General features: G+C 38.2%; 1 protein-coding gene across 4 annotated transcripts; it reads left to right on the forward strand.

Annotated features, from left to right (window-relative positions):
- Window positions 1–5,265: 5,265 nt before the first annotated feature.
- Window positions 5,266–79,623, forward strand: Rcl1 (RNA terminal phosphate cyclase like 1). Of its 4 annotated transcripts, none has more exons than XM_046420151.2 (9): window positions 5,266–5,524; window positions 39,211–39,282; window positions 41,826–42,001; window positions 48,847–48,921; window positions 50,385–50,509; window positions 59,384–59,509; window positions 63,971–64,127; window positions 68,379–68,482; window positions 79,033–79,623. In XM_046420151.2, the coding sequence occupies exons 1-9, from the start codon at window positions 5,389–5,391 to the stop codon at window positions 79,181–79,183; spliced, it is 1,122 nt and encodes a 373-aa protein (XP_046276107.1). In that variant the 5' UTR covers window positions 5,266–5,388; the 3' UTR covers window positions 79,184–79,623. The 4 variants fall into 4 exon arrangements, with proteins under 4 accessions (XP_046276107.1, XP_058427431.1, XP_046276108.1 ...); XM_058571448.1 differs by lacking the exon at window positions 5,266–5,524 and adding an exon at window positions 36,613–36,919; XM_046420152.2 differs by lacking the exons at window positions 5,266–5,524; window positions 39,211–39,282; window positions 41,826–42,001; window positions 48,847–48,921; window positions 50,385–50,509 and adding exons at window positions 56,294–56,310; window positions 56,829–57,015 and having other exon boundaries at window positions 59,354–59,509.
- The last annotated feature ends 64,556 nt before the right edge of the window (window positions 79,624–144,179 follow it).

Below are 144,179 nucleotides of genomic sequence, written 5' to 3' on the forward strand. Positions count from 1 at the left end.
GATGTTTTCTATGTATCTCCATTTTAGAATGCTGGAGAAGCATTTCCCAATCTGGATATAGTCTCACTGTAGTAGGAAAAAGAAAAGGAAGTTGGTGGAAGCACACAAAACTCTTAAGAGTTCTGTGTTATCAATCAAACAAGTCACATGCTATCAAACAAGTCACATGGCAAAGCCCAATACTAATAAGGCAGGGATATATATATATATATATATATATATATATATACATACATACATATCTCATGGTGAGAATATATGTTTTACGTTTGGAATACTAATTGGGAACAATAATATAATATACTACATCTGCATAGCAACTCTAGATTGCTTATGCTTGAACCACTGTTATTTTGACTTTAATGGCAGTCAAAACTATTAAAATTTATGTTGCAATGGAATTCTACACAAATAAATTTAGACAAAGGAGGAATAGTTTTAAAAATATAGAATATAGATGGTACCAAAGTGTTTTGGAACTTTTTTAAAACATAAGGCCTGCTGAAGACAGTGGTGCATGCCTATAATCTCAGGGACTCGGGAGGTTCAAGGAACCCAGGTTCAAGGCCAGCCTCAGCAATTTAGCACAATCCTGTCTCAAAATAAAATAAAATAAAACGGGCAGAGGAAATATCTCTGTGTTAAAGCACTTTCCTGGCATATACAAGGCCCTGAATTTCCTCCCTAGTACTATAGACAAGAACAACAACAGCAGCAGCAATATCCCTAAGGACAATAAGTAAATAGAAGAAGGGATTGCTAAAGGAAAGGAGTTATCCACTTCCTTAGTTTAATTCTTTTGTTATTTTTTAAACTAAAAAAAAATCAGTTGTAGATGGACATAATACCTTTATTTTATTTATTTATTTTTATGTGGTGCTTAGGATTAAACCCAGTACTTTGCTTGTGCAAGGCAAATGCTCTACCACTGAGCTACAACTCCAGCCCCTTTATTTATTTTACTACATATTTTTTACATTTTCTTAGTGGTTGCCCTTGGGATTGACATCTTAATTTATAATAATGCAGTTCAAATTAATCCCATCTTAGGGCTGGGGTTGTGACTCAGTGGCAGAGCACTTGTCTGGCACATGTGAGGCACTGGGTTCAATCCTCAGCACCACATAAAAACAAATAAAATAAAGATATTGTGTCTGTCTACAACTAAAAAATATTCAAAAAATTAATCCCATTTTAGTTTCAGTAGTACGTAAAAGTTTTACTCCTATATAGCTCCTTCCCTCTCCCCTGTGCTGTTGTTAGAAACTACACCTTTATTTATTATACGCCAATTAACATAGATTCATAGGTACTGTTTTATGCAGCTGTCTTTGAAAGAAGATAGGAAAATAGGTTGTGAACAAAAATGCATTGAAATGTTTGTATATATTTACCTACATCCTTACCTTTGCAGGTGTTCTTCTTTTTTCATATAGTTTTGAATAACTGTCTGGTGTTATTTTACTTTAGCCTGAAGGACTCTCTTTGGCTTTTTTTTTTTGTAGCTTAAGTCTACTAGTAACAAATTCTTCTGTTATTTTTCTCATAGTTCTGATAATTTTGTTAGATATAGAATTTTTGGTGACAGCTTTTTTTTTTTTTTAAATCTCTTAGTACTTTGACTATCTCTTCCCACTTCCTTTTGTCCTCCATGCTTCCCAATGAGAAATCAGCTGTTGATCTATTTTTTAGTCTCTCTTATATGCAATAAATGGCTTCTCTCTTGCTGCTTTCAATATTCTTTGTCTTTCAACAGTTTGCTTATGTCATATCTTGGTGTGGATCTTTCTATCTTCCTTGAAATTTCTTGAGCTTCTTAGATGTGTAGACTCATGAATTTAATCAAAATTGGAGATATTTTGCTCTCAGTATTTTTTCAGATATTTCTTCTTCCCGTTTATCTCTCTCCTTTCTCAGGACTCCCGTTATTTTTATGTTGGTACACTTAAAGGTATATCACAGGTCCTTTTTTCTAAACTTTTAAAACTTCTCAAAATGTGGTCCTTAGGCCAGAAGCATCAATATCTCCCAGGAAATCATTAGAAATGTAAATTCTCAAGGGTCTACCCTATATTGAAAAAATTTCTGGATAGGAGACCCAGCAATCTGTGTTTTAACAAGCCTCCTAGGAATTTTGATGCATGCTAAAGTTTGAGAATCTAGAATGTTGACACGTTGACTTTACTGATTTAGCCTAGCCATTCTTTTCACACTTTTAAAAATTCCTACTTGGTGCTAAGCACTGGGGATATAATGATAAGATACTACTTCTTCTCTAAACAATAGGACATAGGCTTGCCCTCACTGGATTACAGAATGTTGTTCAAGAGGCTACTATATATATTATACAAGGTTATGTGTGCAGTTGTGAATAGTTATTATGGGATCTCAAAGGAGGAGCATTGGATATAAACATTTATCCTGAAACTAGAGCAGTGTTAGTATTAGTTCCAGGCTGATGTGGAAAAAAGCTCTCATATTCATGATGATTAAAACAAAGGACATAGTGAAATAGCAGGGTGGGTATAAGTGTGGTCTTGAGCAAGTTCTCTGTGAACTGGGAGGAGCTAACTTCTACCCTGGCCCTTACATCTGAGGGCCTGTGGTTAAGCCAAGTAGGCTTTTATCCTTATGAACATGGAAGTGTGGAAGCAAGTACAAGTCAAGGAATATGTCATTTATCACTTAGTATGAAAGAAGAATCTATAAACAACATGTAAAAAATTGTAATGGATAATTTCAAATATAAGCAAAGATCAACAGAGTTGTATCATAAACTTGTGTTTATCTTTTAAAAAATTATTTATTTGTTCTAGTCAGTTATACATGATAGCAGAATGCTCTTTGACTCATTGTACACAATGGAGTTGTGCTAGCACAACTTTTGACTTCTCTTGTTGTACCCAAAGTAGGATCACACCATTCATGCAATCATACATGTACCTAGGATAATGATGTCTGTCTCATTTCACCATCTTTCCTACCCCTCAAACCTCTATTTATCTTTATTATAACATTTGAACTAATTGGTATGAGGATAAATAAGATTACCTTGGTGAAACCTTTAGCATACAGCCTCACTCCCAGTGAGCCTTCAATAATCCTATCCAAGATATTTCTTGTGCCTTGCTGAGATAGAACTATGCAGGGTTTGTTATGGTTTGGATGTGAGGTGTTTGTTCCTCAAAAACTCATATGTGAGACAATGCAAGAATGTTCAGAAGTAAAATGAGTATCAGAGTTGTAACCTAATCAGTGGATTAATCCACTGATATAGGTTAATTGGGCAGCAACTATAGGCAACTGGGGTGTGGCTGGAATAAGTAGGTCACTGGGGGTACTCCTTTGTGATTTATATTTTATCTCTGGTGAGCAGAGTCCTGTTTCCTAGTTACCATGTCCTAAGCTGCTTTCCTCTACTGCTCTCTTAGCCATTGACTTGTCTCACCTTGGACCTAGAGCTATGGAGTCAGCTGACCATAGACCTTACTTCTGAAACTGTGAGCTAAAATAAACTTCTCCTCCTCTATATTGTTCAGGTCAGGTGTTTAGGTCACAGCCACAAAAAACCCTAACTAAATCAAGAGTGTATAGTTATACTGTATCAAAACTGAAACAATACAAATGTGCCACAATGAATCTTTTTCAATTATTTATTACTGTATAAAAAAACACTCCTAAACCATATTTTAATATGGTAACAATAATTGATTTAGTTTATGGATATGCAATTTGGACAGGGCCCATAAGGAATAGCTCATCTGTGCTCCAGATGGCCTCAGCTAGGATGGCTGCAAAGGCTGGTCAGAAGCTGGCTGGGGAATGGAATCATCTGAGGGCTTGTTTATTACCCTGTCTGGCAGTTCATGCTGGGTGTCTACAGGAGCAGAGTGCTCTCTCTCTCCCTCTCTCTGTCTGGTTCCTTTAACATTACAACTTCATCACCATCAGACTTATGCTAGGCTTTTTATTAAATATTCAGAACTTAGATGGATATTTTGTTCTGATTTTACCATTTACTGGTACCACTTTAAATAAATCATGTTTTTGTTTTTGTTTTGTTTTGTTTTCTGAATCTCAGTTCACAAATTTAAAGTCAGGATTTATTTTGGGGTTGCCCAGAAGAAGACCCCAAGGAAAGAATTTGAGTGAAATTAATTTATTTGTGATTTAATTCTAGGACGTATCATAAGGGTGTTGGTAAGTGATACAGGGAAAGGAAAGATTCTTAACCAAGCAAATTACCACTGTGGGCATGTGAAGCTTAAATTCATTGGGGAATCTTGGGGAAACACTGCAGAATCTATTATCTCAGAGCTGCTTCCTAAGTTTGGAGTCATTTGATAGTCGACTGCGCATCTTTGAAGGTTTTTAGGAAAAAGAGTGAAAAACTCCAAGATTCAGTAAGATTTTAGTGTGCAGGATTGGAGGACAAAAAAGCAGCATTGAAGTTATTACAACTATCCATTATGAAGTATGTGAGGTGAAGGGCTTGTTTTGACATAAAACGCACGGTGAATATAAAGAACAAATAATTAAGGGCCACAACGAGCTATCTCAAAATAATAACTAGTGTCGAAGGGCATATCCTAATACAGACTACCACGTCTAGCTTCGTAGTTTTCCTGGGGTCCTTCCCCTTGTAGTAAGTCGGAAGGCACTACCTTCCAGGGTGACAGTGGAACGAAAGAACTGCGCCGGCAATGCTCTTAGCACTGCGCGGACAGCAGGAGAAGCGCGCCAACCTTGGTTTTCTCTTCTATTAGGGAAAAAGCAGGGAAGATAATGCCATCCTCACTCCTCAGTTGCTCTAAGCAGCGATGCTAAGCCACCTGCGCGTAGTAGGTTCCCAGTCGAAGTCTGTCGCTATCTCTGGACCCTTACACCGGGAGAAACCCCACAGTGACTTAAAGAACAGGCGACTCCAGCACCTGGGTTCCTACGCCGCGCCAACAAGCTCCCTCCCGCCGCGCTCTGTTGCCGGGGCCCGGGCACCACCCAGCTCCACTACGGGCCAATGGCAGTGCGGTATAGACTCCGCCCAGTTCGAGCACGAACCAATGGTGTCGGCGTACGGGCACCGCCCTGATTCCGCATTGGCCAATAGCAGCATGGCCCGGCTCAGGGGCCGCCCCCAGTCGGGTGGGGGAGGCGGGGAGGTGGCCACTGGCTCCGCCCCACTCCCCTCTGACCCGGTGTCTAGTCTCTCCGTCTTCCTGTTCCAAACCACGTGGACGCGCCCGGGGCTGCGGGGCTGTGGGGCTGTGGGGCTGAGAGACGCAGCTAGGGCCGCTGCCGCTGCTGTCACGGGGGGCGGGGGGTCAAGACTCTCTGGCCCATCCAAATAGCCGCGCTCCGCCTGCCCGTGCCTCTGCAAAGGGCGCGCACATGGCGACCCAGACACACTCCCTCAGCTACGCGGGGTGCAACTTCTTGCGCCAGCGTCTGGTCCTGTCTACTCTGAGCGGGCGCCCAGTCAAAATCCGAAAGATTCGGGCCCGAGATGACAACCCAGGCCTCCGAGGTAACTTGGGGAGGGCTGCGCCGCGGTGTGAGCGCAGGGCCGAGGGAAGCCGGAGCTGATGACTTGGGGGGCGGCGCGCGCAGGGGTCCTCAGGGTCCCGCGGGCGTGTCGAAAGGGCTGGTGTCACGTGGCCCCGGTGCCCGCACGCGCCAGTGTGGTGGCGGAGGCGGGGGTGGGACCTCAAGGGGTACGCTTAGCTGTACGCTGCGCTCAGTGTCTCCCAGGCGCTAGTAGTAAGTAAACAGCTACACGTTTTCCAGCATTACGTGTTGTAGCAGATCCCAGACATCTTCCTCACGCTTTCCTTCAGTCCCTATTCCTCTTGTAATAAACGTCTCAAAGGAGAAAAACAGTTTGTTGGACTGAAAGGGTGAATGAGCCCTCGGGAGATTTGGAGAGAAAAGTGCCACTGGTTGGTTCCCTGCCCCGTCCCAATACAGGTCTCAAAAGCAGCTGCCTCCCTCAGACCCCCCGCTGTCTCTGTCGCCATTATTTCTCACATCTCTTCTTGGGTGTGGATTTAAAAAAAAAAAAATCTGTTTTCAGATGTAACTGTAACTGATGTGTGCAGGACAGGAGCTTTGAGATAGTTTTTTTTTCTTTTTCTTTTAAACAGTCAAAGGCCCAATTGCCTTGACTTCAATAAAGGGTTGGTTACAAGCGATAAAACTACAGGTTTCAAAGCTTACTTTTTGCCCCACAAAGATAGATTAAAACTGGGCCCAATTCAAACACATGGTATGGAGTGGCTTCGGTTTTCACCTGGTCCCCTGGTGAAAGGTATGCATTTAAAAGCTTGTGTCTGATTGTCCCAAATTAGGAGAAACAGGTAAAGAAAAAAAAAAAGTCTGTAAATTGAAGGAGAAGATTGATGGTTTTGGTTTAGTCCTGGAAGCCTCCTGGGTCATGTTGATATGTTTAATTTTGCTCTGGCTTCTGTATAAGGGTGCTAGCCCATTTCATAATCTGGGTGAATGTAGTTTTTTTTTTTTTGAATAGTTAACATTTCTGCCTCTCTTGGATGGTGATTGCACATGGTGGTGGTGGGAAATATCATGTTATTGATGGAGACAAGTTAGGAAGGAAAGAACCTGAAGACCTCAGGAACAATAGTGAGCAACCTGGTGACTGAGGAAAAGGTTATGCACGGTTCCTGTCCTCCATCTACTGTGTGAAAGCAACTGAGGAAGTTAAGGAGAGACCACTAAATTGTTTATGCCAGGGCTCTTCTCTTCAACATCTGTTCTTCTTAATTTAACTCTGCCCCTTCTTGATTGCTTGATTCCTCTGCTCTGGCATTTTTCAAGCCTGAAGCCCTTTCTCCTAGCTTTCACTTTCTATGAACACTGGGTAATCTTTTCCTCCTTCAAAGTACTTTAACCTGGAGATGTGGGCTTTCTAACAGAAATATAGTGCCTAAAAGATGGAATTCAGAGTTTTGTCTCTTGACAGGTAGCCTCCAGTCTAATATTTAATTTTCCAAAGGATGCTTTTCCTGTGTTCCCCACTACACTGTTTGTGAACATCTCTTCAGTGCCACACAAATATGAGCTACCGTTTCTTCCAAGAACAGGACTTAGCCACTGGCATTTTCCTGAAATGGTACCAGACTGGTACCTGGAGCAGGTAGTACTAGTTGGCAGATACGCTGATTTTTTTTATGGGAAGCACCACAGTAGAGCATTATTTGCTTTACCTCATTAATATACCAAGGGACAAAAAGAGACCTTTACTTTAGACCTCTTTGTGCTGACTTCAAAGCTTCAGAAGCCTGGTAGATAGATAGATGTTTGTATGCTTAATTTCTTAAAGAGGGAACTGTGATACACATATATGCACACATTTGTAGATTTATTGCATTTGTGTACATGCACATGTAAGTTTATGTGCATATAAACATAGATATACATAAATACAGGGTAGCCCTTGACATTGCTTATGATCATAGTCAAGTGAGTTTTTTGTGGCTTGATTGAAGGTATAGCCAGTGTATCCAGTCATCTATCTTTTTCTGTCTCTTCCTGACTCATGAGAGTTGGAAAAAACTTAGCATATCTTGTAAAATCTTCAAATCAAATTGCAAGAATAATATCTTGTGGAATGGGCTTTGAGAGGATGGGGATGGTATGGGAGGCCTTCTGTTTCAGGACCATTCTTTCAGAAAAACTTTTTCGAGACCCATTCATTATGTACATGTTTTTGTGGAGGATGTAAATGTGAGAAACTGATTGCTGCTGCTGTTCTTAAAGGAGCTTGCCATCTAAGTTGGAAGAACTTGAGAGGAGTAGTGGGAATAGGTGAGTATGGCAGAGAGGCTCAGTGGAGTTCAGAGCAGCCATTTCCCTGAAAGTTGTGAAAAAAGTCTTTCTAGATTGATTTCTGTTCTGACAGGATGGAGTTGTTAGTTAGTGGTGATAGAAACATTTCTTTTTCTTTCTTTTTTTGCTGAGGAAAAAATTCTTAATTGTCATGGTCATAGTAGCTTCAGTGTTAGACCTTGGTTTGAGTCCTGGTTCTGCCTTTTTGCTGTTAGCTCTTAGATTTTGGGCAAGTTTGTTAATATTTCTAAACCTCAACTTTTTTCACCTGTAAATAAGAGTCAATGCTACCTTCCCCACAGTATTGTTGTAAGGATTAAATAATACAAGTGTAGTGAAAGGTGCCTGACACAGAAGAAGAATAAATGTTAGTTTTATTAGAAGACGAATAAATGTTAGTTTTAGAATTTTAAAGAATCCTTTAAAATTCACTAGGTAAAGTTATGCTGTCTAGTATCAAAAATCTGTTCCAGTTTCTTTTTTGGAAAATTTTCAGATACTTTAAGAGAATTATAATGATGCCTTCTCTGTATCTTCTTTTTCCAATTTTCCTATCAGGTGATCATTTACAAGTATTTCTTTGTTATATAATGTACTGGTTTCTTAATCAGGGGCAATTTTGTTCCCCAGAGGACATTTGGCAGTGCTTAGACATTTTTGGTTGTCACAACTGGGTTGGGATGTGGATACTATTGGCATTTAGTGGCTAGAGCCCAAGGATGCTGCTAAGTATGCTATAATGCACAGGACAGCGCCCCCCTCCCCCCATCAAGAAATAGTTCTTCCCATAGTGTCAGTAGTGTTGATATTGGAAAAATTCTGGCATATTGGACTTTAATAATTAAGGCTTTTCTTTTTCCCATATCCCTCATGATTAGGAATAGCAGCATGTGATACACAGAAAACTGCACAGGATTATTAAGTGGATGAGATATAGGTCATCTCTGAGACTTTAGGCTGTCTCCTTCTATGCAGAGGTTGTAAATAATAAAAATTTGAACCCCAAAGAAAGATGATCCTGGAGTGGTTTTAATAATTATTCAACCACATGAATAATTTATAGTTCATTTCTGGAGGAACATAACCAATTTTGTTGTCTCATTATACTTTCTGTCATTGAGTATAAAAAAGTTTTTTTGTTGCTTTTTTGGTTAAAAAGAACCAAGATATAATTCAGTAAGAGCTGGTAAAATTGAACATCCACTGATTAACAGCTGGAAGGAGAATGCAGCCATCTCTAGCCTAGAGGGCCTGTTTCCCTGTCCAACTGCATGATGGACTTGTGTCTTCCTCATCAGTGTTGGAAAGCACCTCCCAACTTTGTCAGGGTTTCACTAGGGCTGTGTCTTGTAGAGTTCGGTTGACTCAACAATTTCTGTGTAATGTCAGGTCTGAATAGAAAATAATTTTATGACAAAGATAATAGCAGAAATGATGGACTTGGGCAAGAGTTAGGAGTTAGGAGACAAAACTACTTCTACCCAGCAGGTCACATGACTGTCTTCCCCTGGGAAATAAGAGGAGTTATTTGGTGCCATGGAAGTGCTACATATAGCTTAAGTAGATAAGATTCTGAAAAAAGAAGGCTAAGGGGAGTTTTAATTAAAAGAATCTTTTAAAATGTGCTGAGGAAACATGTTGTATAGAGATTATTTGAAAGGTAAAAGATTTTTGGTTAACTGAAACTGATGCATTGTTTTGGGGACAAATCTGGGTTTTCATAAATTGGATCTTCCAAATGAAAATGTACCTGCATACCATCCCCACCCCCCTTCATGGTCTAGGATTCAGGATTGTTGATAGTCACCTGGATTTGGGGGAAGCTGGATGACTATAATAATGATAAGTATAGATTAAATATTGTCCCATTGATTAGCAGCCCCTTGTCCTTCTATTGACTTATTAAAATGTGCTCCTAAATGATTTTTGACTGCCCCAAATAAGACTTATCTTTTAAAGCCAAGGATCCTAAGGTTTTCAGATCTGCTGCTGCTGCTGAGAGGTTGTAAAGTGCTATTTCACTTGGAACTGCCCATCATCTCTTTTTTCCAAACTTTCCATTTTGAGATAATCATAGATTCACATACAGTTACAATAACTAATACAGAAAGATGCTGTTTATACTTTATCCAGTTTTTCCTAGTGGGAATATCTGAAAAAACCATAATACCTACAGTATTACAACCAGGATATTCACACTGATAGAATGGAGATACAGAAAATTTCTACCACTACAAGGATTCCTCATATTGTCCATTATAGCTGCATTCTCTTGTCTTCCCTCCGCCACTGTGTTTTTAAGGATTGGCAACCACTTATCTGTTCTTCACTTCTACAGTTTTGTCATTTGAAAAATGTTACATGAATGGAATTAGTGTGTAACCTTTTGGAACTGACCTTTTTCACTTACTGTTGTTTTTATCAAGATTGTTCTTTTTTACTGCTGAGAAGGATGCCATGATATGAAAGTACCACATTTTTTTTTTTTTTTAAACCATTACCTGTTGAAGGACATCTGTGTTCCTTCTTTCTTTCCCTCCTTTCCTTTGTTTTTTTGCTTTACTGGAAAGTGAACCCAGCAGGGCCTTATGCACTCTACCACTGAACTACATCCCTGGCCCTTTCTTTATATTTTATTTCGAGACAGACTTGCTGAGCTGCTGAGGTTGGCCTTTAACTTGAGATCCTTGTGTCAGGCCTCTAACTTGCTGGGATTATAAGAGTGTGCCACTGTACCTGGCCTGGGTCATTTCTAATTTTTGGCTATTATGAAAAGACTGTTATAAAAATTTGTGTATGGGTCTTTATGTGCACACAAGTCTTCCTTTCTCTGGGATAAATGTCAGGAGGACATTTGCTTTGTTTTATGGTTGTTGCATGTTCAATTTTTTAAAAAAATTGTCAAATTCTTTCTAAATGTTCCCATACTATTTTTTATTCCCATTAGCAGTTCATAGCAGCATATGAATTTCAGTATCAGTTTCTCTGCATCCTTACCAACACTTGATATTGTCACTAATTTTAATCATCTTGATACATGTGTAGTGATGTCTCATTGTAGTTTTAATTTGTGTATTCCATATGACTAATGATGTCTTCAGTAAAATATATTTTCTTGTTATTGTGCATTTTCTAATAGGATTGTATGTATTTATTGTTGCATTTTGGGAGTTTGGATTGGTTTGGTTTGGTACTAGGGATTAAACCTAGGGCCTTGCTCAGGCTAGCTATGTACTTTCTCACTGAATTATACCCCCATTCCTGAGTTTTGAGTGTTCTTTACTTATTCTAGTCTTTTGTCAGATATATGGTTTGCTAATATTTTCACCCACTCTATATTATGAATTTTCAGTCTTGTGCAGAAAAGATTTTGATATTAATGAGGTGGAATTTAACAATTTATCTTATTATGTTCTGTGGTTTTTGATTTCACATCAGAGAACCCTGCCTTGCTTTAGATCTTGAAGATTTTCTACCACAAATTAGAACATTCCTAATCTGAAAATCTGAAATCCTCCATAATCCAAAACTTTTTGAGTATTGACAACTGGAACATTCTATACTTGACTTCATGTGACAGGTCACAGTTAAAACACAAGAGCATTAAAAATGTATAAAATTACCTTCAAGCTATGCATATAAGGAATGTAAAAGAATTTCATGTTTGGACTTGAGTCCTATCCCCCACGATATCTTATTATACATATACAAATTTTCCAAAATCCAAAAAGATTCACAGTCTGAAACACTTCTGGTCGCAAGCACTTTAAATAAATGATACTCAACTTGTATGTTTTTTCTAAAGTATTATAATTAATTTTTGTATGACATGTAAAGCTTATTAGATGAAAGTTAATTTTTTCTCTATGCATCTCCAGTTGCTCAGCACTGATTATTGAAATGGTAATCTTTCTTCTTAATTGCTTTTGTACCTTTGTAAAGAATCAATTAGATTATTTGTGTGGTTCTCTTTTAGGGCTCTCCATTCTGTTCTTTGGGTCTGTGTGTCTAACCACTGAATCTTGGTTACTGTAGTTTTATAATTTTTTGAAATCAGACTGATTCCTCCAACATTTTTATTGTTCAAAATCACTTTACTTATTTTAGTTCCATGTAAATTGGCTTTTTATATAAATTTTAGAATAATCTTGTCTAAGCTCCAAAAATCTTGTTGGGATTTTGATAAGAACTATATTAAACCTATATGTCAGTTTGGGGAGATATTTGGGACTTTATATATATATATATATATATAAATATCTTTATTTTTTATTTTTATGTGGTATTGAGGATCGAACCTAGCGCCCTGTGCTACGGCTTGAGCCACACCCTGAGTTCCTGGGATATTTTTTCATAACTTGAGTTTTCTAATTCATGAACAGATTGTTTTTCCATTTATCTAGATTTCTAAAAATTTCTTTCATCAGTATGATATAGTTTTTAGCATATAAGACCCGTACGTGTTTTTTTAGATTTTACCTAAATGTATTTTTTTTTAGTTATACATGATGGTAAAATGTATTTTGGCAGAATATACATAAATAAAGTATAACTTACTCTATTAGAGTTCCCACTGTTTTTTTTTGGGGGGGGGTACTAGGGATTGAACTCAGGGGCACTCGACCACCGAGCCACATCCCCAGCCCTATTTGTACTTTATTTAGAGACAGTGTCTCACTGAATTGCTTAGCGCCTTGCTTTTGCTGAGGCTGGCTTTGAACTGTGATCCTCCTGCCTCAGCCTCCTGAGCCACTGAGATTACAGGTGTACGCCACCGTGCCTTGGCTAGGTTCTCACTCTTGTGCTCGTGCTCGATATAGAGTTACCCTGGTTGTGTATACAAATATAAGGCTAGGAAAGTTATGACCAATTAATTCTACTGTCTTTCCTATTCCCCTCCCCCTTCCCTTCGTTACACTTTGTCTAGTGCAATCTGTTTCTACTATTTTCTTCCCCAACCTCTCTTGTTTTGAGTTAGCATCCACAAGTCAGAAAGTACATTTGGCCTTTGGTGTTTTGGGTTTGGCTTATTTCACTTAGCATGATAATCTCTAGTTCCATTCATTTGCCAGCAAATGCCATAATTTCATTTTTCTTTATGTCTGAGTAATAGTCCATTGTGTATATATACCATATTTTCTTCATCCATTCATCCGTTGAAGGACACCTATGTTGTTTTCCATAGCTTGGCTGTTGTGAGTTGAGCTGCTATAAACATGGATGTGGCCGCATCACTGCACTATGCTGTTTTTAAGTCTTTGGGGTATAGACTGAGGAGTGGGATAACTGGGTCAGATGGTGGTTCCATTCCAAGTTTTCTAAGGAATCTCCACACTGCTTTCCATAGAGGTTGCACTAATTTGCAGTTCCACCAACAAACTATAAGAATACCTTTCTCCCCATATCCTCATCAACATTTATTGTTACTTGTATTCTTTTTTAATATACTTGTATTCTTTTTTAAATACTTATTAGCTGTAGATGAACACATAGTATCTTTATGTATTTTTATGTGGTGCTGAGGATTGAACCCAGTGCCTCACACATGGGAGGCAAGCATTTTACCACTGAGCTACAGCCTCAGCCCCAGTTACTTGTATTCTTTATAACTGCCATTCTGACTGTAGTGAGATGGAATATCAATGTAGTTTTAATTTGCATTTCTCTGATTGCTAGAGATGTTGAAAATTTTTTTCGTATTTTTAAAAAATATTTTTCTTTTAGTTGTAGAAGGATACAATGACTGTATTTTACTTGTTTTTATGTGGTGCTGAAGATTGAACCCGATGCCTTACATGCTAGGTGAGCGCTCTACTACTGAGCCACAACTATTTGTATTTCTTCTTCTGTGAAGTGCCTGTTCAGTTCCTTTGCCACTTTTTGATTGGGTCATTTATTTTTCTGATAAGTTTTCTGAGTACTTTTTTGGCAGTTAGTGCCTTCTGAGGTACTGGTGGTGAAGATTTTCTCTGTACATGTTCTTTGCTGTAAAGAGGCTTTTTAGTTTGATATCATCCCATTTATTGATTCTTGATTTTATCTTTTGCACTTTAGGAGTCTTGTTGAAGAAGTCAGTTCCTAAACTGACGTGTTTGAGAGTTGGGCCTACTTTTTTTTCCTAGTAAATGCAGGATCTCTGGTCTAATGTCTAGGTCTTTGATTCACTTAGAGTTTAGTTTTGTGCAGGGAGAGACATAGGGGTTCAATTTTATTCTATTACATATGAATTTCCAGTTTTTCCAGCACCGTTTGTTGAAGAGGCTATCTTTTCTCTAATGTACGTTTGTGGTGCCTTTGTCTAGGATGAGATAACTGTATTTTTGTGATTGTGTACTTTTTTTTTTTTATTAAATCAGTTGAAATTAGTAGTATTTGAATTTTGGTCTCCATGTGTTGTTAGTATAAAAAAATACAAAAATATTTTTGGTCTATTTATCTTGTATCCTGCAACTTTGCTTTATTTTCCTATTAGTTGTAGGAGGCTTTTGTAGATTTACTATTTCCTACATTTATGAACAGCAATAACTTGTTTCTCTGATTTGTGTGCTTTTATTTCTTTCTTCTGCCTTATTACACTGTTAGAACTTCCAGCATTATGTTAAATAAGAGTGGTTAAAGCAAATATTCTTACCTTGCTCCCTGTCTTAAGTTGAAAGCACCCAGTTAAATATGGAAAACACTGTTAAATACGGTAGCTATATATTATTTTGTTGATTTTTTTTAAATCAGATTGAGGAAGTTTCCTTTTATTACCATTTTTTTTTCTGAGTTTTTCATTATGAATGGGTGTTTTAGTTTATCAAGTGATTTTTCTTCAACAATTGATGTGATCGTGTGATTTTTCTTCTTTGGCCTGGTAGTGCAGTCTATTACATTGATTGATTTTCAGATATTGAACTAGCATTTCATTCCTGGAAATCATCCCTCTTGGTCATAGTGTATAATTCTTTTATGTATTACTGAATATGTAAAATAATTTCATATGTTTTTAGCAACTAAAAACAGAGCAGGGAGGAAGAGCATGAGAAAAAGATTAACATTAAATAGGGACGAGAGGTGGGAGGGAAAGGGAGAGAGAAGGGAAATTGCATGGAAATGGAAGGAGACCCTGATTGTTATACAAAATTACATATAAGAGGATGTGAGGGGAAAGGGAAAAAAATCAAGGGAGAGAAATGAATTACAGTAGATGGGGTAGAGAGAGAAGATGGGAGGGGAGGGGAGGGGGGATAGTAGAGGATAGGAAAGATAGCAGAATACAACAGTCACTAGTATGGCAATATGTAAAAACGTGGATGTGTAACCGATGTGATTCTGCAATCTGTATATGGGGTAAAAATGGGAGTTCATAACCCACTTGAATCAAATGTATGAAATATGATATGTCAAGAGCTTTGTAATGTTTTGAACAACCAATAAAAAAAGAACTTAAAAAAATAATTTCATATGTTTGCTCATACTTTAATGAAGGATTTTTGTGTGTATATTCATAAGTGATATTAGTCTGTTGTTTTTTTCTTTTGTGTTCTCTTGTTCTAGTTTTACTATCGGGGTCATATTTATTTAAAATAAATTGGAAATGTTTTTTCTTCTTTTTTTTCTGGAAGAGATTGTGCAGAATTGATTCTAACTTTCTTTAAACATTGGATAGAATTCTCCAATGAAAGCATATAGGATTAGAGGGTTATTTTTTGGAAGTTTTAATATTATTTTAAACTCAGTTTCCTGTATACCTATGGGGCTATTAAAAGTATGCACTTCATATTGGTTGAGTTGTAGTCGTTTGTATTTTTGAAGATGTAGTACATTTTTATCTAACTCGTCAAATTTATATATGTAGAGTTGTTCATGGTGTTCTGTTATTATCTTTTGGATGCCTGCAGTGACTTACCTTGTTTCATTCTTGATATTGGTAATTGTCTTCTCTATTCCCTGTCTCTCTTATTCTCTCTCTCTCTCTCTGTGTGTAATTTTTATTAATCTCATTGCTCTCTTAAAGAACCAATACTTGTCTAGGGATGTAGCTTAGTGGATAGATGCTTGCCTAGCATGCACATGGCTCTAGGTTCAATCTCCAGCACTGTTCCCCTCCCCAGCAAAAAAGGAGTAAATTAAATAAATAAGTAAAATAAAGAATTGGCTCTTTGTTTTAGTGAGTTTTCTCTAGTTTTTGTTTCCAATTTCATTTATTTCTGCTTGTATCTTTATTACTTCCGTCCTTTACTTGGTTTAGATTTATTTTGCTTTTTCTTTCTCCCTAAATTCTTCAGTAGAGCTCAGATTATTGGAAAAAAAATTCACTTTTCTAATATATGCACTTAGTACAATAAACTTTCTTCTCAATACTTTTTTAACAGTGTTCCACAGATTTTAGTATGTTGTGTTTTATTATTTATTTTTTTGATGTAGAGTCTCACTGTATTGCCTAGGCTTATCCTCAACTTGTGGTCCTCTATTCTGAGTGGCTGGGATTACAGCCACATGACACTGTGCTTGACTTGGTGTATTATATTTTAATTTTCACTCAGTTCAGTGTATTTTTTATGTTCTTTGAGACTTTCTCTTTGACCCATGGATTATTTATAAGTTATTGTTTAGTTTCCAACTGTTTGAATATTTCCTGTTAATTTTCTGTTATTGATTTTAATTTGATTACATTATCACAGGAGAACATGTTCTGATTGAGTTCTATTTTTTAAAAATTTTAATGTCCTATTTTGGTATATAGTCCATGGTCAGGTAGAACAAATCTGTATTCCTTTTGTTGGGTTAGAGTGCTCTATACCCAGTGTTGGGTTTAATCTTAGAACCTGCAGTTACTCTGTCCTTAAAGATTTTCTGTCCAGTTTTTCTCTTGATGGTTAAGAGAGGGGTGTTGAAATCTCCAACAATAATTATGGATTTATCTTTTACCTTTCAATTTGATCAGTTTTTGCAGCTTTGTTGTTTGATGCATTTAGGATTAGTTTGCCATCTTGGTGCATTGACTTTTGTTATTATATAGTGCCCCTCTGTCTCTAGTGGTTTTCTGAGGTAAATGAAATGCTCTCTGTTCAGGAAGGAAAGGACTAGAACTGGAGAATTTGGGTATTGAGTAGGAAACTTTAAAGACAGTATAAATCAGATAATTATTTTGTCCTTTATTGATTTTATTTCTCTTACAGAATTTACATAAGCACTTAAAATAAGAAATTTTGAAGGTATGACCAAAATTTTTGATTTCATTTTACATTATAAAAGTAATGTATGTTTGAGGAAACAAACTTTTACAATTTGAAATTTGAAATCATCCATGCAGATTATGTACCTTATTGTCCAGAATACTGAACCACATCTCTCATCAGTCATACTCTCAAGAAGCAGTCTTCTAGAACCTATTCCATGGTGTACACAAAAATATTGCTAGGCATTCCATAACTTGCCTTTTAAGCATATGAACACATCATGGACATTATTCCATGAGCTTTGTAACATGCTTTAAAAAGAGAGACAAAGAGTATTCCATAATACAGATAGACATATCCAGGTTACTTAACCTTTCCTTTAACTATAGATATTTATGAAATCTCCAGCATGTTGTTATAATTGAAGCAACAGTAAAGTTTTTGTACATATATCCTAACATACTTCTGTTTTCATAAGATAGAGTCTTAGACCTGAAATTACTGTGTCAAAGATGACTCAGAGAGAGGCAGAGATGATGCATAACATAACAAAAACAAAAATGGAATATAATTCCAAATGAAAATAGGTGAAGTTCTTTTGCATAATTAGTAAGCTAGCCTTTTCTTTCATTGATATTTCTTCCTTTATTAACATCTTTTGCTTTTTAATTTTCTTTAGATTCTTTTTTTTGCTTTTTTCCTGTTTTTAAAAGGCATTTTTTTTGAATTCTATTTTTTATCTGTCTTTTCCCCTCCCTTCCCCTCCCCTTCCCTCCTTCTCTCTCTTTATTCCTTTATTCCCCACCTCCCTCCTTCCCTTCTTTCCTTCTCTCCCTCCCTCCCTTTCTCCCTTCCTCCCTCCCAGGTATTGAACTCAGGGACACTCAACCACTGAGCCACACACATCACACATACCCAGCCCAGCCGTGTCCCCCCAACCTTTTGGTATTTTTTTAGAGATAAGGTCTCACTGAATTGCTTAGGGCCTTGCTAAGTTGTAAGGTTGACTTTGAGCTGGAGATCTTTCAGCCACAGCCTCCCAAGCTTTTGGGATTATAGGTATGCACCACTGTGCCCGGCTATTTTTTTGTTTTTAAAGTCATCTTTTACTGAAGTGTACCAAGCTTAGGAAAAATATACAAATGATAAATGTGAAGCATGGTGAATTATAAGCAAGTGGACATTCACATGGCCATTACCCATGTAAAGAAATAGAACATAACATACTCCTCCACAACCCCCTCATGCTTACTGCCATTCACCTCATTCCCTCACATCCCAAGGTAAGCATTAACTGACTTTTAACAAACTAGATTAAGTTTCTAAAAATGAACTATAATATATATAAATGGAGCCATATAGTATGTTTTCTGTTTGTGGCTGGCTTCTTCAGCTGTGTATTTTGCTTGGGATATTCGTCTATATCGTAACAGCAGTATTTTGTTGATTTTTTTTGCTGTATCATGATATTGTTTTATTAATATGTCACACTTTATATAGTCTATTCTAATGCACACTTGTTTTTTTCCCCCTAGTTTTCAGCTATTACAAATAGTGATACTAAGGATATTCTTGTACAGTCTTTTGGTGCACATAAGTATGTATTTTTCTTGAGTGTATGTTATATTATAGGGTGTGTACTTATGCTCAGTTTTCCTAAGTGGGGGTGAATTTATACTCCCATCATCAGTATATGAGAGTTCCAGTTACTGCACATCCTTTTAATTCTTTGCTATGGTCAGTTTGTTTCATCTCATCTCAACCAGTTTTGCAATGATGTATAAGTAGTTAATTATGGTTTTAATTTGCATTTCCCTAATACTAATGGGGTTGAACACCTTTTCTTTGATGTTTTGGTTATTTGGATACCCTCTTGTGAAGTGTCTGTTCAGATCTTTTGCTCATTTTTTTTGAGATTGTCTTTTAAAAATTGATTTATGTTATTAATATATTCTGAATATGTAAAAGTATTGTATTAAGTATCTTGTTCTTGTGATTTTCTTTTCACATTTTTAATCTAATATCTTTTTTAAAGACAGTAGTTTCTAGTTTAATGTCCAGTTTGTAATTTTAAATTTTAAAGAATTTAAAAGAATTTAAAAATTTTAAAAGAACTTTTGATTATGCCAAAGTTTTGAAAAATAGTAGTCCCCCTTTATATGCAGTTTTGTTTTCCATATTTGTGGTTATCAGTAATTAATTGGGGTCTGAGAATATTACATGGAAAATTTCAGAATTAAACTGTTTATAAGTTTTAAATTGCATGCAATTCTAAGCAGCGTGATGAAATCTCAACATTGTCTTGCTCCATCCTGCCTACTATGTGAATCATTCCTTTGTCCAGCATATTCATGTTGTATATGCTGTCTGCTCTACCTACTGACTAGTTACTTGGTATCTCTCTCAGTTATTAGATCTACTGTGGTGGTATATCACAGTGCTGTGTTCAAATTAACCTGATAAAGTAGTCTAACATTAATACATCACAATGCGTCTGTCATTTACCTTATTTCATCTCATCACACAGGCAGTGTATCACCTCCCATCTTCTTAAGATGAAGGGCAAATATACAGTATAATAAAATGTTCTGAGAATTCTCATTCACATAACTTTCATTGTAGTATATTATAATCACTATATTTTATTATTAATTGTTAATTTCTTAGTTGGCCTAATTTATAAAGTAAACATATAGGTAAGTCTGTGGGAAAGAATAGGATTCAGTAGTCTCTGTAGTTTCAGGCATCCACTGAGGATCTTAGAATGAATCCCCCATGAAGAAGGGAGGACTTTTGTACTCTCCTTGAACTTCAAAGTCTTCCATTTAAAAATATAAACTCTTAATTACATTTAATAAATTAACTTCTATACCTTTTAAAACAAATTTTACAGATTTGAATTTTCTTTTTTTTGGTGCTGGGGATTGAACTCAGGGCCTTGCATATGCTAGGTAAATGCTCTACCACTGAGCTATATCCTTAGTTCAGTAACTAATTAAAAAAAAATTTTTTTTTAAAGAGAGAGAGAATTTTTAAATATTTGTTTTTCAGTTTTCAGTGGACACAACTTCTTTATTTATTTTTATATGGTGCTGAGGATCGAACCCAGCACTCCATGCATGCCAGGTGAGCGCGTTACCGCTTGAGCCACATCCCCAGCCCCACTGATTTAAATTTTATCAAACACATATTCAGTAGTAATTATCCTGCTTGATTTTTTCTCCATTTATGTATTTAGAATTATATTTAATTATACTGTAGTTTTTCTTATGCTTCATCTGCCATCCATTTTTGGGAAGCACCCTTCTTAATAAAGAATAGTTTAAAAAATGTGTTATAGTCTCTTTTCTAAGATGTTATTTAGGATTTTAAAAACGGTTCTCATTGGATGAGATTAACCTGTAATTTTCTTGTTTAGAGGTGTTCTTGTTTTGCAATAACCATCTTTGCACATTCTTTTTTGTATTTTGAAGTATGTGATATGCTTTTTATTTTTTCTTTGAGTATTGGAAAAGTTTTCCAAGTCCTTCATTTTCTTTTTATTATTGGTAAGTTTTCTCTTTCCCTTTGTTACATATCTTTTGTTTTTATCTGTGTTGGATTGCCATTTATCACATTTATCTTAATTCTAAATGTATTAGTAAATAATGGGAAATAGTTTACCATAAAAGCTCAATGTTTTTATTTTTAATTTTTAATTTTCAATCATTCCTTATTTTTTTTAAACAAGTGAGGTTGTTATTTTGTGTTGTGCTTTCTCAGTGAATTAGCCTGATTTTTTTAACACTTATTTTTAAATTTTGTTTATTTTCTAGGGGGATTATTGTTTTCATTTACTTTTTTTAGCTTTTAATTTTGTTCCATTTCTAAACTGTCAGCTATTTTTGCCTTTTTTCCTTTTCTTGGCTATTAAGGGTAATCAAATCAAATTACAATCTTTAGAGTTGCAACTTTTTCTTTGGGTAGACTACCATATATTTTGATTAAATTTATATATCTGTTTAAGGTATTTTATTATGTCCTGTAATTTTCCCTTGACCTGGTCATAATTGAGGAGGGATGTTATATATTTCTTTACATTAAAATATAATTTTTCATCACATTTTATATAATCACATGTGCATAAATAAATAAAGCATATTATATTCAAGTGTGTGGACATCTTTTAATTCTAAGAGTTGGGTATGTGTTTGTAATTTCTGTCTTGAATTTAATGAGGAAAATAATGATTCAGTTTAATTTTTTAACAGTTTACTGCCTTGTCTTCCAGTTATTCTTTAAAGAAATTGCAATCACATTGCATATGTTCCTTTTTAACTTTCCCTTAATATAGTGTTAGCATGTCCTTTTGTAAATAAAGAACTTAACAAAACATATTAATGGCTACATAGTATCATAAAGATATGTCTTAAGCTATTTGATTAAAACTGTTATTGTCTTTTTAAATTATAGGGCAGTAACTTTATTTGTATTTTTAGTGAAACTATTTGTCAAAATACATACACATGACTCAAAATTCAAAGGGAATTTATAAAGTCTTTCTTTTGACTCTCTTCAAATCCCCACTCCCTGTTAAGTAAGCAGTATTATTAATTTGTTTTGTTTCTCTTCAGAACTCTTTTCTCAAAACAAATTATATATATATATGTATATAAGCAAGTTATATAAATTATATATAAGCAATATTTATAATATATAATTTCCTTTTTTACATAAATGGTCATCTTTTTTTCCCCCCACTGAGTGTACCTTGGAGATGATTTATATCAGTGTATTTTTAAAATCTTATAAGACTGCAGAGTGATATGATACATGGATGTGCCATGATTTACTTAATCAGCTCGGTATTTGTACACATTTGAGTTAGAATACTTTGAAATTGAAGCTTTGTTGAAATTTGCTCCTGGGTGGTATTTCATTTTACTTTTTGCAGTGCTGGGGATTGAACCCACGGTCTAGGCATGCCAGGCAGGTGCTGTAGAGCTCTATTTCCAGGTCAGGTCTTTGTTTTTAAAGTACAGATCTTCAGTTATGTTCCCCCTACATGCTTCTTTGAGACATGCTTTTGCGTTTCTGTCTTATAGGGCACATATACACACATGAAAGAAATGATCAGTTCACTTACCAGAGGAGTGACTCTGGGGATAAGGAATGGTAGGGGATTAGGCATGGCAGGTGGTATTTAAGGAACCCCAAGATTAATTATCCTAACAGTTAAAATTTTATTTTAACTATGAAATATAAGAACATGAGAAATAGCCAAGACATAAAATAGTGCTTAGAGGATCGTAAAATGAACATCTGGGTGACCCTCATCCAGTTCAAGAAGTAGAACCTTGCCAACATCTATGCACTTTTTGCCATTTACAGTTATTCATAGCTAACTATAATGTCCTTAGTGGTAGGCACATCCTGACTAATATGGCATTTGCTTCAATTCTCTTTATTTTTTATTTTTATTTTTTAATTTTTTATTGTTGGTTGTTCAAAACATTACAAATTTCTTGACATATCATATTCCACACTTTGATTCAAGTGGGTTATGAACTCCCATCTTCACCCCATACACAGATTGCAGAATCACATCAGTTACACATCCATTGATTTACATATTGCCATACTAGTGTCTGTTGTGCTCCGCTGCCTTTCCCATCCTCCACCATCCCCCCTCCCCACCTCTCCCCTCCCCTCCCCTCCTCTCTCTCTACCCCCTCCACTGTATAACCCTGAGGGTCTCCTTCCATTTCCATGCAATTTCCCTTCTCTCTCCCTTTCCCTCCCACCTCTCATCCCTGTTAAATGTTAATCTTCTTCTCCTGCTCTTCGTCCCTACTCTGATCTTAATTACTCTCCTTATATCAAAGAAGACATTTGGCATTTGTTTTTTAGGGATTGGCTAGCTTCACTTAGCATAATCTGCTCTAATGCCATCCATTTCCCTGCAAATTCTATGATTTTGTCATTTTTTAATGTAGAGTAATACTCCATTGTGTATAAATGCCACATTTTTTTTATCCATTCGTCTATTGAAGGGCATCTAGGTTGGTTCCACAGTCTTGCTATTGTGAATTGTGCTGCTATGAACATCGATGTAGCAGTGTCCCTGTAGCATGCTCTTTTTAGGTCTTTAGGGAATAGACCGAGAAGGGGAATAGCTGGGTCAAATGGTGGTTCCATTCTCTTTAGAGATTTATAACTTTATTATGTATTTCTAAACAATGTAGTAAAATTATACTTGCTTTGGGGACTTTTCCTTTAAGGTTTTTAGATAGCTGAAATTTTGTCCCCCAGTAGCAGTCTTAAAGAGGGAAGAGTCAAGGTGTCCAGAAGGTAAATGGGTAAGGTATCCTATACATCTTGGCTTAATGAAGTTTGAGAACTTCTGTCTTACTATTAGGTGAACTTGAGATTTTTTTTATACCAGGTGATGGAGCTGTATCTTCACCATTGCCAGGGTCTAGTTCTTTGAAATACTGCTTTTGAAGCACCTGTTTGCTATGTCCTGGGATGATCTCGTCTGGAGGTGTCTTTAGGTGCCCTGTCTTTATCTGTTCATGTTGGGGTGGGGCATTTCTGATTATTTATGCTCAACAGCTCCTGTGGATCACAAAACAACATTTCTAAAGTCATAATTTCTTCTTCTCTTTCCTAATCTATAAAAACCATAGGGTTTTAATATTAAAGCACCTGGAAAGCTTGAGTAAATCAAGGCCCCACCCTCTTCTCTCTCTCTCTCTCTTTTGGGGGGGGTGCATAGTACCTTGCATTTGCTATAAACCTAGCTAGAAAGTGGCATAATGATACACATTATGCCTGCTTTTTATTTATTTTTATTGGTTGTTCAAAACATTACAATGCTCTTGACATATCATATTTTATACATTTGATTCAAGTGGGTTATGAACTCCCATTTTTACCACGTGTACATATTGCAGAATCACATTGGTTACACATCCACGTTTATACATATTGCCATACTAGTGTCTGTTGTATTTTGCTGCCTTTCCTACCCCCTTCCTATCCCCTCTCCCCTCCCCTCCCCTCCCATCTTCTCTCTCTACCCCATCTACTGAAATTCATTTCTCTCTCTTGTTTTTTTCCCCCTTTCCCCTTACCACCTCTTATATGTAATTTTGTATAACAATGTGGGTCTCCTTCCATTTCCATGCAATTCCTCTTCTCTCTTCCATTCCCTTCCACCTCTTGTCCCTGTTTAATGGTAATCTTCTTCTCATGTTCTTCCTTCCTGCTCTGTTTTGAGTTGCCCTCTTTATATCAAAGAAGACATTCAGCATTTGTTTTTTAGGGATTGGCTAGCTTCACTTAGCATAATTGGCTCTAATGCCATCCATTTCCCTGCAAATGCCATGATTTTGTTATTTTTTAGTGCTGAGTAATATTTCATTGTGTATAAATGCCACATTTTTTTTTTATCCATTCATCTATTGAAGGGCATCTAGGTTGGTTCCATAGTCTAGCTATTGTGAATTTGCTGCTATGAACATCGATGTAGCTGTATCCCTATAGTATGCTCTTTTTAGGTCTTTGGGGAATAGTGTGAGAAGGGCAATAGCTGGGTCGAATGGTGGTTCCATTCTCAGCTTTCCAAGGAATCTCCATACTGCTTTCCAGATTGGCTGCATCATTTGCAGTCCCACCAGCAATGTACAAGTGTACCCTTTTCCCCACATCCTCACCAGCACTTGTTGTTGTTTGACTTCATAATGGCTGCCATTCTTATTGGAGTGAGATGGTGGTTTTAATTTGCATTTCTCTGATTGCTAGTGATGGTGAGCATTTTTTCGCATATGTATACCCTTCTCTGAGAAGTGTCTGTTCAGGTCCTTGGCCCATTTGTTGATTGGGTTATTTGTTTTCTTATTGTTTAATTTTTTGAGTTCTTTGTATACTCTGGATATTAGGACTCTATCTGAAGTGTGAGGAGTAAAAATTTGTTCCCAGGATGTAGGGTCCCTATTTACCTCTCTTATTGTTTCTTTTGCTGAGAGAAAAACTTTTTAGTTTGAGTGTGTCCCATTTGTTGATTCTTGATTTTAACTCTTGTGCTATAGGTGTCCTATTAAGGAATTTGGAGCCCGACCCCAAGAGATGGAGATTAGAGCCAACTTTTTCTTCTATCAGACACAGAGTTTCTGGTTTGATACTTAGCTCCTTGATCCATTTTGAGTTAACTTTTGTGCATGGTGAGAGAAAGGGATTCAGTTTCATTTTGTTGCATACGGATTTCCAGTTTTCCCAGCACCATTTGTTGAAGATACTATCCTTCCTCCATTGTATGCTTTTGCACCTTTGTCAAATATAAGGTAGTTGTAATTTTATGGATTGGTCTCTGTGTCCTCTATTCTGTACCATTGGTCCACCTGCCTGTTTTGGTACCAGTACCATGCTGTTTTGTAACTATTGCTCTGTAGTATAGTTTAAAGTCTGGTATCGTTATACCGCCTGTTTCACTCTTCCTGCTTAGAATTGCTTTTGCTATTCTGGGTCTTTTATTTTTCCAGATGCATTTCATGATTGCTTTATCTATTTCTACAAGAAATGTCTTTGGGATTTTGATTGGCATTGCATTAAACCTATAGAGTACTTTTGGTAATATCGCCATTTTGATGATGTTAGTTCTGCCTATCCATGAACAGGGTATATTTTTCCATTTTCTAAGACTTTCTTCTATTTCTCTCTTTAGGGTTCTGTAGTTTTCATTGTATAAATCTTTCACCTCTTTTGTTAGGTCGATTCCCAAGTATTTTACTTTTTTTGAGGATATTGTGAATGGGGTGGTTGTCTTCATTTCCATTTCAGAGGATTTATTACTGATATACAGGAATGCCTTTGATTTATGCATGTTGATTTTATATCCTGCCACTTTGCTGAATTCATTTACTAGCTCTAGAAGTTACTTTGTAGAACCTTTTGGGGTGCTAGGTATAGGATCATATTACCCGCAAATAGTGCCAATTTAAGTTCTTCTTTTCCTATCTTTATGCCTTTAATTTCTTTCGTCTGTCTAATTGCTCTGGCCAGTGTTTCAAGAACTATGTTGAATAGAAGTGGTGAGAGAGGGCATCCATGTCTTGTTCCAGATTTTAGGGGGAATGCCTTCAGTTTTTCTCCGTTTAGAATGATGCTAGCCTGAGGCTTAGCATAGATAGCTTTTACAATGTTGAGGTAAGTTCCTGTTATCCCTAGTTTTTCTAGTGTTTTGAACATAAAGGGACACTGTACTTTGTCGAATGCTTTTTCTGCGTCTATCGAGATGATCATATGGTTCTTATCTTAAGTCTATTGATGTGGTGAATAACATTTATTGATTTCCGTATATTGAACCAGCCTTGCATCCCAGGGATGAATCCTACTTGATCATGGTGCACAATTTTTTTGATATGTTTTTGTATCTGATTTGCCAGAATTTTATTGAGGATTTTTGCATCTAGGTCCATTAGAGATATTGGTCTGTAGTTTTCTTTCTTTGAAGTGTCTTTGTCTGGTTTAGGAATCAGGGTGATGTTGGCCTCGTAGAATGCATTTGGAAGTTCTCCCTCTTTTTCTATTTCCTGAAATAGCTTGAAAAGTATTGGTATTAGTTCCTCTTTAAAGGTTTTGTAAAACTCTGCTGTATACCCATCTGGTCCTGGGCTTTTCTTAGTTGGTAGTCTTTTGATGGTTTCTTCTATTTCCTCAATTGATATTGGTCTGTTTAGGTTGTCTATATCCTCCTGACTCAATCTGGGCATATCATATGACTTAAGAAATTTATCGATGCCTTCACTATCTTCTATTTTATTGGAGTATAAGGATTCAAAATAATTTCTGATTATCTTCTGTATTTCTGAAGTGTCTGTTGTGATATTGCCTTTTTCATCCCATATGCTAGTAATTTGAGTTCTCTCTCTTCTTCTCTTCGTTAGCATGGCCAAGGGTCTGTCGATTTTATTTATTTTTTCAAAGAACCAACTTTTAGTTTTGTCAATTTTTTCAATAGTTTCTTTTGTTTCAATTTCATTGATTTCAGCTCTGATTTTAATTATTTCTTGCCTTCTGCTACATTTGCTGTTGTTTTGCTCTTCTTTTTCTAGGGTTTTGAGATGAAGTGTGAGATTGTTTATTTGTTGGTTTTTTTTTTCTTTTTTTGAGGAATGAACTCCAGGCAATTAATTTCCTTGTTAAAACTGCTTTCATTGTGTCCCATAGATTCCGATATGTTGTTTCTGTATTTTCATTTATCTCTAAGAATTTTTTGATTTCCTCCTTTATGTCTTCTGTAACCCATTGAACATTCAGTAACATATTGTTCTTTTTTCAAGTGATGTAGGATTTTTCCTTCCTTCTTTTATCGTTGATTTCCAGTTTCATTCCATTATGATCAGATAAGATGCATGGTATTATCTCCACACCTTTATAATTTCTAAGGGTTGCCCTATGGCATAATATATGGTCTATTTTTGAAAAGGATCCTTGTGCTGCTGAGAACAAAGTATTTCCGCTTGATGATGGTTGATATATTCTATATATGTCTGGTAAGTCTAGGTTATTAGTTGTGTTATTGAGTTCTACAGTTTCTTTATTCAACTTTTGTTTGGAAGATCTGTCCAATGGTGAGAGAGGTGTGTTGAAGTCACCCATAATTATTGTGTTGTGGTCTATTTGACTCTTGAAGTTGAGGAGAGTTTGTTTTATGAACGTAGCAGCACCATTGTTCGGTGCATAAATATTGAAAATTGTTATGTCTTGTTGGTGAATGTTTCCCTTTAACAGTATATAGTGTCCTTCCTTATTGCTTTTGATTAACTTAGGCTTGAAGTTGATTTTATTCGATATGAGGAAGGCCACCTCTGCTTGCTTCCGAGGACCGTGAACGTGTGAGTGGTAAGATTTTTCCCAACCTTTCACCTTCAGCCTGGGTATGTCTTTTCCAATCAGATGAGTTTCCTGAAGGCAGCATATTGTTGGATCTGTTTTTTTAATCCAGGTTCCCAGCCTATGTCGCTTTATTGGTGAGTTTAAGCCTTTAACGTTTAGGGTTACTATTGATATATGGTTTGTACTTTCAGTTATGTTTGATTATTAATTAATTTATTTTTAATTTGGTTTGTTTTTCCCTCTTTGATTAGTTTTTTTTCCCAACCCTCGCTTTACTGAGGTACTTCCGACTGTTGGTTTTGGTTGTTGTTTTTCATTTCCTCTTCGTGTAGTGTTTTGCCCAGGATGCTTTGCAGTGCTGGTTTTCTGGCTGCGAATTCTTTTAACTTTTGTTTATCGTGAAAGATTTTTATTTTGTTGTCGAACCTGAAGCTTAATTTTGCTGGATACAAAATTCTTGGTTGGCACCCATTATCTTTCAGTGTTTGAAATACGTTGTTCCAGGATCTTCTTGCTTTCAGCGTCTGTGATGAAAAATCAGCTGTTAATCTAATTGGTTTTCCCCTGGATGTAATCTGCCTCCTTTCTCTTGTAGCTTTTAATATTCTGTCTTTGTTATGTATATTGAATATCTTCATAACAATGTGTCTTGGAGTTGGTCTGCTGTGGTTTTTATGCTCAGCATCCTGTATGCATCTAGGATTTGGATATCCGTTCCGTTTTTCATGTCTGGAAAGTTTTCTAAGATTATTTCATTGAACAGATTGCTCATTCCTTTTGTTTAGATCTCTGTACCTTCCTTTATCCTGATGACTCTTAAGTTTGTTTTTTTTTATGTTATCCCATATCTCTAGGATATTTTGTTCTTGGTTTCTTACCAGCCTTTCTGAGTTGGCTAGACTCTTTTTGAGATGGTATATTTTGTCTTCATTGTCTGACGTTCTGACTTCTACTTGATCTACTCTACTAATGATACTCTCGTTAAGTTTTTAATTTGGTTTATAGTTTCCTTCATTTTTAGGATTATTGTTTGATTTTTTTTTTATAATCTCTATCTCCTGGTAGAGTTGATTATTTGCTTCTTGAATCTGTTTATGTAATTTGTTTTCAATGTGTTCTTTCATTGTTTGCATTTGCTGTCTAATGACCTCTTTAAGATTCCATTCCATCTGAGTAACGTATTCCTTGAGTTCTTTATCTGACCATTTTTCTGATGCCTCTAGGATCTCCTGTAGATTTAGGCTGTCTTGCATTGTTTGCACTCCTTTTCTTCCTTGTTTTTTCATGATGCTCATGTTACTTCCGGCTCTGTTTGACTGCTGAGTTACTGTTTACTCCTATATATTTATTTTGGTTTTGTATAGCTCCGGGGTCTCTCCTTTGTGATGGGAGACTATGTCCAGAGTTTTTGAGTTTTATTGTACTTTAAAGCAGATTCATACGTTTCATAAAATGCATATGGATTCTGATGGTGTATAGTGATCTGTGGTTTGGTCTTGGGACTTTATGTTTAGGTTGGGTGATGTGACAGTGTAGGGGTTGGTATATCTTGGCAACCTTGGAAAATTTCTCTACTGCAGGGGGATATTAACAGGCGAATAGTCTGGAGTATTTGGGGGTAGCTAGGGACTTGGGAGCACTATAGATCGCCTCGGAACATTTACCTATATACATTTAGTAAATTACACATAAACGGAGTCGTAATGCTTGGGAGGAAAGGTATGAGAAGTGGAAGGAAGAAGTCACTAAAGAGAATTAGAGAAAGGAGAAAATAGGTAGAATACAAGAAAAGGGGAAAAAGGAAATTGAAAAGAAAAAAAAAGGATAAATGCTTTCTTAAAGTTCGATTAACTTCTCTTCCAGTAGGTGGAGTTGTGCCCACCAGGCCAAGCTTCTCTCAATACGCAGGAAACAATCCCTTTGAGGCGGCTCTTCCTCCCCGCACTGGGCGGCTCTCCAATCCTGGTCTCCCAGGGCCTTTCCTGGTCCTCAGCTACCTCCCCGTTTTTCCTGCTAGCCAGGCCCCATTTACTGGTGGCATTCTCCACAGAACTAGCTACACACTGGGCCTGCTGCTCCCTGGGTGCCCTATTTTCTTGAACGACTGGGTACTGTCTCTGTTTGCCATTCACAGGGCTTGGTACCGTCAGCTTATTTTGCCTGCTTCCCTCTGGTAGCCACACCCCCAGGAGGTGGTGAAAGTGGCCTCGGTTGTCAGCGCTGGTGGGAGCGGTAGCCGGGGTTCAGGCGCCCCTCCTGACTCCCTTGGGTCCGACAATCACGCTCACGGAGAACTGGGGAGGGGCCCTTGAGATTTCCCCGCTGTGTGGAGAGGGGTGGCCAAGGGTCACACACCTTCAGTCGCCCACATCAGAGCTATCCCATCTCCTGAACTCTGGTGACGTCAGTTCTCTGCCATGGTGGACTCCGTTATCTCTGCTGGGGTGTCTGATTGGAAGGGTGAGTCCGGTCGGTCTCTCCCAGGTCCCACCTCAGCTCTGGGCCCGCTGGCCTATGGAGGCTCGATTGGCATCACCTCAAAGGATTCACAAAAGAACCGAAGAGTTGTTTCTCTATTCCGCTCGAGCGTCTCTGTAGCGCTGAGTCGTGGCGGTTTGGCAGCGGGGCGCCAAACAATCAGCCAGTAACTCTGTGCATGGGGCAGCCTGAATTCACCTGCACCAAGCCCACTGTGGCCTCTGAGAAGCTCAAACTGCTCGCTCAAGATCCACTTCAGCCCAGCATTGCCAGATGTACCTGAGCAGACAGCATTCAGTCAGTCTGAAGTCTCTCTTTGCCGGCGCAGCTGGGGATTCACAGGATTGATCTCTCCGCACCCGCCGCCATGTTGAAATCCCTGATTTTTATTTTTTAAAATTTTTTTAGTTGTAATTGGACACAATACCTTCATTTTATTTATTTTTATGTGGTGCTGAAGCTCAAACCCAGCTCCCTGCTTGTGCTAGGCCAGTGCTTTACCGTTGAGCCACAACCCCAGTCCCTTCCTTGTGCCTGCTTTTTTAAAAATAGAATATTCTATAGAAACTAAGGAAATAATTTCTGGTTTAACTACATAGCATAGTTCAGTTACTTTCAATTTTTGTCATGCTACTTTTTTTAGTTGTTGATGGACCTTTATTTTATTTTATTTATATGTAGTGTTGAGAATCAAACTCAGTGCCTCACACTTGCTAGGCAAGTGCTATACCACTGAGCCACAACCCCAGCCCCATTGTTATGCTACTTCTATCACAATTTATTATGCATACAAATATATGTAAAACTGAAGCCAAAGTTTCATGAACAGCATCCATAGTATGGACAGTTACTCCATAATGTAGTAGTACCTCCTTTTTCATGGAGCATATGTTCCAAGACCCTCAGTAGATGCCTGAAACTCTGGATAGTATTGTACCCTATGTTTACTATGATTTTTCTATACATAAGCACTTATGATAATAGGCTTTTCTTTAACATATCCAGATTGCCACCATCAGCACACATTGGTAGTCCCAGCTACTCAGGAGGCTATGGTGGGAGGATCATTTGCGTTTACAATTTAGAGACCCATCTAAGCAACATAGATAGACTCCATTTCAAAAAAAAAAAAAAAAAAGGCTGGGTGCAGTGGCACATGCCCATAATCCCAGTGGCTCAAGGGGCTGAGACAGGAAGATTGCAAGTTCAAAGCCAGCCTCTGCCGCAGTCTGGCTGGGCACAAAATAACCGAGCCACCACATCGCCTTGTAGATTCAAACAGCAACTCTTTATTCCCGACTCTCACCGGCTCTACACGCACGTTCTGGGAAAATTCACACACTCCACCGGGCTCTGCATACCAAATACTCTCTGAATCCCGCGAGAACTCAAAGGGAACTCAAGGAGCAGGCACCTGAGGCATCAGGATACTCCCTATTCCCAGCAGGATCCACCTTAAACCTGGAACTGCCCTATTCCCAGCAGGATCAACCCTAAACCCAGATCCACCCTGGTCCTTGAGCAGGGTCACCTTTCTCAAACATTCATGCAATGTCACTGCAAATGACCTGGGTCCAAGGCAAGCCCATTTCCACAATGGAGAGTCCTCCCTCTAAGCAACATTGGGTAGGCTGACAAGGAAATTGCCATGCATCATTCCTACTTGGCTATGGCTCTCAGCAAGCCTCAGCAACTGAGCGAGGTCCTAAGCAACTCTGAGAGACTCTCATCTCTAAATATATACAAAAAAAGGGCTGGGGGTGTGGCTCAGTGGTATAGCGCCCCTGGGTTCAATCCATAGTACAAAAAAACCAACCAACAAACAAAACCCAAATTGCTAGTATCATTACTCTTATGCTTTCAGGCTATTATTAAGTAAAATAAAGATAACTGGAACACAAGTACTGTGGTGTCACAATAATGGATCTTGAAAGAACGAACAAGGCTTGTCATCGGAGCAAATGCCCGTTTATTGAGGAACAGCTCTGCATATTTATAGAGCCAGGGGTGGTTTGACAGTTGGCATGGGGTGCTTTTTGATTGGAGGGTAAGGATCAGGTGAGCCAGCAGGGCTAATCTGATTGGTGGGTAGGATCAGGTGAGCCAGCAGGGCTCTGATTGGTGGGTAAGGATCATGTGAGCCAGCAGGGCTCACCATTGGGCGGCTTTTTTTGAGGGATGGGGAAGTTAGTCTTTGGAGTTGGAGCCGGGGCGACTCCCAACATTCCCCCCTCTTTGTTATTAAATGAGAATGGGCGTCGACTCACTCTGGCTGCTTCCTGCTGAAATGGGGCGGTATGGAGAAAGAGGAGGGAGGTAAGGAACCCCCACAGGAGGGCAGAGAAGACCAGTATCAACAAAGGTTCCTTGCCACCACAGATTCATGATGACGTCAGTCCACTTGGCATAGGTCTCGACTGGAGGTATCATCAGTAGCCAGTAGTTGGTAATTCCTGAGGAGAAGCTGTTTAAAAGCTTGATTAGAAATTTTACCCACCTGAGTCTGAATGAACTTTATGATAGGAGGAAGGAACAGGCACAGGGAATTTTTATAGCTCAAATCTAATGGGGTCTCTTGGTCTGCAAGCTGCCTTGTTGGCCCAACAGGGGGTTAAGTGTTCAACCCTGAGCGTGGGGGTTGAGTGTTCAGCCTTGAGCGGGGGCTTGGGCTGTTTGGGCTTGAAGCAAACAGGTGATATAGAACCAAACAGAGGGTTTGAGAGGCCAGGTCATTCTGCAGCTAACTTTGTTTGGCATGCCCTGCAGGCCCTGCAGACCAGCCTGTCCTGCACCTAACACCCTCAATTCCACTCTTCATTCCTAGTCCAATCTACCTCCCTTCCCTCTCTATTAAGGCTGCTCTTCAAACTTTCTCCTACCTGGGTGTACCAGCTACCATATTTCCCTTTGAGAGCAGTCAGATCTCTCCAGGTTTTATGTGAAACACCTCAACTTTAAATACTGATACTTGGAATTCTTATGAAACTGGGAGGCCCTCTGGAGCCCTGTGTAAACTTGAAGGTGGACACACTAAGTGCATGCTATCACACTTGGCATAGATGCTCTGACTCTGTTCTGGCTGTCTGTAATCCAACCCCTAGTTACTGTCCCTTTATTACATTAGCACCCACACCAAGGGTGCTAATGTAATAAAGGGACACTGGTCTAACCAACGAGTCTCAGTGGTACTTACGTATACACTCCAGCTGCCGTCAGAAGATGGTGACTTCTTCCCCTGGAAACTTAAAACTGAACTCAGACATGCACACACATACACATAGGAAAAGCAGAAACTCTATCAAAGCCTGTAACTAGCTCATGACACCAAAGCTTCTCATTCTTCTATTGGCAAACGGGCAGGACCCAAAGAAGCACCTTGGTTTTTCAGAAGCAGGGCATGTGGATCACCAAAACAGGGCAACCTCCACACAGGATGGAGAAGTTGAGGAAAGGAAGGATTTAGAGAGCACTTCAGACAGGGGAAGACAGAGTGACGACAGAGCAGGTGGGCTGGACCAGAGCACACCCAACGCCTCACCCAAGGAGAGCTCAGGTTGCCTCCCAGGACAGTCATGGACTCACTGAAGGTAACTCAGGTAGGGGTAGATGTAAGCAACAGGAAGAAACAACTTCACCAGGAACCCAGGCATGGGAACACTGTTGGAGAGTGGTGATGGGAACACCAGCGTGTGCACATGCCCAAACTGTACGCGCCAACTATATGCAGGGTCCTGCACATCAGTTACACTTCAATGAAACTGGGAGGGTAAACAAAACACACATGTTTCTCCTTAGGCCCAGAAGGCAACTGGTAAAGTGCTCTCTTATGATCAACAGGGGTCACCATGCTCTGGACACTTAAGTGGTTTGTTAGAAGGACAACACACAACGATCCCACTACTGGCCAGATTCAAGCAAGTGGGGGGGGTGTCTGGCTGGAGGGGGCCCTTAGGGTCACTTGCCTTGAATCTTCAGACATAGGGCGAAGAGAGGACCCAAGAGGGGCAAGAAATGAGGGGGAGCATTGACAAGAGTACTTAATGACAGATGACGATCGTTGGCTTTTCTGATGAAGGTGTAGGAGTGCCAGGCTTAAGCCTGGAAATGTGAATCCACAGGGTAAGTTGGTTATTAGACAGCTTGAGTTTGGCCACCAAGGGAGTGCACATAGTCACCTGAGCAGGACCCTCCCAGTTTGGTTTTAGAGGGGGCTTTTCCCCCGGTGGGCAATAGTAAACAAGTTGACCAGGTATTAAGGAGGTAGGGTTTTGAGAGAGACTGGGGTCAGGAAGGAGCCAGGCTTGATAGCGGCAGAGTTCAGAGCATAGATGAAAGAGGAGGGGCAGGGCATAGGTTTTGGAGATGGGTAGGGGTTCTGTAGGCAGTCCGGGAGGAATGAGGGGACGGCCATACATGACTTCAAAAGGTGAGAGATTAGAAGGCTTTTTTGGCAGGGCCCTAATGCGCAATAAAGCCAAGGGTAGCACCTTTACCCAGTCCAGGCTTAATTCCATGGTGAGCTTGGTGAGGGTCTCTTTAAGGGACCAATTGGTCCTTTCAACCTTTCTGGAAGCCTGGGGGCGGTAAGGGCAATGGAAATGCCAAGGGAGTGATAGCGTGTGAGCCAGTCCCAGAGTTATCTGTGAGGTGAATTCTGGGCCATTGTCTGATTGGATAGAAGTGGGCATCCCGAAACGCAGGATTATGTGAGTAAGCAATAGATCAACTACCATAGAGGCCCGTTTATTGGAAGTGGGAAAGGCTTCAACCCATCCTGAAAAAGTATCTACCAATACAAGAAGATATTTTATGTATTTTTACTCAGGTCCTATTGGTGAAATCAATCTGCCAGTCTGCAGCTGGGGTATGACCATGGGCTTGATGAGAAGGGAAAGGTTTAGGTTTTAATGGAGTATTGGTATTGGTTCTCTGTATTGGTTTTCTGGCAGGTCTGACAAGCAGAAGTGATCTGTGGTAGGAGGGTCTTATCGCGTGGGAAAGGGTGAAAAAGGAGTGAAGGAAAGTAGTAAGACTCTGTGGACTAGAATGCAATAGAGAGTGAAGAAACTGGAAGAGTTGCTGGGGATCTTTGGGCCAATCCCTGGTGGTAACGAGTAGCAGAGAGGAGGTAAAGCTCTGTAGGGCGGCTGATCGAGCCGCTTGATCGGCCTTGGAATTCCCCATAGTAGTAAGGGAGGAGTCAGTTTGGTGGGCCTTGCAATGGATTATTCCCAATTGGGAAGGCAGCCTAGAGACTCGTAGTAGGCCAGAAATAAGTGTGGAATTAAGGACTGCCATCCCTCTGGTGGTCAATAGCTCCCTTTCTTTCAAATGGCTGCATGGGAGATCAGTATATAGGGAGAGGGTTTTTCCCTCTGCTAGCTCGCATGCCCTTGTGGCAGCTATGAGTTCAGCTTGGTGATAGGAAACGGTGGTAGGGCAGGGTAAAATAGTCATGGGCCGCTGCTAGGGCTCTGAGGCATGGGGGTCAGCCCTTGACAGTGGGGTCGAGCTGTTTGGATAGGTAGGACACTGGTGCAAATGTGGGACCATATTCCTAACCCAGAACACCCAGACTTTGTTCCTGTTTTTCATGTACATAGAGGGTAAAGGGTCGGGAGAGGTCAGGGAGATGCAGGGTGGGTGCCCAGAGGAGGGCCTTTTTAAAGGGCTTCCCTACCGCTGAGTAGGGGTTCATCTTGGGGGCCCTTGACCAGATTCCAGGCCCTGAAGTACCCAGCCACACCCAAGAAGGAGAGTCATCTTTGGTCTTTGGTTTAGGTATAGACACAGTAAGCTGTTTTTTCTGTCTACTATAATGGCCTTTTTCCCTTGAGAGATAGAGAACCCTAGATACATGCTATTTGGGCCTTTTGTGGAGAGGCCCGGTATCCCTTTAAGGCCAAGAAATTAAGTAGGAAAACTCTGTCATCTGTTGAGCGCCCTTTGGACGGCTAGAAGAATTTGTTTGCAAGAGGTGCAGAGAGCAGGATTGGATCGGAGCAAGAAGAAAGCCTGGAAGAGATCCCTTAGAATGGAGGGATCCAGGGACCCAAAAAGGGGCCATCTGCTTTGGTTGTCTAAGGGATAGTGGGCCAGGCCTGGGTGCTATATTTGATCCAAGAGGCATTGTAGGGGAGAGTCGGCTGGCAGAGAGGACACATTACCCATGTAAGGAGGAGGGAAGAGGACACAGAGAAGGAGGAAACTGATTTATTGGCAAAAGGGGCGTCCCCACTAGAGCCAAAAAATCAGGAGTGCCTAAGTGGCAGGTTCGAACTGCAGAGATTGGTCGTCACCGAATCCTGACAGTTGAAGCTCTCGTCCTGGACAAAGCCGGAGCCATTGGAGACCTTGGCCAAGGCTTTTCAGGACCCTTCCTGGAGAGGCCGGATACTCCCAGGGCCGGAAAGAGGGGAGAGGAAGGGGAGGGTAAGTGTCTCTCTAGTGGTCGAGTAGTCGACCAGCAGAGAGGACACATTACCCATGTAAGGAGGAAACTGATCATGTAAACCAGCAGGGCTAAAGGATCATGTGAGCCAGCAGGGCTCTGATTGGTGAGTAAGGATCATGTGAGCCAGCAGGGCTCACCATTGGATGGCTCTTCTTGGGGGATGGGGAAGTTAGTCTTTGGAGCCAGGGCGATTCCCAACAGATCTGATAACTGAGAGGTCTGCTAATTGACTAACTAGTGGGTTGCTGAGGCTTTTTTTTTTTTTTTTAGTGCTGGGGATTGAACTCAGGGGCACTCAACAACTGAGCCACATCTCCAGCCTTATTTTGTATTTTATTTAAAGACAGGGGTCTCACTGAGTTGCTTAGTTGCTGAGGCTGGCTTTGAACTCAAGATTCTCCTGTTTCAGCCTCCTGAATCGCTGGGATTACAGGCGTGCGCCACCGTGCCTGGCTTGGTGGGTTGTATATATGGTTTGGATATGCTAGAGAAAAGGATGATTCATATCATATCTGTTACAGAACAGAAGGGTATGTCATGAGTCTTCATTGAGCTACTTGGAATGACATGCAGTTTGAAACTAATGAATTGTTTATTTCTGGAAATTTCCATTTAATATTTTCAGACTGTGGGTAACTATGGGTTGAACAAACTGCGGAAAGTAAAACTGTAGATAGGAGGTAGTTACTGTAGTCCATTCTGTTCTAATTATGTTACAAAGAAATATTGATTGGGCCTCATTAAATTGACTGCCAGATCCTTCATTGGGTCACTGCCTGTAGTTAAAAAGTTGCCATGAGTTTCTAGCAAAAGAGCTTGGCTTTGGGTGATTCAACAGAGTAGAGGCAAACAACTGTGATGGTGTGGTGTTGAGCACAGACTTTGGAGAAAGAGAGGCTTGGGCTCAAATCCTGGCTCAGCCACTCACTGGTCATTTGACCAAGTTAGACAGTTGACAATCTTGGTGTCACTCAACCTTCTGTAAAATGGGAATGACACTTGTCTCAGGGTCATGAGGATGAAATGACAGAATGTAATGTGTTAAGTAAGTGTTCTATACACAGCAGCTGTTATTAACTATTTTTATTTGTTTCAGGATTTTAGTGGAGTTTCTTTTGACTTTTAGCCCAGTGTTATTTATACAGATTGCAGAACCTACTATGACAGGAGTTATGGGACAGGGTTAAGTTACAGACCAGGTAAATGAGAATTGTTTAGTTAATCTCGTCACCCTTTGGGATCAATTTAGAGGACTGCTGGGATCTCTCCCCCATACTGCTTGTTGATTACAGAAGTGGGAACTGTCTAAAAGTGCTAAGCTGTTCCAGTACCTTCCATGGCAGAAGAGTTGGTCTTCCTGTTCTTGTCCATGGGCAGGTTACGGCTAGAGGGTTTGTGTAAGAGAAGCTTCAGGGAAGGCCAGGGGACATATTCTCTTCCTTCACTCATCACTCCCCTTCTTCCATAATTTCACATTTAAAATCTGTTCTCATTTCCTTGCACTCTTCTTTCCTTCCACTCTTTCAAGAATGACTAGCTTTTACAAACAATCTGTTCATAAAATGAATTAAAGCAAATTCAAACATAAAAATATAAGCTTTTAGTATAAAATTTATATACCATCCTATCATCCTATCAAGAGAAACCCATTAACATTTTTCCCAGTCTTTTTTATACATTTAAAAGTAGGTGCCAGTTATACTGTATGTTCAAGTACCTTTTATATATATTTTAGTTGTAGATAGACACAATATCTTTATTTTATTTATTTATTTTTATGTGGTATTGAGGATCGAATCCAGTGCCTCACGCATGCGAGGCAAGTGCTCTATCACTGAGCCACAACCTCAGTCCCCAAGCACCTTTTTAATCTAATAAAAACTGAACTGGTTAGATGATTATGGATCAGAAAGGGATAGGAAGGGAGAAGGGACACTTTTTTTTGGCGGGAGTGCCAGAGAGAAACTGTGAACTCTTTCTATCTGTGAGACTGACGAGTGGCCCATAATTTTAATCTCCCCTCTCAGAATCTGGAAGAATTGAAGTCAAAACCCTTGCTTGCTTTCTGCCATTTCTCTTATTTGATTTGTCCTCCTGAGGGCAGATAAAGGACTTTTATGGGTTTTATGCAGTTGAAATTAATATCCCATTACATTGCTGGTATAGAGTTGCTGATTTTTGTGGAATGTGAAGGCTGAGTTGTTTCTAACAGTTCTGCTAACCATATATACTACTTAGTGCTTTTCCCACTGCTTCAGGTTCCTCAACTCATCCACTCACACAGCTCTTGAGGAAAGCTTGCGTATGGTGCTGGAAATAACCTGTTGTCTACTATAGTACCAGGGTCAGATGATGTGTCCTAACATGAGGCCAATCTTTCTCTTTTCCCCACAGATTTTGAAGCCAGCTTCATAAGGCTACTGGACAAAATAACTAATGGTTCTCGAATTGAAATAAACCAAACAGGTGAGCTCCTTTTCTGTCCATTCCTGAAAGGACCTATATATATATATATTACCTAAACATTCCTCTTGTTTCTCACTCTTTTAAAAAATATTTTTGTTAGTTGTTGATGGATCTTTATTTTTTTAATTTATTTATATGTGATGCTGAGGATCGAACCCAGTGAGTGCCTCACACATGCTAAGCAAGTGCCCTACCCCTGAGCCACAACCCTAGCCCTCTCTCTTTTTAATGGTATAAATACTATATTGTGTTTAAAACTTTACTAATCACTTTGTGTCACGCAAGTCTTCATTAAGTTAGAATGTTTAGAGGATTTAACAAGAGGAATCTGTGAGTGAAGATTGTAATAAAAACTTATCATTCTAGATCATTAAAATAGTTCAAATAGACCCAGTTTCCTGTGTTTGATAAAAATTTCCAGAGGTGTATGTGAAATCTGTTAACTTAACGGGCATACACTTGATTTAAGGAAGGTAGAGAACTGAGAGTTTCAAATGAGCAAGCAAGCATGTTTTATACCTAACATTTACATAAATCTTTTCAAAGTCCATTTACATATATCATCATATTATTCTTAAAGTAAACTCTGAGTAGTTGCACGTGTTGGAATCTATTTTAAAATTTTGTCTTTTAAAATAAGTTTATACAAATATGTGCAAAAAAAAAAAAAAAAAATCCCTTTACCACTTTCCTCTTCCAGTCCCTTCTCCTGGGGTAGCCACAGTCACCACACTTGCTTATATGAGCACTTATGTAACCCAGACCATCAACAGGGTCATGTTCTTCACAGTTCTGCAGCTAGTATTTTTTTTCACTTGCACAGATGTCTCATAGAACTTTCCCTACTGGCACATGCAGGTCCACCTCCATATTTCTGTGGGCTCTAGTATTGTATTCCATTGTATGGATGGGTGATAATTTATTTAATGCTCTCTACTGATAAATACTTAGGTTGTTTCTAGCTTTTTTCCCCCTTCTTTTTTTCTATTAGAATCTTTATCTGCTTTGTGTAACGAGTCGTGGCAAATATCCTTTGACTGGCTTTGTGAATTCTATACACATATTCCACAAAGGAATTGCTGACTTTTCATGTGTTGGCTTTCTTTTTTAAAAAATTTCATTAATTTTGAAACAGAGTTTTCCTGTATTGCCCAGGCTGGACTTGAACTTTTGGGCTCAGGTCATCTTTACTTCAGCCTCCTGAATAGCTGGGACTATAGGTGTTGGCCACCATGCCCAGTTACCACCATGTTGACTCTCTAAAGAAAGACAAGCTTGGATTCATACATGGCTTTGTACCATGTGAGATATGTTGATCTGTAGCTGCATTTACCCATACCTGGCAGAGAACAAGGTTCAGACCTGAAATGTTTAGATGCTCTTTGCCAGCTGTAATTCCCTCAGTCTTCTTGCCTTGTTTACTTTGAAATTGCTGGAGATTTTTTTCAGCAATGAAAAAATTATTGGAGATTCAGAAGGCAGATAATTTTATTCTCTAGTCATGTCCACAGTGGAATTGGGAAAGACATTTATGTGACCCTGTTCATCCCCCATTAGAATAAAAGCCATCATCCTTGTCTCGTCAATTTCTCATTTGATTAATTTCTGGCATAAGTAGGTGGAATTGAAGGATTTTGTGGTTATATACTCTTTCTCTGGCTTCTTGATCTTAACACTGTTGAGGATAAATGACCTAGAATCATACCCTTTGAGAAGTGTTGGTCACTTTGAGAATATAATCATGATTGTGATTATTTAGATTTTTGTGTTTTATTTTATAAACTCTCAAGAGCTATTTTCCTTTATTTATTTTTGATAAATTGTGCCAAAAGACATTGCAAAAGATTTTGAGCAGTAGAAGTACTTAGTTTACCCTACTGTCCCAAATCATCTAGGGTGTTTTACAATGTTTTTCCTCTGATATCACATTTAGTAAGAAAATTGGGGGATGATATAAATATATGTGAAAAAATGAGTAAAGAAAATGAAGAAGAGTATTCACCAAGAGCCATAACATAATTTTGGATAGTTCCATTTATTAGTATTAATTTAAAATTGCTGCCACTCTTGGCATTGAGTGCCACAAAGTACTTGCTTTTCTAGGCATCTTTTTTTGGTTTATGAACTGTATGAGAAATCTCATTTCAAGGGGCCTAGAGGATACTGGCTGCTGGTGTGATGATTTAAGGCTATTGTTCATGAACCTACAGTCAGCACAGTCTGAGAGTGTTCATCTAAGAGGCTAGGGTGCCTATGAGGAGCCCTCTTGTGTGCCCTGCCATGACTTTGGAAACTCAGATGGCTTAGAGAAGGGTTTAATTTATTACTATTTATTAAATTACACTCACAGTTTATTATTGTTACAGAGGCTTTGTCAGTAGTGACTCAGCTTTTGGAGTGAAGTGCAGACTCTCAGGAATGGCATTTTGAACTCCCTTGGATGCCCTTGCCATGTTTTCCCCTGGGACTTACTGCATTCGTTGTCTTGTGACACTGGTTTTGTTCTTGCTGCATCTGGTTATTTTTTTTTCCTCTGGTTTAAGGAACGACCTTATATTATCAACCTGGCCTCCTATATGGTGGATCCTTGGAACATGACTGTAGTGTCCTTCGTGGCATTGGCTATTATCTGGAGGGTCTTCTTTGCCTGGCACCATTTATGAAGCACCCATTAAAAATAGTACTGCGAGGAGTGACCAATGACCAAGTTGACCCTTCGGTGAGTATTGAGGTCAAACCATGGTGTGATTTTTCTTTTGTTTCTCATTATTACTCAATTACTAAGAAAAAAGTTTCTCATAAGCACACTTCTATTTTTGAGTGTTTTTTTTTTTTTTTTTTTGTTATTTATCTGAGATTTAGTGGTTAATTTACTCCAGGAGGCAGATGAACCAAAACTTGTGATCATCACATTCAGGATGATTACTAACATTCATCAAGGTGCCTTTCATTGTTATGTCTAGGAATCTTCAAAACAGATGCTTGATGTCTCATAGTGTTTGACATGAAATATGCTTCTGTTGGCTGAAGTGTATGAGAGTGGAGTTTTGTAAGGTCATCTGAGAGCTGAGGCTAGAGGGCAGCAGATCAAAGTTTTAGGCAGAAAATAATCTCTTGGCATTGCCACAGCAGAGTCTTGACTTATCCAGTCTTCAACCATAAAATCAGGAACTTTCTTTATCTGAGAGATTTGCAGATTTAGAAAAAAGCATAAGGTCAGGGAAGGAATGTGTGATAGTTTGTGGATACTAGCAAACTTCTTACTAAACTCTCTAGTTTTTCTGCATTTGTGGGGAGAACAGTTTGATATACAATTGAAACCTTCATTTTGATCAGTACAGCTCTCTTAATGCCAGTGTGCTCAGAGGGAAAAGTTGCTGCTTTTGGATACCTAACTGTCCAGAGAAGGTGTTAAAGCTGATGACCAAGAGGCCTGACAGTTGTCTTCACTGTTATAGACATAGACCACAGTCTTGAATGGGCAGTTTCTAAGGCCAACTCTGAAGTGTGTGCAGCATTCCTAACTGGAAAAGACCAGTTAGTGGTGTATTGAGCTCCAAATTGGAGGCTGGTATCCACCAGAATACCTTCTAGTATCTGGGTTAATGTGTTCTTAGGCAATGGAAGACTTATTTCTCAATCCTTGAGAATTCAGCTGTGTAAACTCTTTTTCTAGCATGCTAAATACAGTGTACAGTGCAAGATCTGAAATTCTTACCTGTAAATGAATGTTATATAAACTGATAAGAATTTTAATTTAAGTGATTGCTTTTCAAGAAGCATTTTGAGAAGATTTTCAAGAAGAAAATCTGCATTTTTAAGAAGATGCTAAGAAATGGGCCCTTTTGTTCAAAGTGTGAGAGGAGGCATCTATATTTTGAGATGTAAGGAGGCAAAGTGTGTCAAATTATGGGGAAAGGTTCTAAAGTATACTTGGGACTTTAATGCTGTGTATCCCAATTTTGTACTCCTTTTCTATAATTACTATTTTTAAAAGCTGTTCTCAGTGTAATTGATAACTTCCCCAGAAATGGTACTTAATTCTTTTATGCAGCATATTAAAAACAAATCTATTTTCATATATGACAGGACTGTCTCCTTTTGCCAGCAGCACGACTAAATGATGGTGGTTGATATACTTGGCTTAGCCCAGGTTAAAATAAATACTCCTAATCCTAGGTAAGGAGTAACTTCTTTAGCCTGTCTCCATTTACTCACGTCATGCAAGTATGAATACCATGAGTGACTCTGCTGTCAGGGAGCTCTCATTCTCATGGGGTAGACACCTGTGCGCATGGCTAGGGAGATGAAAAGACTGAATCCCCTTGGTCCCTGATAGAGGTACAAGCAAAGTGCTGATCGTCAGTACCTTAGTCCATTTTGCATTGCTGTAACATAATACCTAGACTGGATAATTTATAAAGAACAGAGGTTTATTTCTTACATTTCTGTAGGCTGGGAAGTCCAAGAACATGGTGCTGGCTTCTGGTGAGGGCCTTTGTCTTGCATCATAAAGTGGTGTAAGCATCAGATGGCAACACAGAAAAATTGGGCTAAATGTATCCTTTTCTCACAAGCCCACTTCTGTGATAATATCCTTAGTCCATTTGCTAAGTGGTGTCCTCATGACTTAATCAACTTTTTTTCTTTCTTTTTTTAATTGGTCTCAGGCATTTTATTATAGCAATAGAAAACAGGAAGACAGGATTGCATATCTTTAGGTCTTCCATGGTCCTACCTCTTAACACGTTAAATATGGCTTTTTGGAGGATAATCCTGGATGTTGAGTGAACAGTGAATTGGAGAAGTGATAGACTAGCTTGGGCTTTATAAAGCTGGAAGTAGAAAATAAGGAGAAGGGCATGATGGCAAGAGTGACTTCATGACTTGACAACTACTTGGAGATGGACTGAGAGGAATGGCCAAAAGTGACTTCATAATTTTTTTTGCCCTGATTGACTTTAAGGATAATGTTTAGATAGTGTTTGACACAGTAAGGGGAAATTGTGGTAGGATAATGGATGATGTGTTTGATTTTGTTACCGTACTCTGAGCTTTTGGCAGCATAACCACATGGGGATGTCCATATGGCAGTTAGAAACCACTGTCTAGAAATTCAAAGCAGGTCCTCAGGATCTTACCTACTGAGATAAATCTGGTCAGTGAGATTGACCAGCTATGATTGAACACTAGTAGCATTTTAGCTGAATTGGTCCTATAGCTGTCTTTGCTTTGGCCTATATAATGTGATGATGGCAGTGGTGTGTGTGTGTGTGTTGGTGGAGGGGAGTAAGAGAGAGAGAATGATTTTGTTGTTCATGTCAAAATCCCAGCTTTTGCATGAGTAGGGCAATGCAGGAGCAGTGGAAGGCTGTTCCTGCATGATGGCCATCAGTTGGAGCTATGTGGCAGCTGCCCTCTGGTAAGACATGAGCTTTCCAGCTGGATACAATTCTCAGTTGACCTCCTTATTCATTTCAGTTTCCTTATTAGACTTGTGAGTCATATAGTTTTTTTTTTTGTTTGTTTGTTTATTGTTTTTTGCCCTGTGGAACAAGGAACTGAGAATAGAAGAGTGAGGGGAAGTGAGTGTTTAAGATATGAGAGAGAAAAAAGTAGCTGGAAATAGAAAAGAAATTTGGAGAAACCAAGCAGCAGTCAAATTGTAAGTAGCTGGGAATGATCCAGAGTTACTGTTTGCAGGAGTCAGGTTAAGATTGAGCAGTGAGGTTTGGTAGTGAGAAGTGTTGTTGACCTTTGAGAAAGGTACCCTGAGTTACCATTTAGGTCAGACCCTTGCCTTTTCTCTCTGACCATAGAGGGACAGCTCAGTTTCCCTGAAGCAGAGCTTGCAGGCCTTATTCTGCTTTAGCTAGAACAGGCAGAGCTGGAGAAGATAATAGAGTGTTCAGGCTAGCTTCTTATTTCATACTGAAGAAACTAAGGCTTCAGAGATTTAGGGAAGTATCCCAGATTTCACAGCTAGTTAGAGGCAGATTGAGGCTTAAGCCCTCTTTAGCTTTCCAACCCTTGTCTCACAATACCAAGTGTGTCTGGTGGAGAGTGATTAGGAGACAGGACAGTACTTGAAATTACACTTGTGCTTCTGGCTGACTTTGGAAATAAATTTATTTGACTTTGTCCTTTGTAACTTAGGGTATAAGTAGAATGAGCCAGAAAGGATGCTCTACTTTCTTACCTTTTTTCCCCAGGAGAGGTGGTGGCTGCCTAGTTTCAGAGTAACCTGTATCCTAGCATTTACCAAGTCTTTAAGATTTGGCTTCGTCCTTTCCCCAGCCACCCTTAATTCTATCCTAGACAGACTCTTCTGGGTTCTGGCAATCTCATATGAGTATATAGTCATGTGCCACATAATAGTGTTTCCATCAATGATAGACTACGTGTATGCCAGTGGTCCCATAAGATGTCACCTATTGACATCGTAGCTGTCGAAATGTTGCATCTAGCTGAGTGTGGTGGTGCATACCTGTAAGCCTAGAGGCTCAGATGGAGGCAGGAAGATCACAAGTTCAAAGCCAGCCTCAGTAACTTAACGAGGCTCTAAGCAGCTTAGGGAGACCCTGTCTCTAAATAGAATGCAAAAAAGGACTGTGGATATGGGTTAGTGGTTAAGTGCCCCTGGGATTAATCCCTGATAAAAAACAAAAACAAAATACCCCACAACTGTCCTTATGTCATAGTGCAAAGCTTCTGTCACATGTGATGCTAGTGTAAACAAGCCTACTGTGCTGCCAGTTATATGAAAACATAGTATATACAGTTATGTACAGGACATAATACTTTTTTCTGGGGATTGGGAATTGAACCCAAGGGACAGGTTATCACTGAATTAGATTCCTAACCCTTTTAATTTTTTATTTTGAGACACTGATCTACTGAGTTCCTGAGGTCTCACTAAATTGCCTAGACTGGCCTTGAATTTGGGATCCTCCTGCCTCAGCCTGGGATTACAGATGTAAACCACTGTGCTCATCCAGTTCATAGTACTTGATAAAAATAAATGTTATTGGTATATGTATTTACTCTATTATAGTTTTCTTGTTATTTTAGAGTTTATTCCTTCTACTTATGAAAAAGCTAATTGTAAAACAACCCCACGAAGGCCCCTTCAGAAGGGAATTTCAGAAGAAGGCATTGTTCTCAGAGGAGGTGACAACTCCATGCATGTTATTGCTCCTGAAAACCTTCCTGTGGGACAAGATTTGGAGGTAGAAGATAGCGATATTGATGATCTTGATCCTGCATAGACCTAAGCTGATGTGTTTGTGCCCTAGGGTTTTTTTTTTTTTTTTCTTGTACCAGGGATTAAACCCAGGGGTGCTTAACAACTGAGCCACATCCCCAGCCCTTTTTAATATTTCATTTTGAGACAGCATCTTGCTAAGCTACTCAGGGACTCATCAAGTTGCTGAGGCTGTCTTTGAACTTGTGATCCTCCTGTCTCAGCCTGCTGAGCTGCTGGGATTACAGGTGTGCGCCACTGCACCCAGACTGTGTTTTAGTTTTGAACAAAAAAGTTTAAACAAAAAATAAAAATGACAGATTTAAAAATCAACCATACCGTATAGCCTAGGAGTGTACTTGTCTGAACCATCTAGATTTATATATGCACACTTAGCTGGAGGGGTGGTGTGCATCTGTAATCCCAGCCGCTTGGAGGCTGAAATGGGAGGATTGAGCAACTGGGCAACTTAGCAACACCCCCATCTCAAAAAAAAAAAAAAAAAGTAGGTAAGAACACTCTGTGATGTTTGCACAGGGACAAAATTACCTAATGACGTGTTTCTCAGAAAATATCCCTATTGTTAAGTGATGCATGACTGAATTACGTTTTGGGGTATGTTTAGCTTTAATATTTAATTAAAATAAGCTAATCTTTAATAGGTTTTCCTCGTCACTGCCCCTGCCACACCTGATCCATTCTGAACACATTCCCAGGCTTTACAGGTTATTTCTACTTCTGGTTAATTTTCTAATACCCAGATATTTAGTTAGAGCCTATCTTCTGCTATAAAGCCTCCTTGGAGATCATTCTGTCAAATCAGCCTATGAAAATTGTTAGCAGCTTGGAGACGAACCAGCATAAGGTTCTTATCTAGAGACAAGAAATTGAGATGGTTGTGATTTTTCTCATTTGTGGCTGTGGAGCTAATTAGAGGCAGAACCAAGACCAGGATTAGGGCTTTCTCCTATATCCTCTGTTTGTGCTACCTTCCCTCGCTGTCCCCTGATAGGGTCAGTCTTCTCAGGATCAAGGAGGAATACCTGTTTCTATTAGAGGTTCCCCACCCGCTGTAGTGCTGAGGATTGGACCCAGGGCCTCCTGCATGTGAGGCAAGCACTCTATCAACTGAGCTATATCCCCAGCCCCTGATTCCATTAGGAACTAGTAGGGAATGTTTCTCTTTCCCATCATGTTAGTAGTCTTTTTTGTTGCTGTAACCAAAATACCCTACAAGAACAACTCAGAAGAGGAAAAGTTTATTTTGGCACATTATTTTCAGAGGTTCATTTCATGTTTGGCCAACTCTGTTGCTCTTGGCCTGAGGTGAGGCAGGATTTCATGGTAGAAGGGTGTGAGGGAAGAAAGTTAATCACCTTATGGTGGCTAGGAAGCAGAGGGTGTGCAAGGAACCAGGGACAAAATATAAAATCTCTACTGTATGCTCCCAGTGACCTATTTCCTCTAGTCATGACCCACTTGCCTATAGTTACTGCTCAGTATTTTTAATTTATCAAATGGATCAGTCCACTGATTAGGATACAGCTCTCATAATCCATTTCACCTCTGAATATCAACACAGGAACTTTTGGAGGATACCTCATAGCCAAGATATAATGCCCATGTTACAATTGAGCAACGTTTGCTTATTTTTAGATATACATAATTTGGATGCCATCCTGATATCCTATGAGAAATCCACAAATTGATAAGGAAGTCCTCAGAGCTCTGAATAGGGAAGAGATAAGAATAACACTTGGCAGAAGTCTTGCCGTTAACTGTGAATGGTCTTATAATTGTAATTTGGGGTCTGTGTTGCCTCATGGGTTTTGAGGCTATAATTCCCTCACTACTCTCCCCTCCCATGTAGAATCAGCACCTTCATCTGGACTCTTAGGTTAATATTGAATAGTTCATTTGGTTTGCTTTTACTCTGAGTGCCACCAGCTCTAAACATTAAAAAGATTACTAAAAGAGAATGATAGTTTCTTTCACAGTGTGTATACCTGTAAAAATGAGCAGAGATCCCAGTTTGTTTATTCTATGAGCCCTGCAGTTTCTTCATGCCTATTGCATGTAATGCTCAAGGAGACTACAAGGTAGGTGTAGGTCTCCATGTCATCAGTGAGGAAAGCAAAGCTCAGAGAAGCCCAGTGATTTGCAAAATCAGAGACTTAACTTGGATAGAGCAGTTGTAGGCCAGCATTTTCTCTCCACCAAACTGTACCACCTACCTTGTTGCTAACCCTTGCCTGTTTTTTGAACTCTTCCTATCTGCCCAAAGTTTAATTAAACTTTTTTTCCCTTCAAATACTTTATAGGTTGATGTTCTTAAGGCAACAGCTCTCCCTCTGTTGAAACAGTTTGGGATTGATGGTGAATCCTTTGAACTAAAGGTAAGAATATATTGAACTGTTGGCTATATGTATGTTATCAGTTGCTTGGAAGAGCTCTGTGACTCAGTGTGTATGTGTGTCACAATTGAAGTTATCATCTTTAAGAAGTCCCAAAGGGCTTATGAACCAAACACTATAAAGTTTGAACTGAAAGGGACTTGCTAGTAATGGTAGTAGTGTCCAACAGTCATGTTGTACATTGTGGTAGGTGCTGTGGTAAACATTCTACATGTATTAACTCCTATACTCCTCACACAGCCCTCTCCATAGCAGTTAGGAGAGCAGTAAGGATTCTGTTCCTAATGCCAGTCTTATCTCGATATAGTTTGTGTTCAGGAACCCCCAACGTGAGTGTCCCTCAGATTTTTCAGTATTTCTAAAACATAGTATAAGTGATTTAAGAATCTGTTTCCTATTTAAAGGAATTTGTGTTAGTCAGCTTTTTGTTGCTTATGACCAAAATATTCTACAAGAACAACTTAGAGGAGGAAAAGTTTATTTTAGCTCACGATTCAGAGGTTTAGCCAATGGTCGGCCAAGTCCATTGCTCTGGGCACAGTGAGGCAGAACATCATGTTGGAAGGGCACAATGCAGGGAAGCTGCCCCATTCATGGAAGCCAGGGAGCAGACAGAGGAAAGTGGGGAAGGGACCACAGTGAAGATGAACATATCCAGGGCATGCCCCCAGTGATCCATCACTTCCAGCCACTCCCCACCTGCCTATAGTTACCACCCACTCAGGCCCTTTAAACTAGAAGGGACTGATTAGCCTACAGTGCTCATAATCTAATCATTTTACTTGTTAATATTCTTGCAGTATCTTTTTTGGAGATACTGTATATCCAAACTTTAAGAGTTATATCAATCTAATGTGGTGATACTGGATATCTTAAGCTGTTTAGCATATTTATTTTTTAAAATTGATCTTTTTAAACAGGGATAATGATTTCTTTTGGGCTTAATAGATCAGGTATTTGCATAGGAGAGAAAGGGATTCTTTTTTTTTTTAATATTTATTTTTTAGTATTTGGCGGACACAACATCTTTGTTTGTATGTGGTGCTGAGGATCGAACTCAGGCCGCACGCATGCCAGGCGAGCGCGCTACCGCTTGAGCCACATCTCCAGCCCAAGAAAGGGATTCTTGATAGCTAAGAAATGGGATCAGCTCATGAACTGGGAAGAAAAAATAGGTCACTTTGATGAAATGACCTACCCAGGGTTGTAGATAGATGAAGCAAAGCCCACTTTGACTTGGACTTGGACATGCTGCCAACAGCACATACCCTCTTGCAGGTAACACAAGGTATTGTTGGTTTTGAAGGGATTGACATTGAATATGAAAGGACCATCTGCCTTGAGGAAGAGCTTACTGGAAAAATGAAACCTCTCTGGATTAGGTGTCAGAGTAATTCACTGCTTTGCTGCATCCTTGCTTCATCACTCTTCATCATTTTGTGCAGATTGTGCGTCGAGGAATGCCCCCTGGGGGAGGAGGTGAAGTGATTTTCTCATGTCCTGTAAAGAAGGCCCTGAAGCCTATCCAGCTCACAGATCCAGGAAAAATTAAACGTATCAGAGGAATGGCGTATCCTTTTGCTTTGAGTTTAGATTCCTTATTTTTTTTTTATTGCTTTACTAAGATAAGAATTACTAATAGCTTTACTTCTTCCAAGGATTATTTACATTTTAGGCAACAGCCTAGGGAAAGATTTTAGTTAAATCATACTTGTTAGTTGAGATACAATGTTTTATTATCTGCCTCACCATGCTAGATTGATTTGTTCAATTTTTTTCAGTTAATGTTTAAGCATATGACCCTGGGGTATGAGGTCTTCTCCTAAGGGTTTGGTTTGAGAGTCACAGATGAACTGCAGTCCCTTCCCTCCCTCAAAGGAGCTCATCATATGATAAAGGAAACAAATGATACAACCTTATAGTTCTAATATAACTTGCAAAATGGTATATAGGAGGGTGTGCAGTGGGTTTGGGGCATTGAGAGTAGGGATTCGCCACTTTTGTCTAGAGGATTTAGGAGGGCTGGAATAATAAATAGTATCTACTATTTATGTGTTTACTGTGTGTATTTTGACAATCATTTTATGTACCTTATTTTTAAACTCAGAAGAAGAACTGAGTTTACTCACATCTTGTTTTACAGATGGGGAAACTGAGGCTTCAGAAGCTTAAGGAATTTGTTAATACCATCACAAGGCCAATAATCGCAGAGCTGGAATTTAAACTCTGGAGCCCAGGCTTTAATCCTCTTTTTCCTACAGAAAGGAGAGACCATTCGAATAGAGCCCTGAAGGACTGAGGCTTGTGAAATGGAAATAGAAAGGGGGAGTGCTTCAGACAGAGCAGTGCACCTCTTAGAGGGGAATAACAAGCAAGGCAGTGTGGCTGTGGTGTGGCTGGCAGTCAGGTGAGTCAGTGGCATTTGATGGGGAAGATGATGGGGAAGACAGGACTTCAAGACAGGTAAGAGTCAGTAAATAGCTGAAGGGCATGTTGAGGAGTTGACCTTTATTCGAAAATCAGTGACTTTCATCTGGGAAATGAATTTGTATATCAAGAGAACACCTTTGGTGATAATGTAAGAACTTTGGCTCACTGTGGACATTTTTGAAAATCAGATTTTAAAAATACCACCTAATGGCAACACTTAGAGGCAAAGGTAATGGGATTATTGTTGGGCCTAAAAGAGAGGCAGTGAGGGTAGTGGCCAGAGGACAGGTAAGACGTGCTATTGAGAGGCTGTAGAGGCAGTGTGGGTATGACAGCGGGATGACCTGGTCAGTGACAGAGGAATAGGGAGTTATTGAGGATGATTTTGATGTTTCTCACTGAGACACCCAAGTAGATATGTGTGTTCTGATAGTAGCTACAAAATTTGGGGTGGAGTTGGGTGAAGGTGGGATTGAGTTTGGTTTTATACATGTTGAGTTTGTGGGTCCTTCAAGAGTACTACAGGGTGGTAAGTATAAAAGGAAATTAGAAATGTAGCTCTCTAACTTGGGCAAGGAGGGGCTAGAAAGAGTGATTTGGAGTCAGTTACCAGGTAGAATGAGAGGAGAGGAGAGTGGAACTCTGAGAGGCCACCAAAACTGGAAAGTAAAAGCAAAGTAAAGAGGAGAGTACAGCCTTTGGGAAGTCCAGGTCAGCACTGCAAAGGCCCCCGAAGAGACTGTGTTAGGGTGGGGAAAGAGCTGAGGTCTTTGGGAAGAGCTATTTCCAGAAAGTGGTGCACGCACCAAATGGTGATGTGTTGGAACTTCTCTTTTCGGAAACTTATTTACTTCATGGTACTGGAGATTGAACCCAAGAGCACTCTACCTCAGAGCTACATCCCCAGTCCTTTTTAAAAAATTTTATTGTGAGACTGGGTTTTGCTTTGTTCCGCAAGCTGCCTTCAAACTTACAATTCTTTGGCCTCAGTATGTGATTTCAGGCGTTTGCTACCATGCTCTCTTCAGAATCTTAACAGGTAAGAGAAGAGGAAAAAAGATGAGGTGGTAACTTGATGAGGAGAGAGTGTAGAATGCCCTCCCTCTTAAGAAAATGTTGGTAATTATTTGAGTGTTTTGCAGATTGGATAAAGTGGATGTAAGTAGGAAAGAGGGCGATTGAAGAATTAAGGTAACAAGGTGTGAGTAAAAGGCCAGGGGCTGGAGTAAGACAGGTCTGGGTTGTAATTCTGTTTTGTTGTTTGCTGATGATAGCACTTTGGCTTCAAGCCCTGGTTGACTCATATATCAGTGGGGCTATTGTGCCTACTGCGTGGGTTTGCAGTGAGGTTAAATGAGGCAGGAGATACACAGTAAGAGGTACAGGTAAGTTACTGGTAGATGGTGGCTGCTGTTATTTTTACTCTTATTTGAGGGATTCAAGTCTATAGGCATATAGTAAGGATGGCTGAAGATAGAACTGTGTGGAGGTGAGTAGAAGGGGATTGGGGTGAATTTTTAGTTTTTTTTTTTTTTTTGAGAGAGAGAGAGAGAGAGAATTTTAATATTTATTTTTTAGTTTTCGGTGGACACAACATCTTTGTTTGTATGTGGTGCTGAGGATCGAACCCGGGCCACACACATGCCAGGCGAGCGCACTACCACTTGAGCCACATCCCCAGCCCCAAATTTTTAGTTTTTATTGAGATAGGGTGGTATCGAAGATAAGAGGAGCAGCATGGTAGGACAAGGAGAGTGACAAAAGTTGGTAAAGGTGTGCTATTCCAGTTATGTAGTAACTGAAGATAATAAACAGCAATAAGATAAGAACAGCAATAAGGGCTCGGCTTAAGTTGAAATTTTGTCATGGTGGCATCCTATAGGGAAGAGTAGAGAAGGCAGGAAGGCTAGTACTTTCAATAATTCAGAGTGGGAATAAGATAGACCTGAATTTAGATCCGGTTCTCTTGTTTTCTTGCTGTGTGACCCTGGGCAACTTAGCTGACCTTTCTGAGCCTTATTTTCTACAACTTGAAAACGGGATGGACAGCATTCTGGTTTTATTATTAAGAATTAAATACAATATTGTATAGGAAGTGCTTGGCAGAGTGCCTGGCAGGTTGCAAGGGCTCAATTACTTTCACCCAGGGGATGAATACACTTAACCAGGTGGGTGAGCAGTGCAGGACGACAGGTGGAAAGAGGTAGAGTGTGGACAGTTACGTCATTGAAACAATTGCCAGTATGCAACTTACTCAGTAAGGTAGCAGGACTCACTGTCCTGGAGAAGGCAGGAAGTCAAGGGATTGGAGATCTTAATAGATTTGAAGATCACGTGTAACAGAAGTAGATATGTATACTGTGTGGAGGGGTAGGAATTATGTTTAGGGAATTCTGTTTTGATGTTTTAGTTATTAAAAGAGTTAAGATTCTAGGTGCAGACAAGAGAGTTAGATGTTGGAGGCAAAGGAGGTGGATGAGTTGGACAGTGACTTTCCTGGAAGTAGAGGAAGAAGGTAGGCCAGGATGCCTGCTTCTCAGGGCAAGGTGTGTGCTTAATGTTTTGCATTTCTCAGGAATTTTTACTGAGAAACAGGGATGGTCTTACTTGGAGGAAAAGAGGTATGGTGTGGATTAACTTTTCAGAGGCCTTGATTAACCTGAATAAAAAGTGGTGAAGGACATGGAATAGGGTGGGCTGCATAGCCACAAGATGGAGAGAGTAATTGTTACCTAAACGATCAAACTTGTGGTGCTGCCTGAAGTTCTTTGTAAGAATCATCAAGAGCAGAGGAATAGCCAAGGATGGGGGCTCATACTTTCAGTTACCTGGGAAGCTGAGGTAGATGATGAGTTCAAGGTCAGATTGGGCAACTTATCAAGATCGTATCTCAAAATAAAATAAAAAGGGCTGCTGGTATAGTTCAGTGGTAGGGCACTAGTCTACATATCCAAGGCTCTCGGTTTGTTCACTCCCCAGTGCCACAAATGGGAAAAAAGGAAAAATAAAAAAGAACAGAGGAATATATAACAGAATTTCACTGGTTTATTGTCTGTTTTTGCATGGCTGTCCTGGGAACCACCTAAGGGCCAAACCTTATATGTGTGAGAACATGGGCAAATTGAGGAGAAATGGTTCCTGTCCTGGAAGCCCCCAACTTGATTGATAGTTAAACTGGTTGAGTGATTTCCTAAGATTGTTCAATTTTTATATTCTTGGATTCTGAGGAGCTGGAAAAAAAAGGCTATAGAGAAGGTTATAAAGAAATGAAATACAACCAACAATAAAAAAATTAAAAAAAAAAAAAAAGAAATGAAATACAGTGTGAGTAGGTGTGTGTTTCTTTGTTTTTTGTTTTTGGGTCCCAGGGATTGAACTCCGAAGCATTTAACCACTGAGCCACATCTAGCCCTATTTTGTATTTTATTTAGAGACAGGGTCTCACTGAATTGCTTAGTGCCTCACTTTTGCTGATCCTCCTGCCTCTGCTTCCCAAGCTGCTAAGATAACAGGCGTGTGTCACTGTGCCTGGCTAGGTATGCATGTTTTTTAAAACCAAAAATTCCTTTTCTACTGATCCATGTCAATCACTTATAGATGGATCTTATTGATAAACACAATGTATTCTGCCATATAAAGGACTCCAAAAAGTCAAATCTTATTTACGGCCCTTGAATTGTTTTGCATTTTTCATTGGTGTCCAAAATGCTGTAGTTAAATGGCCTTGTACATGAAATGCTATACACTTTCAGGAATATTTTGAGTTTTGTTGCTTTTCCTTTTTTGAGACGTGTTTCCTTAATGTTGTATTGTGGCAGTGAACTCTGCTTGGAATCCAGGCTGTGGTCCGTAACTGTGATTTCCGGCAGTGCGCTCTGTTTGTTTTGATATGGTCTTGTCATAATCCCTTAGGTTTCATGGAGGCATCATACTGGGGTGCCCCTGTGCTCTCTGTTGTGAGTATTCAAAGCCTGGCAAGTGTTCCTTTGGTGGTGGTGGTGGGATGTGGGAAGCCGCGAGGGTTTACAGAGAACATAAAAGCCGGAAGAACCCTGGCACCCCCCTGGATGCAAATTTGTTTTTCCCTGGCTTCTCCTGTTAGTGTTCCTTGAACCTTCCCTGTTTAGAATCAAGAAAACACTTGCAAGGTCTCATGTTTGTCTCTGTCTTAAGGGAGATAAAGAATACCTAAACCATCCCCAATGTATCTCTGACTAGTAGAGGCTTTCTCTCAACTCCCCAGGAAAGTCAACACAGCACCCTTTCTCAGATTACTGTCTATGGATCAAACATTCCAGCCACTGGTCTCCAGAACTGCCCATTAACAAACACCTCAAAGGAATGTAGGTTTGAATTATCATCTTCTTTGCCAGTTTTGGAGTCTGGGAAAAAAGAACTGCTTTTGGAAAAAGCTTTAATTTTGTGGTTTGTTTACTTGTAGGGCTGGTTGGCTGTAGGACTGAGCTCGCTGTTGGTTTTGCTCACAGGAGGGCTGAGTTGGGAGAGCTGTGGTTGGGAGAGCTGTGGTTTTAACTGAGTTCCTTCCCAATGCATCTTTTTTCTCTTGCATTCTGTAGAATGATGACCAACCAGCCAGGGCCTGAGAGGATGCTGGTTTGATTCCTGCCAATACTGTGAATAGACAGTAGTTACCTTTTATTGAATGCCACCCACTGTGGATCTCCCTCTGCCTGATGTGAGGCAAGAGAGAAAGGAACACTGTTTTAGTTTTATCGTGTTGTCCCAGAGCTCATGATTTGGTACATAAAAATTAAATGAAGTAGCTTATAGATGAATTGGGAATGAATTGGAATTTGTGGAGTAATCTTTTTTTCCTTTCCTTGATTGTAGGGAAGGCACTTGAGAAAGTGTTCGTGTTCGTCTCTTTTCACTTAAAAAACACACCCTTCTTATCATCCTGGTTTCTATATTTTTGGAGGGGTAAGAGGAAGATTTTTTTGGAAGTCAGATCTGTTTAATATTGAGCAAGTGTCTTAGTTCTGTTTCTTAAGGTGAGCCCTAGAACTAGGCATCATGGCCCTTGCCATAGGGTTGCTGTGAGCATAAAATAAGGTGATATGGGGCTAGGACTGTAGCTCAGTGGCAGAGCGCTTGCCTAGCACATGTGAGGCACTGGGTTTGATCCTCAGCACCACATAAAAATAAACAAATAAAATAAAGGCATGCTGTCCATCTACAACTATAAAAATAATAATAATAATAAAAAAAGACGTTGGGAGCCATGAGTGCTGTGGATTATGTATTAGGATACATCATCAGTCCTGGGGAGGGTAGGTAGGTTTAAGCCTTCAGGGTGGCACCCACTCAGTCCAAAGGGTATGAGACTTGGGACAATTTGTCTAAACTGTCTGCGGTTAGAAGTATGTTCTGGACAGGAGCAGGGGTGATGTAACTGTGTGTGTATTGAAAAATCCTTCTTTGCTCTTTCCTCATTTCAGGTTTGTCCTTTTTGTCTAGTCAAATATTTATTGGGTATTTCTGGGTACAAAAGTAGTGTATTGGAGAGTTGTAAGGGATACAGAATCAAAGTTCCTGCCTTATGGAATATGTGGTCTTTCTGAAGAACAAGAGCAAGATGTGTGCATGTGAAAGGAGGTACATGGTGAGTTCAGGGGAAAAACACAGGTGGGTGCTGACTGGAGGGTTATAGGAGAGAGAGAGGGAGGGAAGGAGAGAGGACTCTGGACTGGAAAATGGTAGAAGGCAGTTCACACTGAAGAATTTGGACAGTTTGAATGTGTGTATGGGGGGTTGTAGGGAGTGATAGTGCAAAGCTGGGGATGAACATACTGAGCAGATTGAAAAGTCTTACAAAGGACCCTGAAGAGTCAGGAATCACTTGGAGACTCACCAGCCTAAGGGAGATTGCTCTGTTAGTAAAATGTTCAGGATGAATCAGATGTTGGTGGTGGGGGATGTAAACGCCAGGTCAGGTTCCTTGTATAGCATTTTGTTTTTACAGTTCAAATGAAAATTAAATGTGTTATTGACAGTAATTCTTGAACAGCTAGGCAAGAATGGCACCTTGCTTTTTGTGCTGGACTTGCCATGTGGTTCATATCAGGATGGGAAGGTGACATTATTTTTCAGTTTCTTTAGTCCTACATATACAGTCAGCTTTTGACCATATATTGCACCTGAAAGTGCTTAATACTTTTGACATGTGGGGTTGGGAAGAACCAGTCTCTGTAATAAAGTCTGATTTTAGCTAACAGTTTTCACATCCTCAAACACCAGCCTTTTACTTGCTTTAGTAATATCTTCCTCCTTTCTTTTCGGGGTGCCTCCTTTGGGAAGTGCTAGGGATCAGTATTTTTGACCATAACATAGCAGATGGAGGAGCCTGTATCGTACACAAATGGAATAATTAGTTCTTAAATAATAGAAACAATAGGATCTGTAAGTTTGAAAAAAACAGTACTCATCTAGCTCTTTGATTAAACATTTTTTGCTTTCCCTGTCAGCATATAGGAGGTGGGTTGGAATTGGCCCTGGTGTGCCTCAGAGTGGTGTCTGTCCTGACCTTAGGTTCTTAAGAGAAAGACTTCTTGCTTACAGAAGTGGGAATGGATAGAGAATAGAAAAGTGTTCTCAGGTGTTGAGCTTGAAGAGAACCTGGCCCATAACTTGCAGAGAGGCAATTGTCTTCACTCCTAGAGTTGAGCCATTTCTAGATAGAGGGGTGTGAATAGAAAATAGGGTGAGGGCAGGGATGGAAGAGCTCATGTTTTATATTTTCCAGTCTCTGAATTTATGTTTTTATTTAAAAAAAAATATATATATATATATATATATATATATATTATATAAGTTGTTGATAGATATTTTTTAATCTTTTATTGATTTATTTTTTTTCAAATACACACAGGAGTGGAATGCATTGCAATTTTTATTACACATATAGAGCACAATTTTTCATATCTGTATATAAAGTTTGTTCATGCCAATTTATGCTTTATACGTGTACTTTTTTGCATTACAATTCTTAATACACATATATACCATAATTTTTCATATCTCTGTATATAAAATATGTTGACACCCAATTCGTGTCTTCATACATGTACTTTGGATAATGATGTCCATCACATTCTACCATCCTTGCTAATCCCCTGCTCCCTCCTTTTCCCTCCCACCCCTCTTCCCTATATTCATCTATTCCTCCCATGTTCCCCCTCCCTACCCCACTATGAGTCAGCCTCCTTATATCAGAGAAAACATTCAGCATTTTTTTTTTGGGATTGGCTAACTTCACTTAGCATTATCTTCTCCAATGTCATCCCCCATTTACCTGCAAATGCCATGATTTTGTTCTTTTTTAATGCTGAGTAAAATTCTATTGTATATATATATATGCCACATTTTTTTTTTATCCATTTATCCACTGAAGGACATCTAAATTGGCTCCACACTTTAGCTGTTGTGAATTGTGCTGCTATAAACATTGATGTGGCTGTGTCCCTATAGTATGCTGTTTTTAAGTCCTTTGGGTATGATAGACCTTTATTTTACTTATTTTTTTTTTAAAGAGAGAGAGAGAAAAAGAATTTTTCAGTATTTATTTATTTTTAGTTCTCAGCGGATACAACATCTTTATTTTATTTTTATGTGGTGCTGAGAATTGAACCTAGCGCCCCGCGCATGCCAAGCAAGCACGCTACCGCTTGAGCCACATACCACATAAAAATTACTTATTTTTATGTGGTACTGAGTATTGAACACAGTGCCTCATGCATGCAAGGCAAACGCTTTACCACTGAGCTACAGCCCCAGCCCTGAATTTATGTTTTTTAATTTTGACCAATTAAGCCTTTTATAATTATAATGAAAAAAATTGAGTTATGGTACTATAAAGTTAAGCAATGAAACACAGTTGGAAAACTATGTTACAACTGTATGTTATTACAGTTCCAAAACACTTTATCAGCTTTAGAACTGACTTTCTTCTATCCTGGAACCCAAGGAACATGACACCCTTAACTCCAGATTGCAGGTACTCTGTACGTGTATCACCTCAGATGGCAAACAGGATCGTGGATTCTGCAAGGGGCATCCTCAACAAGTTCATACCTGATATCTATATTTACACAGATCACATGAAAGGAGTCAACTCTGGGAAGTAAGTGTCTTCATTTTGGAATCTACTTTTGTAACTACCTTTGGTAGCTACATGTCTCTTCTGGGTAAAGTTAAAACTGCCAGTTCTGAGGTTGGGTAGCAGGGGAAGAATTATTTCAGAATTAATTTCCTTCTAACTTATTGCTTCTATCACCAATAGGCACTTCTGAGTCACTGTCACTTGGAAAACATCCCAGTGACCAGGGCTAGGAGCTTAGGGTCTAGTTCTTAACCATTGGGGATTAAACCTATCTATTAATAAAAAGTGATTTGGGCTTTAATTCCATCTACACTCTAGCCCAACAAAAATTTAAAATGAACAGATTCTTACACCCTGAACAAATAACAGTACAGGGGGAAAAAATTCTCTGTCATTTACCTGCAAGTCAGCTTCTTTCTCCATTTGTAATAACAACACACCTAGATCCAGAGAAAGTTGTTATTGCAGATTTGAATTGAGTTTACTTAAAGCCTTTGGTAAAAAATTAAAAAAACTAAATATAAACTGAAATTTTAAAAAATAGAAAAAAACTTGAAGATGTCTGCCGAAAACTAAAAAATAAATATTAAAAAAAAAAATGGGGCTGGGGATGTGGCTCAAGCAGTAGTGCACTCGCCTGGCATGCGTGCGGCCTGGGTTTGATCCTTAGCACCACATAAAACAAAGATGTCTGCCGAAAACTAAAAAATAAATATTTAAAAAAAAAAAAGAAAGAAAAAAATTTGAAGGAAAATTAAAATGTAAATAGAGAAAGAAATGATCTGCATAATGCCTGTTTTGGGTTTTGTTTGTGTATTTAGAAACTGGGAAGGTAGGGAAGCAATTAAATCCATTTTTGTTTATTGCCTACAGAAAATTCAAGGAATAGTACAGTGAACACCTGCATAGCTTCCTATTGCTTATAGTTAGCAATGAGTGTTTTGCCACATTTACTTTATTTCTTTGCGGGTTTTGTTTTTCTGTTTTGCTGAATCATTTTAGTGTGAGCGATGGCGTCATTACATTTTGAATCTGAAGTTTTTAGGTTGTGTCTCCTAAAAATAGTGTGAAGTTGGTTATTGTGGGTCAAAGTTAACTTTTTCTTAAGTGGTACCATAGCTGATCCTTTTCACAGTTTTCCCACCTAAGGTCTATTTTAACTTAGCAAAAAGAAAAGAGGAACGGTGGGGAAAGGGGTTAAGTGTGAGTGAAGATCTTTGACCTTGGTGAAGGTGATTTCAGAAATATGATGTTGGCTCATAGTTCAAAGCAACAAAGGTGGTGGTGTCAGAGGTCAGGGTTGGGAAAGGATTTCTGTGCAAAGCTGGGGGTTGGGAAAGTCAATGATGTCTTCAAAACTTTGATTTATTACTCAAGCATCAATAATATTTTCTTTACTTACACATTGAAGGTAGTTGCTACAGAAACAGTGCCTGCCTGCTATTGCTGTCCCTCCCCCACTCCCATCTTGGCTGTAAGTCTGGAATTATGTTGTCAAGCTGTTTTCTGGAGAAGGATTACAGAGGGCTAGGGAAGGATAGGTAGCTGCAGAAGCTGTCCAAGTGGCCTGATCTTGATAGTCCTTTTTTTTTTTTTTAAATCTGGTTGATAGCTTTAGCAATAAGTGGGCAGGAATGAAGCAGAGCAGGCCTGAAGTCCATGCTGACTGCTACCAGCTATAGTGGAGCTTTTAATAATGCCTCTGACTCAGCTGACCCTAGTGCATGATCAAGTTTCATGCTTGCTAACAGTGAGTAGAAAGAAGCCTTACTACATATGAATCAAGATGTGGACATGATATAGATCCATGGGTCATTGACTCCATGCTCCATTTGCAAAATGACATAAAACCAATGTATGAGTTAAGTTTGTGTTTAATTTTCTAAATTTCCAGTTAGAGATAACAAATGATGATCTTTTTTCTCTGGTTTTAAAATTAATGAAGTCATGGATGTGTATTTTTCTCTTCTAATTCAGTGAAATATCCACAAGTTGGCTTGTTCAAATATAGGAGTGAGTTTATTTAACATCACCTACCATTAGTGATGAGTGAGAATTTATTCTGTGGCCATGGTCCAAGACCCAGAGGGCTGGCAATTTTTGGTGGTCTGTGTCAGTGCTATGACTAGCATGCGTATCAGTTCACTGTGACCAATTTTCACTCTCAGAGTAAATACTTTGTTTCCTAGCCCATTCCTATTTGGAGGCTCTCCTTTTCATCTATACCAATGCAGATAATCAGGTCACCTGATGGCTTGCTGCGTTGTCAACCTAACATAAATTAGGCCCAATAATGTACCCACCCCAAATTGAGGGGAAAATAAGAGTAATATACATAAAGCTCAATGTATATTCTTTATATATTCTTTATTTTCTCTAAAAGTTGCATAATATACTATGTGAGCTGAGTGAAGTGGTGTATACCTGTAATCCTAGCATTTGGGAAGCTGAAGCAGAAGGATTGCAAGTTCAAAGCGACTTACAACTTAGCAAGGCCCTAACCAAATTAACGAGACCTTGTCTCAAAATAAAAAATGAAAAGGGCTGGGGATGTGGCTCAGTGGTTAACTTAGGATTCAATCCCCAGTATCAACAAAGAAAACAACTAAGTGGAACAGTACTGATTTAACCACCTTAAAAAATTCACATGGAAAGGAAAATTTGAAAATGCAGGTCAGTGGGTTAAAGCAGCAGTATCAGCCTGTCTTCTGGGTCTCCCTTCCTCTCTTTTCTGTTTTTTTTTGCATGCTACTTCCTCTGTGATAAGCTGTGTGCCATCACCCTCCTCCTCCTGGTCAAGTGACTCAAAGGCAACTTGGGGTCGTGCTAGAATTTTTAGGCATTTCTGATGGTGGGTAATGTTAGCTTGTTAAACATGAGTCAGAGTGCCCTGAGCCTTTGCTTAAGTGGGTAAGTTGTTGTGCCCCTTTCTCTTAGCAGGTGTTACTAAATATTGACTGATTAGATGATTGAATTAATTGAAATTATTTGTTTCTTTTTTTCCCCCTATGGAACTGGGGATTGAACTCAAGACCTCACACATCCTAGGCAAACACTGAGCTACATCCCCAGTCCTTTTTTAAATTTTATTTTGAGGTAAATTATTCAGGCTGGACTTGATCTTGTGATCCTCCTGCCCCAACCTCCTGAATACCCAGGATTACAGGGATGCACCACCACTCCTGGTGACAATTTAATTTTCAAATAACTGATCAGTATACTTCTTCCACATCGTGATCTCATGTATACTTAAAACCTTATTAATGTCATAAATAGTTTTTCTCAAACAAATAATTTTGGCTAGTTTTCTGCTGGACAGACAGAAGGTACTTCATGAGCAATGTTGAGTTGTGTTGAAGAAAGCAGGTCATTTGTTGTGATTGCAAGTCACATGTGACTGCTGTTGGGAGAACTATATCTTTCTTGATAACACTTTTACTTAAGAGGCAAAGTAGATTTGAGGTACCAAGTCTTAAAATTTTGAGAAAAGGTACTTTTTTTTATTGTTTATGGAATGTTGTTTTCATTGGCTTTGTGTGTGTGTATGTGTGTGTTTAAACTGGTTGCTACTCTTGTGTTTACCACAGTACCCCCAGTTCCTGGCCTGTGGGTGCTTTCCCTCAGATGCTTGTTGGATACATGAGTGAAAGAGTCTGCTGTGGTCCAGAACAAGCAGGGTGTTATGTTAGAGTTTGGCTGTTGGGTGGTAGAAACATTATGAGAGAGAACATAGTGCAAGCTCTTTGGTTATATTAATTGAATTCTGAGTTTAGTGCTATCCTATGAGGACAAAAATGTAAAGGTATGTCTTATCTAGGCCCGGTCTGGTTTGTGTCATGATTTTCGTTTTGGGAAAAACGCCTGATGTTTCTCAAGGAAAGTTTTGATCAGTGGTCTCCAGAGCCTATATGCCTCCTGGGCTGCTGGTGATGGGTTGGAGTGAGTGCTGTGGTGGAGAACTTCTGGGGCTTTTGGGTCTGTAAGATGGGCATTTGGAACTCATTTCAGTCACTGTATAGATATGTGGACTTGGTTCAGACTGCTTAATCTCAATATTTTTCTTATTTGTAAAATTAAAATAATAATAGCTCATGCAGCGTTTGTAGTATCACAAGTATTATTTGCAAAGCTCCCTAGCTCCATAACTGGTGGAAAGTAGGTACTCAATACCTGATAGCCCTTGAGGTTATCAGGTACTGTTGATTGTTACAAACTCTCACAGTAAGAGCTTTTGCAGCTAAGGAGGGAAGGGAGTGGAGGGCTAAGAGGTAAAGCAATGCAAACTTACATCTCTGCTAGTTCTGCTTTGTGTGACCTCACTATGCCATCTGTTATTTCCAGTGTAAGCTACAGGCACTGTAATGCTTCATGCAAACAGAAGGAAGCTTTAGGACACAGTGCCATCCAAAAGATGTTTCTGTTCTCTACTTGCTGGCCCATGTACCTTTACCAACTAAGTGTCTTGTGTCTTTGAATCCCTAGGTCTCCAGGTTTTGGGTTGTCACTGGTTGCTGAGACCACCAATGGCACCTTCCTTGGTGCTGAACTGGCCTCCAACCCACAGGGCCAAGGAGCAGCTGTGCTTCCAGAGGACCTTGGCAAGAACTGTGCCAGGCTTCTGCTCGAAGAAATCTACAGGGTATGTCCTCATCCTCTGCTTGTGCTAGGAGAAGAGTAATCAGGGAAAAGCAGTTTGGTGTCACCCATTCTTGGTGTTCTCCAAGGGCTTAAGCCAAGGAGTTAATCTGCACCTATTTATCAAACAGTTTAGCATTAACTACAGCAAAGAAGTTTTAATGGGGGCAGAGAAAGAACTGGAATAGGCAAAAGAGTGAAGGTTAAAAAAATAAAGCAGGTAAGGTGAGACTAGTGACTAGTATACTGCCCTGACTAGACAGATTCTGTCATCTCCCTTAGTTGTTGCCATGTGGGAATGGGGACTCCTTGCATTCAGGATTTTCAAGAAAAAGTGGAAATCTGGCTTTGCATGTGACCATTGATTCAGTATAAATTAATGTCAGCAGGTTGGATTTTACAATCTATTCTAGAGCATAGATGAATGTCTAGGGAAAGCAGGCCAGTGTCATACCATGGTGGGCTTTGGAAAGCACGAGAACCTGGGGCAAAGAAAAGACAATACAACGTTGAGGACAGACTTCAGCTGATTATCAGTTTGCTTCTGCACCTCTGCTGATGGGACACAGCTCAGATCAACCTGCCTTAGTGACCATCTTTCTGTGTTAATCCATGCATGCAAAGTGCACATAAGCATGCATATACTTTTATTGATTCCCCAAAATAGCTGAGGGTGACCTAAAGTAAGGGAAGAAATTGTGAGGGAAGAGAAGATGATGGCAGTAGGAATAAGATGCAGCTGTCTGAAAGTACATTCTCCAAAATGCCATGTACTAGGTTAGAAGAGTGTCATAAACCTAGTACCAGAATTTTGATCAGTTATACTCTCTTTTGCCTTGTTTCTGCCTCAAAAAGACAAAACCCTTCCCAACATGTGCAGAGTGCAGGCCAGGTTCTGAGGGATGGTAGGCTCCACATTTTTGGGCTAGACACTAGTAAGAACATAAGCCAGATGGCTTGGCTGTCATCTCCCTTAGTTGTTGCCATGTAGGAATAGAGACTGATTGCACTCAAAATTTTCAAGAAATCTTGAATATAAAATCTGTTGGAGGGTGTTTAATATTTGTAAATTCTCTCTCTTTTCCATCTAAGGAGTTTCCATCTTACTATTTATGTATTTCTTTCTGGTTTTTAGTCATCTTTGTGGTCTCCAAGGAAGTTGTATCCTGTTTAAAGTAGCAAAAATCACATCTGAGCCAGTGAAATAAAATCAGTTAAGTGGGTACACTGGTGGTTTTGTTTTTCTTTTAATCCTACCTTTTGCCACTGGTTCAGTTTATTAATCTCTGTAGTGCAGAGGAGCCTGGATTCTGGGTATTGCTCCCTTGAAAGGCCTTACAGTGAAAGACAGTTTACTGTCATAGTCTGCTTCCCTGATTATGCCAGTGTTCTTGAAAATATCTCATTGGTCACAAGGTGAGATAAGTGAGAATGAACTGTTTCAGAATTAATTAAAATTTCCAAGTCCTAAGTGGATTTATGTAATAATGTTCATCTAATTAAAAATGGAAGACAAAGGATTATAGCTGTACCCTGTGGACAGTGGCTCCACCCCCTCTTCTTGTCTCACAGTGGGACCATAGTGGAGGAAGGAGGTAAAATTCTCCTCAAGGAGGAAGTGTCCTGTTACAGGTCTCATGCAGTCAAGATCTGCTGCAAGAGTTTTGGTGCTAAATCAGTTCATTTTTTTGTTACTAGCTTTGGTGATAGTTTTGAAAGATGGGTAGTAGCTAAAAGTTTGAAAGTCAGTGATGAAGAGGTTGATCTGCCAGTTAATTAATTCGTGACATTTGCCATCTATACATTGTGAGAGGCAAAAAGATGCATGTAATATGTGTGTACCCAAGCTCGTTGTTGAATTATTTAGGGTTACTTTACCTGATCCTGTGGTGGCTGACCAGCCCTCCCTTGGACCATGGGCCCTTTTCTCTTCCTTTCTAGTAGACCTTAGGAGAATTGAAAGCGTCACATTTTAGAGCAGTCTTAGGGAGCCCACAGGCACAGCTGGAATGAATTATGAGCCTCAGGGTGAAAGCACAGCCCACCAGTCCACAAGAGGAAAAACAAACAATCTGGATTAGGCCCTCCCCCCCCTTTTTTTCCCCCCTTACTCTACTTAAGAGCTTTATTAAACCATTTTGTTATTTTTTGACCAAATTTGTTTTGTTTTAATCATTAAGAAAACTTCTTTGTGTGACTATAATCTTTACTTGGTAAAAGAATATACTTCATGCTTTTTAAAGTAATTCTTTACAGATCTGTGATGCAACATGATTTGAATGAGTAATAAAAATCCACCACTTTTGAAGGTGCTCCTTATTTTTACCAAAATTTTAAGCCTCTGACCCAATTCCTTTGTTTATTGATTGTTAAGCCCCTAGATTCTGTACCAGACTTCCAGGAACTTCCCTCCTGTCCTGCCCATCCCATCCCACCTCACCTCACCTCAGACCTGGATTATACATGGACACTGGCCCAGAGAAGTCCTTTCTAAATCCTCTCCAGCCTCCTTTGCAGTCTAAATATCCCTCCAAACACTGTGTTGATCTCTTTGCTTCTATGTTCAGGGACCTTCCCTGGCTTCTCACTTTCCTGAGATAAAGTCAGTACTCTTAACCCAGTTAGGAAAGCCTTTCCTCGGTCTGGCTACCCCACCTTCCCCCTACGGTTGTTCCACACTGGCCCTGGCTCATTATTTCCCATTGTCCTGCTCTTCCTCTCCAAAGCCTATTCATCTGTTCAGGGACAGTTCAAGTCCCTGCTTCCCAAAGCCTCCCTCTGGTATTGGGTAAGTGGCAGGCAACCTATCCCATGCCTTGGCATCTGGTAGCTCCCATGACTTCCTCCTTGGTATCCTGCAAAGGACCCTAACATATTTATTGCATTAAAATATTGGTCCAGTATCTAATAAGAATCAGTTGAAAATGGTGCAATAACAGCATAGTGATAGGAAGCAGAGCCGGAAGAGAACAGTTTGATTTTAGGCAGTATTATGAAAGGGAGCAAGATCCGTAAAACAGAATTAATTTTGTTGGTGAGATTTCGGATTTTGTTTGGAAAAGGAACTTTTGTCCTAAATTTTGCTGAGTGAGATAAACATAGTTCCCTATTCTTTATTAGGTAATTGAGGAAGAGCAATAAATTTTAATTAACACTAGCAGTAGGATAACCCCCCTTATTTCCTATGTTTTTGTCAAGGTTACTAAATGAAATCTGACAGCCAGAAAATGAGTGTACCTGAGAACTGATTTATTTCTTACCCTGCATGCATTAAAAAGGAAGGGAATGTCCCCCATGAACAGTACTGACTGGCCACTTATTCTATTCAGAGTCTAACCTGGGACAGCAGCATGCCACATGTGACCTGTGCAAAATAGGTAGAAATTCTAGGTCATCCTACATGCCCTGTGTACAATGTAAGGTTTAAATTGTTGCAACTAAAGTTAACCTGAAAGAATGATCCGAAATTAAGACATTTTTAAGACAAGTTTAAGTAGCAGTAATGCCTAGAAGCAAATTGAAGTGGTTGAGAAAATGAACAAAAGAAGAAAGGCAACCAAAGCAGCTGTGTCTTGGGAGGAAGTTTTTGAAGAGATTCCTGTTCTGCTTATTGATTTGGAAGAAAAAAGAAAGAAAATGGGGAGGAAATAATGTATAAGTAATAAGTATGGAGGGATGTGACAGTAACAGTTCTCCAGTTTCAAGACACTCAGGAAGAAGTGAAGAAGAGAATTAAGAGCATGACCAGCAGATTCTGAGTGGTTGGAATAAGTGTAGGAGTAGGGTTCTTTAAAGGGAAAGCTGCTTTGATGTCGGGTTGACTGTGTTGTTTTGTGACAGATTGAAGAAATATAAACATACTGCACTTAACTCTGAAATTAACTGAATATTTCCTTGAATTTGCCTTTTTTCCTCATACTTAATAAAATGATGTCTCACTGCTATTCAGTTACCAAGGGAAAGTTTCATTTTTCACTAGATTGACTTCAGGAAATTTGAATGTTATCCATTCTGATTGTCTCAGCTTTATAATTGCTTTGCTGAATTGTTAGTTTAACTTCCTCATGTTAGTTGATACAGGGTTTACTCTTATAAGACCTGTGTTCTGTTTTATTATTACTTGAACGTTGTAGTCTCCTATTTAGTACATTCTAACATTCTGAGTGTTTCTGGGTTTTCCCTCATTCCTTCTTTTGCTGGTTTTCCATTTTCTGGTTTGTATAATGATTAATCATTAAAGTGTTTGTGTTTACAGGGTGGATGTGTGGACTCGACAAATCAAAGTCTGGCTCTATTGCTAATGACCCTTGGACAGCAGGATGTTTCCAAAGTTCTGCTAGGACCACTCTCTCCTTATACGTAAGTCGTTTTCTTTCAACTTCATTATTCTGTCCAGTTTAATTTTCTAATTGTAGAAATGATAGAAATGTTGCCCTGTGCATAGCCCATCATGTGACCACCTGCTTAAATGAACTGGTAGTTACTGCTCATGACCTGATGTTTTTTTTTTTTTACATACAAGGATTGCTGCCTTCCTCTTCTTACCCACTTATTTCCATGTAACGGAAGTTACAAGATATTTATTGAGTAGTTCTTCTTTTGTCTGTGCTTTAGATTTTGCTTCAATTTTAGAGGTTAATTTCTGGTTCTATATAGTTTGGATTTTGTTCTTAGTTTAAGTCCCTCAAATGGGCTGTCCTTCTCTCCAAAATGATAGGTATTAGCTGGCTAGAAATGATGAAGAAAGGCAAAGTTTATAGTAATATTACTAGACTAGTAAGGAAATTGTAGTGGGGAGTTTGGCAGTTGGATGCTAGCAGAAATTGACTGCTGAGGTAAGAAAGCAAACAAAAAGAGAAGCTAGTCAGAAGACTAATTATGAAGAGCACAGTACCAGAAGCATTTTCCATCAATAGTGAGATTGCTGAAAACATCCTATTGGAGTACTTGACTTCAGTTGGCATACTCATGTGCTTATGTACTTCATGATGATTATATGTCCATCTGTGGGTGGTAAGTTGGGAGGGAGAATACTCAGCTAGATATGAGACTGAACTGTCCTTTTTCGGTTATCATGGTACCGATGCTGTATATCTGAAAGGTACAGTACTGTGATAACTGAAGAATGGTGGTGCCATCACGTTGAGAAAAGGGCAAGAACTATGACAGGGCAGTGCAGCAGTGAGTCCTAGCTTTGGGAGCATGACAGCCAAGGGACTGAGATTCTTTTGGAGGCTTTATTTTATTTTTATTTTTTGGGTTAGTGATGGAAGGTCTTTTTGGATCAAGAAAATAGAAGAGAGTGCATTCTGTTAGCAATGGGGGATGACTAACAAAAGGGAACTGGTGAGCAGCACATTATCTCCTGATAACTTGTGTAAAATATTTCATGGGACAGGAAACCTGAAATTGAGTAATCCTAAACGACATGCTAACACCAGTAGTCAACATTGCTAAAATAGACATGGTGAAGCATTGAAGAGGAGGTGAAGGCTGGGAATATAGCACCCTAAATGCAGATATTCACTTTTCATCAAAATTTTGCTAGAAGTGGTACATAGCTGTGTGACTGCCCCAAGCCCAATCTACTTTTTAAGATAGCGTCTTTGCTGCTTTCCCAGGCTCTGCTTCAGGGGCAGCAGAAGGCCTCACAGCTTACACAGCAAAGACTTTTTGTCCCAAAATGCATGTGGTCCTTGTGCATGGGTTTTGGCAGAACATTATGTGAACATGGAATATATGTTTTTATTTATTTTTTTTCTAAAAAAAAATTGTTTTTTTCCTTTTGGAGATTTTTTTCAGTTTGGCTCCAGAGATTAAACAATCTTTTTAAGACCATTGGAGATGGCCAGGATGTGACTAGACTTTTTTTTTTAATTTTTTTTTTTTTTGCCATACAAAGCTTTATTAATCAAAACTAAAGCATGACATATATTTTTATTCTTTTCCCAAAGGGACAGTGGTGTCATCTACCATCAGTATCATTAAAAGCCTACAGATACAATGAAATCATACTTCATTTTAAGATAATTAAAGAGAAAAAGAGATAATTAAAGAGAAAAGGGAAATTGCATGGAAATGGAAGGTGACCCTCATTGTTACACAAAATTACATATAAGAGGTTGTGAGGGGAATGGGAAAAAAACAAGGAGAGAAATGAATTACAGTAGATGGGGTAGAGAGAGAAGATGGGAGGGGAGGGGAGGGGGGATAGTAGAGGATAGGAAAGGTAGCAGAATACAACAGTTACTAATATGGCATTATGTAAAAATGTGGATGTGTAACCGATGTGATTCTGCAATCTGTATACGGGGTAAAAATGGGAGTTCATAACCCACTTGAATCTAATGTATGAAATATGATATGTCAAGAGCTTTGTAATGTTTTGAACAACCAATAAAAAAAAAGACCTAAAAAAAAAAAAAACAAACAACATACTGTATTAAAAAAAAAAGAAAAGAAAAAGAATTTGGCAAGTAAGTAAGTGACTAGACATTTTTAAAGGTTCCTGCATCCTTCTCAGCACATCCTTCACCAAACATTAATTGCAGTGTCTTGTCTTCCAGAAACCTTGCCTAAATTACTCCATGTTCAGGAAGACAGTGGTCTGCTCTGAAAGGAGTATGACAGATTGTAAGATCATGTGTTTTGAGACCTGGCCTGTGACTTGGACACATTCTTCTTCCTCTGCTTTACCTGCCTCCCAGGGATTCATGCAGAGGGCTCTGTTTTGGGGTAGGAACGGTAGCCTCTCTTCTTTTTGATAAGCTAGTACAGAGAGGGAATAGAGAATTTATTTTCAAGAAAGCTCTGTTTGTGTTTGGATACTTTTTGCCTTTAATTACTGTGGAAGGCTCCAGTGGCCCATAGTGATGAATGGTAAAGGTAGAACCTTATTGGCATAGTCAACATCCTACTTATGAGGACAGTCAAGGGTAAAATGGGGCAGAGCCCATTTTCAGTATCAATAGGGGAATCCATTGTCAGTACCATCATGGTAGAGGGAATAGTTTATTCTAGTTGGAGTCAAGAGTTTTGGAGACCAAAGTATCTCTCTCATTCATTCATTTTTCTCTTTTGCAGTACTGCAGGTTGAACTCAGGGGTGCTTTTCCACTGGGCCACATGCCCAGCTTTTTTATTTTTAATTTTGAAATAGAGTCTCCCCCAAGTTACCCAGGCCGGCCTTGAACTTGACTCTGCCTTCTGAGTAGCTGGGATTACAGGTGTTCCCTAGTTCACATAGATTTTTATGTTCAGTTAAAGTTATAGAAATCAGTTTGGGAAAACCTCACAATTCTAAAGAAAACCAGAAGCAACATCTTCATTGGTTTAAAAAAATGTATTTCTTCTGGCAGTTTGCATATATTTTGCTTTGTTTAAGTAGTTTTTTTAAATGTCTATTTACAGAACACTGGGATTAAGAAGGGTATTTTTTCTTTCAGTGCTACTTTCAGTCCCTTCCTGGAAAGTAAGATATCTGTATCCCTCCTGTTTTCTTTTCTCACTCTCTTGCTCAGGGAGGTTACTGTTGATAGTTTTATTGTACTAGTCCAAAAAGTAAGTCTACATATGAAATTCTCAAGGAAGGCAAGAGAGATTATTTTTCATCAGAGTAAAATAGTACTGGATTACACACTGGTATATGGAGAATCTATTTGTGTTAAATTTGTTGTTGTTGTTTTTGGTTTTGTTTTTTAAAATGTAGTTTAAAATTGGTGACACTGGTTCTACTCTTGTACTTAAAAAGCTTCATTTTATAGTTTAGGGGAGGATTTATACTTAATTTAAAAGTTAGATTAGCAGCAAGAAAAATACATACCAATAAACATCTTAATTAGTACTTTTAGAAATTGTGACAGGTGACTGAGGTTACCAAAGTTCTCTGTGAATGCCTATGCCAGGCCTTGGAGTCCAGCCGCAAGTTCTGGATTTGCCACAGAGTGTTTGGGGGACCGTTGGTGTGGTGTTCAGCATCTATAAGCCAGGCTCTATAGATAAGATGAATAGTTCTGAAATCCTGGGCTCATGGAAAGGGAGTGAGGCCTAAGTGAGGTCAGGTAGCTAGTGCTCCTGGCAACATTCCTGAGGAGATAGTCAGTTCTATTACCAAGGTTCCTGCTTGGGCACCTCCTCGCCCTACCCTAGTCCATTCTCCTAGTCAGGTCACTTTGAACACTAGGAGGTAAACTTGCTTTGGGCAATCCCAGGACTGAAGTCAGCAGCAAATTGTCTACTCATCTACCTACAAATCTATATCCATTGATTTTTAAACATGAGTAACTTCCTGTAGTCCTCTTACTAAGCAAATTATGTGTATCTTATTTACTATTCCCACGAATTCTGTAAAGTAGAGGTTTATTAAAAACAAACAAACAAAAACAGCGCTTACTGTGAGCCAGATACTGTTTTGTTTCTTTTTTCTTTGTGGTGCTGGGGATTGAACCCAGGGTTGTGCATTGTAGAGAAACACTGTACCACTTAAATCCTCAGCCTTCAAATAATGTTTTACTCACTCAGTTCTCAGCATAATCCTATGGGGGTGGGTTAAAACAACAACAACAACAATAGGTACTGCTACTATATGCATCATCTTACAAGTGATGGGATTGAGGCACACAGAGGTCATGTCATGTTCCAGGGTCACACAGACAGGAAATGGGGTTTAGATCAGAACAGCTCTATCTGGAGTTCCTGTTTCCTTTAATCACTGTGCTCTTATGTAAGAGCTGGGATTCTATCCATTATTGGACTCCCAGCCCTTTGCCTGAGGCAGGGTGCCATGAGAGTCTTCGCTTCAAATTCTGCTGTAAAACTATATCCTATCTTTAGTTGGAAGTCTAAAATAGATCATGCCGCTTAGTTTTTTTTCTTAACTCTGACAAATAACTTCTTCCCGTTACTTGTGGAAGTGCTAGGGAGCTCGAGCCCCTCATCATTTTTAAACTCTTGCGATGAGGCTGCTTGACCCGCTCAGAATGAAGCACAGCAAATGAAGATCAACAGATTGAGAAGCTTCACTGTTCCTGGGTGCTCACACAATACCCTTTCCCTTACATTTATGAAGTGCTTTACAAATGTTGTGATGCTCTATTACCTTTGTTAATGTTTGAGCCTCAGAACATATTTGGCATGTAGTAAAAAACAAGTAATGCCCTTACTTTTCAGATGAAAAAGGAGACATCGTGGCCTGATCCTGGCCAAACTCTGTTTGGAACTGTGAGTCTCGACAATGCAGCCTGCCTTGTTCTGTTTCCTGAAGTAATAATTTCATTCTTGGAGTTGATGTTAGATAAGCTTCAAAAACACTGTTATCGGCAGAAAAAAACACCACCAATATATTTAAAAGCTGCCATGTAATGACTACAGCAGATTTCTTTTCCTACTCCCAGTTCTTTCTCCTTAACCTCTTGAATAATGCCTTACATACCTGTGTGTGGCTAACCCCAACTCTTATCTGTCCTATATCCAAGTATCATGGAAACTGAGTGGTTTGGTGGAGCAAGAGGCAGGGCCTTCTGTCATAGTTTGTGTCTGTGGAACTGCCAAAGAAAAAGCTGAGCTCATGATTGCTTTCCCTTCGCTAACATTCTTCAGGAGTCCTGGTAAGAGGGGTTGTTTCTAAGGGGCAGGACCTGGCAAGTCTTGGATAATTGGGATTCAGTGGGCTAATGGCCATGAGTCTGATGGCCCTTGCCTGTTGACCAGCAGTGGTAATGGCAATGGGAACAACCCACATTTTGAAAATATGTGAAAATTTATGTCTGTGCTCCAGAATTCTCTAAAATCTGCTTTTAGATGGATTGGAGATTTGCATAGAAAAGTTCATTTTTTATTTTCTGAAAATAAATCACCTCTGAAAAAAATAAAGCCTCTTTCCAGACATAGTTCTCTGAGTCAGGAGTAAAATCCTTCACCCAGGAGTTTCATTGAGTTCCAGTTGCCTAAAATGGCTCTACTGAAAGGCTACCAGCTGCACTGTGCAGGTGGTCATCAGTTGAAGGGCAGTGTTGCCCACAGTGTGTTGTAGGTCCCTTTGTCCTGCCATGTGGTTGTACCTACGAAGTGTGAGTCTGCAGTATGTGCTGTGAGAGCAAAGGAAAAAGAAGTGTTGTGAATGGGGAGGCAGCCTGGGGCTGTGGAGAAGGGTTTGGAAGCAGCACCGGTTCAGGCTTTGTTCATCTGCATGTAGATCTGGGTGAGTTTGTTCTTCTCTTGGTTTCCATTTTCCTAAGAAGGCTGTTAGTTGGAATTTACCATTATCCCTGGTCATTTCTCAGCTTCTAAGCATTTTTGCTATTTAATATTCCAGCTACTGGAGACTTAGGGAAAATGGATTGGAGATGGGGGGAAAGACATTCTGAAATGTACCTTAATCCAGTTTCTTCTACAGCCTTAGACAGGCAGAGAGGTTGGCAGAACATTATGTAAAAAGTCAAACCGACTTTGCTTTCTCTAACTGTTCCAAAGGCTACAAATACCCCAGAGCTGTAAATACATAGTCCTGCATACCCAAGCCTGTTTCTCCCATCCTCCTCCAAGAGATCAAGCAAGCTGAGGCCCCTCAGGAGTTCTGCCAGCTGGGGAAGGTGTCTGGCTTTTCAAGCACAGTTAAATGATTCAGAGTTAAATAGGCTGGGTAAGGCCCTGGGAGCAGAGAGAGCCCCGGGCCTATGTTAGTCCACAGCAGCAGTGAAAGAGAGAACAAGCTGTTTTCTCCTTGGAATACAGATGAGTGGGTGAGACGGCTGGCTTTTTCTGTGTTGCTGCCAGCTGGAAGCTTGGCCCACAGATGTGGCCTGTTTATGTATGGGTTTGATGTGTTTGTTTTCTTTTTCCCTAGGACAGGGTGAGGGAGGTGATGGGATGAATGGAGAGGGGGGAGAAATTTCAATTGGTTAGGAAGACAGAAAAGCCAGCAGGGGGAGAACTGGTTTCCTTTAATTGCCAAAAATGTTGGAAGTCATTTCTCAAAATCACCCATAACTCCTAAATTCTATTCAGTGCCTTTTTATTGAGGACTTAGATAGTGCCTAGCAGGTATAATGGATTCCATCTATAGAGTAGGTCATTGATGCTTTTATATAATTTACAAAGGGAGAGGGGACAGTTATGGACAGAACTGTATGTAAGCATTTAATTAGACACCAGAAACAGAATGCTGGGGAAACCCCAGAGGGGAGGGGAAATCCCGTAGGGTAGGCATTGTTGACTAAGGAATGCTTCATAGGAAGAGTTGATGCTATTTTAAAGATGAAGGTGAGGCTGTACATTCCTGGGTGGAAGGGAATGAAAAGAAGTGGAGCGCTTTCTGTGGGCTTGTACACTCACCTGAGCTCTGGTGTTCCAGGGTAGTTGCTGGTTTGTCCCTTTGCCCCGACACACTGGTCATTTTCAGCCAGACAGGATGACGTTCTTTCCTCCTTGTTGCCTTTTGCTTCCTTTGACTAGATCAGAGGCACAGAGAGGGAGGAAAAATAATTGCAGTAGACTTATATTTAGTTTGGTATAGACTGAGTAGGGTTGAGAACCAGAATCAGTATTTTTTTTTACTTCATAAATATGTATTTATTTATTAATTTTTTTTTTCATTTATTCTATGTGGTGCTGAGGATCGAACCCAGTGCCTCACATGTGCTATGCAAGCGCTCTACCACTGAGCCACAACCCCAGCCTGATATGTATTTATTTATGAACAACTTTTTTGAAATATACATACAATGCAGTTTACACTTAGAGTGTATAATTTAATAGTTTTTTTTTTTCTTAAAAGCAGATTCAGAGTTGTGTAACCACAACCTAAATTTAGAACATTTTCATCACCCCCAGAAGAAAAACCATGTGCCCAATTGTGGTCACTTGTCAACCTTACAGTCTTCCCAACCCCAGGCAGTCACTAATCTACTTTCTGCCTTTGTAATAGATTTGCCTGTTGTGGTCATTTTATATAAATAGAACCATAAAGTATGTGGTCCTTTTTGATTGACATTTTTTTGCTTAACATACTTTCACTTTCATCCATGTTGAGCATGTGTTAGTACTGTTTCTTTTTATGGCTGAATAATATTCCATTTTATTTTATTTAAAATAAATCATTTAAACATTTTATTGAAATAAAAAAACATTTTTATCTGAATAAAAACATTTAAATAAAATTTTTAAAATGTGAATGATAGTCACACTTTATTTTTCTATTGATCAACTGATGAGCTTTTGGGTTGTTTCTACTTTTTGATTATTGTAACTAATGCTGTTATAAACGTTTGTGTATGAGTTTTTGTTTTTCCCTAGGACAAAGTGGGGGAGGTGGTGGGTTTGTTTTCATTGCTCTTGGGTACATACTTCAGAGGGAAATTATTATGTCATATGGTAGCCTTTTGTTTAACATTTGGAAGAACAACCAGTTTGTTTGCATGGCAGCTGTACCATTTTACATTCCTACAAGCAGTGTGTGAGGATTCTAATTTCTTTACTTCCTCACCCACATTATTGTTATTGTCTGGCTTTAGTGTACCCGTCCTGTTTGGTATGAAGTGGTATCTCATAGCGGATTTTTTTTTGTGGCAGGGGGGGTGGTCCTGGGGATTAAACTCTGGGGCATTTAACCACTGAGCCACATCCCTAGCCCTATTTTGTATTTTATTTAGACATAGGTCTCATTGAGTTGCTTAGTGTCTTGCTTTTGCTGAGACTGGGTTTGAACTTGCGATCCTTCTGCCCTAGCCTCCTGAGCCTATGGGATTAGAGGTGTGTGCCACTGAACCCAGCTTATAATGGTTTTGATTTCATTTCTCTAATGACAAATGATGTTAAGCATCTTTTCATATGTTTACTAGCTATTTGTATGTCTTTTTAAAGAAAATATTTATTTAGATCTCTTGTCCATCTTTTAGTTTTTAATTTTTTTAACAAAATTACTATTGAGTTGAAAAAGATCTTGAATATTCTGGATACCAGATCCTATCAGACATATGGTTTGCAGATATTTTCTTTCATCCTGTAGGTTGTTTTTCTACTTTCTTGATATTGTCTTTTGGTGCACAGAAGATTTTAATTTCTGTGAAATTCATTTCATCTATTTTTTTCTCTTATTGCTGTGCTTTTGGTGTCATACTTAAGAAACTGTTGCCTAGCAAAAGGTAATGAAGGGGGGCTGGTGTTGTGGCTCAGTGGTAGAGCGCTTGCCTAGCATGTGTGAGGCACTGGGTTCGATTCTCAGCATCACATATGAATAAATAAAAATAAATTCCATTGACAACTAAAAAATTATTTAAAAAAAAAGTAATGAAGGGGCTTGGGTTGTGGCTCAACAGTAGCGTGCTCGTTTAGCACGTGTGAGGCACTGTGTTAGATACTCAGCACCACTAAATAAATAAATGTCCAACTACAACTAAAAATATACTAAAAATTTTTTTTAAAAAAAATAATGAAGATTTATTCCCCCCCCCCTTTTGGTAAGTTTTATCTTTTTAGCAATTACAGCTTGGTCTTTGATCCATTTGAGTTAATTTTTCTGTGAAATGAGGAAGGGTCAACTTCATTCTTTTGCTTGTGGGTTTCTGGTTGTTTCCACAGCATTTTTGAAGAGATCATTCTTTCCCAATTGAATTATCAAATTGCCCTTAAATATGTATTTTTTTCTTGACTCTATTCCACTGGTCTACATGTCTAGGATCAGCATTTTTACAGCCCCTGAAGTGATTCCATGTACAGTGAAGGTTGAGAATTATCTGGATGGGACATGGAATTTGGGTAGTTTGATAGGAAGGCAGCATAGTACAGGTTTTCTGTGATATTCATTAAAGAAGCTAATGCCACTATTCTTCCCCAAACCAGTGTTTCCCAAACTTGCCTGATAAGAATTGCCAGGCATGCTTACTAATAATAGCTTTCTTGGTAAGAGGGTGGGGAAGGCAAGTTTTTGCCTGTTTGTGACTCAGGGCTCTTCCACATGGACACCTGCTCCCTTTTGATTGCAAGTTGATCAGAACACAGGTTTAGTGACCTCTCCAGGTGAGTCTTATAGTCAGGCTCAATGAGTTAGTGCTGAATCTGCAGTGTCACCTCATAGAGGGCATCCCTTTAGAGGCCTGTATGCCCACACTGTCTACAGAATTGCCATTCCCAAAGTCATCTTGGGATGCTGTTAACACTCTGTGTTAGTGAGATTATAAGAAACAACCTCCTGAATCTTATTTGCCATGTTTATTGTGAACTCTTCCATGACCATATTATTAAATATTGCCTTCTGTCAAATATGCATAAATACAGTTATACCAATATCTTCCCCATCTGTGTTGTTTGCTTTATTTAAATTACCATTGTACTTTTCAAAAATATTGAATTTATTTATCTTGTCTGTACTATTAGATCAAAATCTTCATGAGGGAAGAATTTTTATTTTCATCTTTTCAGGTGGCCACAACCTTCCCTAGCATCAAGAACAATGCCTGCATGTAGTAGTAGGCACTCAATATTTGTTGAGTAAACAGAGGGGAATTATTGGGGAATGAAAGGAGAACTTATCTAAAAACACCAGAAAGAATCATTTTGCTTGTCTTTCACATCATGATGCTGTGAATCATTGAATTACATGTTTCTGTCTGCATGGACCACTCAGAAGTATCACCATATGTTCACACTCTAACGAAAATGTAGGACTAAATGGTTTATTTGTTGTGGATGTCATGGATTAACTTTTGTTTTTTCAATTAAACTTGTTTTGTGTGCATCTCTGTAAGCTAAATCCTTTTTGGAAATTAGTAGGCTATAAGTAAATACTGCTCGATTAGAAACTCTTAATTTCAGTCTTTGTATTTGGTCTGAAAATTAAAAATTTGAATTCTAGGTATGGGGAGGGAGAGGAGAAATTTTAAAAAATAAATCCCTTTTTTGTTTGTTTGTTTTTAGGATAGAATTTTTGCGGCACTTGAAGAACTTTTTCCAGATTATGTTTAAAATTGAAACCAAGCCGTGTGGTGAAGAACTTAAAGGTGGGGATAAAGTGCTGATGACCTGTGTGGGCATTGGCTTCTCCAACCTTAGCAAGACTCTCAAGTGATACTGTCACAAGATAAAGCCCCATTACCTACAGAAGCTGCCAAAGACACCAAAGGGACTAAGTCCACATGTATTGATCCAGAGCAGGATAGCCACTTATATTAAGGATTTCCTACTAAAATATCAATATGCAAATAAAAGGCATCTCTCTGCTGTGTGGATTCCAGTTATTTCTTCAGTGGCATTGACATTCATTGGAGGCCTGGTCGAAGTACATGTTCCCTGGCTGACCTAGAGGAACAGTGTCCTCAAGACATGATCACGCTTCTAAATCAGTATCACAGAAGCATTCTGTACTTTTTCAGCTCACATTCATGGACTTCTGGGCTGCAGCTATCTTCCAGACCTGTGGAATCTGTTACCTTTCTTTTTGCAAGGACCCTCCTCTTTGACCGTGGTATCTATTGTAGGGATTAAATGCAACAATATGTGTGGGAGCTCTTTATGTGTCCTGCAGTGCCATGCAAATGTCTGAAGTTGGTATAGTAGACCATTTTATCTGTTGTCTTCTGACTGGATTGCTATCATGAACATATGCTTTTTCTCATCTGGTTCATGGTGTGTATGAGGAATGGGTAGCTGGGGTGTTGGGGTTGAGCAGTTATTGGGTGTTTTGGATGTCTTCTATATACCAAGTGTGCCATACTATATTTTATTCTTATAACAGCCCTATGATATAAATTTTATTATCTCCAGAAGAAAATTCAAAATGCGTGTTTTGTTCCTTTGGTATTTATAATGTAAAAACGTAAGATCTCCTTCCCAGTGTTGTAATTGGTTCAGTGAATATCAAACCTTTAGTGAAATGCAGTGAAAGAATCACAAAAAAAAAAAAAGTAAGATCTCCTGATTTAAAGGTCTAAGTATAATGAAGTCAGCATCTGGGATTTTACCTGTGCATAAGCTGACAAGGTTGATTACTGTTTCATGGATGCTAGAAGAAGACATGAAAGTCCTGGGTCAGAAACAGAGAACTGTTAGACTCAGCACAGAAAGCAGCATGAGCTTCTTTTTTATATTGATAGCACCTATCTCACAAGTCCCACAGTGGACATGAAGGGGCCCGTCTAAATGCAGTGCATAATTTGGAAACTCCACCTCTTTTTTTTTTTTTAGCAAGACTGTTCTTTTTTCTACCTGGAGACATTACTTCATCTCTCAAGAATATTTGCTGCAAACACAGTTCTAAGAACGGATTTGATAAAGGCTACCCTGTAACCATGTACAGAAATACTCAGGACCCATGGTAGATTCTCCCTGCCAACAAATAGATTTCATATTTTGGTATGTATGGAGTTGTGGTTGGTAGCAGGGGAAGGATCTAATGATATTCTCCACCTGGGTGGGCTTTGCAGAAAGGAATGGTCTTTGCCTTACCAATGTTTCTTGGTACCATTTTTTTTTTTTTAAATCTTTTTTGTTAGTGAAAAAGGCCAATGAAAGGCTGTGTTCTGGTGAGCATAGGATGTGGGAGATGTGGAGATGGAGAGCTAAGCTGGGGGAAGGCCTGGCCATATGAGCTGAGGCACTCTACTGAAAACTTTAAATATTGTATTGGTATTCTGTTGGTGCATAACAAATGAACTCAGACTTAGCAGCTTATAGTGATGTCCATTTGTCATCTCATAGTTCTATAGGGTGGAAATCTGGGTAGGTTTTATTGAATTTTCTATATAGGGTCTCACAAAGCTGATGTGAGAATGTCAGTTGCATCAGACTCTCATTTCAAGACTCCAGGAAAGAATGTGCTTTGAGCTCATTGAGATTGTTGACAATTCAGTATATATGCTTAAATCTCTACTTCCTTGCTGGCTGGCTGCTGAATATAATTCTCAGCATGTAGAAACTCCTCACATTTCTATTTACTTGACTGTCTTCATCTTCAAGCCAGCAATGGTGAACTGAATCCTACACATTGCTTTTTTTTTTTTTTTTTTTTGGTGGCACCAGTCGTTGAACCCAGGGGTGCTCTACCACTGACCAATATCCCAAGCTCATTTTATATTATTTTGAAACAGGATCTCCTGCCTGAGTCACTGAGATTATAGGCATGTGCCACCATGCTCAACTTGAATCTGACTTCCTCTTGTGATGCCAACTGGAGAAAATATTGCTTTCAAATGACTCATAGCACCAAAGTCTACCCTGGATAATCTCCTGGTCTTACCATCAGCTGGTCATAGCAGTGTCTAGATTACGGTTTGAATAAGCAGGGGTTGGAAATCACAGATGGCCATCTTAGAATTCTGCCTACCACGCTGATATCTTAACTCAGACTTACCCATATAGAACTCAGATATAGAATGAAGTAGCCACATTGCTTGGACATGTCTGTTATCTGACAGAAACCTTCTGTCCTTTGGCACAAGACCTGGAAATGATACCTCCAGTCAATTCAGGGTGGCAGGTTCAGACCAGACAGATCATCCCAAGCAATAGAGATGATATGTGCTCCTTCCTACAAATCTGATAGTGTGTGGTGGGGAAGCAGCCCTCCATGTGGCACACCTGCTTCTGGAATTGGAACATTGGGTGGAAGTGGTGATGGAATTGCTTGGAAAAGGAAAAACTTAATATTTTTTAAATAGCTTCCTCCCAGCCCCTATTTTAATTCTCAGGAACAGTATTGTTCCTTGGGAAGAAGCTACCCTTTGCAGCTTGCCGGTACATTGTAGAAACCTTTCAATTCCCATATTTTCTGCTGTGTTCTCCGCTTTGATCCTGATTGGTTTAGCTACTGACCTGGGGTAGTTTGCTGAGAGAGATTCCAGCATTTGGGGGCTTAGTTTTCTGTCTTGGCCTGTCTGCCCCTCTCTGCTGACAGGAATGGAGTGCTCTAAGTTACGGCAGTAGTTGTTCAATGGGACCATTAAGTTTTGTAGGCAAGTATACCTGTGAATTTGTTCGATATCATGGTAGAATCATTGTATATATCCTCAGACCCTGCTTCTGTCTCTCAGCAGAGAGAATCAATCTCCTTCCATCATATACTGATGATTTTATCATACTTATCAAAACCTTGGTAAGAGGTGCGAGGAAACTAAGGTATTACACCATCATGCAGATTAGGAAAGAACAACAGGAGGACCTGCTGAAATTCAAATTGCCCCATCAGGGCAACTAAACCTCACTGGTTTTGTTTTTTATTTTTAAAAATATTTTCTGATAAAAGTGGTAAAGGTTGTCTAATCACAGAAGCAACTTTAAAAAAAAAATGAAAAACAGAAATTCATGTTGCAACATGGTACCTCTCCTTTGTCACTGTCACTCTTAGGTTGCCATTTCTATCTTGGTCGTCAGATTGGGAGGCTCCCAGATGAGGCCAACACTGGCCAACATCAACTAACTGACGTTTGGATCTATGGTCACTATGCAAAAGAGTTGAGTATGGGGCTGGGGCTATAACTCAGTATGAGTGCTTGCCCTTCATGCACAAGGCCCTGGATTCAATCCCCAGCACCATACACACACACACACACAAGAATTGAGAGTGCTAAAGAAGGGGAAAGGAAGTAGGCAGGATGGATTCCAGAAGATTTGAAGCAATTAATAAAATCAAAGGTAGGTGGAGAAACTGAAGAACCAGGGAAACAGAATTTTCAGTTTTGGTAGTACCTGAGGGGGGGAACAGGATAGGCTGAAGAAGTAGATTTGTCAAGTGTGTCAGGAGAAGAAGGTAGGTATTCCATTGCTTTTTGGTTGGTGCTACTGGAAACCTGTGGAGGTACATGTGAGTTGGGTAAGCCAGGCCATGGTGAATGGGCACGCAGCACCCTAGGCCCAACCTGTAACTCCATTGTTCCTTACCTGCTTCAGAGCTACCGGAAGTAACTGGGGCTTAGTCACAGCTTCCCTGTTCTGATGACCCTATCTTGTTCTTTAGAAGTGACTAATAGTTAATGGGAATGTCAGTAGACAACTAAGTCTTTTTGTTCTTTTGTCGACCACATCTTAAGCCATTTGAGTAAAAGAATTTATCAGTGTTTGACATTTACAGAGGCCAAGTGACATCATTCCTTTACTCAAATAAGCAGAAGCTGTCATTTTTGTTGGGCTGCCTGGGTGTAGGACTGCTTTAATTCCTTGTCATATTTGACTCGTACCTGGCAGATAGCCTGACCCTAGCCCTGAGCATGGGCCTTGGGTTAGCACCTGTTTCAGAACATCCTAGGTGTTCTGACATTTAAGTTTCTGATGGCTCAGGACATGGTTCCTTTATATTTCCTCTTTATTCCCAGCCCTCTAAAGAACCTTGCAACAAAAAAATATTCAAATTTAATAATTTTTAAATAATTTCTCTACTACAATTTGGGAAATGGTAGATTTCCAAAATTTTTGTAGTAGAGAAATTATTTAAAAATTAATAAATTTTAATAAAAGGTAGACAAATTTATAGGAATCAAAGGCCAAGTTAAAGATGAAATTTTATGAACCAACAGCAATGACAAATGATGATTTCATGAGGGCCTTGTTGTCATGGTGGAGAGAGTGTGGTAGGCTGCTGCTGGACTGATTAGTTGCTATCTAGGTAACTGGTCTTCATCCTGGGAGCAAATGATGCTCTCCAATGGAGATGATGGGCACAGCTGCTTCTTCCTGGTGCATCTGGGAATGATGGGACATTCTGAAGCTCTTTATCGTTTTCAAAGCAGAATATTAGTGGAGAGCATATATTTTGAAATGGTAGCTGGCTTGCTGCAAGAAGGAATCCATCTTAATTGTGACAACCAATCTCAGACTGTTCTAAGTGCTGAAGTGTACCTGGGTCCTGGGCCTCCCACATGCTCCTCTCTTAGTCCTAAGCTCTGTTTTGACCACTTTTGCTTAGTGTCTGTTAGCTTTGTAAAAGACATGGGAAAAAAAAAACAAAAATATTGGTTGCAAATTATGCAAAGAAAAGAGACAAAATAAATATCTACGCAATGAAATAAATGCTCTCCAGTTTAATTGGTAAAATATTGAGAACACTATAGGTGAGGGTTCCCCCCCCCCCGCAAGGATTTCTAAGCATACAATGATATAAAATGAACCAGCTAATTCTATTTTAAATGAGTTGCTGACCACCAAGCAATTTAAAAGGAAGATTATAAAAAGTCAGAGATTTGAGATACACACAGTTTTACATGTGGTTTGATAACATTGTCATAAAAGCCCTAGAAATTCAACCCTCTGATGCCTCCATTATTTAAGACACATCAAATTTAAAGCCTCAGCAGTTCCTGAGGGATCTCTGCAGTCCCCACAGTATACCCTCTGCTACTTGTTACCAGCACTCACCCTACTGTTAGTTGTTTAATCTTCCCAGGTAAGTTGTGGTGGTAGGGTCTGGGTCCATATTTTAAGGTTTGGTGTGGCTATGATTTTAAAGTTCTTTATTAAAAAAATCTTTTGTTTAAAAAAAGTCAGTTATTAGGAAAGCTTTGGTTTCCTGAATTTTAAAAGAGCATTATGGAACTACCACAGGCTTAGGAATTAGATCTGTGGTTGAATCGTAGCTCCATCTGTAGGATTTGGCTGGCCCTCCATCCTTCTGACCCTGACCCTCTGTTACTTCATCTGAAAATGGGAAATAGCTACTCACACCACTCTCGTATTGAGATGAGCTCTTGAACATGGTGGTTTTTGTGGTTAGGTTCCTTTGAGTTGTTCACTTTGGGGGGACTCTTCCAAGCAGCCTTCTAGCTCATGGTGAGGTGAATGTCAGCGTGAGTCACAGGGCTTATCTTTACATCTAGTACTCAAATGTGCCCAGTTAGAAGAACAGATACAAGCTATGGCACCTGCACATGGCTTGAGGTCACACTGCCCCATGACAAACGTGACAGAATTAAAAAGAAAGCCCACAGGCCTCTCAGTGAAGTTCACTGTGTTCCAGCACAGATGCCAGCATCCATTCAGTAAGAGCAAAATGACAAGCCTGGCTAAACATAGGACTGTCAGATCCTACCACATGTACACCAAACAGTTGCAAGGAAGTACACCCTCTCCTACCAAGAAAGAAAAATTATCATCCTCTAGTTGCTAGTCCTGAAATATTCTCTCAATCTACCTTTCTCATGCTATGGAACAACATGCTGCATGGAACAGAAAAAGTCAGATGTGCCTAAGGCTCTGGTGGTGTTAAGTCTTCCATCTACCCTTGAGCAAGCTTTGGTCTTTAAGCCCCAATTGTCTCATTAGGATATGAACAAAACCTGCAAAAGGCTATAATTACAAACCCTGGCACACAGTAGGTGTTAATAATCTTTGAGTTGCCTTCTTGATGGATGGTAGAGTAAAAGTTAAGGGTTTTTGAGCTCCAAGATATTAAGACAGGGATATAGAAGTCAGTTTTAACTTGGGTAAATCCTAAGGCTTTGAAATTGGGATGAATGTTGTTGCAAATGAGAAATCCAACAAATTGACTCAAAAGAATTTATAGGCTCTTGTAACTAAGAAATTTAGTAGATTATTTGGCTTCAGATGTAGCTGGATCCAGGCATTCAGACAATATCAGAATTCACACTGATATTGTCCCATCACTCAGCTCTGCTTTCTTCAGTATTTTTCCCCAGCAGCATAATCTTTAGTTTTCTGTTCTCTAGACAACTCTAGTAGACCGAGAGAGCATCTCTGCTCATACTTCAAAAAAAAAAAAAATTTTTTTTTTTAAATCTCCTAGAATTGCATCCCCTGCTGATTACAGAGTACTCTTTGACTGGAACTGGGGCATATTTTTCTCTCTCAAGTGGTAATGGTGTCAGCCTCACTCAAATTGTGTGGACTAAGAGGGAAGGAAGAGATGACTCTCAAAGGAAAATCTGTGTTTTTACAATGAAGAAAGTGGGTATTGGGCAAGCAAAAACTAGGTGTGCACTGTGGACTGCATTGCTGAATTCCCTAGATATCCTCAAAAAGATGTCCACTGCCTGCCTCCCACCATCTTTCACCATCCAGACTCTTCCACCATTATGGTAAAGAATTGGATAGATAAGGATGAATTCAATTTAACAATCCATGTTTGACAGTGGCAAGATCTTTGTATTCAGAAGACCAAAGCTAACATGGAAGCTTGGCAAATGGTCAGCATTTTAGCCAGTGGTATTCTTGGTCTAGAAAGAGGAGCACTACCCTGGATGATAACCCAGAGGGAAAAGTAATGGCCAATCCTGGGTGTGGAGCAGTATGTGGGGAGTGGCCATGCCAAGAGGAGGGACAGGAGCCTAGCAAAGGGAAGAAGGAGTCTCCAGGTAGATTCAGTTGATGCTGTCCATCATGGGTCTGCCTTTCACATCCTCTAGGAAAGGGCATGGGCTCCTGCTTGTTGCCTCTTCTCCAGGGCTGGCAGCAGGATATTTGAGTTAGAGCACTATTCTCTGCCTAAAAATTAGGGACTCTAGATCCAGCATAGTTCTTTACAGAGCATGTTCAACAGGATATGAGCATCATAGTATGATTTGCCTGGAACGAATTAACAGATTTAGAAAATGCCACAGTCCCAACCCAGGTTGAAGAATCACACTGTATGTTAACATTGCAAAAGTTCTCAAAAGTCCTACAGTTGAAACTGTCTATTGACCTACCGCTTTTCAAACTTACTTCACCAGGGAACTCTCCCCACCCTGGGGGGGTGGGGGAGGGACAATATAAACATCAAGTAGTGCTTTTATTCTTCAGATGCTATGTTGGAGGTTCCTGGCTTAGTAGGATTTTTAGAAAAATAGAATATATAAACCTGAATGTTCTTGATTGGGCTATTTGTGAGAAGCCAAGCAGTTGTAGGGAACTGAGGTGGAAAATTCAGGATTTATGTTTAACCCTTGCCCAGTCCTCCAGTATTGACCTCCTCTATATGGATTTCAGAACAAAGACTGCCAGCCCCACTCTGATCCAAACCACCTTCCTTTGTTGAGGGGTCAGGTGTGTTATAAAAATTTTCCTGTTTTTTTAAGAGTCACACTAACTGTTCTTTATAGCTCAGAGGCTCACATACCAGTAGAGTCCACTTTGGATCTTCAGCAAGAAAAGGTCAGGAGAATTTAGGAAGAAATCCTTGTGGGATGGGGGAAGGAACCATGGAGAAATGTAAGTTTCCTCAAAGTCCTGTGGTTGACCATATTCAAGCATGATCCTCAAAACACCTACTTTTGTAGAGAAGTCTGACTAGAGCTCCATCTGGCAGTAGCTATCATTCAGATGCAAAGATGTGGTTTTGGAGGCGATGCACCTAGTGTTGGGAACAAGAGAGGGCTTGGGCCTTGTAAGTGGGCTTTTGAAAAGATATTCTTGAACATACAACAAGCCCCTGTCTCGAATCTCCACCACCCCTGCTCCTTTGTTGATAGGCTCTCTTTTTCCTAACCCTCCCCAATATTTTCTTTAGGAAAAGAGCCTGGCCAATACTCTTAAGTGTCTTTTAAAATGTAGAGTTTACCTCATGGGTGTGTGTAAGAGCTGTTGATCCTGTATGCCAAGGATACACTTTCGCAGCTCTTCCCTTGACAACCTGAGTGTTATTCACAGTCCCAAGTTTTGTCTTTTGGGAGTACAGATGGTGAAGGACCAGTGAAGGTTCAATCAGAACCTTGAATGTAGCCCAAGTTATGAAAAAAATAATAATAATAACAAAACCCCACAAGACCTTGAACTTCCTGTCCACTTACCTGAAAGGTAGAAGATCAAAGGAGTATGTGGCAAAAACCTTTGTTAACAATAAAGGGGGCTTCAGGGGAAATAGGAGTGAATCAGCTGTCCCAGTCCCTCAGGGGCTGTCCTACTTGTCTGATCTGTTTGCCAGGAATCTGTGTGTCCCAAGAAGACTGATGACTGAACATATTGTACACCTTGTACGTCTTGTAGGACTGACTTTCCAGATGTTTAAAACCATGGTGATGGTGAATAGCATATAAATCCACTTTAAAGCATTACTGAGTCATACAATTTCTAAGTCAGCAGTATGTTTTTTAGTAGATTCTTTCATATAGAAACAGGTCTGTGGAAATAATAGGTATTTAAAAGAGGTCCTTGTGCTTTTTTTTTTTTTTAATATTTTCAGTTGTAGATGGACATGACATCTTTATTTTGTTTATTTACTTTTTGTTTTTATGGTGCTGAGGATTGAGCCCAGTACCTCATTGCATACTAGGCAAGTGCTCTACCACTGAGCCACAACCCCAGCCCCCACTTATGCTTTTTTGAAAAGGTTGGAATGACTGTTAGGTTGTAAAATGATTTTCTCCCTAGTAGTAGTTTCTAGTTGGCTACCTGTCTTGGTAATGAGAATAATCTGGAAGGTTCTGGGAATTTTGAACTTCATGGCACTAACATTGTCTGCCTATATTGGGGAGGGTCAGGAAAAAGAAGGGATAAGACTGTAGGTCAGCTCACTTTTTGAGCCATTCTCAATCATCAGAGGGAGGGAGTTCCAACTGGCATCATTGATCTAAAACTAAAATGTCCAAATTGACCTCCCTGCTTTGAGATAAGTGCTTCCTCCACTCAGGGTGTTTTTCTCCTCTAAGCAGCTGACTTCCAAGGTGGAAGGTGTTCCTATCTGCTTTGACTCACATGTACCACTCACTGCCTTATGGATTTTAAAACACTTCTATAAACATGATCTCATATCTTTCGCATAGACACTGCTAAATGTAGGCTTAGAAAAACTATGAGACTTATATTGTACAATCAGTGAAGAAACTGCAGCATGAACATTAAATTTTGGGTTCCGATAGCTCTAAACTATTGCATATGAATGTCACTAGCAAGTCATACCTTGGTGAAATTTCAAATGCGTATTCTTTAAAAGTTTGTTCAGTAACTAGAGATAGGAAGATGAACACTGAGAAAAAGGTAAAAAAGGCAGCACCCTAATTTTTCATGCTTTTTTGGGGGGGGTGGGTGGGAACTGAAGACCTATAGTTGACCAATGCATATTGACTCAAATATTCCCCTTGGAAATTATATTAGGATTTGTTTCTTTAGTGTGACTGAAAAGAACTCAAATAGGCTTAAGCAAAAATAGGTATTTGTCCTATGTAGTCATAGCTACGTGTGTCCTATGGCATCCTATGTAGTCATTCAATATTGTGATGAACAGCTAATTTAAGAATATGTATACAGGGGACATCTTTGCTGGATCCCCATGGTACCCTAGGCACAATTCACTCGGAGTGTCACAGCATTTATCCCACAGTGTTTTACTGCTTGGTTCTTACCTGCTGAATTATAAGGTCCCGAAAGGGTACATATTGTATTTATCTCTTTACCCCCAAGTGTTGGCACATGGTATGGGGTGGGAATGGGATGCCCTCAAGAACACTTCTAGCTTGACACACCCAAGTGGCAAAACTGAAAGCATTTCACCCCTACCCCTCGCAAAAGGTACCCAGACCCCAAATTTCATTTCTCCCCTACCTCCATGGCAGTCTACGTGAAAGAGCCATCTCTGGTGGCCTTGGCGAGAAAAACTTTCTCAAACTGGTTTTGTTATTCAGCTTTTCATCACTGTGATATACCTGAAAGAAACAACTTAGAGGAGGAAGGATTTATTTTGACTCATGATTTCAGAGATTTCACTCCATGATCAGCTGGCCAAGGCAGAAACATCATGGCAGAAGGAAATCTGTTAAGCTCATGGAAGCTGGGAAGCAGAGAGAGAGGTAGGGGCCCAAGATCAGATGTATCCCCAACGGCATGTCCTCGGTGATCTGCTTTCTTAACCATGCTCTATCTGTCCCCTGTTTCCACCACCTTCCTGTAGTCCATTCAGCCATCAATGGATTTATCCACTGATGAGGTCAGAGCCTTCATGGTCTAATCACTTCCCCAGATCCCCACTTCTGAACTTTGCTGCATTGGGGTTCAGGCCTTTAACATATGAGACTTTGGAGGACATTCCAAAATAAAACTTCAACACTAGTGAAGAGCTTGGTGCGTGTGATCCTCTCCTATAACCCCCTCATCTTCCCCACACCCAGATTTCCAAAAGCTGAGGACTTGGTAAGGCTATCAAGTGGGTAAAGATAAAAGCAGAGGCTGGACAGGGCCCTGAGGCATGAGCAGGGCATGGTGAGGTCGGGGAGGGCACTAAGTTGAGCTTGTCTTTTTCTGATTGCCTGAGTGCTGCTTGCACCATATGGAGAAGCCTGACCCTGATCCACTCACACCTGTGGGATCTTGGTCACCAAAACCTGTCTGTCCTAAAGGGCCAGTGCAGTTTGCACCACTTGTTGGTGCTAACCTCACTGAACATTAAATCAAATCCCAGTTTAATGGAGCTGTTGCTGGGAAACCAATGAATATTAAGTATATGGAGGAGAATATCAAGTATATCAAGGAGGAGATTGTTTTGTTCTTCCAAAACTACAAGGTGCTCCTTGTGCCCTTTAGGTCATCCTTTTCAATAGGAAAGTGGTTTCCACTCCCTCCCCTCCACACATGCTACCTTCGATGAGGCTTGAAAAAGCACTCAGCTCAGCAGCTGCTCCTGTAATGAGTACTTACCATCCAGTTTGGCAGGTCCTTCTTACAGGTGGAATGAAGTGTTTGTGAATGGAGGTTAGGTCTTTTCAGAAGGAAGATGCTAGAGGAACAATGCTTGAGTAACAATTGCCAGCTCATCTTGTGAATCTCACTTGCAGCTCCTTGAGACTCTTTCCAGCTGAACCATGTAGCCCTCAGCATGGGGATGCCTTTTATCATGTACTGGCATTATCCCACATCATATCTGGTTTCTAATTAGCTTGCTAAGAGGTCAGGCACTTGGAATAGGACTCTCTTTCCTGTACATCTCTTCTTGGGACAGAGATACAGGTTTTGTGCTTGTTTTACTTTTTGTTCAGCCTTCCACTCCCCTCCTTTTCCATGCCCTGGGCTGGCTCTCCCAGAGGTTGTGTTGAGGGTTGGCACTGGCAATTGGGAAAAGAAAAGGACAATTCCCTCATTTTTCAACACGGCTGCCACACAGACTGCCCAAACATAGGCTGGGAACAGGGCCTTGGATGCTAGCTGGTGGGTGTCTGCCTTGCCGCCAGCTGTGTTGAAGCATGTGGTTCTCATTGTCTTCTTTCTTCCTCCTTGCTGCCAGTCATGAATGCCATCTTCCTTAGATGTCTCTGTCCCTTGGAAACCAGGCTCTGAACTCAATCAATTCCACTGAGGTTGACCATGGGCTACTCTATCAGAATTTCCATTTAGGCCTCCAGTTTCTTTAGAGCCAAAGGAAAGAAATTATGAAAGGGGAGTAGTGAAGTAGGGAGGTAGTCTAAAGACAGCTGTTCTAACCTAAATAAAACTATAACCCTTCTGGGAGGCAGCAAGTGCAACAGCATATGTACCTAGAACCATCACCCTAGCAGTGCTTCATGGTTTGGGAGCTTTGTTTTCTAGGACTGCCATAACAGAACTATAAACTGGACAGCTTAAAAGAACAGAAATTTATTGTCTCACAGCTCTGGAAGCTAGAAGTCCAAAATCAAGGTGTTAGTAGGACTGGTGTCTTCTTAGAGCTCTGAGGGAGCATCTTATCTGTTTCACACTTCTCTCCTATCTTCTGAAAATTTCAAGTATTCCTTGGTTTGTAGATGTGAGTAGATGTCCCTTGGATTGTAGGAGTAGCCTTCCTTGGGGTTCTTTCTTCAATGGATGTCTTCTTATAAAGATGCTTATATTGGATTAGGCCCCCATTCTTCATTTCAGTATGATTTCTTCTTATCCACTTATAACTTCAATGGGCTCTAATTCCAAGTCAGGTCACATTCTGAAGTACTGGGATTAGGACTTCAACTACTTTTGTTAAGAGGCCACACAATTCAACCCATGATGGAAACCAGAGATTCAAGAGAGTGCATCTGAAAGGAGTTACCTGAGTAACTCAGGAGCCCTTGCTCAAACAGTGGTCTTTCTTAATTCTACAGGGAAAACTGTTCAAGTTACAAGACTTCATCAAACTCTTTATTTGTATATATTTGTTTCAGTTAAGGTTTTGGTGGCAAGTAATAGAAATTAATTGATATTAATCAAGGATATTTAGGTTGCAAGTGATGGAAACCCAATTCTAGCTGGTTTAAACAAAGCAACAATGAAATACATTAACTGGCTTATGTAACCAGGAAAGTCTAGTAGTGGACCTAGTTTTAGGCAGGGCAGAATATAAGGTACAAATGATGTCTTCAGAGCTCTCTCACTACATCTTTTAGGTTGGTTTGTCCCTGCTTGGTTTCATTCTGCAGATAGCATTACTTCACAAATCAGGTAAAAAGGTGCCTGAACATCCTAAACATATCTCAGTTGCCACTCAGCAGAAAGAGAACTTCATTTTCCAACTTATCATATCAGTTTTAGGGAAGACATTTATTAACCTTGCTTGGGTCTTAAGCCCCATACACAAAGCAATCATTGTGGCCAGAGGCTATAGTGTGCCCTGATTGGCCAGGATAGATTATGAACTCATCCTGGAAGGCAGTGTTGATGATGGTTTGTCTTACTAGATAGAACCCCATGAAAAGTAAGGGGAGAATTCCCTTAGGTAAACCAAAAGGAGTGGGTAAGGGAACACATCATTAGAAAAACACTATAATCCACTATGTAATTCAAGCTAGCTTAAAGAAAAAGGGGAATTTATTGTTAAAGATATAAGGGAGTCTAGTGGAATACAAGCAGAAGTATACACCTAAGCCTTAGATAAGAACTTGAATAAGAACTTAGATAAGAACTTTCTGTTCATGCTTCATTCTTCTGCCTCTGAAATCTTCCTTTCCCTAAGTATTCTACTACCCAATGGGAAGAAAGTGATTTCCCAACAACCACCCAGTTTTTAATTTAATTTATTCAGAGGATTAGCCTAATTTAAAATTTCCAGGAAAGAAAACAAGCTTGAGTCAAATTCACATCCCCAAATCAATCATGTTCAGAGTGGTAGGGGCCATATATCAGAAATATGGCATATCCAGGGAAGGAGGATCCAGTAAATATGTCAACATATGTCAGACCATCTCCAAGTAGTATGAGAGATCATCAGAATCACCCTGAAGATCACTTTATCCTAACACTCTCATTTTTCAAATAAAGAAATGGAAGCCCCCACAAAAGTTAGACTGACTTAAGATCTCATATGTATGTGCAGAGGCCAGATAATGATTCTGCCAAAACAAGTGTCCAGGCCACTGGTGGACCTGAAAAGGACAACTTAGAGGAGGAAAATGTTTATTTTGGCTCATGGTTTCAGAAGTCTTAGTTCATGGTTGGCTGACTTCTTTGTTCTGGATCCAAGGTGAGGCAGCATGTCATGGTGAAAATGCATGGCAGAGAAGCTGCTGCATACATGGTGGCCAGGAAGCAGAGAGAGAAGGGATAAGGGACCTCAGGGAAGATGAACCCTTCCAGAGCCGCAGTGATCTACGCCCTCCAGCCATGCCTCACCTGCCTGTACTTACCACCCAGTCAGACCATTCAAACTAGAGTGGACTGATTAGGCTATAGTTCTCATAATCTAATAATTTCATCTCTGAATATTCATGCATCAGCAAAGGAGCTTTTGGGGGAACACCTCACTTCCTGCCATAACATTGAGGTTCTGGTCTATGGAGAAAGGTAAAAAGAAACAAATATAACCACACACATACACCATTGCCAAACAGAAAACCTGCCCTGCTCCTTCACAGTCCTTTCTCTTGCTACTCTCTCTGCCTGAAATGGGCCTCCCACTTCTCATATCCAAACCCTGACTTAGCTAATTTCTACCTACCTTTCAAAGTTCAGCTCAGCTGTGACTTGCTCCAGGCCACTCTCCTTACCTCAAGGCTAGGTCAGTCTTTACCCTAGTTTGTTTTTTCACAATACTTCCAATCTTTCCCTTCTTTTTTTCATTAAATTGTTAAGTGAAAATGTGTGCTGTAACAGCTGGGATACAAAAGGTGCAGAGTCCAAAACTGTATGTTACCTCCGGTATTTAGCATGCTTCTTGAACATTGTAGGTGCTCGGCAAATGTTTATCAGGAAAACCAATGAACAATAAGAGAATAACAAGAAAAAGAGAAACTAAACCTTCACCTTTTCTGTAGGAGGAAAGTTGCCTTCTTAATCTTGTGAATTCTAAGGGATTAGGAAAAAAGCTTCTGAGATGAAATTTATTTTAGAATTAACTTTTCACCTCAATTATGATGATAATGGCTAACATTTTTGAGCAGTGACCATCTGCCAGGCTCAGGACTAATTTCCTTAATTCTCACACAAACTCTTCAGAGTTAGTACTATAGTCACTGAGCCTGGCTATGCAGAACATTACACATTCTGTCAAATTCTTGGTTCCTTAAAGATAGTACTGTGTCTCATTCTTCTTTGTGCCTGTCCATTGAGCACCTAGAACCTGGGCATGCTCAATAAATGGTGGTCATAGGTGTCAAGGCTCTTAGAGGGGAAAAGAACCATACTTATTTTCTCTGGTTCCAGAACAGGGATGTGTGGGATTTGTAGGAAAGCACTGTCCGATGTTTCCACAGGAGACTGCACTGCCTGAGCAGCTTTAGAAAGGCAAAGGTAATTTTCTGGCATGCTTCAAGCTGAAATAATAATAATAATAATAATAATAATAATAATAATAATAACATCATCTTATTTTTATGTTGGGACAAAACACTGGGTGATGGAAACTGCTTAAGTTTCCTTATAAATGAAAAAAAATTGAAATGCATGGTTACACAAAAGACTCAGTTTATCAGGATTTTCTGCATCTGTGGTTCCTTAGTGGGTATTTTGGCAATGCTTGCCACCAGAAACCAATTATATTTTCCCAAACCCATTGGTGTCTAACTTAGTGTTATAAGACTATAACAAAATACCATAAACTGGATGGCTTATAACAACAGAAATTTATTTTTTACAGTTCTGGAGGCTGAAAGTGAGATCACGTGCCAGCATGTTTGGTTCTTGTGAGGGCCCTCTCCTGGGTTGCTGACTGCTGATTTTTCACTGTATCCTCACATTGCAGAAAAAGAGCTAACTAGATCTCTGGCTGTTATTATGGTACCAGTATCACTCATGTGAGGACTCTACTTTCATGACCTAATTTCTTCCCAATGGCCTCTTCTTCAAATGCAATCACATCAGGACTAGGGTTTCAATTTATGAATTTTATGGGATGTAAATATTCAGAATACAGCCTAATCTGAGATATGAATATGAGGGGAAGGATAATGTGAGATAAGATCTGAACACCAGGTAGAGAACGGACCACAGGGGTATTATTAACTAAAGTTTCCAAGAGTTTACAGTTTAATTTGAAGGATAATGGGAAGTCATTGAAAGGAAGTGATATGATCTGATTTGCAAGTTTAGAAGACCATTATGCCTACTGTATGGAGACTAGTATTTTCACAGGCTTGGAGTAGATGTGAGAGACCACATTGGAACGGCTGACCCCAATCAGCAGCTTTAGGGCAATTGGCCTTTTTGTTCACACCTAGTATGACATCCTTGGGCTTCGTCACCAGTCCCTGGTCCAAACAACTGCATCTAAGTAACATCTTTAACTTCCTCCGATTGCAATACCATAATCCATATGAATTTAGGAAAGGATGAGTTGGTTGAAATTTTGAATGTGTTTTTGTAATAGGCCACTAAGTTTTTATGTTCTCTTATACCTTATCCAGTAATAATCTCCATAATTTGACCCAATAATCCCAATAATTTAGTAGATTCCTAATATACTGAGCATCTACTCTATTGCAAGTCCCTTTTTTCTTTTAACTGTAGGATCTCATGTAAGCCTCACAATCACCCTTGAACTTGGTTCTAGCATTACTCTGTTAGGTCTGGGGTGGGGCTTTGTATCTGGGTTCAGTGCAGGAAATGGAAACCATTCCAGCTATGTGAACCAGAAAGGAATTTAGAACAGGAATAAGGTGTAAACCTTAGAAGGGCTGGAGGAGACAAAGCCCCTGGGCTCTTGGTTTCAAGGTCATTCTCCCACACCTGAGATCCAGAGGTTTGTTTGCTACTGTCATTCTGTCACTGATGTCTGTCAGACTCTCACTGTCAGCTGCTCTATAGCAGTGTGGGGTCTGACCACTGCCAGCACTATCATTTGTCAGAGTCTATTTGTTGCCCAAAGATCCATGGAAATGGCAAGGTGATGTTGCTTTCTTTCCACTCTCCAAGTCTTGAACAGACATACTAATTGGCAAATCCAAGTCAGATGCAGAAGCCTGACTGCAGGGAAGAATACTCTCAGATTTCCAACTTCTCCACAGAGGAGATGAAATAGTTTGAAGGAGCCTATATAAGTATCCATCATAGAGGGCAGAAGCAACTCTTTATGCTTTTTGTAATCTCTTTTTTAAAATTGTGATATAATTTTCATATAAAATGCAGATTTTAAGCATGCAGTTTGATGAGTTTTGCAAATGCATGTGTTCATGCAATCTGCACCCCGTTCAACATATAGAACATTTCCATGATGCCCCTTTCCAGTCATTCCTTCCCATCTCTCACTCAGAGGTATTGTTCTGTTTTCATCAATTTGTCTTGCCCCAGGAAAAAATGGTCAACATCTCTAGAAATCAGGAAAATGCAAATCAAAACTACACAAAGATTCCATGTCATTCTAGTCAAAATGGCAAAGATCAAGAATACAAATAATAAATGCTGGCAAGGTAATGGGGAGAAAGGAAGACTTTTACATTGTTGGTGGGGCTGCAGACTAGTATTACCACTCTGGAAAGCAGGTTTTTTTCCTTAAAAAAAACTGGGGATGGGACCACCTTATGACCCAGCCATCCCATTCCTGGATATTTTCTCAACAAGATCACAAATCAGCATACTACAGTGACACAACCACATCAATGTTTATAGTCGCACAATTCAAAATAGCTAAATTATATCAATCTAGATACCTGTCAATAGATGAATGGATTAAGAAATTGTGCTATATATACAATGGAGTTCTACTCAGCCATTAAAAACAATGAAATCATGGCATTTGCCAGTAAATCATGGAAATAGAGAATATCACGTTAAGTGAAATTAACCAAACTCAGAAACTCAAAGGTCAAATTTCTTCTCTTATATGCGGAAGCTAGAGTAAAAGAAAGGAAAGTGGGAGGGAAAGATAGATTATATAAAGAACCAATTAAATACAAATTAATAGGCAAGTGAAAGAAGGCCATCTCCAAAGGAAGAGACAGAAAACCCTTTGTCTCTGGTGTTAATATTTATACTAGCTAGGGGTTAAACTAGAGATGGAGACAGGGTGTAGTTAAACAATTTCATGCCAGTTTGCCTCTTGCCCTAATGTTAGTTTTTGCAGGCAAGGGCATGGGTCAGAGGCACTAACCAAGGGCACAGGCTGGGTTGCTCAGGAATGCTTGTTTTGCATTTGGACTCACAAGTGTTTCCTGCATTCCAAAGGCTCTTGGGTGCTTTTCTTTTGAGATTCAGTCTTTCTTTTTCTGTATCACCAAATTTCTACCTTATCTATCTGATTTCTAATCCTTTGTTCTTTTGGAAAAAAGTAGATGCCTTATATCTCATACAATACAAGATTTTCCCTAATAAGCATTAAGATTAGCTCTTTCTTCCTGAGTTGGAAAAAATTTAGTTAATATTTGCAGCATTTTTTCATTGACTTAAGGTAGAATTTCTGAAAGTGTGTTGTTTCATTGAACACTAGTTACTTTATAAAGGTTTGAAATGCAGATGTCTACTCTCTGCTATCTTGGATACTTATAAAGCATACTAACATATTAAAAGTTTTAGGAAGTTTTGCATCAATAGAATCACTGTAGAAAAGTTTGTTGAATTCAGCGCAACCCTATGTGATCAAGAATCATTCCCCTTCATTCTCATAAAATAACATTACCAAGTCATAAACTTTGGGAAATTTTGGATTAGGGCAAACAGAATTGAAAATAAATCTCCAGTGAGCTAATAATTTTATTTTGAGATAAAAGAATTTTCTTAATGCTTTGCCTATTTTCTCTGCCATGGACAACATTACCAAATGTTAACATTGGGGTATATTTAGTTCATTTATATCTTTGGGAAGACTTTGAATTAACTTAGGTTGTTTTTGTGATGTGCTTTTACTGCATTAAAGATTCTTGGACAGGTATACAGATCTTAGTTGCACAGAAGGGAAGCCAGCAGGTGGGATGTTTCTGTTGCTGTATACTATATTCTGAAAATCAGTATTGAAGACCTCCAAGTTTTTCTTCTTCAAGATTTTCTTGGGATTTTTTAAAAAGGATTTTTAAATTTTTATATATTTAAAATTAAATCACCAATTCCTACAAAAATATGTCTGCTGTGATTTTGATTTGTGATTGCCTTTAATATATTAACCAATTTGAAGAGGACTGATACACTAACTGTATAGAGGCATCCATGAACATGGTACATCTTTCCATGTATTTGATCTCTTAAAATTTTTTAGTTTGGTAGTTGTAAGTGTAGAAATATTGCATATTTTCATTAATTTTATACCCAATATTTGATGCTGCAGCTTGTTCCCCTCCTCATTTTCTATAATTCTCATTTTCTTTATCCTTTCTTTTATTTTTTCAAAGTACTTATCCCTTCTAATAGGCTATATGATTTTATAGCTTACTGTTTATATAATAAAAATTTATTATTATTGTTATTATTATTATTGTTGTTAACGATTGTAGTTTTGTTTCTTTCAACAAGAATTAAAATTCACAAAAGCAGGGGTATTTGTTTTGTTCCAAGCTCTTGAAATAATGTGTGACACATAGTAGGCATTTAACAAGTATTAAATTCAATTAAGTAGTGAGTACACCACAGTGAAGGTGGTTGAAGTGAGGGTTGAATGAAATAATCTACAGTAAGTGCTGCAATGATGCCTGACTTGTTTCTTATTGCCTTCTTTCAGTTTCTAGCTCCAGGGGAGTTAAATGCCTCTATTTCCTTCTTTCTAACTGCTCAATCTATTAGTCAGACTTTAATTCTCATCATCACTTTAACAATTCTCATCAAAATCACCAATGATTTTCCTTTCATTAAACCCATTGGATATCTTTTACTCTTTATCATGTTTAACTTCACAGGAACATTTGGCATTGTAGACTTTTTCCTCTTGGGAGCTCATTCTTCCTTTGGCACCTAGAATGTTCTCCTGGCTGTCCCTCTACGACATATTTTTTTAAGCCTCCTTTGCTGGCCTCTCTTTCACTTTCTGACCCTAAATGCTAGAGTTCCTTTGGTTAATTTATGCTTTCTCTTGTGGGCTGAATTATTCTCCCTCCCCAAATTTATATATTGAAGTCCTAATACCCAGAACTTCAGAATATGACTGTATTTGGGGGCTAGAGTCTTAAGTATTTATTTTTTAGTTATAAGTGGACACAAGTCTTTATTTTTTTACTTTATGTGGTGCTGAGGATCGAACCTAGTGCTTCAGGCATGCTAGGCAAGTGCTCTACCTCTGAGCCACAACCCCAGCCCCTGGGGGCTAGAGTCTTTAAGGAGCTAATAAAGCTAACATGAGATTATTAGGGGTGGGCTCTAATCTAAAATGACTGATGTCCTTATAAAATGGGTAAGCCAAGGTGCTATGGTTTGGATATGGTGTGTCCTCCAAAAGCTCCTGTGTTAATACAGGAGGTGAAAAAAAAAAAAAATTGAGAGCTGTAACCTAATCAGTTCATCCTAGTTTGAGTGGACTAACTGGATGGTAACTGTAAGCAGGTAGGGCATGGCTGGAGATAGTGGGTAACTGGTGTGTGCTCTGGAAGGGTTCACCTTTCCAGTGATTGCCCTGCCCTGCTGTTTCCTGGCTGCCATGAACAACAGAGCAGCAATCCTTCGTCATGCCCTTTTGCCATAATGTTCTGCCTCACTTTGGACCCTGAGCTAGAAGTCAGCTCACCATGAACTAAAATCTTGAAACTGTGAGCCAAAATAAACTTTTATTCTTTATTATGGTTTGGATATGAGGTGTCCTCCAAAAGCTCATGTGTGAGACAATGCAGGAAGTTTCAGAGGAGAAATGATTGGATTGTGAGAGTCTTAACTTGATCAGCAAATCAATCCCTGGTGGGATTAACTGGATGGTAACTAGAGGCGAGTGGAGTGTGGCTGGAGGAAGTGGTTAATTGGGGGCGTGGCTATGAAGTATATATTTTGTATTTGGAACTGGAGTCTGTCTCTCTGCTTCTTGATCATCATGATGTGAGCTGCTTTCCTCTGCCATTCTCTCCCACCATGATGTTCAGCCTCACCTCAAGCACCAAAGAATGGAGCTAGCCTTCTCTGGACGAAGACCTCTGAAACCATGAGTCTTCAAATAAACTCTTCCTCCCCTATAGTTGTGCTGGTCAAATCTTTTAGTCACAGCAGTGAAAAAGCTTACTAATACACTTCTCAAAGTTGTTCTTGTCAAGTATTTGGTCACAATGATGCAAAACTAACAAGAAGAATTCTTAGAAGAAACCAACCTGTTGACACCTTGATCTCAGACTTTAAGCTCCCAGAATTATGAAAAAATAAATTTTTAATGTTTAAATCACTTATTCTGTGGTCCTATATTATAGTAGCCCTGGAAAATTAATATAATATCCTTTTTTCTCACTTTCTTCTTCAGTGACTTCACCTACTCCAGTGACTTTATCTGCCATCTATATGCTGATTCCTCAAAATCTCTTTATCTCTAGTTCAAATCTCTTTCCCAAAATTCAAATATATGTATCTAGCTAACCACACACTGGACATCTTTGCTTGGGGCAGACTCCAAGTAGCCCTGCTGAGACTAGTATTTAACAGAGGCTTCAGCTACCATCCAAGAGAGGCAGAGTTTAAATGAGTTCAGCCAAGTTACTGAATAAAACAAGCAAATAAACAGAAAAAATCAACGCTCTTTAGGGAAATATAACAATCAAGAGCCACTGTAATTTATCATTCACAATGTCCACACAGAATCCAAAATTTCTAAGCATAAAAAAATTGAACATGTGATTCTATATTCAAAGGAAGGGTGGCAATCAATGGAAAATAACCTTAAGATTCCTTAGGTAGTAAATTTAGTAGGTAAAGATTTTAGTAGATAAAGATTTCATAGGTATTATAACAATTTATGAAGATGAGGAAATATGCACAAACTAAAAGAACAAATGGTAACTCTTAACAGAAAAATAGAAATAACAAAATAGAACAAAATAGAAATTCTAGAACTAAAAAATACAGCATTTTAAATAAAAATTTACTGTTGATCTTAATAGCATAAAAAACATAGGAGCCAGTGAACTTGAAACAGAGCAATCAAAAATTGTGTAACTGATATGATTCTGCAATCTGTATACGGGGTAAAAATGGGAGTTCATAACCCACTTGAATCAAAGTGTGAAATATGATATGTCAAGAACTATGTAATGTTTTGAACAACCAACAATAAAAAATAAAAAATAAATAAAAAAATTTAAAAAAAGAAAAAAAATCAAAAGAAAAAAAAATTTCCAATTTGAAGAAAAGAAAGGAAAAAGATTTTTTAAATAAGCACATTCCCAGGAACTTATACAACAATACCAAAAGGTCTAAAATACATGTAATTGAGTTCCAGAAGGACAGAAAAGAGAAAACAAGGCAAAAAATTTATTTAATGAAACAGATATCCTGGGGAATTAAGTTGATCAAATTATAATATGTGCATATATGAATGTCAATAAATCCTACTATTATGTATAATCATAATGTCCCAATAAAATTTTTTTAAAAAAGAAACAGATGGCCAAAATCTTCTCAAATTTGGTAAAAGACATATTTCTAGGTTTAGGAAGAACGCTACCAAGGGTAAATACAAATAAAACTTTGTCTAGGCGCAAAGTTCTGAAAATCAATGAAGAGAAAAATTTGAAAGCATCCAGAGGAAAACAGATTTTTATGTACAGATGAAAAAAATGATTCAAATGACTGTGAACATCTCATCAGAAACTGTTTGGCCAGTGATATCTTTAAAGTGTCAATTGAAAACTGTCAACTTAGATGAAGATTTGATAATGGTGATATTAAGGACAAGGAGGAAGGTGAGGGGACATACCAACTGATAATATAAACATATACATACCAACACATGAATTATAAAGGAATTCTACAAATAATTTTGTTAACATGAAAGAGGATGGGACTGGAGGAAAAGAGGCATAATAAACTGAAGGAGTAAACAGAAAATAAAATGGCAATAGTCCTATGATGGAATGGTACTTAGCAATGGAGAGGAATGAAGTGCTGAGGTATTCACCAACCTGAATGAGTCTCAAGAACATGCTGAGTGAAGGAAGCTAGACGTAGGAGAGTAAATGCAAGTCATTCCACTTTTTAAAATGGAAATTTAGAAGACCAAAAGCCAAACTATGGGAAAAAAATCACAAGTGATTTCCTCTTGGGTGCTGGGGAGTTAATTTATTGGGAACAAGCATTGGGAAATTTTCTAGGTTAATGGTACTGTTTAATCACAATAGGGGCTTGGGTTACACAGGTGAATATATAGTCATGTACTACATTATGATGTTTTGGTCAATAAGAACTGCATATATGATGGGGGTCCTCCAAGATTATAATGGAGCTGAAACATTACTAGTGAACACATAGCTGAAGAAAAGGCAAAAGAAAGGGAAATTGCAGAAGAAAAAGAAAAAATTCAGTGAAGGGCTTAGCTGAACTCTTGCAAACCTAAACAAGCACCTTGAAAAGGTTAAACACACACACACACACACCCACCGACACAAAGAGGTTTTTTCAAAAATAGACAGCAATATTCATAATGCATTATCTAGTTACAAGCAAATGTATGGTAAAAATTTTTAAAAGCAAACTACCACGGACATATTTCTGAAAAGAATTCTATCTCCTCAAGAGGAACCTCAGGCAGGCCCTTCAGGAGGGATTCCAGGGGCCCTGTTATCAGAGGTGACAGCTCCATGCATGTCATTGCCCCCAAGATCTTTCTGTGGGACAAAGTGTGGAGGTGGAAGATAGTGGTACTGACACTCCTGACCCTATGTGGGCTTAGGCTAATGAAAGTGTTTGTTTTCTTATGTTTCTTTTCTTTTCTTTTGTTTTCTACAGTGCCAGGTACTGAACCCAGAGCCTTGCATGCTAGGCAAGCACAGTATCACTGAGCTACACCCCCAGCCCCATGTCTTAGTTTTAAACAAAATAAAAAAAAAGAATTAATAAAAACTTCTAAAAATAGAAAAAAGCTTATAGAACAAAGAGATAAAGAAAATATTTTATATAGCTGTACACTGTATATATAAGCTGTTATTGAGTCAAAAGATTTAAAGCTTATAAAGTAAAAAAGTTACAGTAAACTGAAGTTAATATTTTGTTGAAGAAGAATTTTAAATAAAATTAGTATCTTTAGTGTCAAGTATCTGTAAAGTCTATTAGTAGCATACAGTTAATATCCTAGGCCTTCACATTCATTAATTGACTTACCCAAAGCAACTCCAGTTCTCAAGCTCCATGGTAAGTGCCTTAGACAGGTATACTGTTTTAATCTTTTATACTATGTTTTTGCTATACCCTTTCTATGTTTAGATATGTTTTGATACTCACTTGTATTATAATTGCCATTGTTTTCAGTACAGTAGCATGCTATACAGTTTTGTGGCCTAGGAGCAATAGGTTGAACCATGTCGTATAGGTGTGTAGTAGGTTCTTTTGTCCAGGTTTTTGTAAATACATGCTACGATGCTCATATAATGATAAAATTACCTAATAGCACATTTCTCAGAATGTAACCCCACAATTAAGAAATGCATGACTGTACTTGCCAAAACTGACAGAATTATACACAAGATATGTGCATATAAATCTTACCTTAAAGAGGAATAAAAAAGAAGTCAAAAGCTAATATTTAATATATAGTTAATGATATGTATGCTGAGGTGTCTAGGGGATAAAATGTGCTCACTCCTGCAATTTTGAAATACATACATAAATAAAATGGATTAATATTTGATGTGATAAAGAAAATACAGTAAAACCTTAATTATAGGATCTAGATGTTGAGTACATGGAAGTAAATTATGCAGTTCTTTGAGCTTTTTTTGTATGCTTGAACATTTTTCATAATAAAATGTTAGAAAAAATTAACCAATCCAACTCATTACTTCCTACAACCTTCAAGCCTCCTCTTTAGTCTACTGCTGTTTGCTGTAGACTAAATGCCATTCATCACCATCATTTAATGAATGGCACTTCATTTAATCTTTTACTTACACAAACCTGGTGCTTGTTTTTTACCTCTCTCTTTACTTCATTCTACACAACCACATTATCAACAAATCTTGGAAATTACATTGTCTGGTCTATGCATGTCTTCATCCATTGTAGCTACCATCTATCGAAGCCATCATCATCTGTCACATTGATTACCACATGAGCCTCCTAAAGTGGCTTTCCATATCCACTTTGGACCCTTTTCATTCCATGTCAAAATAGTCTTTTGAAAATGTTATCTCACCCCTGCTTAAAATACATCTAGGGTATCCTACTGTCATGAAGATAAAGCTCCAAATCCTTCATGTTGCTTAGGGGGCACTTGCCTGTCCCTCAGCTTCATTTCATCCTATTTTCTACTTTATTATCTCAGTTCCAGCTCTCCTGAACTAACTTCAGTTCCACTATGTCTGAGATAAATGCTGTTTCCTTTGCCGAGAATATTCTTCCTCCTTTATTTCTTCCTCCTGGCAAATGACTCCTCAATTTTAATCCTTCCTATCTCAATTTAAATGGATCTTCCTAGAAGGCCTCCTGCTTGCCTCACAGAATAGATCAGATCTCTTTCCTATGGCATGAAGTACTTTTTCATATCACTTATTACATCATCATCACATCACTACATTCCCAGAACTTTGCACAGTAGACTGCCATGTGAGATAAGTTCAAGGTAGTATTTGTGATACGTGCAGTTGAATAGGAGAGGGTGTGTTGTTATACAGTTATACTTACTTAGATGTTAAGTTTGGGAGAGAGATCATGCTTTTATACATTGGAAGGTATATGCTTCAGCATTTTGGGGACTACAGATATCAGACATTGGAATCAAATCAGTAAATAATGATGTTTATATGGGTGGATGTCTAGCAGTAGTAATAACTTCTGGTACAGTGAAACAAATTCATTTCTCTTCAGTTGTTTGGCTCTTCCCTTCTTGTATGTTTTGTTTGTCCTCAATCTAGTTTCCCTCATGATTCCCATATGGATTTCAGTAGCAATTGCAGCTTCTTTTCACATACATCAGGTAAGAGACATTGGATTCTTATTAGTATCTCTCAAAGCCAAGAAAATGTTCCCAGAAGTTCTTCAGCAACCACCTCCTTGTATCCTATTGGCTGCTGTTGAGTCATATGTTCATTCTTAAACCAATCACTGTTTGGCTCATACTAATGGTATAATAAGTTTATACTAATCAGCTGATCACATTTGGGATCAACTCCCTTCAATCACAAATGCTGCATGAAGAAAGAGTAGATACCTGAGCAAAACTAAAACTGAGACTGTTAGGAAGGATGAAGGGGAGGATGGATTCTGGGAATACAACAAATAATATTCACCTTTGTGTATTATTCTTCAGCGGTAGCTTCTGAGAAATTGCTTTCTTTTTTCCTTACAGATAGTTGGCATTTTATAAGTGAGATTATGTTTAACTCTGCATTGATAGTTGAAAGCTCAGAGATAAATCTGTGTCCCATTTTTAGAAAATGCTCAGAATTCAGTGGTAAGTATTTTTAGATTAGCTTTATTCTTTTTTAAAGGGCTTTTTAAAAAATTTGTGGACACAATGCCTTTATTTTATTTTATGTGATGGTGAGGATCGAACTCAGTGCCTCATTCTAGGCAAGCGCTGTACCTCTGAGCCACAACCGAAGCCCATAGATTAACTTTATTCTTACTTCCTATTTATAGTTTTACCCTTATTTTTTTCTTTTGCCTCATTTTAATTTCCAATTCTAATTTACTCTTTTATATGTTTCATTAAACTATATTAATTTAAAAATTAAGTATGAGCAAATAAAATATAAATATTCTGCTTTTTGTATGTTTCCTCCCCTCCCTGTTGCTTTGTTAAGTGTCTGGAAGTGTGGATTACTTACATCACCTTCCTGCCATAAATGAACAGAAGTTATTTGGTACAACCAGCATGCCATTATTTCTCTTATTTTATTTCCAAAGAATAACTGTTTTGGAATATTCTTTCCCTATAATTTGAGAGGACAAAATAATTTTTGTTATTTTTTATGACAGAAACCAAGAAGAACTACAATAATTTCATAGCCTTTGAGAAAAACACCCCTTATAGAAATTTTTTTTCATTTTTATATTTATTTGTTTATTTTTATTTTATTTTAGAGGAAGGCAATTGAGGGGAAGGGAGGAAGGACATGAAAAGGGATGAACTGCAGCATGAAATTGACCAAATTATCCTGTGTAATAGATGAGCATACCACAGTGAATTCCACCTTTCTGTATATCTATGAAGTACCAATTAAAAAACAATAAATAAATAGACCATAGGGTAGAAGAAGAACAGGAGAAAGAAGAGGGAAAGGAAGGAGGAAGTACTAGGGACTGAAGTGGAGTAAATTATATTCCATGCACGTATAATTATTTCAAAATAAATGCCATTATTACATATAACTATAATGCTCTAATAAAAACATTTAAAAAAGAATATATCACAATGATGGTTCAGTGGTAGAGTGCTCACCAGGCATGTGTGAGGCAGTGGGTTCAGTCTCAGCACTACATATAAACAAATAAATAAATACAATAAAGGTCCATTGAAAATTAAACAATTAAAAAATATCAAAATAAAGAATATACCACAGGGCTGCGGTTGCACCTCAGAGGTAGAGCACTCACTTAGCATGAATGAGGTACTAGGTTCAATCCTCAGCACCACATAAAAATAAAGATATTGTGTACACCTATAACTATATATATTTATATATGTATATGTATACATATATATATATATATGTTAGAGAAGAAAATAATATACCATAATAAAAAAAAATTAAAATTGAACTTTATCTTATTATGAAAGAATTAGTCCTGACTCTTGTGGGGCATTGTGTACTTTACGTGGTTTTTTTTGTTTAAAGTACTATGCCCTGTAGCCAGCTGGAAAAACAACAATAAATAAATAAGAAAACGAAGCCCCCTTCCTTATTCCATATATCCAAATAAGTTCCAAGTAGATAAAATATTGAAATGTAAAGTACAAGACATTAGGAGGAAATATGAGCAAATAAGTAATCTCAGGGAGAGATGATACCAAACAAAGAAACCATTTTAAAAAATTGGTTTTAAATAGTACCTAACAGGGCTACAGTTATGGCTCAGTAGTAGAGCACTTGCGTAGCATTTGGGAGACATTGGGTTCGATTCTCAGCACAGCATATAAATAAATGAATAAAAGTCCATCAACATCTGAAAAAAAATAGTAGCTAACATCAATTGAGAAATGATTAGTGCTAGGTCATGTATTGAGGACTTGAGTTATCTCATTTTATTTTCAATTCTATGAAAAAGGTATTATTATTATTAGTAGCAGTATTATTATTAAATAAGAAACATGAGGCACATAGCAGTTAATTATTTTACTTAAGTTTATACAGGCAGGAAGTGATTAAGATCTGAATACCAGTGGTATGACCCCAAAGTGTGAAAATCAAACAGGACTTGATACAAAATAATGTTTACTGAATACACCTGCCATTTCTTCCTAAGAAGTGTTGAGAAAGTCAAATGAACCATTTGAATATACAAGTGTTTGGAAAACCATAAAGGAGTCACCAGTGTTCGTGAGTAGGTGTTCACCCACTGCGTGCCAGGGTAGAACCAGGGAAGAACAAGAAGCCCAGCAACCTCCTCATCCTTCTTCATCCATCTCTTTGGGTCCTTCTCATTTAAACTGTTGCTGATCATTTGGCCACCTGGAACCATCTTAGCTAATTTAGGTGCCTCCTCAGAAGTCAGACCAAACAACCTGACTTCTTATTCTTGGGGGAAAAGGGCATAGGTTTCACACCTGAAAGATGAAAGAGAATTGAATAAAACTAAACAAAACAAAACAAAACCCCCAAACACTGCAGTGCTCAGATGAAAGAGAATTGAATAAAACAAAACAAAACAAAACCCCCCAAACACTCTAGTTCTCTCAATCACTTGGCAGTTGGTTCTTCCTTCCTCTTTCCCACCCTTTTCCCAGCAGGTAAACAAATAAGGTTAACCTTTGCAGCTTACATACAGTTGTCCAAGATGTAGTTTAAAATTCATGGGAAGAAAATATTTGTGAATACAGTATTGCTATTGCCAAAGAGTTTGTGGAATATCATATCCAGTGATATAATACTGGAAGCTGTTTACTCCTCTACAATCATCTATACATAGTAATTCTCCAAATGTTTGTTTTGGTTTATTACAACTAAAAATGTGAAAAGGACCCTTCTTTTTTCTCAAAGCAGTGGTAAATGCGAACTACTGTCATTGATAAGACTTGGCATGATAAAAAGAGGTGGGATTTCAAAATCTGTTGCAGTCTAGTGGGTTCATGAATAATCAGGAATTATGAGTGGCTCCTCCAATGAGAAGAAAATTGTTGGGAATACTGACCACAGAAAGGAAAATTTCAAAATTTCCAGTATTTGTTACTTTAGATTTCTTTCCAACTCTGGGAAATCCACACTTACCAGCACTAAGGGCCATTTCCAAAGATAGGCGGGGAAAAAAGAAGATCCAGTTTGGAAAAAATCATCTTCATCCTTCCAGTAACCAGTTGGACAGTGTGAAATAATTTTCTTATGAGGACATTTGAAGCATCCTGTGTTTCTCCACACTGATGAGAACTCTTCTGAGAGCTAAACTGAAAACTACCACCTCATAGTACTTTACTCAAATGGGCCCCAAGGTAGAATTGTAGAACCTAGGAATTAGTGAATCCATGGGTATTTCCAATTGAGTTCTAACTCTGCAGCCAAGTAGGTAAATATTAAAGTTATAAGCTGTTTATTTTCTTATTCTAACACATTTCTTCACAGTGATTTCATAATATGATGGCATTAGTGACTATATTGTACATCTCTTGAAGAAATAGTCCATTAATATATAGGATATTATTACTGGTAATAGGATTAAAACTTATTACTTAATGGAACTGAGTTAATAAAGAAAAAGTGCAATTCACAGAATTAATTAGCAGCATAGGCATAATGTAGACCTTGTTTGAAAAAAAAAATCTTTAGTTTGAAACATTGTTTTAAAAGGCTATTAACTTAAGAGTGGATTCACTTAACTATTTTAACTTGGAAAACTAAGAGAAGATATGTTGATTTTTCCGACCCTAAGAATCATATGCCATCTCTGAATGATAGCATATTTTAAATAGGTTGACTCTAAGTGGAGGAATCATTATAGATTGTTAAAGATCATTAGTCAACTCCAAAAGTTTCAGGCTTGGAACTGTGTCTAATTTCCAGGCTGTAGAGGGAGCTGTTGGATTTATTTATTTAATTAAAGAATAACATTTATTCTCCTTCCTAATTAAAAAGTAATATATGTTCATTGAAAAGTATCAGAGAATAAACTGAAAAACGCAGGAGGAAAAAGTAAGGCTCACCTATACTAGTTAGGGGTAACTCATGTTAACATTTCACTGTTTACTTCTGATTTCTAGTCAATTTTTTTCTGTTTTATTGTTTTTAAAAATACAAAAGAAACATATGCTCATTATGAAAAACTGTGATAATGTAGAACAAAATGTGGAGGTCATCCTGTTATGGGCTAACTCAGATCCCCTTAAAACTTACATATTAAAGGTCTAACTCCTAGAACCTCAGGATGTAATTAAGTTAAAACGAGGCTCTTAGAGTAGACCCAGTCTAATCTTACTGGTGCTTTATGAAAAGGAGAAATTTGGGTACACAAAGAGGCACTAGGCATGTGTACTCAGGAAAGAGCATATGAGGACAGTGTGAAAAGGCAGCCACCTGCAAGCTAAGGAGAGAGGCTTCATAAGAAACCAAAGCTATGGGCATCTTGATCTTGAACTCCAGCCTCCAGACTGAGAAAATAAATTTTTGTCGTTTAAGCTACCTAGCCTATTGTATCTTTTATGGCAGCCCCAGCAAACTGTATACTTTGTCCTCTATCCTACTTTCCCAGGGGTAACCATACCAACTCTGTCCTTCCAGACTTACCTCTTATGATTTTGTACACAGTCATATGTAGGGAGTTACCTTGTTAACACAGGTGGGATCGTACTCTAAATATTGCTGAAATGACTTGCTTTTTTCATTTAACAGTGTATCATAGATTTCAGTACCTATAAAATCAAAATAAAACACCTATTTTGTTCTTACTGAAGACTGCATTAGGTTTCCATTGTATGAATGTAATGATTTTTTTAACCATTCCTTTCTCCATGAGCATTTAGAGTGTTTTCATTTTTTTATATGACCAATGATGCTGTAATAAGCATCTTTGTACATTTGTGCTTGGGCTCCTATACTAACATCTTTAAGAATCATCACAAAAGTGGAATTCATGGGTCAGAAAGCACTTACATTTAAAATGGGAAAGCCATTGTTTTAATCAACTTTTTCACTGCTGTGACCGAAAGACTTGACAAGAACAATTAGAGGAGGAAAAGTTTATTAGGGGCTCGTGGTTTTAGAGGACTTAGTCTATAGAAGGCTGACTCCATTCTTTGGGGCATGAGGCAAGGCAGAACACAGGAGAGTGTGGTGGAGGAAAGCAGCTCAGGACATGGCACCAGGAAGCAGAGAAAGAGCTGTCCTCATGACAGACAAAATATAAGCCCCAAAGGTACTCTCCCATCAACCTGGCTCCTCGAGCCACATCCTACCTGCCTGGAGTTATCACCCAGTTAATTCCTATCAGGGGATTAATGCACTAATTAGGTTAAAATTCTCAAAATCCAAATATTTCACCTCTAAACTTTCTTTCATTGTCTCACATGTGAACTTTTGAGGGACACCTAATACCTAAATCATAACAGCCATTGTCAAACTGCCTTCTATAAAGCCTTAAGCAATTTACAGTCCTACTGATATATATGAGACTTTCCCCTTTAGTCATTCAGACTCTGTGGTTGTTCTTTTCTTGCGTATAGGTCTGAGTGTATGTAAGTACAATCACAAATACATAAGTATATTTTTTAAATATTGGGATTATACTGTCTATTTTTGGGGAAAATTTTAGCCATAAACATAATTTTTTCCCCTTGAAAAGATAATTTAGTCCTAATTTTCAGCCTTTTATATAGAATCATTCTTCTTTTGAGGGAGCCCTTGCCTATTTAAACCAGTATTAGTGCCAATGCTGGGGTATTGGAACTTGTGAATTTGGAACAACCTAACCATAGCTCTGAAGGGTTTGTCTCCCTGAAGAGGGCAAAGGTCAGAAGTCTCTTTCTCTGGAAACCAGTGAGCAAATGCTTTGAAACAGTGTGCTAAGGTGTCTCTCTGAAAGCCAACTTCAGTTTTCTTTTAGAACTAGTTAAAATTATCAAGAAAATATCCAAACCCAGTAAGCTCAATAAATGCTTGTTAAATTTCAGTGTGTGTGTGTATGTGTATGTGTGTTGTTGTTGTTATTGTTGAGCCAGAATTAGTTCTAGTAGGATTTTTTTGTGAATGGATCTGAGGGATTTGGGAAGTGGTCTCTATGAAATGAGAACAGATGACTGGTTTGGTTGGGTTTATGCCTCATTTTCATGATCTCCTTTGGGATTCTATTCTATATAACTGCAAGGTGATAAAAAAATGAAGTGACAACCTTGTTGTTTCTCACTTATGAGTAGATGTGAAAAATTTAATCTGAACACAATCCAACAGATATTTGTTGATATCTTCCCATGTGTAAGATACCAATAATACACTGGGAGCAACAGAAAGAGGCTAACATGGTGGCTACCTTCAAATTGCTTTAGTTTAGTGGTTACCAGACCTGGCATCTGAATCAACATGGAGTCAAAGATGGATTTGATATGACCACCAAGAAAACTCATTTGGCAGGATATACTAAAACTAATCATTTGCCTATTCTTTGACACAGCAATTTTATTCCTAGATATGTACCCAGTGGTCAGGCATATATATGTGAACAAAAGACATGAACAAAATGAACACTAGAATGTTAATTGCAGCACTATTTTTAATAGCCCCTATATAAAGTTTTTAAAGCAACATCAGTCTATACTATGAACAGTCAAGATATTGACTAACTTTGAGGGAAGAAACTGTGGAAGAAGAATATGAAAGGAATTTGGGGAGTGCTCATACTGTTTCTTGATCTTATTAGTTTTCTGGGTATGATTACTTTTGAAACTCTTCATTGAGTAAGCTAATAATTATACAATATAATACTTTGACTTTCTTTGCTCAGCATTATGTTCATGAAATTTATGTTGTCACTATGTGTGAAGTTTATTCATTCTCATTGCTGGTCTATTGATGAACATTTAGTTATTACCAACTAGGTGCTATTAAAAACCCTACTAGAACTATATGCATACTATCATTAAAATTAGCCTTAAGGATATATAGATTTTTAAACCTGTTCTGACCTACCAAATTAGAATAGCTATCTGATATAAAAATTTACTTAAGGGGCTCAGGACTCTATGTTTTACAAGCTCCCCCAAGAATTCTGGTACATTTGGACACTGCTCTGGGGAAAGCAACATTTTCTCTCTCCTTCCTAAGACCTCACCTCTGCCTTTCCACTGAAGAGGAATCTTTTTAGAGATCAGTAATGCATTATCCATTCATTATAGTGTTATTTAGAGAAAGCCATTGGCAGCCTACCCTATTGGAATTCCATGACCTCTGTACTTAGGACACTGGTCTGGTACTTGCTCCAAAAGAAATGGAGTTTTCCCTCAGAGCAACGTACAGAGATGGATAAATCAAGAGGTGGATGTGGTAGTTTACTTAGGATACTGGATTGCCATTAGATTTTTAAACAGAATGGTCATATTGGAGCAAACAAGAAAAATGTAGCTATGAAGTAAATAGATTCAGAGGCATATACCAAGTATTTCATGAGGATTTTTGCTTAAATAGTAACAAATTATGACATGTAGAGTGGATATCATGAGTTTATACATTATGTTGGTTTTCTTATCATACATGGAATCAGGTTGAGCATAGAAAGGAATAGAAGTCACTTTTTTGAATATATTAAAAGATAGAATATGACAATACTAAAGAATCAAAGAGAAAAAACACGTTCCAGGAAACCATGATAAGAAGGAAGGATGCATCTGTTATTGAGATAATCTAATGACAAGGGGGGAAAAAAGAAGGAAGGAAGGGAGGGAGAGAAGAAAACCAGTAGATAATCATTATTTTCCAATTTTGGACAAAGGCAAAAATGGTCTAGGTAGTAATTAAAATAAATTTAATTGTGCAAACCTTCTTTTCAGAAGTCAGTGATGATGTCCTACTCTTTTCATGCCCAAATCATGTGATCACTGATAAAGATACTGGCCTTCTTCATATGTGGCATTGCCCACAACACCCCAGAGATGGAAGCTGCAGCAAACAGATCCTCCTCCTCACAGAATGATAGTACTGTATTGGACTCTTGTAAATCTTGGAGAATCCTCACCACATCCTGGGAAGTAGGTTTCATTTTCCCATTTTACAGACAAGGTGGTAAGGTTAAATAATCTTCTAAGAACAGAACTGGTCAAATTCAAAAGAAGTCAAATCCCAGGATGAAGCCCCCTGGGAGGCGGTGAGCCTTAGATGCCTTGTGTTCACATCTGTAGAGTGGAGGTCATTATAGTACCTACCTCCCAGCATTGTTTGATCCTGTGAGACAAGACATGTACAGCAAGCAGCTCAGTATTTGTCACATTGCATTTGCTCATAAAATGTTCCTTTTGATGTTCCTCCATTGTTACAGGATTTCATCCCTTTCAGAACTAAATTGTGTTCAAATTGCTATGTTCAATCTCTAAAATCCCTTAAGCAGGTTATTTCCAGTTAATTGCTACTGGTTTCTGACTCTGGGCACATAAGCTGCTAAAATGAAAAATTTTTTGAGAAAAGAAAAGCTGCATGTATACATTAATTTTTTGTAGACTTTAAATATGACTTTTCTCTTGTGCTGATCACTTTAAATAGTCTTTTGGTCACATAACTTCCATCCTACCTTAATTGAGTAACTAACAAGTGAAAATATCAATTTGCTTCAAGAAGACTTTTTATATTTTCAGCAGGCTTATGGTTACATTGGTTCATCATTTATGACCACTCACCTCGTAATGGGTGGTAGTTGCATTCCCAGTGTTGGTTGGTTGATGTAACAGCACTTCGCTGGGTTAGAGCTGGGCTTAGGTGATTCTGATGACATAGGCACTGATTTGCAAGGTGGTCAAGGAGACTCTTGGAATAGGAGATTTGGATCTTGACTACTCCTGGGTTCAGGCAACATACCTGTCATTTTTCAAAGTCATTTTTGGGGCAACTAAATGTCCATCATTGACAGGATGTTGTGACCCCTGCATGTTGTCAGTATATAAACTGCTTAATAAGGAGGCAATTGAAAGAACTATCTGGACTAACCACTTAGCACTTCCAGGCTCAAACAACTTTTCTACCCAAGAATGGGTTCTGCAGCTCTTTTGTGTGGACATTTGTAGGTACCTCTGCAGGTTCCAGGAAATAGCTTTGAAAGAGATATTCTGAAAACTTGGACTTCCAATGGTCAAGCAAAGTGGGAGGCTTGGACTTAGTAAAATCTGAGTATTAATGTTAATGTCATTTGTGTTGGTTCTAAGACTAAGCTATTTTGGATTGCTTTTTCAAGTCTCAACAGCAGAGTACCTATAAAAAATGCTGACTCCTTTTTAAAGAAAATTACAGATTAATCACTCCTTAAGGTCAGGCATTATATCCTATGCTTTTTAAAGTAGTACCACAAAACCTGAACTAGTGCTACTACATAGTAGGTACTCAAAGAAAAATTGAGAATAATATTTGTTGCTGATTCTACTGTCTTGTGCATAAATGTTTTGAGTGCTTATTAGTGGACTGTGGTTTCTTCTTGCAAAGCATCAAATTCTCTGCTGTGACTCATACTAACAGGAAGACTGGTGAAATATCTTTTCAGTGGTAACTGGATTGTGTTCTTTATTACTTAAAGTGCAGTAGATTCATTTACACTGAAATCAGATATGGCCAGGGCTGAAGAGCACACAGAGGGTAGTGAAGCGTGTTCTTAGAGGACTATGGTGAAACTTGTCCATTTTGAAACTTTTTTAAAAATCAGAAATGAGTGTAAGTGTAGCAATACTTATGAACATGACTGTGATTCTGAAAAAAATGTGTTACCTGCTTTGAAGACACTTTGCAAATGAGTTATAATTTATTGTCACCAGGAATAAATTGTGTACAATAGGCATTTCTATTTTTTATGTATAATAGATACAAATTATTCAGAATATCGACTAATTAGATGAAACTCTTCCTTCCCCCTCTTCCACAGTATCTCCATGAGTTTTGGGGGGTTGTTATTTACTTATTGTAGGAAACACAAGAGCTTGCCTTAACTTTTGAGAACTTGGAAGTATATTGATATTAGGGTGGGCAAGGGAAGAAACTACATCTTAATTTTTGCCTAACTTAAGCAGTCAGAGATTAATCTTGATGTGTCTATTTCACTGAAGTCTTGGTCTTAGAACATTTTCCCTGAACATTTTTCTCTTGTGAAATTTCTTATTCCAAATTCAATGTTGCGTAGATAATTTTTCTGCAAAAAATTATAAAGTTAGGCATATGAAAGAAAAACTTATGTCAATGTCCCTGATTTTAATCTGCTAGCTAAATTGGGTATTAAGATTTAAATTACAATATAGTTTTGCTTTGTCCACAAGCCCTTCCCAGGCTTATCTTTCCTCTTTATGATTTTAGGCTAAAGGGGAAGAAAATGGGAGAGAAAGCTGGAGTAAGCCTTTCTACTTCCTTCCTTGCTTTTCAAACACAGTTCCCTAGTAAGTATTGTTTGCTGAGTGCTTACTCTGAATTAGACATTGTACAAGCAATATCTTATTTAATCTGCACAATAGTGCACTATGGCAGCTGCTATTATTGTCCTCAACTTCCTGATGAGAGTAATGAGGCATGGAAATGTGGAGCCTCTCCCAGTTCTATTTAATTCCCAAATTTTCTTTTTATTTATTTATTTATTTTTATTTTATTTTTTTATTGGTTGTTCAAAACATTACAAAGCTCTTGACATATCATATTTCATACATTTGATTCAAGTGGGTTATGAACTCCCATTTTTACCCCGTATACAGATTGCAGAATCACATCGGTTACACATCCACGTTTTTACATATTGCCGTCCTAGTGACTGTTGTATTCTGCTACCTTTCCTATCCTCTACTATCCCCCCTCCCCTCCCCTCCCATCTTCTCTCTCTACCCATCTACTGTAATTCATTTCTCTCCCTTGATTTTTTCCCCTTTCTCCTCACATCCTCTTATATGTAATTTTGTATAACAATGAGGGTCTCCTTCCATTTCCATGCAATTTCCCTTCTCTCTCCCTTTCCTTCCCACTTCTCGTCCCTGTTTAATGTTAATCGTTTTCTCATGCTCTTCCTCCCTGTTCTGTTTTTAGTTGCTCTCCTTATATCAAAGATGACATTTGGCATTTGTTTTTTAGGGATTGGCTAGCTTCACTTAGCATAATCTGCTCTAATGCCATCCATTTCCCTGCAAATTCCATGGTTTTGTCTGTTTTTAGTGCTGAGTAATACTCCATTGTGTATAAATGCCACATTTTTTTAATCCATTCATCTATTGAAGGGCATCTAAGTTGGTTCCAGAGTCTAGCTATTGTGAATTGTGCTGCTATGAACATGGATGTAGCAGTATCTCTATAGCATGCTCTTTTAAGGTCTTCAGGGAATAGTCCGAGAAGAGCAATAGCTGGGTCAAATGGTGGTTCCACTCCCAGCTTTCCAAGGAATCTCCATACTGCTTTCCAAATTGGCCGCACCAATTTGCAGTCCCACCAGCAATGTATAAGTGTACCCTTTTCCCCACATCCTCGCCAGCACTTGTTGTTGTTTGACTTCATAATGGCTGCCAATCTTACTGGAGTGAGATGGTATCTTAGGGTGGTTTTGATTTGCATTTCTCTGACAGCTAGAGATGGTGAGCATTTTTTCATGTACTTGTTGATTGATTGTATGTCGTCCTCTGAGAAGTGTCTGTTCAGGTCTTTGGGCCATTTGTTGATTGGGTTATTTGTTTTCTTATTGCTTAATTTTTTGAGTTCTTTGTATACTCTGGATATTAGGGCTCTATCTGAAGTGTGAGGAGTAAAGATTTGTTCCCAGGATGTAGGCTCCCTATTTACTTCTCTTATTGTTTCTCTTGCTAAGAAAAAACTTTTTAATTTGATTTAAGTCCCATTTGTTGATTCTTGTTTTTAACTCTTGTGCTATGGGTGTCCTATTAAGGAATTTGGAGCCCGACCCCACAATATGTAGATTGGAGCCAACTTTTTCTTCTATCAGACTCAGAGTCTCTGATTTGATATCAAACTCCTTGATCCATTTTGAGTTAACTTTTGTGCATGGTGAGAGAAAGGGGTTCAGTTTCATTTTGTTGCATATGGATTTCCAGTTTTCCCAGCACCATTTGTTGAAGATGCTATCGTTCCTCCATTGCATGCTTTTAGCCCCTTTATCGAATATAAGATAGTTGTAACTTTGTGGATTGGTTTCTGTGTCCTCTATTCTGTACCATTGGTCCACCTGTCTGTTTTGGTACCAATACCATGCTGTTTTTGTTACTGTTGCTCTGTAGTACAGTTTGAAATCTGGTATCGCTATACCTCCTGATTCACACTTCCTGCTTAGAATTGCTTTTGCTATTCTGGGTCTTTTATTTTTCCGTATGAATTCCATGATTGCTTTATCTATTTCTACAAGAAATGCTGTTGATTGGCATTGCATTGAACCTACAGAGAACTTTTGGTAATATCGCCATTTTGATGATGTTAGTTCTGCCTATCCATGAACAGGGTATATTTTTCCATCTTCTAAGATCTTTTTCTATTTCTCTCTTTAGGGTTCTGTAGTTTTCATTGTATAAATCTTTCACCTCTTTTGTTAGGTTGATTCCCAAGTATTTTATTTATTTATTTTTTTTGAGGATATTGTGAATGGGGTGGTTTTCCTCATTTCCAGTTCAGAAGATTTGTCGCTGATATACAGGAATGCCTTTGATTTATGCGTGTTGATTTTATATCCTGCCACTTTGCTGAATTCATTTATTAGCTCTAGTAGTTTCTTTGTAGACCCTTTTGTATCTTCTAGGTATAGGATCATATCCTCTGCAAATAGTGATAATTTAAGTTCTTCTTTTCCTTTCTTAATGCCTTTAATTTCTTTTGTCTGTCTAATTGCTCTGACCAGTATTTCGAGAACTATATTGAATAGAAGTGGTGAGAGAGGGCATCCCTGTCTTGTTCCAGATTTTAGAGGGAATGCCTTCAATTTTTCTCCGTTCAGAATGATGCTAGCCTAAGGCTTAGCATATATAGCTTTTACAATGTTGAGGTAAGTTCCTGTTATCCCTAGTTTTTGTAGTGTTTTAACATAAAGGGATGCTGTACTTTGTCGAATGCTTTTTCTGCATCTATCGAGATGATCATATGGTTCTTATCTTTAAGTCTATTGATGTGGTGAATAACGTTTATTGATTTCCGTATATTGAACCAGCCTTGCATCCCAGGGATGAATCCTACTTGATCATGGTGCACAATTTTTTTGATATGTTTTTGTATCTGATTTGCCAGAATTTTATTGAGGATTTTTGCATCTAGGTTCATTAGAGATATTGGTCTGTAGTTTTCTTTCTTCGAGGTGTCTTTATATGGTTTGGGAATCAGAGTGATATTGGCCTCGTAGAATGAATTTGGAAGTTCTCCCTCTTTTTCTATGTCCTGAAATAGATTATAGAGTATTGATATTAGTTCTTCTTTAAAGTTCTTGTAAAACTCTGCTGTATATCCATCCGGTCCTGGGCTTTTCTTGGTTGGTAGTTTTTTGATGGCTTCTTCTATTTCCTCACTTGATAGTGGTCTGTTTAGGTTGTTTATATCATCCTGACTCAATCTGGGTAGTTCATATGTCTTAAGGAATTTATCTATGCCTTCACTATCTTCTATTTTATTAGAGTATAGGGTTTCAAAATAATTTCTAATTATCTTCTGTATTTCTGAATTGTCTGTTGTGATGTTGCCTTTTTCATCCCGTAAGCTAGTAATTTGGGTTCTCTCTCTTCTTCTCTTTGTTAGTGTGGCTAGTGGTCTATCAATCTTATTTATTTTTTCAAAGAACCAACTTGTAGTTTTGTCAATTTTTTCGATTGTTTCCTTTGTTTCGATTTCATTGATTTCAGCTCTAATTTTAATTATTTCTTGCCTTCTACTGTATTTGCTGCTGATTTGTTATTCTTTTTCTAAGGCTTCGAGGTGTAGTGTGAGGTCATTTATTTGTTGGCTTTTCCTTCGTTTAAGGAATGAACTCCATGAAATGAATTTTCCTCTTAGTACTGCTTTCATAGTGTCCCAGAGATTTCGATATGTTGTGTCTGAGTTTTCATTTACCTCTAAGAATTTTTTAATTTCCTCTTTGATGTCTTCTGTAACCCTTTGTTCATTCAGTAGCATATTGTTGAATCTCCATGTGATGTAGGATTTTTCCTTTCTCATATTATTATTTATTACCAATTTCATTCCATTATGATCAGATAAAATGCATGGTAATATCTCTACTCCTTTGTAATTGCTAATATTTGCCCTGTGACATAATATATGGTCTATTTTTGAGAAGGATCCATGTGCTGCTGAGAAGAAAGTGTATCCGCTTGATGTTGGATGGTATATTCTGTATATATCAATTAAGTCTAAATTATTAATTGTATTATTGAGCTCTATGGTTTCTTTATTCAACTTTTGTTTGGAAGATCTGTCCAGTGGTGAGAGAGGTGTGTTAAAATCTCCCATGATTATTGTGTTGTGGTCTATTTGACTCTTGAACTTGAGAAGAGTTTGTTTGATGAATGTAGCTGCACCATTGTTTGGGGCATATATATTAATGATCGTCAAGTCTTGTTGGTGTATGGTTCCCTTGAGCAGTATGTAGTGTCCTTGTTTATCCCTTTTGATTAACTTTGGCTTGAAGTCTATTTTATTTGATACAAGTATGGACACCCCTGCTTGCTTCCCGGGTCCATATGAGTTATATGATTTTTCCCAACCTTTCACCTTCAGTCTGTGTATGTCTTTTCCTATCAGATGAGTCTCCTGTAGGCAGCATATTGTTGGATTTTTTTAATCCATTCTACTAGCCTATGTCTTTTGATTAGTGCATTTAAGCCATTAACATTTAGGGTTACTATTGAGATATGGTTTGTATTTCCAGCCATATTTGATTATGTATGTTACTTAACATGATTTGTTTTTCCTCTATGATTATTTTTCCCTTTACTCTACTACCTCCCGCTGTTGGTTTTCATTGTTATTTTTCATTTCCTCTTCCTGTAATGTTTTGCCAAGGATGTTTTGAAGAGCTGGTTTTCTAGCTGCAAATTCTTTTAACTTTTGTTTATCGTGGAAGATTTTTATTTCATCTTCAATCTTGAAGCTTAATTTCACTGGATACATGATTCTTGGTTGGAACCCTTTTTCTTTCAGTGTTTGAAATATGTTGTTCCAGGATCTTCTAGCTTTCAGAGTCTGTATTGAAAGATCAGCTGTTATCCTGATTGGTTTACCCCTAAATGTAATCTGCTTCCTCTATCTTGTGGCTTTTAAGATTCTTTCCTTATTCTGTATGTTGGGCATCTTCATTATTATGTGTCTTGGTGTGGATCTCTTATGATTTTGTACATTCGGTGTCCTGTAGGCTTCTAGTATTTGGATTTCTTTTTCATTCTTTAAGTCTGGGAAGTTTTCTAGTATTATTTCATTGAATAGATTGCTCATTCCCTTGGTTTGGACCTCTATACCCTCTTGTATCCCAATAACTCTTAGGTTTGGTCTCTTGATGTTATCCCATAATTCTTGGATGTTCTGCTCATGATTTCTTAACGTTCTCGCTGAGCTCTCTATGTTCTTTTCAAGTTGAAAAACTTTGTCTTTGTTGTCTGAAGTTCTATCTTATAAGTGTTCTACTCTGCTGGTAATACTCTCATTTGAGTTTTTAATTTGGTCTATTGTTTCCTGCATTTCCAGGATTTCTGTTTGTTTGTTTTTTATATCCTCTATCTCCCTATAGAGTTGATCTTTTGCTTCTTGGATTTGTTTATGTAATTCATTGTCAAAGTGATCTTTCATTGTCTGAATTTGCTGTATAATGTCTTCCTTGAGACTCCAGATCATCTGAAGCATGTATATCCTGAACTCTTTGTCTGACATTCCATCAGCTGCAGATATTACCTCATCTAATGTTGAATTGACCTGTATTGTTTGTGGTCCTTTCTTTCCTTGTCTTTTCATACTGCTCATGATTCTTTCTAGCTTTGTGAAACTGTTGTGTTAATGTTTCTCCCCTTATATATTTGTATTGTTCTTGTATAGCTCCAAAATCCCTCTTTTGCGGAGAAAGACAATGTTAACAGTTCCCAATATCAACAGTACATTATCTAAGCACAGGTTTTCATTATTAATACATTTATAGTTAGATTCTAAGTCTATAGATATTGGTTTTAATTATTACTTAAGAATATATTCATTAGTTTCATAAAAGGCATACCATATCTGGTGGCATATAGAAAACTTAATTTCAGACGAAGGATATTATACTTAGAGGGAAAGGAGTGAGGGTATGAGGTTAAACTAACTTAGCACCTTTGGAGAACTCTAACCAATAGACTGGTAATTTATGGAAGAATGTATAGACTCAACCTCCTATCTATATTTAGATAGTTACCCTATGTATAGATAGCAAAAGTTAGGAGATTGAAAGTGGGATAGAGAGAATATGAATGAAAAAAAAGAAAAAAATAACAAGGAAGAAAAGAGAAATAAGAGAGAAGGAAAAGGAAAGTAAGATAGAAATAAAGAAAAAAAATGGGGGGAATGTGGGGTATATGCAATTCCTCTATATTATATTACTTTGGTAATTCAGTTGTTCATGCACAGTTCTTGGTTTCACATATGTTGAAGTTGTGGAAGAGAGAGAAGAAAAGAGAGAAAGAAAGAGAAAAAAAAAGTCTCTCAGAACACTATTTTCCTTGCTTCCAGTAGGTGGCGTTGTCTATTCCTAGCTTGAGCCTCTGTATTCAGGGTGGTGGGTATAGCCAGAGTGAAAGGAAATGAGCTTCCACCTGTATCTTCCCTACTCTAGTCTCTGAGGTAGAAACCAGGTGCCTGTACAGTTGTTGTTTTGCATTGATAGCTACAACCCCCAAAAGCTTGTGGGAAATATTTTGAGTTATTGCAGCTAAGAGTGGGGGAGTTGGAAACCAGGTACCTGGATCAGCTGCAGAACCGTGCTGGTAGCCACATCCCCTTTGTTGGGTTTTAAGGGTTGATGGGCTTCCTCCAGACTAGCACACGGGGCAGGGCCGGGCTTCCTCCTCCTGTCTGGCTTGGCTGGCGCCGAGCGGCTTCCTCCTCCCTAATTCCCAAATTTTCACTCTTCACATATATGGAATGTACTCGGTACATGTTTGAACATCTGAACCTGTCATTCCAACACCACAGAGGACAATGGCTGAGTTAGACACAAAACCCAGCAACGGTTTAACTGAAGAGAAAGGAAAAACCTTCTAGTTTTAGGAGAGAAAGAAGGAAGGAGAGGAGGAAAACAGAAGAGGAAAAAACAAAATGAAACAAATAGAAATGAGGCTAAGGAAAGAGAAGTGGGTATTGGGGAGAATCCTGCAAAAAAAAAAAAAAAAAAATCCAGAAGACTCACCACAGTTAAGTTGTTTTATATGGGGGATGTTTTCAGTCTTTTCACTGGAAGTTCTTGAAATATTTAATATTCTTCTTTAGAATTTTTACCACTTTGAAATTGAAGGTATTCATATGAAAATTTACTCATGCAAAGACTAAGAGAGACTCTCACTAACTTGTCTCCTTCAGTCTTTTCTGACACCTGACTGTTTCCCTCTTTATTCTCCTTGATAGTCACTGTGTATTTACTGTGCCCAAAGACTGTGAGATAAAATATAAAGAGGAAGTTACTTATATTGTGGAGGAAAAAAGATACATGCATAGATAAATCTGATACAAGAAATAATGGTACAAACAGATATTATTAAGTATCTCCCTCTATCAAAGGGGAAAGCGATCTAATAAACTAATTCACATGAGTTTCTGATGACAAGTGTGGCAGGTGGGAAAGACGTTGTGGGTGGTGGTGAGGTAAGTAGAGGTTTCTGTGCCTCCATTTCAAACATTAATTTTCAAAATCCAAATTTCCACATTATTTGTTTTCCTGTGGCCAATTCTGAGTTCTGAGAATTGGTATTATTTTAAAAAATCTGGTTATTGCTTGTATATAGGAGAACGATTAATCTCTGTATTGTTTGTCTAAAATCTTGTTGTGTTAGCCAGCTTTCCATCACTATAACAAATACCTGACATAAGCAACTTATATAGGGAAAAGATTTAATTTGTCTTATAGTTTTAGAGTTTTCATTCCATGATTGGTTGGTATTGTTGTTTTAGGCCTGTGGCAGCATATTACAATGATGGGAGCCTGTGGGACAGCAAAACTGCTCGTGTCATGGTTGGGAAACAGTGAATGAATGAATACATATACACATACCCCATTGAAGGCATGCCCCCAATTACCTAGACCTCCTACTAGGACCACCTCTTAAAGGTTCTGCCACTCCCAATAGCACCAGGGGCAGGAAGCTAAGCTTTTTCTTTTTTGGTGGTACTGGGAATTGAACCCCAAAAGTGCTCTGCCACTGAGCTACATCCTCAGTTCTTTTTATTTTTTGAGACAGGCTGGCATCAAACTTATAAGCCTCCATCCTAAGCCTCCAGAGTTCAAGTTTTTAACACATGGGCCTTTGGAGGACACTTATCCAAACCACAGCATTTGTCATGTCACTTAATTATTTTATCAATGCATATGGGTTTTTAGTTGATTCTCTGAGTTTTTAAAAGTTAAATATTTGCAAATAATCATGGATTTATCTTCCAGTATACTTAGCTTTCATTTTCTTGTCTTATTCCATTGACTACAATGTTGAGAGATATTGGTGGTGATACATTTCTAGCAGACATGTTTTTAATGACTCAACATTAAATAGGATTGATTCTCTTTACCAAAGAAGGAAATATCATTCTCTCTCTAGCTTACTGAGAACACTAAAAAATATTATGTATGGAGGTTGTAAATTATAAAAACATGCTGGAAAATTTTGAAATGATAAAGTACTTTTTCTCCTTTAATCTGTTAATATAATAACTATGATAAAATATATTAATAAAAGGATAAAATTTACTTATGTTGTAATATTCTGTTATTCTTTTAATATTTTAGTAGATTCAATTTTCTAGTCTCTTAGTTAGTATTCTTATATCTATATTCACAAGTCAGATTTGTCTATAATTTTCTGTCCCCAGAAATTATTCTTGTTTAGTTTTGTTAAATAGCCACCATCATGTAATGCCTTGCTCCAGGGCCCAAGCAATGGATTTGCCTCATGATAGACTGGAAACTAAATCAGTGAGTCAAAATGAAACTTTTCTCTATATAAGTTAATTATATCAGATATTTTGTTATAGTGATGGAAAACTAACACAAATATGATGTTAAGATGTAGGGGATTTGTAGATATTATTTATCAAATCATAGAAATTCCACTACTGAAATTTTTTTCTCCATCAATTGATATGATCATGTGACATTTCTTCTTCAGCTTGTTGATATAGTGGATTATATTCATTGTATTTTATAGATTTTTGGGGGGTGTGGGGAGTACCAGGGATTGAACTCAAGAGCACTAGGCTACTGAGCCACATCCCTAGCCCTATTTTGTATTTTATTTAGAGACAGGGTCTCACTGATTTGCTTAGCACTTTGCTTTTTTCCTGAGGCTGGCTTTGAACTCATGATCCTCCTGTCGCAGCCTCCCAAGCCTCTGGGATTACAGGCATGGGCCACGATGCCCAGCTGAATTTTGTAGATTTTAAAAGGACATTTTGAGGTAAAATTTATGAACAATGAAATGTGCAGATGTTAAATTTATACTCAAAAGTGTTTTGTAAATGTATACAATTTAAGATAAAAAAAAAAAAAAACATTTCCATTGTCCAGAAAAATTCCTTTGTATTCCCTTCTGGATAATTTCCATCCCCATTGGCAGCCCTGTTATGATGTTTTTACCACTTAAGTTTCATATAAGTGAGATAAGTGTTTGGTGCCTGGATTTTATTGTTCAATATAATGTTTTTGAGATTCAATCAAGTTATTGCATATATCAATAGTCTGTTATAACTGAATTCCATTGTACATGTTTACTATAATTCATTTTTCTATTCTCCTTTTGATAGTCCTTTAGATTATTTCCAGGATTCATTAAAGTTACTATTGCCATTTTTAAAACTAATCTTTTGGTGCACATATGTTTTAATTTCTCTTGAGTAAATAGCTAAAAGTGGAACTTTATAGCTCTGTTTAGCTTTAGAAGAAATTATTTTTCCATCTTAATTCCTATAGTGAATTCCTATAATTCCTTTTTAGCTATTGCTCTTTGTATCAATTTTTTAAATGATTGTTCTAGGTATTAAAAGATGCATCTTTAACTTAATCATAGCTTGTTTAGCAATATGATACCATGTCACCTAAAAAGTAAGACTCTTACAACAGTAATTTCCTAATCTTTGAGCCATTGTTGCCATTTATTTTACATGTATTAATGGAATAAATTCTATAACATAATGTCATCATTTCTGCTTCAAATTATCTGTTATCTTCATAGAACTTTTTTTTCCCTAGTGTTGGGGATCAAACACAGGGCCTTGTGCATGCTAGGCAAATGCTCTACCTCCGAACTGTACCCCTAGCCTTTTTACAATATTTAAAAGAAGGAAAAATAATCATCTTTTATATGTACCCAAATAGATATTATTTCAGGTAAATTCCACTGGTGAACTTTTCCATCTGATACCATTTTCTTCCAACCTGAAGAGCTTCTTTTAACATTTGTTTTTGCAGTGTCGGTCTTTTTGCAATGGTTTTTTTTTTTTTTTTTTTAAATAATCCTCAGTTTTTGTTATGTTTGTGTGTGTGTGTGTGGTTTTTGTTTTATTTTGTTTTTGCAATGATGACTTAGTTTTATATTATTCTGCTAGATATATTCCTTCATGTAACAGAGGGATTTTTTTCCAATTTTTTTATGACAAATTGGATAATTTCCATTGCTTTTTCTTCCAGGTTCATCCACACTGTGGTATGTATCAGTATTTCATTCCTTTTTACAGCTGAATAATTCTATAGAATACTATAGTATAGGTGTGTGTATATACATACACACATAGTATATATATTTATATACATACATTTATACTATATATGTGTGTATATGTATGCATATATGTATAAATGTGCATATATACAGCATTTATTTATTTATTCTTTTTTTTAAAAGAGAGAGAGAGTTTTTATTTATTTTTTTTTATTTTTTTTAAAATTTTTTATTGTTGGCTGTTCAAAACATTACATAGTTCTTGATATATCATATTTCACAATTTGATTCAAGTGGGTTATGAGCTCCCATTTTTACCCCATATACAGATTGCAGAATCACATCAGTTACACATCCATTGATTTACATATTGCCATACTAGTGTCTGTTGTATTCTGCTGCCTTTCCTATCCTCTACTATCCCCCCTCCCCTCCCCTCCCCTCCCCTCCCCTCTTCTCTCTCTGCTCCCTCTACTGACATTCGTTTGTCCCCCTTATATTATTTTTCCCCTTCCCCTCACTTCCTCTTGTATGTACTTTTGTATAACTCTGAGGGTCTCCTTCCATTTCCATGCATTTTCCCTTCTCTCTCCCTTTCCCTCCCACCTCTCATTCCTGTTTAATGTTAATCTTCTTCTCATGCTCTTCGACCCTACTCTGTTCTTAGTTACTCTCCTTATATCAAAGAAGACATTTGGCATTTGTTTTTTAGGGATTGGCTAGCTTCACTTAGCATAATCTGCTCTAATGCCATCCATTTCCCTAGAGAGAGTTTTTAATATTTATTTTTTAGTTATTGGCGGACACAACATCTTTGTTTGTACGTGGTGCTGAGGGTCGAACCTGGGCCGCACGCATGCCAGGTGAGCGCGATACCGCTTGAGCCACATCCCCAGCCCCTATTTATTTATTCTTAAGTTGACATTCTTTTCCACTTTTTTTTTTTTTTTTTTTGCTATTGTGAATAAAACTTGTGTACAAGCCCTTATGTGGATATCTGTTTTCATTTCTGTGATCATTAGGGTTCTTCAGAGAAAGATAGTTAACATGATTATGGAGGATTGATAAGTCCAAAATCTGCAGGTCAGGTCAGTAAACTGGATACCCCAGGAAGAATTATAGTTTGAGTTGAAAGGCAGTGTGTTGACAGATTCCCCCCCACCCCCCTCAGGGCTGGCCAGTCTTTGTTCTACTAAGGCATTTGACTGATTAGATGAGGCCCACCCAAAGTTAAGGCAAGTGATCCATTTAAATGTTGATGTCATCCCCAAACACTGTTACAGAAGCATCCAGAATAATGTTTGACCAAATATATGGGCACTGTGGCCCAGCCAAGTTGACACATAAAATTAACCATCACAATACTTGAGAGTGAAATTGCTTTCATCTGGTAATTCTGTTAATTGTCTTGAGGAATTGCCCAACTATTTTCCAAAGTGCCTGAACCATTTTACATTCCTACCAGCAATGTCTGTGGGTTCTGATTTCTCCACTTCTACACTTATTTTCTGTTTCTTTGATTGTAACCATCCAAATGTGTATGAAGTGTTCTTATTCATTTTTGACTGTGTGAGTTATTAATTTGTCAAGAGGCTTCTTCAGATCTTCTTTTATAATTCAGTAGTTATGGCTCTTTATCAAAGAGCTGTGCTGGGCATGGAACAGTAAATAACATAAACACGGGTTCCTTACACATGGAATGACAGATTAGCAAAATTTGTAATTAATAGTTTAAAAAGAAACAAATACGGTAGAGTAGAAGATACTAAGTTGAGTCAGTTCTGGGAGGAGCTTTTAAAAGTGTGATTCTCAGAATCTTGCTCAGACTTGCTGAATCAGAATCTCTAAGGGTAGAACCTAGGTTTTACTAGCTCTTCAGATTATTCCAATGAATGTTAAACTTCGAGAACTACTCTTCAAAAATTTATGTTGCCTTCTTGAAATTCTGATTTAATTGTTCTAGAATGAGGCTAAAAAGAAATTTTGTTGTTGTTGTAGTGCTAGACATTAAGCCCAGGGACTTGCACATGCAAGTGTTCTATCTCTGAGCTACAGCCCTAGCCCTCTCAAATTTTTAAGCAGCCAAGATGACAGGGTTGAGAAACACTGGGCCAGAGGGAGCAGAGAATGATGTCAGTTTGGAGCTATTTGCAAGTCCAGATAAGATAAGGCTTTGAGAACTAAAGTCAGGAGTTTAGGTTCTATAGAGTACAATGGGACAACTTTAAAAGGCTTTTTAGCTGATCAATTGCTAGTGTGAATTTTGCTTTAATAAAACATTTTCTAACCATGCAAATGTACAAATGACAGAGGAAGATTTCTATGCATTATATGGCGTTACCTCTAGGATATATTTAAAGTGAAAAAAATAAGACGCACAGTGCTATTTATACTACCCTGTCTTTCTGAAACTGTGTGGAGGGCATAGATACATATAATTCATACTTTCAAAACACTGAAAGTATAGGTCAAAAGCTAATAAAATTGGATATCTATGGGGAGGAACAAGGTTTGAGGGAATGGATGGGGATAAACCAAGACTTATGCCAAATTTTATTGTGTAGTTTCGGCTTTAGAGTCATGTAAATGTTTTACACAAAAAAATAAATTAAGCTGGGTGTGGTGGCGAATGCCTGTAATTCCAGTGGCTCAGGAGGATGAGGCCAGAGGATGGAGAGTTCAAAGCCAGCCTCAGCAAAAGCGAGACACTGAGCAACTCAGTGAGACCCTGTCTCTAAATAAAACACAAAATAGGGCTGGAGATGTGGCTCGGTGGCCAAATGCCCCTTAATTCAATCTCCAGTACCAAAAACAAACAAACAAAAATTAAAGAATTAAATTAGGAGCTGGGGGTGTGGCTAGTGGGAGAGTACTTGCCTGGCATGTGTGAAGCATAGGTTTGAATCTCAGCATCATATAAAAATAAATAAATAAAATAAAGGTATTGTGTCCATCTACAACCAAAAATTAATTAATTAATTAATTAAAGATAAATCTCTAAAAATTGAAAACAAATAACAAAACTGTGTATCAAGTGATATCAAAATCACATAAAGAAATTATTACTTGAACCAATCTTAAAATGTAGTATTTTGTTGACCCTAGAATGAAAACCCTCAAAGAAATACAAAATTGTATTTAGTAGTCTAAAACATTAAATAATATTGACATTGCTTTTTAAAAACCATGATAGCTATATCAAAAGAAAGAAACAATTCTGTTAATGTTAGAAACCTATATTTCCAGCTTAGGAGAAAAGAGACACACTTAAACCAGAGAAGTAAATACCCTATACTCTTAATTTTAAAATGGAAATATCAATGTAATTTTATGTTTTTTTCCTGTAGTATGTGTTTTCTAACCCTGCCCAATGAAAAGATATAAAAACATTTAACAATGCAGCAGCAATAAGTACTCTAGTATCCAAATGGTTTCTACTTCCAACTAAACAGAACCCACATTCCTTGGAACCAGGCGCTTGACTGTACTTTCAGGGTAGGAAATGGATTAGTTAAGCCTGAAAAATAAGCATACCCCTAAATAAGCAAGGTATCAAAGACTAATGGGGAACATAGAGACATCAGAAAAAGAACAATAACTGTAGTTCATTGACTCACATCAGATATGTAAAATTTCATACTAAGGCAAAACATAACAAACTTCTTTAGTTACCACTGAAGGTAGCTAAGGAATTAACTTACCTTTAATAAACAAAAAGAAATAATCAAACATTATCCTACCTTTCATATTTAAACTTTATTTCAGGGTAACCAAACAATTGACAGAAGTTCTTTACGAAGTAGTCCAACTAATGCAGAAAGAATTGTAGAAAGGGAAAATCACTGATTTGCAACTCTTTTTTTTTTTTAAAGGAGAGAGAGAGAGAGAGAGAGAGAGAGAGAAAGAGAAAGAGAGAGAGAAAACCTTTTTTTTTCTTTCTTTCTTTCTGTTGATGGACACAACACAATGCCTTTATTTTCATGGTGCTGAGAATCAAACCCGGGTCCCGCCCTTGCTAAGAGAGCGCTCTACCGCTGAGCCACAACCCCAGCCCCTGATTTGCAACTCTTATAGAACTAAGCAACATGTTTGGAAATTAATGTTAAAACCAATGTCAAAGTGAATAGTGACGGTTTGGAAGCCCAGAGTTTACTTTGGAAGTGGGAGAGTGGTGAAAATATTCTAAAATTGAGGTGGTAGTGGCTATACAACTCTATGAATATTAAAATCTCCTGAATTTTAAATAGAATAGTTAAGTGGACTGTTACAGAATGAGAGTCTCAAGAGACAAAATAATCAAATGCAATTTGAAGACCATTTGTTAGACTTTCATTCAAACAAATCTATTATAAAAATATACTTTTGAGATAATCCACAAAATTTGGATATGGTCTGAGCATTAGATATGAAGAAATTCTTATTGGTTGTATTACATATGTTAACATTAGGGTGGTGATGAAAAAATGTTATCCATTGATGTACATACTGGAGATGGTATGTTGTCTGGAATTTGCTTTAAAATACTCATGGAAAAAAGTAGGGAATAGATGAAATATTAATGGCTATTTGAAAAGAGTGATGGATACAGAGGTCTAATTATTTCGACTTTCTCCACTTTTACATGATTTTTAAAATTACCATAAATCAACAATTTAAATACACTTATTTGCTCATTAAAAAGATCACATTGATTGTTAGTCTGATAATTTGTGATTATATTTTGTTTGCAGTTTTAAAGTTATTTATTTTAATTCCATATAGAAGGTACATAAAACTTTTATTAGTAAATGAGTTTATCAGTATGATGTATCCCTTTTCTCATTTAAAGATTTTTGCCTTGAATTCTATTCATTTCATCCTATTAATTTTGCCACTCTTGTTCTACTACTGCCAGCTGCATATACATATGCATATGTATAATTTTATTTATAACTAGTTATTTTTTTGTGTGTGTGGGTGGTGTGTGTGTGTGTATCTGTGCTGAGAATCAAACTCAGAGCATTGTGCACTATTTTGTTTTGAGGCAAGGTCTTGCTACGCTGCCAAAGCTGACCTCTAACTCTGGGTCCTGGTGATCTTCCCACCTCAGTTTCCTGACTAGCTGGGACTACACCTGGCTTTCTGTGTCATTCTCTTTTAAAGTTTTATAAATAATTTATAGCTGGATTAAGTTTTAAATAAAAGCTGATTACTCTTTAATTCCACCCCTTCACACTCCTTCTGATTATTGATGTTTCCTCCTGATCCTAGCATATTGTTTTACTTTCTCATTTAAAAAAATTATTTTCCCCCTTGTTTGTTAAGTTGAATTGGTTGAATTTTCTTTGTTGTTGTTTTTAATTCTCTAGGACAGTGTTTTTCAAACTGTGTTCACAGTACCACCTACCTTAAGACTGGTATTTGGGGCTGAGATTGTGGTTCAGTGGTAGAGTACTCGTCTTGCATTTGTGAAGCACTGGGATTGATCCTCAGCACCACATAAAAAAATAAATAAACAAAATAAAGTTATAAAAAAAAGACTGGTATTTGTTAAAACTACACCTTCCTGCATCCCACATCATGCCTATGACATTGAAATTTCTGGGAATCAGGATCTTGAAATCTACATTTTAAAATAAGCCAACCATGTTACACTTATGCACATTAAAATTTGAGAAACACTACTTTGGCATTTTGAGCGCTTATTTTTGTATATATTTTTTTCTTTTTTATTGGTGTATTACAATTATACATAATAGTAAAATTCATAGTTGCATATTCATGCATGCACACAATACAACTGTATAATCAGTATAATTCCTTTTCCCCCACATATTCTCCAGCATTTATTGTCATTTATATTCTTAATGACTGCCATTCTCACTGAAGTGAGATGAAATCTCAGTGAAGTTTTAATTTGCATTTTCCTAATTACAAAAGATGTGAAACACTTTTTCATATATTTGTTGGCTATTTTTATTTCTTCTTCTGAGAAATGTCAGTTTAGTTCATTGCCCATTTATTGATTGGGTTATTTTGGTTTTTAATGCTGATTTTTTTGAGCTCTTTATATATTCTGGATATTAATCTCTGTTAGAAGAGTACCTAATAAAGATTTTCTCCAATTCTGTAGGATCTCTCTTCATGCTCTTCCTTACTTTGCTGTGCAGAAGCTTTTTAATTTGATGTCATTACATTTATTAATACTTGCTACTATTTCCTGAATTTTAGGAGTCCTATTGAGAAGTTCTTTCCCTGCGTTGACTATGTTTTCTTACAAAGCATCTGGTCTCATTCCTAGGTCTCTGATGCATCTTAAAAATTTTTTTTTAAATTTTTTGTTTGTTTATTTATTATTTTTTATTTGTTGATAGACCTTTATTTATTTATTTATATGCGGTGCTGAGAATCGAACCCAGTGCCTCACACATGCCAAGCAAGTGCACTACCACTGAGCTACAGCCCCAGCCCCTTTATTTTTTTTATTTATTTATTTTTATGTGGTGCTGAGGATGGAACCCAGGGCTTCACACATGCTAGGTGAGCACTATACTACTGAGCCACTACCCAGTCCCTCTGGTGCATCTTGGGTTGATTTTTGTGTAGGATAAGATATAGTGATCTAGTTTCATTTTTCTATGTATGGATAGTCGGTTTTCCTAGCACCATTTGTAAAAAAGGTGATCTTTTCTCTAGAGGAGATTTTTAGCATCTCTGTCACAGATGAGATGACCATACCATGCAGTTTTTGTTACTATAGCTAATATAATAATGTCTCCTGAAGTGCATTTTTGGCTTAAAACTGCTTTGGCTATTATGGGTCTTTTATTCTTCCAAATTAATTTTGGGACTGTTTGCATTGAATCTGTAGATTTCTTTCGATAATATGGCCACTTTAACAATATTAGTTCTGCCTATTGATGATCATAAGTCTCTCCATCTTCTAGTGTCTTCTCCAGTTCCCTCCTTCAGTGTTTTATAATTGTCATCATAGAGGTCTTTCAGCTCCTTGGATAGATTTAGTCCTAGGTAGTTTATTATTTTTTTGAGGGTATTGTGAATGGAATTGTTTTCTTGATTTCCCTTTCATCATATTTATTATTTCAAAATCATTCACTATGATTTTGGCTTTGGGATTGTATACATCCTTTATAATGTTGAGGTAAATTCCTTCTATCCCGAGTTTTTTCAATATTTTTATCACGAATGAGTGTTGAATTTTGTCAAAAGCTTTTTTTTTTTTTTTGTATTTATGGAGATAACTTTGTAATTCTGGTCTTTAATTCTATGTATGTGGTGCATTACAATTGTAGATTTTTGTATGTTGAACCATCCTTGCATCCCTGGAATGAAACTAACTTGGTAATGATGTACAATCTTAATGTGTTGTTGGATAAGATTTGTTAATATTTTATTGAGGATTTTTGCATCTATGTTCATCAAGGATATTGTCCTATAGTTTTCTTTCCTTGGTGTGACCTTATCTGAATTTGATATTAGGGTGATACTGAGTTCATAGAAAGATTGGGAAGTGTTCCATGGCTTTCTATTTCATGGAATAATTTGAGGAGCACTGGTATTAGTTCTTATTTAAAGGTCTAGTATAATTCAGCTGATAATCCATCTGATCCTGGGTTTTTTTTTTTTTTTTTCTGGGGTGGGGGGAGTTGATTGTTTTTATTACTGCCTTTGTCTCATTGCTTGTTATTGTTCTGTTTAGGTTTTCTGCATCCTGTTGGTTCAGTTTCAGCAAGTCATAGCTATCTAGAAATCTATACATTTATTTTAAATTTTCCAATCTATAGGAGTATAAAGTTTTCAAAATAGTCCCTAATAATACTCTGAATTTCTGTGATATCTATGGTGTTATCTCCTTTTAATTTCTATTTTATTAATTTGTGTCTTGTTTTTCTTTAGTTTAGATTATTATTTATCAATTTTTTTATCTTTTCATAGAACCACTTCTTCATTTCATTGATTCTTTGTGTTTTTTAATACTGTATTTCATTGATTTTGGCTCTGATATCAATTATTTCCTTCCTTCTAATGGTTTTGGAATTGGTTTGTTTTGGTTTCTGTAGGTCTTTAAGATGTATCATTAGGTTGTCTTTTTTGGATCATTCTAGTTTTCTTATGAAGCAACTCATAACTATAAACTTTCCTTAGAACTGCCTTCATAGTTTCCCTGAGGTTCCTGTATGCTGTATTGCCCTTCTCATTTGAGTCTAAGAAATTTCTAATTTCTCACCTGATTTCTTCTGTCACCTATTCATCGTTCAAAAGTATATTATTCAATCTCCATGTATTTATATAATGTCTGTAGTTGTTCTTGTCGATTTCTAAATATATTTTTTTATGATCTGATAAGATGAGGAATTATATAAATTTCTTTTTCTTTTAATATTTGGTAAGGTTGTTTGTGGTCCCAAATATCTTCTCTTTTGAAGAAGGTATCATAGCAGCTGAGAAGAAAGTGAATTTGGCTGTTGTTGGACGGAATATTCTGTATTTGTTGGTCCATTTGATTTATAATATTTTTTAGGTCTGAAGATTCTTTACTATTTCTGGATGATCTATCTATTGGTGAGAGAGAAGTGTTGAAGTCATCCAGTTTTATTGCATTGGGTTCTGAATCTTGAAGTCTAGTAGTGTCTGTGTTATGTAGTTAGGTGCCCTGACATTGGGGCATAAAGATTTACTATTATTATTATTATTGTGGGCTGTTTCCTTTACCTGTATGAAGTGACTTTGTCTCTTCTGATTAATTTTGGCTTAAAGTCTGCCTTTTCAGATACGAGAAGGTCTACTCAGTTCTTTTGGGGCTCCATTTGTATGAAATATCGTTTTCCATCCTTTAACTTTCAGCCAGTGGTGGTATTTGCCTGCAAGATTAGTCTCTTGGAAATAACATATACTTGGATTTTGTTTTTTAATTAATCTTGCCAGTCTGTCTTTGAATTAGAGAGTGAGACCATTTACATTTAGTGTTTTATAAAGAGATGTTTATTAATTCCTGCCATTTTGATTTATTTATAAGGTTTAATTCAGTTCTATTTCTCATTTGCTTAGTTACTCTTCAAATGAGATAAGTCCATTTGCAAGTTCTGTGGTTTTTTTAGTTTAGTTTTGTTTTTTATTTTAAAAATTTCTTCCATGTGTTTCATTTCTTTAAGTATTTTATGTAGTTCTGGATTAGCTTAATAGTCTTTTTTTTAAAAAATTTTTTTGAGTTTCTATTTATCCTGGAAGGTTTTCATTTCTCTTTCTGAAGAATAGATTTGCTGGACACTGCCATTTTAGTTGACAGTTATTTATGTCCCGAGGCCTCCTGGATTTTGGAGTCTGTGTGTCCTGAGAAATAAGAAGTCTTTCTGATTGGAACTTCAGAGTTTTACAGGGTAGAATCTGCTCCAGAGAATTAGATCAGTTCATCGCCAGGGCCAGTCAGAGGAAGAGCTCTGCTGGGCTCTGAGTCTCAGGAGTCCCCCAAGAATTCTACTCATTGGGTGGGGTAACCCTCCCTCCATAGGTCTCACATACTCCACCACCCATGATTATGGTCTTCCCAGGATCAGTGCACAAGTGTAATCACTCTGCCCTGCTTAGAAGCAGCACTTCTATTTCTTGAATCTTGAGGCACAGAGCAATTTTAAAGCACATTTTCCCTCTAATCCACCTCTAATCCAGTTTCCCTTAATGTTTCTAAGACAAAGTAAAACAATAACAAAAAAGCTTTACCAGGTAGTGTTGTTTCAGATTGATATTGAGAATTAACTCATAAATATAGACTTCTCCTTCATGAAGAGTAGATGGTTTTACTCTTCCCTAGTCCTTGCCTCTCCCTTCTACTCCTGCTTCTGCCTATATTTGTTAAATTACTTAAAACATTTGTGTCGCTCCCTGCCACAAGGGTATGTGGGAGACAGGCAGGACCAGCCTGTCATCTCCGAGGGGCTGAGCGAGAGGGTAAGTGTTGCGACAGGCCCACCACCCAGCCTGGCCAAGAATCACACTGAGTCGGGAGTTGAGTCAACCATAGAGGTGCAGCAATCTCAATTTTATTGTGTCAGGGACAAGGTTATATAATGATAGGAGGGGGTAAAAAGAGACAGTAGTGAGAACCAATAAGGGGCAGTTATGTCACTATCACTAAGGGGCTTAGGCAGATTTCAGATTAAACCATTAGGTGGGGCTAAGGTCAAAAAAGCCCACGCACGCCAATCCAGCCAGGTCACAGAAATACGGAAATGCTCTGGAAGAACCCTTGAGGCCACCTCAGCCAACACCCAATAATGGCCGCGGTCCCAAAGGAGGTAAAAGGTTCCAACACATTTGTTTTATTTATTTATCATTATTATTTTTTATTATTATTTGTGTGTATTAGTTACCAGTAACTGAACCCAGGGGCGATTTACCACTGATCCACATCTCCAACCCTTTAAATTTTTTTTTTCTTTTGATAGAGTTTCTGTTTAGTTTCTATTTTCTTGAAATCACATTTTTTTTCTAGTATTTGTTGCTGTTTCAGTTCTCCAGGAAACAGTCTCTGAGTCAAAAAGAATTTTATTAGGATGTGTTTTGGGATCCATAAATGGGAAGGGAAAGAAAAGAAATCTCTTTGTGATGCCTTCGTGTGGTATTTCAGCCTACATTGTCAGGAATTCTGATTGTGGATGCCTCTTCAGAGGTCTGTAGTTCTAAAAAGTGACTGAACTTTTATATCCTCAGGTAGATCCATCTTGAGTGAGAGCCATCCCAAGTAAGAGATGTAACCCCAGATCTCTTGGCTGAGGTAGTTCCTAATTGCCTGACTGCTGAGAGCTGCCTGTAGAAAGTATTCCCATTAGGTGAAACAATAAGTCTTTTTTCCCCAACCGGCAACCACATCAGAATTCACAAGTATGTTATCAACAATTAGAAGTAACTAGAGCTTTTATGAATTATTTATCCTTCATGGCTTTTTCTTATATTATTTTTTTTTATTGTGTGGCTATAGGTAATTATTTTGGTCAAAGTTCATAGATTATAAACTTCTCTCTTCAACTGTCTTCATTTAGTCATTCAGACATATTGAGTTTTTAAAATTTTGGCAGTGATTATATTTGACTTCCATGTAGTCTTTTTTTATGCTATTGTGTTCCTTTATATCACCCATTTCTGGGAAAATATAATTAGCATTTTCCTTGTGGAATTCATATTGCTAAAGTGTTTCCCCTCATCCTGAATAAGATCCTTCTATATCTGGCAGCGGCTGCAGATTCTTTTATAAGACCCATGGCACAAATGTTTGTTTTAATTGTAATAAAATATGCATAAAATAAAAGTTGCCATTTTAGCCATTTTTAAGTGTACCATTCATTGGCAGTAAATACAGTCACTATATTGTACAACCATCACCACTATTCATTTTCAGAACTTTAAAAACATCAAACAGAAACTCTACCCATTAAACAATAACCACCCCCTTCAGTCCTTGGTATCCTGTATTATAATTTCTGGCTTTATAAATTTACTTATTCTAGATGCCTCATGTAAATTGAATAATATAATATATATTATATATACTGAGCATAATGTTTTCATTGTTAATCCATGTTGTAGCATGTATCAAAATCTCATTCCTTTTGAAAGCTGGATATTTCATTTTACATATATACATTTTATTTGTTCATTATCTGATGATGGACATTTGAGTTGGTTCCACCTTTTGGCTGTTATAGATAATACTTCAATAAACATTGATATGAAAATATTTGTTCAGTCCCTGCTTTCCTTTCTTCCGGGTAAGTATCCAGAATTGGAATTACTGGATCATATGGTAATTCTGTTTCATTTTTTGAGGAACTGTCATACTCTTTTCTCCATTGACTATACAATTTCACAGTCCCACCATCAAATCACCATGGTTTCAATTTCTCCACATTCTCATAGTTACTTATTTTCAGTTAAAAAGTGGTATTTCTTTATGGTTTCAATTTGCATTTCCCAGTAATGTTTAATACTTCTCCCTGTGGTTTATTGGCCATTTGTATATCATCTTTAGAGAAATATCTCTTTCATTCCTTTGCCCAGTTTTGGATTGAGTTGTTTTGTTATGGTTGTCATTGAGTTGTAGAAGTTCTTTATATACTCTGGATATCAATCTCTTATCAGATGTATGGTTTGTGAATATTTTCCCCAGCCTCACTGGTTTGGAAAGTAGAATAGGAACATTTGAAGGGGAGTTGTTTTGGAATATGCAAATCTTCTTCTCTGGGTTCAGAAGTACAAGACACAGATTTTCTGGGGTACTCTACCATTTCACAGGGAGTAGTATTTTTTTTGGTAGTCTCTTCTCAGAAGCTCTACCCCAAGTCAAATTTTGGAACATCTTTTGGGTACTTTGAATGCAATGTTAGCTCTCCCCCAAATACCAGTTTTTTACATAAGAATTTTATTTGTAATGAAAAACAAATCACTTGACACAGGAGGGAGAACTTTGCGGGAAGCTGCCCTTGTTGTTTTTAATCCACTTGTAAATTTAGATTTATTTCTTGTTTTCTACAAGCTGTTAAGTTACGTTTTTTGTATTGCTGTTTACAAATCTTATGAACTTCTGCCACCATGAAAGAAGAAAATTTTTATTTAAAAAAATTATGCAGGTGATCTTTGTATACTTCCTGACAATTGCCAGAGTTATGGCATAAATAATCGGCACACAATAAGGTACTTACTGTTATATTACCATCACCTGCTTAAAATTGTCTTTTACATTGTATTTGTTTTGTTAACATTTTTTGGCACCAGGATGCAGAGAACCAAACTGGCTGTTATGAAGGAGCACATAGAGCCCCCAGGGCTCAGGAGCTTGGGTTAGTTCCTCTTTACATCCCTCCCACTCTGAAAAGCACATCTCCCCAGGTGCACATGGAACAGTTGGTTTCATTCCAAATATCCATTATCCTAGGCAGGATGGTGTTCTTATGCCTGCTGGCTTTAATGCCTCTAATCTATAATTAAGATTATTTTTGTTCAAGACAGTCTCCTTGTAATTGGCAAGTGTTTTTGCATGTGTTGGGGGAGGGGGCTTCACTTTTATTTTAATACATAATAATTTTCTCTCCACACGGAATTTTGTTGATGGGATAAGAATATCCTAAAGTGGTATTGTATAAGTTGACATTCAACTGCTTTTAACTATTCAGGCTACATATTATCCTAGACTTTGAAACCTAGAATCTAAAGAAACATACCTCAAAAAAGATAATTCTTTGGTATTTCATACTGTTTTTATATACCATATCAGAAAAGGTATGTCAAAGTTTGTTAGTTTGTTATGGGATAATAATAGAATGCCTATTCTAATTGACTGTTTTTGAAATCATACTTAGATGTCTTAAATTCATGTTTCTATATTCTTTCAAATGTATGTTTCTTACCTAAAATGCCCTAAGAGTAAAATTGTCACCACAGATAAATTTTCATTAACAAGCAAACTGGCTGCTCACGTCTACTCCCAGTTTGACGCTTGGATGTAGAAACAAGCCATTATCAGCTTCAATGTTTCAGCCTTAAGAATGATCCAAGGCATTGACTTCAGCTTTATATTTTTTGTTTTAAAATTTTTACAATTTATTTAAACTTTTAGATTCCTTTGTTTGCTGTTGCTCTATGTGAGAATGCAGATCTTTAAGTAAACTACATTTTTAACTTTTCCAGTAAAACAAAACAAAAGTTCAACAATGTCATCAAAAGCTCAGGTTCTGATGATTTCTTAGTTTTTTTCATCTGTAGGTTGGCTGTTTTTGACACTCAGTGCTTTATAATTCCTTACTTCCATCTAGCAAACATCTTGTTATTGACCAGTCTTTAGTCACATGCCCATTCTTGAATAAATCAAGGGACATAATTTCACTTAGATCAATGATACCCAGCCTTGAAACTGAGACAGTTTGTCTCCCCAGAGCTGTATAATTTATTTGGGAAAGGAGTAGAGCAAGCTTGAGGTATACCATCAGGGAGAAAAAACAAATGAATGTTTGTAGGTTATCCATATGTTGACTACACCATTATTAATACATTACCAAGCCGATAGCTCAAAGCCCACTCTTTCTCCCACATATTGTTGTCTCCAATATTGAGGCATTCTAGAAATCTCTTGATGTTTTAGTTAGCTTTTTATCACTGTGACCAAAATATCCAACAAAAATAGCTTAGAGGAGGGAAAGTTTATGGCTTATGGTTTCAGCAGTCTCAATCCACAGACTGCTGACTCCATTGCTCTGGGCCCAAGGTGGGTATTGTGGGGGAAGAGTCTAGCAGAGGAAAGCTGCTCAGCTTCTGATGGGGTCATGAAGCAGGGGTGGCAAGCCAAAATAGGACACATGAAAGATTCCAGGTCATCCAGTGATCCACCTCCTCCAGCTACACTCCACCTGCCTACAGTTACCACCCAGTCAGTCCATTGAAACTCAGATGGACCAATAAAGTTACAGCTCCTGTAATCTAAGCATATCACCTCTGAATATTCCTACATTAACAGGAGCTTTTGTGGGACAACTCACATCTAAACCATAACATTAGGAAACTCATTTTTATCTGTGGATGTTTTTCCTTCCTTTTGTGTTTTAGGCTTCGTAGGTTTTACTGTCAATATATGTTATATCTTCCCATTGTTTCTCAGTCTTAAGGGGATCTGGAAGCCTGTCTTTTCCTTTCTATGTTTTCTTTTAAGTTGTTTTTATGTTTATATTTTTCCCTATCATTCTAATGGGATACAGTGAGTGAGAAGAAACACATTTGGTTAGCCATGTAGAACTGGAGGTCAACATGCCTTCAATTTATTATGATTTTTCTATATCCTCTACCTGAGCTAATTAGGCTTAAAACCCTCCATAGCAGCACTTATTCAAATTTTGGTCTACAGACAGGTGCTGGTCTGTGAATTTCTTGATACTAATCCACAATAAGATAAGTATAGAAAATTCAAGTGAGAATTTAGAAATAATGTTCAAAATGACATTTCTATGACAACTTGTGCATGATCAGTGTTATAAAGGGCAGTGGAAAATGCTCCGTAAACTCAACAAGCCAAAACAACCATTTACCTGTCTGAGATTTTATTAGCAGGACTGTAGCAGCCAGTCGCAGAAGAGAAGGGGGTAGAGAGAGAGAGAGAGAAGAGAGAGGGGGAAAGAGGAGGGGAAGGGGGAGGAGGGGGGAGAGAGGGGAGAGTAAGAGAGAGAGGGAGAGCAAGAGACTAAGAGAGTAAGAACAAGAGAGTAAGAGAGGGAATACGAACAGGGTGTTGATATTTATGGGCTTAACACAGGATGAGGAGGAGCAAGGTGAGTGGGCTGTTACTTCTTCATTGGCTGAGAGTTTGCGCCACTTCAGGGATTGGAGGTGCACCATTCAAAGTTCGCACCATTCACAGGGATTGGAGGTGATGGTTTGTGCGCCATTCAGTGCATCATGGACCTGAGCTCCCAGAAGAGAAGCACTCCGGGCGCCATCTTTCTAATACTTCTGAGCTCCTGGAAGAGAAGCACTCCGGGTGCCATCTTTACCAACATTCCTCCCTTTTTTGTTTTGGTTTGGGGGCGTCGTACTCAATATGGCTACTTCCTGCTGAATAGGGGCGTCATTTAGAGGGAGGGAAGGAGGTTAGTTGGTTGGAGAAGAATGGCCAGGAGGCCCCATATCCATGCACTGAAGGCATGGATTTCCTCCAGGGAGAAGTCCATGAACATGCTCTGCAACTATGAAAAGAAACAGCATTAATTTCTGGCATGTCCAGTCTGTAGGGCTAGTAGAAAAAAGCCTATCCCCAGGAGAAGGCAGATTAGAACATATAAAGCTGAAAACCAAGGGCTTATTTTTTTTGGCATGGTGGGGTAGAGATGGCCCTTCAGTGGAGTCTGTCATTCGGTATCTTCATCTTTCAACACTTGATGGAGGTTTCTTGGGATGACTGGATGTCCATGACATCCGGCTGATTGGCAAGTAGCTGGTAATCCTTGAAGAGGAGCTGATTGAAAGTTTGGTTAGAGATTTTGTTAATTTGTCCTTGAAGGAATTTTAAAATGCAAGGAAGGAAGGCACAGAATAAAAAGACCAACTAGAGGTCCCAGTATCGAGAGAATATAGCAGCTGACAGGGTTTGTGAAGAGGTCCCAATAGGATTGGTTTGCCAATGCTGATTTCTAAAAAAGGTGTGGGTGTACTGTGTTGCTGTGGGTTCCTAGATCCTATCAGGAGGCCCATTCTTATGTATGTTTTTCTCCGGAATGGGATGAAGGGTGGTGCCTGACTGTGAAAAATCACTGTGGCTTGCCTCTGGTTTTAACCTAGAAATATGAATCCAGGGGGTTAGTTTCTTTCCTTCCTGTTGGAGTTTTGCAGCATTGGGTGTAACAGGACTATCTGTAATGGCCCTTCCCATGTTGGGGTTAGGGGAGATCTTTCCCCTGGGGAAGAAAAGTAGACCCATTCTCCTGGTTTGAGCAGAAAGGAGGCAGTTGAGTTCTCTGGATCTGGAAGCAACAAATCTTGTTGCTTCTTTAGCTCAGAGTGTATAAGGAAATGGAAGGGAAGAGCATATTAGTCGGGGAGGGCCTAAGGCTCTGGTGAGATTCCTGGGGGGAGAAGGGGACGACCATACATTATCTCAAAGGGGAAGGCAAGAGATGGCTTTTTTGGTAAAGCCCTCATGCATAGTAGGGCAAGAGGGAGGAGTTTAACCCAATCTAAATGAGTCTCTAAAGATAGTTTCATTATGATGTCTTTCATTGTGCAGTTGGCTCGCTCAACCTTACCTGAAGCTTGGGGGCGATAGGACAATGAAAGTGCCATGGGATGGACAATGTCTTTGCCACATTCTGAGTTACTTGAAAGACAAACTCAGACCCGTTGTCAGATTGGATTGAAGCGGGCATCCCAAACCGAGGGATTACTTTGGTTAGAAGAATGTTAGCAACTGTGGTAGCCTGCTTATTTGAGGTGGGGAAGGCCTCTACCCAACCTGAGAATGTGTCTATTAAAACTAGTATGTATTTGAAGTTTTTTACTCTGGGCATGTTGGTAAAGTCGATTTGCCAATCTGCCCCGGGAATATGACCCCTAGCCTGATGACAAGGGAAGGTTATGGGTTTTAAAGATGTATTTGAATTCACTCTTTTGCATATCTAGCATGAGGCTGTGATTTGCTGTATCACTTATTTATCCTGGGGAGTCAGAGTAAAGAAAGAGTGGAGAAAGGCTTTGAGAGTCTGCGGAATGGTGTGAAAAATGGAGTGGAGGTAAGTAAAGAGGGCATGTTTAGGTGGGTCTCCATTATTGGGTAATGATGGAGAGCACGTGGCAATGAGAGATCTGGTGAGGTCTGAAAGAGCGGCTGACCTGGATGCCTGATCTGCTTTTGAATTCCCCTGTGTGACAGGGGAGGAGTCATTTTGGTGTGATCTGCAATGGACAACTCCAAGATTTTAGGAAGCTGGGAGGCTTATAGTAGCTGGGTGATGTGTGTGGAATTGGTTATAGAGGTGCCCTTTGA

This window comes from Marmota monax, unplaced genomic scaffold, assembly GCF_021218885.2.
Source record: "Marmota monax isolate L192 unplaced genomic scaffold, Marmota_monax_Labrador192_F-V1.1 WCK01_AAM20220418_F8-fsc00277, whole genome shotgun sequence".
Lineage (NCBI taxonomy): Eukaryota > Metazoa > Chordata > Mammalia > Rodentia > Sciuridae > Marmota > Marmota monax.

What these genes read in the sequence shown, in the direction of transcription:
- Rcl1 (XM_046420151.2), top strand. Translation starts at nt 5,389, where the DNA reads ATGGCGACCCAGACACACTCCCTCAGCTACGCGGGGTGCAACTTCTTG. An exon ending in AATTGAAATAAACCAAACAG is followed by an intron (nt 39,283 to 41,825) that starts GTGAGCTCCTTT and finishes CTCTGGTTTAAG; the next exon opens with GAACGACCTTATATTATCAA. An exon ending in ATGACCAAGTTGACCCTTCG is followed by an intron (nt 42,002 to 48,846) that starts GTGAGTATTGAG and finishes AATACTTTATAG; the next exon opens with GTTGATGTTCTTAAGGCAAC.